Raw genomic sequence first — 144,179 nt, forward strand, 5'->3', positions numbered from 1 at the left:
AACTCGCTCTGATGTTGTGGTCGTGGTAATCAGGGGGAGTTTCTTTGACTCATATCTCGCCTTAGAATCACCAGAAAGGCTTTCGAAATAGTGAAATGCCATGTTGGCCTCAATATTTTCAAAACAAATCGTATGAAAATGTTATGAAATTAACAAGAATGTGATAAAACATGAAATAAAAACGGAGCTCAATGCATGGATTTGATGGTAGAAATCCGTATGGTCCCCCTATACCAAGATGGCGGCGGTCTCGTGACATCAGAGTGTCTTCGAGAATCCCATCTCGAACACGCCTATATAATGTACAAGGCGGAAGAGAGCGTCTACTCTGCCGGAAATTCAAATAAGAAGAAGAAGAAGAAGACCCTTCGGCGCTAAACCAATCAGAGAGGGTCTTCGCAAACAAAGGCTACGGAAAAAAATCGTAGCAAAAAAGCTACGCTAATCATATAACTAGGGTTATAGGATAACCTTCGTTCGTCTCCACTACGTGACGTCAGCGGAAGTGTTTGGAGTCAGTCAGTGTGCTGCTTGGAGAGAGAGGTCACACGGGTCCAACAATGGCTGCTGTACAGGAGGAGGCCGTTATTAAAGCAGGTATTGTATAATATACAACATAACACTTACTGAATGGTCGAGGTGAATATTGTCTGAGCTGTGTAACGTTAACGCGAACAGAAATAAATAACCTCACAGTGTGCTAACTTAGCTAACGTGTGCTAACGTCGCATCATGCAGTTATATTAAACTGTTACTAGCTAAGTTATACATACATGGTATATACATACTGAATTGAGTGAATTCCAAGTTCACACATCCTCAAGTGATTTAACATGTGGCCTGTCTGTTTGGTTTGACTTGTTGTGATGATGTCAAGAAGCTAACCATAGCTTAGTTTATATATAATCCATGATTCTCAGAGAGGGAGACTATTTATTTGTATGGTTGTAACGTTTATGTAGTTTAATAACTTGTACGTGTACTATTATAATGTTCTTGTGGTTATGCAGTTTGTGTACATGTGTAATAATTTGTCTGCTCTGTTAACATCGACATACATTGACATTTTACGTCAAATGTATACTCTTTTCTGGACTCTTTTTGTATCAAACAGTACTGTATTTGCAAATCTGGTATGTCATAAATGTATAGATGTAGCAGTACTGTATATCTGTATGTCATGTATGTCATGTCCTGATGAATTGAAAATGGGGGACCCGATGTAAACAAGACGAAAGTCTTTCTCTGGTCTGCATCCCCTTAACAATTGTATGTATTGAGCTGTACTGTATTGTACCCATTCTGCAATCTGTTAATAAAGTTTTCAATCAATCAATCAAGACCTGTAAAGGGACTACAGATGGAAGTTAGCCTCTGGCTGTAATCTGACATTAATATATATATACTGTCGCTATTTTAAATACAATAAAAAGGTCCTGTTTGTCTGTGTCTTGTTCAGAGGAGCCCCGTCTGAGGCACGTGGAGACTGATGTCCTGATTCCTAAGATCATGAGGGAGAAAGCCAAGGGACTCTGTGTTGAGAAGGTCGAAGGTACTGTCTGTCTGTCTCTTCTCTGTCTGTGACCTGTCTCTTCTCTGTCTGTCTGTCTGTCTGTCTCTTCTCTGTCTGTCTGTCTGTCTCTTCTCTGTCTGTCTGTCTCTTCTCTGTCTCTTCTCTGTCTGTCTGTCTCTTCTCTGTCTGTCTGTCTCTTCTATGTCTGTCTGTCTGTCTCTTCTCTGTCTGTCTGTCTCTTGTCTGTCTGTCTGTCTCTTCTCTGTCTGTCTTTTCTCTGTCTGTATGTATGTCTCTTCTAGGGATGCCCCGATCACGTTTTTTGCCACCGATACCGATCGTCTTGAGCCATATCATCCGATACCGATCGTTTTTGGTTTTATATAAAACATTTAAAAAAATATATATATACTTTAAAAAAAAAGATTTTTAATAAAATATATATATTATATAATTATACTTGTAGTTGTATTATCTGCGAGACATCGCCACCACGCAACAAGTCAAAATGCTTGCTATCTCCACTGTCTGTGTGTATACTCTGCTTTGGTCAAATCACATTCAGCATGCCCTCAGCAGGGTATCTGCGGCTCTGCAGATATACCCTACTCCCTCAGCTAGCCCCGTACGTGACTGCGATGCAAGCCGGGGCTCGAATACGCATCGAATCAATGTTATAAGACATTGATATCAGGAGCTATCTGTAGCTACTGCTAGCCGGCTAGATAACGTTAACACTTTCGCGGCCACTGGGGCCCGTCTAATATAATGGTTGAGGGCCAGCTTTTGTAAACAAACGTGTGGCTTTTTGTACAGCTAAATCTATACTTTATAGTATTGCTATCTGTCCATTCTCATTGTCAATTGAGTGCATAAACCGTCCCTTCAAAATGGTTTAAAGAAAAAAAAATTCATCAATAGGTTCTCATTTTATAGCGAATTTGGGCTAGTATATTTTCTGGAAGGCTAGTTATAGAGCTAATAGCTGCTAACGTTATATCCAATGGCATTTCCGTTTTACAGATGCTACAGAAATAACTCTAACTGCATATGATCCGGACGATCCCAAAGCATGTATGCATGAAAGGGGGGGGGGGGGGCGGGGGACGTTGTTTATTATTATTGATTACCAATAACCGTGTTCGTCTAAGTAGCCACATACGCTGGTCGGCTGGTTGAGTATCATAGCAAGCTCTGATCGGGCTGTAATTTACGTGAAAAAGATCTTACCATGAGCCGGTGGGATCCCCCCGAGCATTTCCCCGTTATCGATCGCCATCTGGTAGATCGATATGTCCATTGGCTGATGATAAATCCCCTTATTGCATGGTGAAATCTGCGATTCGAAACGTAATCCAAGCTGCAGATCCAGAATCGTGCTACTCAAATCTCCGTTAAAAGACAACAAAGAGACTGATCCGTTCGCCCACAGGGCACATTGCAGTAGCGCGATAGCGCCCCTAAGAGGATCTGGCCGGTATTGCACATTGTCAAATTCATAGAGTAGGGAAGATCTGCAGTGCCGCTCGGCGACTTTGAACAGGTTATTAAAATGGAATAAAAGCAATAACAACTTCCCACGGATATCTCTGTGATTCTGTCCACAACGCATGGATTCGAAAGCCGGATATATCCGTGCTTCGTCCCCAATGTGTTAAGACAACGCCTCAGTGAACTATTTAGTTTAATGGGACATTTCGTTTTGAACAGTGAGCTAACGTGAGCTAACGTGAGCTAACGGAGGTATCAACATGCACTACTAGACTATTGCTGGAGCATTTGTTGATATCAGGAGCTATCAGTACCTAGCCGGCTAGATACCGTTAGACAATGCCTCATGTATTAAACTAAAAGTGAATAGTTGACTGGGTAATTTTGTTTAAACAGTAACTTTAGCTAGGTAGCTAACGTTAGCTCACGGTCCCATGCACTAGACTAGAGCAGACTATTGCCCGAGGCAATAGGAGCCTCCTCTGTGTTTACACGGGTAAGGGAGGGGCAGGGGAGGAGGAGGAGGAGCGGCAGTTTGCAGCTCCGTGTGTCTGAGACAAAAGTCAGCGAGTGAGATCTCCGCTAAGAATTGGATCATGTTTTTTGATCGGAATTCACAGATCTCATATTTATACTGAATATCGGCCGATACCGATCGCTGGCCGATCGATCGGGGCATCCCTAGTCTCTTCTCTGTCTGTCTGTCTGTCCGTCCGTCCGTCCCTACTGTGGTTTGAAGATAGTGTGTTTTCTTATTTGGCAACTAGTCGAAAAACCACTGTGTTGCTTTGCCTCAGCGGTGGTCTAGTTGGAGTCATAACATCGATAACTCCTGCTCTGTGGTTGCTGTAACCTGCTGTGAAATCACTACTACTTTGTGTACTGTGTACATACTATCATAGTGTCTTTATACCTGTATCACTGTACATATTAATACTATCATAGTGTCTTTATACCTGTATCACTACATATTAATACTACCAGTATGACTTACTATCATAGTGTCTTTATACCTGTATCACTGTACATATTAATACTACCAGTATGACTTACTACCATAGTGTCTTTATACCTGTATCACTGTACATATTAATACTACCAGTATGACTTACAGTTACTACCATAGCGTCTTTATACCTGTATCAATGTACATATTAATACTACCAGTATGACTTACTATCAGTGTCTTTATACCTGTATCACTGTACATATTAATACTACAAGTATGACTTACTACCATAGTGTCTTTATACCTGTATCACTGTACATAATATTGATACTACAACTCTGCACATACATCTGATTAACACTATTACTCAGTAGTACTAATTTATATATTTTATATCCAGTTTAATCACCTGTACATTGTATATTACTATTGTACTTTACTTTTACGTTTGCACTCTGGTTGGATGCCAAACCTTTTTTCGTTTGTACTGTACTATGATGATGATACATTTGAATCTAATGTAATCTAATCTACTATTGTGGCTGTCGTGTCATGATTAACAACAACTGTGCTACACAAGCTAAATCATGATGATACAACAGTCCCAGCCAGGTCTGGCCAGGTTGTGGAAGGTGTCCGTCTCAGCCGGGGTCCAGCCAGGTCTGGCCAGGTTGTGAAAAGGTGTCTGTCTCAGCCGGGGTCCAGCCAGGTCTGGCCAGGTTGTGAAAAGGTGTCTGTCTCAGCCGGGGTCCAGCCAGGTCTGGCCAGGTTGTGAAAAGGTGTCTGTCTCAGCCGGGGTCCAGCCAGGTCTGGCCAGGTTGTGAAAAGGTGTCTGTCTCAGCCGGGGTCCAGCCAGGGTCCAGCCAGGTTTTACCAAGTTCTAAAGACAATTGAATTAAAAAAAAAAAAAAAAAAAAAAATCTAACCCTAACTAACCGTACTGTCATGCACTTGTCCTAATAAACTAACCTACACTGTAGCACTCAACACTTTGATGAACATTGTTGCTCAGCTGATAGAGTTGTGCCCTTCCTGATGGCTTGTCGTACAGAACTTGTAAGTCGCTTTGGATAAAAGCGTCAGCTAAATGACTAAATGTAAAATGTAAATGTAATGTAAATGGGAGACACTCACTGTGTGCCAGACAGGCCACAGCATGGCTAAACCCTGGCTAGTGGAGACGAGGCCACAGCACGGCTAAACCCTGACTCGTGGAGACGAGGCCACAGCACGGCTAAACCCTGGCTAGTGGAGACGAGGCCACAGCACGGCTAAACCCTGACTCGTGGAGACGAGGCCACAGCACGGCTAAACCCTGGCTAGTGGAGACGAGGCCACATCACGGCTAAACCCTGGCTAGTGGAGACGAGGCCACATCACGGCTAAACTCTGGATGGGTGGGTGGGTTGAGTCACATCGGGTGGTGAGTGGGTGGGTTGGTTAAAGGTCCCCTGTCTTATAAATGGCCTTTTCCAGTGTTTAGCATTGTTTTCTAGCAATGGGGGTTTGTATCAATGGGGTCTGTGTCTCTAATTCTCATTTTGGCGGATTGCTCTAATTCAGTTGAGACAATATCCTCCCCCAGTGAACTAAGCCATTCTGATTTGACTCGCTCCCTGACATCCAGGGTACAAAATAGTCACACGCCCACCGCCACAGGCTTGTAGATATAATGTTTGGCCGTCATAAATTAAGGCCTGGGCGCCATCTGGCGGCCAACTAAATCCACTGCATGAGTCGGCATTAATATGATGCAGGGTGTAGCCTCCAGCTGAGCGAGAGAAATGTCGTGGGAGCGGGTGGAAGTTGCCCAATCTGGAACAATCTCCGGGGCTGCAGCTGGACCCTATTGGATGCGGGCGTGGTGAGTTGAAACGAAAGTGAAACTGTGTGTGTGTGTGAGATGCGCTCTGCTCACGAGATCAAGTTTGTAACATGAGACGCACATGAGATCTGTCTTCATCCGTTCTTTAGCCTACTACAAAAAAACCCTGCAATCGCGTTTTTGATTGTGCTCTGATATTTAATTTTGCATTTGATTTGACCAAATATGTGGAGGCATATTCCCGGAGTAGCTCCCCCGGGTCCCCCCTCAAAATTAAGAAAAACAGGCGACAACATTAACGTTGACGAGTCAGTTGCTACCACCAGCACCACCGATAACACTGCACCTGCTACTAGCGTCGGTGTAGTTAGGACATTTAACCAGAAATGGTACACATCTGATTCCGGGAAACCGCGAGAATGGCTTAAATTTGAGGGGGGGGGGGTAAAGTTTTGTATACCATGTCGTGCCAAAGCAACGGATAAAAGAAAACGAAATTCATTTGTCATCGGGACGTCGGTAATGAAACTGGAAGCCATCAAAAGCCACGAGACGTCACGCTGTCACAGGGACTGCTCTGTTGTATACAAAGCACAGTCTACTCCGCTCCTGGCTGCTCCGACTGTTGACCAAGCTGTCAGAGTCGACTCTGGCTAAAATGCGGATACTATTCCGTAACGCCCACGCTATAGCGAAAAAATCAAGACCATACAGGGACTTGGATGTGCGAGTAAGTTTATTGTGTTTTTTTTATAACGTTAGTCCAGCATGTTCATATAGGTGTGTCGGCTTTCACTTTCAGCTAATTATGGTTGTAAAGCCTACCCAGTGGAATTGTTTACATAACAATGCATGATATTATATATTATTATATTATTATTCCATACAAGGCTGGATGCATTACAGACTCCGCTAACATCCCTTGTTGCCTTGTAGGTGGCAAGTATGGATTTGTTTATCTTGTTTGAAGTTGTTTTAATATGTTCTTTAATTCTTTTGCTTCCATATTGTAAATAAATTCGCAATAAATTATTTGCATTTAAAACTATTAACGCCGACTCATTCCTTCAGTCCACTCAAAATTAGGCTAATATTCCTTATGTTGTTTATGATATTAATTGAAAATAGCATACGAGAGTATTATATAGTAATAATAACACATGGCGATATACTAAAAAGCTATTTATAATTTTTGGCTTGTAAAAGATCTGGATGGCTGGTAGTTTTTAAAATCTACCAGCCAAATGGCTGGTAAGTCAAAAAGTTAAGTTTGTTCCCTGCTGACATCAGTAGGTGCTGCTGATCTGCATAACTAACGACCCCTCTATGGTTGTAGCGCACTCAACAACAGAGCGAGTGGAAATACTGACACTTCCTCAAACGGGTTGACGTGCGCGGGTGCCGACAGAGAGAATCAACAATTCGCTCAACAACGGAGCAGTGGGAATAATGCGGAAGCGGTCTCCCTGTCCCTGACTCTCCCTCTCTCCACGGTCCACCTGCATTTGACACACAATCGCTGGAGCCGCTCACACAGCGCACATGCGCGCATGGAGCGATGTATCCTCCCTCTCTCTCCCTCTCACTCAGTCATTCTCTCTCTCGCTTTCTCTTGTATACATGTATCACGCTGTGTGAGTGACTGTCACTCAAAGCGCTTATGGGCGGAGCCCAGCCCAAAACAGCTTGAAATCTTGAAGTGGAAAAATGCTCCTTTACGGTACTTGATTAGAAATACAAAACAATGAATAAAAAAAAAAAAAAACGTACATGTGTTCCATAGACTCAGGAATTGTGTAACATTGTCCAAATAGTGAAAGGAATAGCAAAACATGGGACCTTTAAGTCACATCGGGTGGTGAGTGGGTGGGTGGGTTAATCACATCGGGTGGTGGGTTGGGTTAATCACATCGGGTGGTGGGTTAAGTCACATCGGGTGGTGGGTGAGTGGGTGGGTTAAGTTTCATTTCATTTAATTTCAAACCTTTATTTTAACTCGAAAGGCAACTGAGGTTTACCTCATTTTACAGTCACGTCGAGTGTATACAGAAATGAGCAACAAAAAAAAGCATATAAAATCACAACAAAGACAACAAGATGAGGCAAAAAGCAAGGATAACAAATCAATTAAAACACGTAGCTTGATTACTTGATTGACAAAGGTTGGAGACGAAGGCTTAACTTAATTGCAACATAGGGGAGAATTCCAAGCTCCAAGGACTTAGTCTTAGTTCATTCCATGAGCTAGAGGGGCATCATAATAACAAAATGCAGATGTACCCTGTTCAGAGCAAACTCGGGGGACCTTTACACTTTGAGTGCCAGCCACGGCATAATTTGTTATTTCATGCCAACCGTTGAGTGCCAGCTGACGAGATATGCCGTTTTTAATCGTTGTTTTTTTTATTAGCGATTTCCATTCATATTTCATCAATCTAGCCTCACGTTACCAGTGGAGATCTGTCTGAACTCGAATAGGGAAAATACCGCCCCCTATCGTCTCCCGGATGGTAATGCACGCATTGGAATGGACTCAATAAAAATGGATTGAGAAAAGAAAAATCCGGAATCCACATTTTACTTCTCGGGCAAGTAACCCAAGCGGAATGATATACAGAGTCCAATTGCTTCAACGTAGATGCAGCTGCATGCCTATAGATAACATCACTATAGTCCAATACTGACAAGAATACTGCATCTACAACTCTCGTCCTACTGAGCAAAGGGAAGCTAAGTCACATCGGGTGGTGGGTGAGTGGGTGGGTTAAGTCACATTGGGTGGTGGGTGAGTGGGTGGGTGGGTTAATCACATCGGGTGGTGACTGGGTGGGTTAATCACATCGGGTGGTGGGTGGGTTAAGTCACATCGGGTGGTGGGTGGGTGGGTTAATCACATCGGGTGGTGGGTGGGTTAAGTCACATTTGGTGGGTGGGTTAATCACATCGGGTGGTGAGTGGGTGGGTGTGTTAAGTCACATCGGGTGGGTTCCGGTTCCGGGTCGGAAGGATGTGAGTGTCTCTGAGCCACGCTGCCGCTCCCAAACTTTTATTTTACTTTAAAAAGCCTTTTTTTTTTTTTTTTAAGGTGATTGAACCACTAATATACAACATCCGTATCTAAGACTGTACTATTCGACCCAAAAAGGAAAAATAATAACGAGCGTGATGACTGCACGAGTCTTGAGAAGCGAGACCGCCCCTGTGGATGGGGCTACCATGGCTAAGCTAATGGATGAGCTCAAACAGGCCTTCACCACGGAGTTCAGAACGTTTGCTGCCTCGCTCGAGACTAGACTCGACGGCTTCCAGCAGGTGGTCGCAGACCATACCCAACACCTGACCTCCGTGGAGGACGGCATGGATAGGTGGTCGGATAGGATGGTGGAGCTAGAAGTCGGATGCACAGCTCAGGATATAGTCATCGACAAGCTAAGAAACAAGCTAATTGATGTTGAATCACGTAGTCGGCGTTCTAACATTCGCATCCTGGGCCTGGACGAATCCCTGCACAGCAACCGTCCCAGTGTCTTTTTCGCGGAGGTCCTGGTGGAAATCATGGGGAAAGATGTCCTCGCTACACCACCGGAGCTTGACCGTTGCCACAGGACGCTAACACCCAGACCAGCACCAGGCTCCAGGCCTAGGGCCGTAATTGCCCGCTTACATCACTACAAGATCAAAGAGACTATTATCCTGGAAGCTCGCAAGAGGAGGGGGAATCTGACATACAGAGGGAAACCAGTCGCTATCTTCGAAGATTATCCCCCCCGAGGTGGTCGAGCAACGTTCACAATACCGTGATGTCATGGGGCCCCTGTACAAGCGCGGATTTAAACCATCGCTCCAGTTCCCTGCGAAGCTAATCATCCGAACCAAGGAGGGCAGGCTGCATCTACCGTCGCCCAAGGACGCCATGGACTTCCTGAGGGCCCGACCCAGAGGGACCTCGACACCGGCTTCGCCAGGGCGAGACGCAGACCCGACACCGGCTTCACCAGGGCGAGACGCGGGCATGACGCTGGCTCCACCAGGGCGAGACGCGGACCCGACACCGGCTTCACCAGGGCGAGACGTGGGCCTGATGCTGGCTCCACCGGGGCGAGACGCGGACCCGACACCAGCTTCACCGGGGCGAGACGCGGACCCGACACCAGCTTCACCGGGGCGAGACGCGGACCCGACGCTGGCTCCACCGGAGCTGAACGCGGACCCGACACCGGCCTCATCAGATCCTGACGGGGTAGTAGCGATGGAGCGTTAGCATACTGCTACGGCTATCGCACAGAAAGGGGTCGCATTTGGTATCTTATTACATATGTGAGTATGGATGAATACTTGACATTAGGCCTCGCCTGGAAAGTTATCTTTTTATTTTTCTCATTTGACATAAGGGGAGGGGGGGGACAAGTATGTTATGACTGTTGTACTGATGCACGACCATAGCCGCGGGCTAGGTTGCTAACTGTTAACGTTTCGGAAGGAGCGGGACCTATTCTATTCCGTTTCGGATATTTCTGCCACGCTTATGACTTTTGCGCGATATACCAGCTCCCGGCCATGTTTTTGATCATGGCCACCGGGATGCATTTACTGTTGATTACACGTCGAGAGAGATGGGGTCTCGTGGCTGCGCCACCTGTTTGACTCTCGACCGGTTCATGCAACCCGCATGGCTCCCATTAATGTTTGCTGCTGACAATGTGCTCGCGGGAGCGGCGGGCGGCCCCCGGCACAGCGCCCTCCTCTGGTGGGGAGGCATAACTGTGTAGGGTCGAGCCAGCGTCAGGGGAGATAACAGTCTCGCGGACAGGGTATCGCCCCCTCCCGGCCTGGTGGAGGTACTGCGCGCCTGTTTTGTCGCAGCATGCCTGGCAGATACACCCCCCCCCCCCCCTTTTTACCGACAGTTCTGGGTTCCAGCCGTTGACCTTACTATTGGCTTATGGTTCAATTTAATTTTTTATTTTTTTTCTTCTTGTTTGCTTTACACTCTGAGGCACTTTTGTATACAGGGAAATGTGGCAGTTGGCCATGGAGATGGTTCTACGAGTGGTAGGTTTGAAGTCTCTGGAAATGTTGGTGAGTCCCTGTGATGTTGGGGAAAGACCCACCGGTCCCACACATTTATATGTTTTTTATGTCATTATTATATGTTTTATGTATGGCTCGAAATACGTGTGCATAGTGTTTAGGTTAAGTGAATTCTACATGCCCACAGGCTTGCCCAGGTCTGCCCCACCTACACGCCCTTCAATGTTCTATGGCTACGGCTAACTCTGAGAGCTTCAATCTCTGCTCCTGGAATGTTCGAGGCCTGCAGAGGTTGGCTAAGAGGAAGGCGATTCTGACCTTTTTAAGGAGGGAGAATGTGTCGATCGCTTTTTTACAAGAAACTCATATGGGGCCCAACGACACTGCTAAACTCCAAAAGAGCTGGGTAGGACAGGTCTTTGCTACAAACTATTCTACGTTTAGTAGGGGCGTGGCCATATTGATCAATACAAATCTCCCCTTTAGACTTATAACTTCCTCTGTGGATAGCCAAGGTCGCTATGTGATTATCAAAGGGGTTCTTAAGGGTAAAGAAATTACATTTATGAATGTATACTGTCCCCCAGGCTATTCCCCTGACTTTCTATCCAAGATATTTGCTGAGTTTAATGGCCTGGCCTCTGAGAACGCCTTTGTGGGCGGAGACTTTAATTGTCACCTCATACCGTCTCTTGACAAACTCCCACCCAGTCTGGCTCCCCCCTCTAGGCAAGCAAAGACGCTCACCTCCCTATGCGAAGACACTGGATACTCGGATGTCTGGAGAACCCTTTGCCCATCAGAACTGAAGTTCACCTTTTTTAGCGGCCCACACAAGAGCAACAGTAGAATAGACTATTTCTTCATCCCTTCCTCTAAGCTCTTTCTAGTATCGTCCTGCACAATCGGAAGCATCGTTCTATCGGATCACGCCCCTATATACCTGGTCTACTCCCTGTCAGAAGAGAGAGCGCTGTCGAGGCGTTGGCGCCTCAACCCATACCTCCTCAAAGATGATATATTTGTCTCCTATTTCGAATCTGAATTTAAAATGTTCTACTCAATTAACTTTCGCTCTACGGATAACCCGTCTCTACTCTGGGAAACATCTAAGGTATTTTCTCGTGGACTGATTATATCTTATGTATCATCCAAGAAGCGCAAGAAAAATGAACAATGTAAACTTCTTGAATCCAAACTAGCCGACCTTGAGAATCAGCATGTTTCAAACCCAGCCCCGGCTGTGCTTATGGAGCTTACGGCCACCAGAGCGGCGCTAAACACTCTTCTGATCCAGGACGCCGAATATTCTCTTAAATTTGCCAAACAGAGAATGTACGAACACGGTGACAAGCCGGGTAGGTTCCTGGCTAACTTGGCAAAAAAAAGGGCTGACACCCAAGTAATAGCCTCAATCTCCGACTCCAACGGGGTCAGGTCCTTTGACACCAAAACTATTAACAAAGAGTTTGCCTCTTTCTATGCCCAACTCTATAGGACCGAGCGACCCGATGGTGCTCTCTCTGACATGCAGGCCTTCTTCGCTGAATTACACCTCCCTAAGGTATCGAAAGATCAGAACTTGCTCCTTAACGCCCCAATTACGAAGGAAGAAGCTCTGGGCGCCCTTAAGGCTATGCCATCTGGTAAGGCTCCGGGCCCGGACGGTTTCGGATGCGAGTTTTATAAAGAGTTCGGTCATATTCTATTAGATCCCCTGCTGGCAATGCTTAATCACTCCGCTGAAGTTGGAATACTGCCCCAGTCTCTACGGGAGGCTAATATCTGCCTTCTCCTTAAGAAGGGTAAATGCCCTGAGGAGTGCGCCTCCTATAGGCCTATAGCCCTACTCAATTCGGACCAAAAGTTGCTTTCCAAGATCCTGTCCATGCGCCTGGAAAAAGTACTCCCTTTTATTATTAATGAAGATCAGACCGGTTTTATTAAGGGTAGGAACTCTACCGACAACATGAGACGGCTCCTCAATGTCATCCAAATGACTCGTCAGACAGACCACCCCGCGGTGGTTCTGTCTCTCGACGCGGAGAAGGCGTTTGACCGTGTAGAATGGCCGTATCTATTTTTAACCCTCGCTGAATTTGGCTTAGGTGACACCTTTATTGACTGGGTCAAGGTTCTTTACAACTCGCGAATGTCGGCGGTCCTGACTAATGGACTTAGGTCTAGCAACTTTCCTCTGCAGCGGGGGAACCCCCAGGGGGATCCTCTTAGCCCTTTACTATTCGACATGGCCATAGAACCACTCGCACAGGCCGTAAGGCAGTCAGCCGAGATCTCAGGTATTAGAGTGGGCGGGAGCAGGGGCGGACCTAGCACATTTGGCGCCCTAGGCGAGATTCACCACTGCACCGCTTTTGCGTTAGTCTTTCTTTCCTCCCATGCTCAATTCTATAAACACTTGACCGATACCCATCAATGCACAGCGCTCTAGCATGTTCTGACTGTGAACACCTAAAGCTGAGGCTCAGACCGACCGACTGTTTTAGATTTTTGGCTCATTTCCCCTTATGTTAGAATTTTTTTTATGTAAAAATAATGGTTGCAGATAGAGGGGGGCGCCAAAACTGCACAGAGAAAAAAAATATTAAATTAAAAAGAAATTAAAAAAAAATTAAAAAAAATATTTTTTTAATATTTTTTTTGGCGCCCCCCTCTGGGTGGCGCTCTAGGCGACCGCCTATATCGCCTGTAGGAAGGTCCGCCCCTGGGCGGGAGGGAGCACAAAATCACTCTTTACGCGGACGACGTGCTGATCTTTGTGTCTAAGCCTGACTCTTCAATTCCATGTCTAACCCGCATGATTTCCACATTTGGAACCTTCTCGGGGTACAAAATAAACTTTTCCAAATCCGAAGCAATGCCACTTGGGACACTCAAATCTATCCCGATACTGCCCGAGCCCTTCCCATTTCGCTGGTCGCCCTCCGGCTTCGTTTACCTAGGAGTATTTGTGACACCCACCTATGATACGTTGGCTAAGGCCAATTTTCCCCCTCTTTTAGACACCATAAGGGCAGACTTAGTTAGATGGGCCCCCTTACCGATCTCCTGGCTGGGTAGGATTGCCCTCGTCAAGATGAACGTACTCCCCAGACTGTTGTACCCTCTTCAAATGATCCCAGTGCTGCTGACAAACAAGGTTATCAAGGTGCTGGAAGGCTGGCTAAGCTCATTCATTTGGAATGGGAAGAAACCGCGTCTGAAAATGGCCAAATTACAGATGGACAGTGAAGATGGGGGTCTAGACCTACCTAATATTAGACACTACCAACTGGCGGCACACCTTAGGGTGATGGTCGGCTGGCTCAGAGCAGACCCACTGTCAATATGGCTGGACGTTGAATCCTCGCAATCTAAGTCCCCCTTGTGGAACCTACTATTTATCAAAGACTTTAGGTCTGTGAGGAAGGTGTGCTCCAACCCCATCACATTATGTTCCGTCAAGGCCTGGAAGACTGTCCGTAAGGTGGAGGGCCGAGCCAAGCTGACCTCTCCTCTTACCCCGATTGTAGACAATCCCGACTTTAAGCCAAACCAAGTCGGCGGCGGCTTCAAGACCTGGTATAGGCAGGGCATAACCGATCTTGGCCACCTGTTTGATGGCCGGACCCTAATGTCCTTTACACAGCTGCAGCAGCGATATGGCCTATTGAAAGCGGAATTTTTTAGGTACCTACAAATTAGGCAGTTTATCACCAAGGACACCTCACTTTTAACTGACATCTCCACCTCGCAGGTAGAGAAAGCCCTCTCCTTACAGATCCCCAAAAAACAAATATCTATCTTCTATAGTACTCTGAACCTTAATTCATCTTTATCTTCCTATGTTACTAAACAGTCCTGGGAAGAGGATTTGGACATAGAAATCACAGATGTAGACTGGCAAGATACGTGGACCTACGCAAAAAAAATCTCTGTTTGTAACCGCACCAAGGCCATCCAAATTAGAATATTGCATCGCATTCATATTACCCCCGCCCGTAAAAGTAAAATGGATCCCAATACGTCCCCACTTTGCTTTAAATGCAAGATAGAGATTGGAAATCACGTCCACTGTTTTTGGACCTGTGTAAAACTACAGAGCTACTGGTACGACGTTGTAGAAGAACTGTCTGACATATTTCACACCCCCATCGAGCTGGATCCCCTCTGCCTTTTGCTGGGCCTCCCAGATATTCATGTTACCAATTCCAAACATAAGAGACTGTTCAATTTGTTGACATTTGCTGCTAGAAAGAACATCCTGTTGTTTTGGATCAAGGACGAGGTCCCGTCAATGAGGTCATGGCACAATATCATAATGGAATGTATCCCCTGTGAGTATATTACGTGTATGCTGCATTCCAAGTTGGACACTTTTTATGAGATCTGGGACCCCTATCTGTCGCATATTGGGCCTGCACTGTCCACCACTGTATTCGCCGGATTTCCCCATTACCAGTAACCTCCCACTGCTGCCTTGTTTTGTCTACGGTACTGGCATTGTAAATACTGTACATGTCCTATTGACTACAGTGGCACTGTACATGTTCTCTTGACTGCGGTAATACTGTACATGTTCTCTTGACATCATACTGGGAGGCACTCAGGTGACCTCCGTGGAGTCATGCCGATTCCTCGGCATGACCATCTCCCGGGATTTGAAGTGGGAGCTCAACATCACGGGCCTGCTCAAGAAGGCCCAGGGGAGGATGTTCTTCCTCCGGCAGTTGAAGAAATATAAACTGCCGAGGACCATGATGGCCCAATTCTACACGGCCATCATTGAGTCCATCCTCACCCACTCCATCATCTCCTGGTTCCCTGCTGCAGCGGCAAAAGATCTTGCCAAGCTGCAGCGGGTGATTCGCTCCGCGGAGAGGGTGATCGGCTGTCCCCTGCCCTCCCTCAGGTCCCTGCACGACTCCAGGGCGCTGAAGAGGGCGAGAAAGATCATGGCCGACCCATCCCACCCCGGTCACAGCCTCTTCACCCTGCTCCCCTCTGGGAGAAGGCTGAGGATCCCAAAGGCTGTGAAAGCTCGACACAGACTGAGCTTCTTCCCCTCAGCCGCCAGGCTGATCAATGCCTCAGGCCCCCCCCCCCCCCCCCCCCCCCCCCCCCCTCTGCCCCCAAGTGACACTGGCTCAATGACTTTGACTGCACTGCACTAGTCCGTACTGGATCTCTGCACACTTCACTTTATATATATATATGTATTTTATTTATTGATTAATCCCCCACTGCACTGTTTTCGTTTCTTGTCTGTGTTGGTGTTTGTTTACTGTGAAAAAAGAAAGAATGCATACACTGTATTGCTGCAACAATTACCAATGTGTTTTACACAAATGGCTCAATAAAGGAATCTGAATCTGAACTACAGTAGTGCTGTACAGGTACCCTTGACTACAGTAACACTGTACATGTCCACTTGACTACAGTAGTACTGTACATGCCCACTTGACCACATTGATACTGTACATGTCCTCTTGGCTACAGTAGTACGGTACATGTTCTCTTGACTACAGTAATGCTGTACATATACCTTTGACTACAGTGACACTGTACATGCCCTCTTGACTATAATAATACTGTACAAACCCACTTGACTGCATTGATACTGTACGTGTCCTCTTGGCTGCAGTAGTACTGTACAGGCACTCTGGGCTACTAGGGAATACACGGTCATATGCACACGTTCACAACACACATATATGCATGTACACATAAAACATATACATAGGTAAAGCACACGCACATATGGGTAGGTAGAACACACGTATATATAGCACACGAGATAAGGCGCACACGTGAAAGCCACACTTATTTTATTTTGTTTTATTTATTTTATTTTCTATTGTCATTTCCTTATTTAATTTGTATTGTCTTTTTTCTTTTCTGTTTGCCTGTCTTGTAATGTTATTACTGTTGTTAGTGTCATTATTTTTATTATTATTGACGGTATTGTATTGTGATGTCTTGTTCTATGTTGAAAATTGAAAATAACAACATTTACAAACAATAAAAAAAATAAAAAAACACCGGGTGGTGGGTGGGTGAGCACATGCCCAGGCGTCACCCGGAGATAAACGCACTAAGCAGCCTGACTGGGCAGATGGACTTCAGTGTGTTTGTGGAAACCTCACAGGCTCCCTACCCACTCTCTTCCCCATCCCCCTCTTATCTCTTCCCTTCCTTTCTGCACCTAGCTGTCCTCTGGTGTGGATGGCGTCTAGAGAGAGGGCAGATAATTTTTTATTCGACTTTCATTTGATTGAGCAGGTCACTTTAGAAGCCTGGCAGAATCTGTGCACATAAAATGGCTTACAATTTACCTCAATCTCAAGCCCTGCCCTCTTTTCTTGATCCACCAATCACAACGGTTGCTTCCCTCGGACAAACAAAGTTTGTAGCCGCTTTTGTTCCATGTGGCCAAAATGATTTGAAATAGCCAAGTTTAGTAAAACCGCAAGCGCTGACCGGCATCTACTCGCTAAGTAGAACCTCCTAGAAGAAGAGGACGATGATGTCATCACATGTTCAAGTTAACTTGGGACCAGCGCAGGACCAGAATAATTTTAGTTTAAAACGTCAAGATAACAAGTCACTTTGAGTAATATGACCATGTCTTCCCCACAACATGTTGGTGGTAATAGTGATTCGATATTCACACACATTCATGCTGAATATACAACAACAGAAGCCCATCAATCTACGTAGCTAGCAACTATTCCACTTACAACTATTCCACTTACAACTATTGCACTTACAACTATTCCACTTACAACTATTCCACTTACAACTGATTCCACTTACAACTATTCCACTTACAACTATTCCACTTACAACTGATTTCACTTAAGTTTCAAGTTGTTTTATTTGTCACGTATAAGGTACATGTACATTACAGTGAAATGCTTGGTTCTGTATGAGCCCCTAAGAATGAGCTTCATACAGTAAAAGAGGAATAACAATATACAATATACTTAAGCAATAATACACAAGAACCAGTGGAATATCAGGAATATTGCCACGGCTGTGATGTGCCCGCAGCCACGAGAGCAAAGCTCGATTGGCGTAGGCATCACAGAGTGGCAATATTCCTGATATTCCACTGGTTCTCGTGTATTATTGCTTTTATACAGCAAGTTGCACCGTCTGTGAAAAATATAGGATGAATACAGACAATTCTATGGTCTTTATATCGATATCAGTGAACTTGGCGTAGAAAGATAGTTCCTAAAGATGTATCATTGCTATGGAATTTCAAATGGAGTAGGCTATCAACCGCTTGGCAACGCAAACAAATTACTAGAATGTATTATTCTAATTGAACGTACCCGTTAACTATAAACGAGTGGCTTCATAGATATAGAGGACAGGTATTCATAAAAACAGCATTATTAAACAATAAGGGAGGGATGGGGGTTGCGTGCAGCATATAGGGGGGTGACAGGGTCTTTCCACCTGCAGAACAGCTGTGCGCTGTCTCTGCCACGTCTCTCCAGCAGTCGGTGATGCTGGCGGAGTGGACGCACTTGTGGACGCACATTACAGCACTCTTCTGCTTAGACTCCTCTATATCTATAGTATCCACTGGTTTATAGTTAACGGGTACTGTAGCGACTATCCTGATGTCCTGGTAGATGCTCGGCTGGGTGCGGGAAATCCACGTCTTTGACGCGCAACTAAAGATAAAAGTAATGTCCAGTCGTTGTCACTTGCCGTTGGGTGAAGTTCCCATTTAATTCAAGTAATTAACATAAATACATGGTTGCTGAGCAAAACAATAGATTACATAAATTGATATTATGATGGTGAAACGAGCGTGGTGCATGCAGTAAAAACCGAGATCTCTCCGTCGCCCATACCTTGATTGCGCAATAGCCAACACCTCTGCCTCTATCCATAAACCCATGCGCTCCGCGCTGCCACCCAGTGATGAACTTAACCAACTACAGACATGACACAAACCAATCAAAATCAAATAGCTCCTACAGGTACGTTAAATCAAATGTAGCGCTGTCCGTGGAGTAGGTCATGTTGACAGTGTCCGTTTGATGAATGGCAGTTGAAACTTTCTACAACATTCAATATTCATGGTGATTTAACCGTGAGTGTATCATGAATATCATGAGACACCATGAGCTGCCAACTAGCAAACTTGTGCTGTGGGAGCCAACACACTGGCATCGGTCACAAGGACATCCCACTCTCACCTACGTGGACGTACTCAGGAGAGATGCGGGAGCAGAAAGCACCGGCGAGCTAGCCAGATGCATGGAGGATCGGGATGACTGGAAGCACCGATGGAGGGCCCGTCTGAGGACGACCTAGATGATGATGATGCTTAGAACGCTCTCGACCAATCACAATGCATGGTCGGACCTACCTGTTGTATAAAATACAATATACAAACTAAAGTACAGCCTGAGTACAATGAAGTAAAAATGCAGACTGATTCCACTTCCACCTGATTCCACTTACAACTGATTCCACTTACAACCCTCAGTGTGGCTGAGAGCGCTGCTCTCTCCTCCTGCTCGTCCTCCTCCTGCTCCTCTTCCTCCTCTCCTCTCTCCTCCTCCTCCTCTCCTGCTCCTCCTCTTCTTCCTCCTACTCCTGCTGCTCCTCCTCCTCTCTCCTCTTCCTCCTGTTCCTCTTCCTCCTCCTCCCTGAGAGAGCTGCTCTGCACTGAGGGACAGAGGTCTCTGTTGATTAGATTAGTCTCGCTGCTCCGCTCCTCACAATTGGTTTTTCTGTCGTCGTCGTCGTCCCCCCCCCGTCTGCATTCTGATGTGTCTGTGATAACCCCCCCGTCTGCATTCTGATGTGTCTGTGATAACCATACTGATGATGAAGGTAATTATGACGGTCGGTCGGGTGTTCAGAGAGGATTCTGAGAGGTGTGAGGGAGGCTGCGTGGAGGGGAGAGATGGAGGGAGAGGGGGAGAGATGGAGGGAGAGATGGAGCCTGACAGTTAATTAAAGTCTTGACAATGAGCTCGCTAACGGGCTGAAGACCCAAATCCTTCAGCACCTCTTTTACACTCAGATTGTCACACCTTCTCATCTCCAGTGCTGCGCCAGCCGAGCCTCCCTAACCCAGCCCCCCTCCCTCCCTAACCCAGCCCCCCGCTGCAGCTTTCTGTTATGATCTCTGCCTGAGAAACGGCTGCTTTTACCCTTACCGTACATGTATTTTATTTCTGTCTGTCTGTCTGTCTCACCTTCTCTGTCTGTCTCACCTTCTCTGTCTGTCTCACCTTCTCTGTCTGTCTGTCTGTCTCTGTTTTAAAAGATAAGTTACAGGTTTCCCAGAACAAACTCATTAGATTAACTCTAGGACTAGCCTCCAGAGCACATGTGGGCAAACACTTCCAGTTGCTGGGCTGGCTCCCTCTGGAAGCCAGGTCCGTTCAACTTCAGCTCAACATAGTTCACAACATTTATAACAATAGGGCCCCCACTTATCTGTATGTTACTTACACCCCACTTACACCATATGTATATTTCTCCCACCCACCCACCCCCTCCTAATGTACAGTCTCCTCCCCATCATATGTATATACTCTGTCAGGATCTATGTGTAACAGTACTGTATATTTGCATATCGTATATGTCACAAATGTAACTACTATATACCTGTATATCATGTATGTCCCTATGCCATAAATGTCATGATGTCATATATGTTGCGTATGTCATAAATGTTACTATGAATTGAAAATGGGGGACCCTGATGTAAACAAGACAAACGTCTTTCTCTGGTCTGCATCCCCTTAACAATTGTGTGTATGCCGTACTGTATTGTACCCATTCTGCAATCTGTTAATTAAAGTATTCATTCATTCATTCATCTTACTAATTATTTTCAGTGGAACAGGGACATGCATACCCATAACACCAGAGCCAGCATTGCCGACATGCGTATTCCAAGGTTCAAAACAAATATGGGCAAATGTTCTTTTAAATTCTGGGGAGCCACAAATTGGAATTAGCTAACTTCACAGCTAAAATGCATCAGTAGCCAACACAATTTTAAGAAAAAAGTCAAATCATGGCTCCTCGACAATGTCAAAAACTAGATTTTAAAATGCATGAAAATGTTGTCTGATACATTGTTGCCTGTGGCTACGTTTGTACTGCAATTTAAATGTTCATGTTTATGCAGTTTGTCAAATTGTTATTTGTGGTCATGTTTTGTATTGCTCGTCTGTCTGAGACCAAGGACCACAATGGAAATAAGTCTGTTTGTGTAGCATCCTTGATGTTTTTCTGGAATCTTGTGTTTTTTTAAATGTCAAATCAAATCAAATCGGTCTCTCCTTCCCTCTCCAGCCTTCAACCACTGCTGTAAAGACAACGGCTTCTCCATGTTGTTCCGCTGTCGGGAGGTGAACTCTGCCCTGAAGGAGTGTCTGACGACATAGTGAGTAACATGTATTTATTAGGGTGAGGAGAACATAGTGACTAACATGTATTTATTAGGGTGAGGATGACATGGTGAGTAACATGTATTTATTAGGGTGAGGATGACATAGTGAGTAACATGTATTTATTAGGGTGAGGACGACATACTGACTAACATGTATTTATTAGGGTGAGGAGAACATAGTGACTAACATGTATTTATTAGGGTGAGGACGACATAGTGACTAACATGTATTTATTAGGGTGAGGACGACATAGTGAGTAACATGTATTTATTAGGGTGAGGACGACATAGTGAGTAACATGTATTTATTAGGGTGAGGACGACATAGTGAGTAACATGTATTTATTAGGGTGAGGACGACATAGTGACTAACATGTATTTATTAGGGTGAGGAGAGACGACATAGTGAGTAACATGTATTTATTAGGGTGAGGACGACATAGTGACTAACATGTATTTATTAGGTTGAGGGTGAGGACGACATAGTGACTAACATGTATTTATTAGGTTGAGGGTGAGGACGACATAGTGAGTAACATGTATTTATTAGGGTGAGGACGACATAGTGAGTAACATGTATTTATTAGGGTGAGGACGACATAGTGAGTAACATGTATTTATTAGGGTGAGGACGACATAGTGAGTAACATGTATTTATTAGGGTGAGGACGACATAGTGAGTAACATGTATTTATTAGGGTGAGGACGACATAGTGAGTAACATGTATTTATTAGGGTGAGGACGACGTAGTGAGTAACATGTATTTATTAGGGTGAGGACGACATAGTGAGTAACATGTATTTATTAGGGTGAGGACGACATAGTGAGTAACATGTATTTATTAGGGTGAGGACGACATAGTGAGTAACATGTATTTATTAGGGTGAGGACGACATAGTGACTAACATGTATTTATTAGGGTGAGGACGACATAGTGAGTAACATGTATTTATTAGGGTGAGGACGACATAGTGAGTAACATGTATTTATTAGGGTGAGGACGACATAGTTAGTAACATGTATTTATTAGGGTGAGGACGACATAGTGACTAACATGTATTTATTAGGGTGAGGACGACATAGTGAGTAACATGTATTTATTAGGGTGAGGACGACATAGTGACTAACATGTATTTATTAGGGTGACGACGAAATAGTGAGTAACATGTATTTATTAGGGTGAGGACGACATAGTGAGTAACATGTATTTATTAGGGTGAGGACAAAATAGTGAGTAACATGTATTTATTAGGGTGAGGGCGACATAGTGAGTAACATGTATTTATTAGGGTGAGGACGACATAGTGAGTAACATGTATTTATTAGGGTGAGGACGACATAGTGACTAACATGTATTTATTAGGGTGAGGACGACATAGTGAGTAACATGTATTTATTAGGGTGAGGACGACATAGTGAGTAACATGTATTTATTAGGGTGAGGACGACATAGTGAGTAACGTAATGTATTTATTCATCAGCACCTTGGAATGCCATGAGTGCAGTAAGGCTGTTTTCCCGAAGCCTGTTTTTGGGCTTCGAATTTCGTCAGGGTTTTTTGAACGGACGTTTGAACCTTTGTTTTTAATAATAATAATAAAAAAAATATATAGTTTATATAATATAAATAGTTTTTAAATATATATATATTTTTTTAAATAAATTAATATCCTCAAACTAAATCCTCAATTTAAATAAAGTGATTCATCTGATTAAATGAGTATTTAAATCAAATTTATTTAATGAATATAACTCATCAGTTTTAATACTATAATATTAGTGTAGCCTAATCTTTATCTGCAACTGTGAAGAAAAACCCCATTGGTTTAAACAGAATGAATAGACACATATGTCACAGGTGTAGATATGTCCATCTACACCTCACGCACAGTCACCCACTCTGGTCAAATAGTCAGCGATCCCTCCCTCCCAGCACACCACTTATTCCAGCGCACGCCCTCAGGTCGCTACAGGTCGATTCTAACCGGACATGCACGCTTCACAAACAGTTTTTCCCCACAGCAGTCCGAACACTAAACACCCTGCCACCCCCCCCCCCCCCCCCTTTGCACAGACGGGCAAGCATCCGAACTGAAATTAACATGAACTGAACTGAATTGACACTAACTGACACTTGTTATATGTGACTGTCCTGTATGTATTTATGTATTTATTGTGGGGATTGGGAGGTGGGAGGGGGGCGTTTGATGCTCCATGTTTATGTCCCAGTGCTTAAATAACATGCTGTACCGCAAACGATTACCACCAACCATAGTTGTGTGGCATTAAAGTATCTTCTATCTTGTATCTTTTAAAATGAATATATTATAGAATTCGAATGTTGATTTTAGAATTCGAATGCCAACGTAACGAACGAAGGTCCGGACGTTGGAACGTTTGGGCTCAGCCCTAGAGTGCAGGTGCTTTCATCATGGCTCCAGTCGGAATGTGTTGGTGTCACGCTGTACCTATTGAAGTGCACAGGACCAGTGTCCACAAAGCATTTAACAACATAGTTTAGCCTGATCGGTATCGTCTATATACCAGTGGTTCTCAAACCTCTCCCCCAGCCGTTCTATGTATTTGTTAAATTCCACCACCAGCACACCTGATTCAACTAATAAATGGCTAGTTAAGTTGAATCAGGTGTGCTGGTGGTGGAATTTAACAAATACATGGAACGGCTGGGGTGCTTCGAGGAGAGGATTGGGAAGCACCGGTCTATACTAAGCCAGATCAAATTCAGATCCTTTTTTTTGTTAAAAGATTAATTAAAACCATTTAAGGGAAAGCTGTGATGTAGGCTATTTTTTTCTTTAAGCAGAACTATTAAATTACCAAGCATTTCTTGCCAACATTGGATTGGATTTGACTAACTTTAATGTAATTGAAGTGTCCACTGTGCTGCTGATTTATCCAGAAAAATACAAATATCGGATCACATCTCGGTATCGGCAGATAATCAATATTAAATTACTTGGATCTGGGGCAGAAAAACATCCCTAGTTTAGGCTTAGGCAAAGACTGTGGCGCCTCGCTCATCTCTGAACATCCTAGCCCCATCCAAACCTGAAACATCCAACCTGATAACAAATCCAAGAGGTTGGCCTAGTATTTGTGGCTCCGGCCTGACTAAATGTAATAATTATTACTACTAATTAGATTATATTAGATTCTAATGTATTGTCATCATTACAGCACAGTAGTAACAAAGTACAGTGCAATGAAAAGAAGTTTGGCATCCAACCCTAACTCATCCAACCAGATCATCCAACCAGAGTGTAACCCTAACCTATCCAACCAGAGTAACCCTAACCCATCCAACCAGAGTGAAACCCTAACCCATCCAACCAGAGTGTAACCCTAACCCATCCAACCAGAGTAACCCTAACCCATCCAACCAGAGTGAAACCCTAACCCATCCAACCAGAGTGAAACCCTAACCCATCCAACCAGAGTGAAACCCTAACCCATCCAACCAGAGTAGGGATGTCCGATATTATCGGCCTACCGATATTATCGGCCGATATCGGCATTAAAATGTGATATCGGAAAATATCGGTATCGGTTTTCAATTTATTTATTTTTTACATTTCTATGGAAATGATGTCCGATATTATCGGCCTACCGATATTATCGGCCGATATCGGCATTAAAATGTGATATCGGAAAATATTGGTATCGGAAATTAAGGGTTGGACAATATCGGTATATCGGTATCGGTAAAAAAGCCAATATCGAGCATCCCTAAACCAGAGTGAAAACCCTAACCCATCCAACCAGAGTGAAACCCTAACCCATCCAACCAAAGTGAAAACCCTAACCCATCCAACCAAAGTGAAAACCCTAACCCATCCAACCAGAGTGAAACCCTAACCCATCCAACCAAAATGAAAACCCTAACCCATCCAACCAAAGTGAAAACCCTAACCCATCCAACCAGAGTGAAACCCTAACCCATCCAACCAGAGTGAAACCCTAACGGTTAACCCATCCAACCAGAGTGAAACCCTAACCCATCCAACCAGAGTGAAACCCTAACCCATCCAACCAGAGTAACCCTAACCCATCCAACCAGAGTGTAACCCTAACCCATCCAACCAGAGTAACCCTAACCATCCAACCAGAGTGTAACCCTAACCCATCCAACCAGAGTAACCCTAACCATCCAACCAGAGTAACCCTAACCATCCAACCAGAGTAACCCTAACCATCCAACCAGAGTGTAACCCTAACCCACCCAACCAGAGTAACCCTAACCATCCAACCAGAGTGTAACCCTAACCCTAACCCATCCAACCAGAGTGAAAACCCTAACCCATCCAACCAGAGTGAAACCCTAACCCATCCAACCAGAGTGAAACCCTAACCCATCCAACCAGAGTAGGGATGTCCGATATTATCGGCCTACCGATATTATCGGCCGATATCTGCCTTAAAATGTGATACTGAATGAACCTGCCTATTTATTCAAATAAAGGTTTGATGATGATGATGATGATGATGAGATATGTAAAAAGGATTATATGCAGGTATGTACAGACATGTGGATATCCGGTAAAGAATACATATATATATATATATATTATATACAATTAAACTACGGATTCTCTTTCTTTTATCAAATATTTTTATTTCTTTTTATACACAAAACAAGACAAACACAATACAGTAACAATAACAAGACCTCACAATAACACATTAATAATAGCAAAAATAATAACCGCATAACATAAGAAATCTACTTATACTATTACAGACACCACAATAGACACCACAAAAGACATTTCCTCCTATCCCCCCACCCCAGGACCCCCCAACACCCCACCCCCGATTATCTTTTTGCTGGTATGAACCAGAAAGCAGCCCAAACCCATCAGATTCCAGATGCCAAGCGCTGGTGGTATATTCATTATGAGTAATTAAATAATGATCTATAACAGTAATTAACTCTTTTCTTCTTCCAGCTATAAAGACCCCGCCTTCTTTGAGGAGTGTAAACAGGAGTACATCCGGGACAAACTGGAGTTTCAGAGGACGGGAATCGCCACCAAGAACAGGTCACAGAGGGTGCCCACCAGCATGTAATCAAACAAACAGAAGCCATCTCTGTTTTTAAAGGAGAGGAGTCTAGAACCAACTCCCCTTTCCCATATGCCCTACACCCCGGTTTCTTAAACTATGGGTCAGGAACCAAAATGGGTCGCAGGCTTTTGTCTGGTGGGCCCCCACATCACAGGGTATTAATGTTTGTGGTATGTTTCAACAGGCCTGAGTCCACATCACAGGGTATTAATGTTTGTGGTATGTTTCAACAGGCCTGGGTGAACCACGACAAAAATAAAAGTCTCATTTGGGTCCCTGACTTGACCTTCCCTAGACACTGATCTGGTTTCGTACATATAGTGGCAACAATGTTGGTTGTTTTAGTTTGACAGTCTAATAAGTAAAATATTTAGGGATGCCTTCACTTAGTCGATTAATTGGTCGGTTTGATGTTAGTCGACTAGTGCTTTTTTATTTAAGAATAAATAAATGTATTGTGTTTTTCCCATGCCGAATAAGTTATTAACTGAAAACGCTAAGTACATGTCTGATGCTAAAGAGGTCCTTTTGCATGATTGCATTTGGAAAACACAATTTGCTGTCAATTACATCAACAAAATGAGTAGACTATTAATTGACTAAGAATTAATTTAGTTGAGGACAGCCCTAGAAATCGTGCCTATTTTATGTGATATGTGAGCAACATATTGTCTTTTGCGTGTGCGTATATGCAAAATATTATACATCAGAAGGCAGTCGAGACATCTTTTGTCAATTGAACCAGTAGTGTACAGTAGACATGGGGAATATAACTCGCCAATCAGCTTAATTCCTATTGTAGAGACATTTTCAGAAGAACTACTTTGCTAGGGAAACCGCTTTTATTTATTTTTTTCTGATTTCATGTCTGATACTGTAACACAGTAGGGAATAAACTAGGATGTTTCTGAAAAGGTCTAAAGTTACAGCAGAGACGGTTTCAATGTGTCGCTAGGGAACAGCTTGGACACACGTTTATTTCCTGTTGCAGTGTTTGAATTCCTGTCCGCTATTGATTTGATCAAACGCATGTTATGTTGTCAAGTTGAAACAGTCTATTCCCTCTTTAGTTACCACTATTCTCCACTTGCACAACGTGAAGTAGGCAGAACCATTTTCAACCCGGAAGTCCTACCGGAAATGCCTACTTCACGTTGTGCAAGTGGAGAATACACTCCATCCTGTACAATCTAGGTCAGAGTTCAGGGTGAAGGAGCTAGGGGTCGTGGTTCGAGGGTCGCAGAGTGAAGCCATTAGCAGAGGATGCTAGCTATCTGCTAAACCTTTGCTTCCCTGTGTTAATATTGTACATAAGCTTTGGTTTGGTTATTTGAGATAAGTGATGAGGCAAGGCTATTGGAATAGGGTAATGATGATTATTCTGCCTTTGCTGAGCTTGATAACTTGAGATCGTCGTGTGTTGAGAACATGTTTTAGTAATGTTCAGTATTGATAGTGAAACAAATGTGTTTCATGCATGTCATGCAGACTCTTACCAACTCCAGAAAATAAACATCCATTCAATTGTAATTACTATATTGAATTCAAGAATTAAATTTACTGATAAGGAAATTGAAAGGTTTAATCATCACTTTTATTGCAAACCCAAGTAACATTCACAAATAAATCTGCCTTAGGCTTGAGAACATTATAGATTGATTGCTGTAAAAACATTCAGACATGTGTTTGATTTAATATCAATAAAGATGGAAATCAATCAATCTTGTCTTGTGTGTGTTGTGTGAGAGGAGGCTCTTTAAAATATATATATACCATACATTTTTTATCATCCATTGTCCTCTATATGCACGCCTGTTTTTTTATGATCACCTCATATTTACATTGATATGACATGTCCTTTGTATTCATTTTATTCATACAAACCAGAGATGGCAAGCTACTAGGACAATTCCAGTATGCTACTGCCACCTCCTGTATTCATGTTTCCATATAGAGGTATACATAAATCAGCGTCAGACATTCATATCAATTCATGTGTCTCATACAAACATTTTAAATTACCTCTAGATTAGGTTTTATACATGTCCTCAATTGGCACATAGCCAGAGGGAGGCTGTACAGTAGCTAGTCTCATCAACAGGATGTACAGTAGGTAGTCTCATCAACAGGATGTACAGTAGCTAGTCTCATCAACAGGATGTACAGTAGCTAGTTTCTTGTCAACATGATGTACAGTAGGTAGTCTCATCAACAGGATGTACAGTAGGTAGTCTCATCAACAGAATGTACAGTAGCTAGTCTCATCAACAGGATGTACAGTAGGTAGTCTCATCAACAGAATGTACAGTAGCTAGTCTCATCAACAGGATGTACAGTAGCTAGTCTCATCAACAGGATGTACAGTAGCTAGTCTCATAAACATGATGTACAGTAGCTAGTCTCATAAACAGGATGTACAGTAGGTAGTCTCATCAACAGGATGTACAGTAGCTAGTCTTGTCAACATGATGTACAGTAGCTAGTCTTGTCAACATGATGTACAGTAGCTAGTTTCTTGTCAACATGATGTACAGTAGCTAGTTTCTTGTCAACATGATGTACAGTAGCTAGTCTCATCAACAGGATGTACAGTAGCTAGTCTCATCAACAGGATGTACAGTAGCTAGTCTCATAAACAGGATGTACAGTAGCTAGTCTCATCAACAGGATGTACAGTAGCTAGTCTCATCAACAGGATGTACAGTAGATAGTCTCATCAACAGGATGTACAGTAGCTCTCATCAACAGGATGTACAGTAGCTAGTCTCATCAACAGGATGTACAGTAGCTAGTCTCATAAACAGGATGTACAGTAGATAGTCTCATCAACAGGATGTACAGTAGGTAGTCTCATCAACATGATGTACAGTAGGTAGTCTCATCAACAGGATGTACAGTAGCTAGTCTTGTCAACATGATGTACAGTAGCTAGTCTTGTCAACATGATGTACAGTAGCTAGTTTCTTGTCAACATGATGTACAGTAGCTAGTCTTGTCAACAGGATGTACAGTAGCTAGTCTTGTCAACAGGATGTACAGTAGCTAGTCTCATCAACAGGATGTACAGTAGGTAGTCTCATCAACATGATGTACAGTAGCTAGTCTCATCAACAGGATGTACAGTAGCTAGTCTCATCAACAGGATGTACAGTAGCTAGTCTTGTCAACAGGATGTACAGTAGCTAGTCTCATCAACAGGATGTACAGTAGGTAGTCTTGTCAACAGGATGTACAGTAGGTAGTCTCTTGTCAACAGGATGTACAGTAGCTAGTCTCATCAGGATGTACAGTAGGTAGTCTTGTCAACAGGATGTACAGTAGGTAGTCTCTTGTCAACAGGATGTACAGTAGCTAGTCTCATCAGGATGTACAGTAGGTAGTCTTGTCAACAGGATGTACAGTAGGTAGTCTCTTGTCAACAGGATGTACAGTAGCTAGTCTCAACAGGATGTACAGTAGGTAGTCTTGTCAACAGGATGTACAGTAGGTAGTCTCTTGTCAACAGGATGTACAGTAGGTCTCATCAACAGGATATACAGTAGCTAGTCTCTCATCAACAGGATGTACAGTAGCTAGTCTCATCAACAGGATGTACAGTAGGTAGTCTCATCAACAGGATGTACAGTAGGTAGTATATTGTCAACAGGATGTACAGTAGCTAGTCTCAACAGGATGTACAGTAGGTAGTCTTGTCAACAGGATGTACAGTAGGTAGTCTCTTGTCAACAGGATGTACAGTAGGTCTCATCAACAGGATGTACAGTAGCTAGTCTCTCATCAACAGGATGTACAGTAGCTAGTCTCATCAACAGGATGTACAGTAGCTAGTCTCATCAACAGGATGTACAGTAGCTAGTCTCATCAACAGGATGTACAGTAGCTAGTCTCATCAACAGGATGTACAGTAGGTAGTCTCATCAACAGGATGTACAGTAGCTAGTCTCATCAACAGGATGTACAGTAGGTAGCCTCATCAACATGATGTACAGTAGGTAGTCTCATCAACAGGATGTACAGTAGCTAGTCTCATCAACAGGATGTACAGTAGCTAGTCTTGTCAACAGGATGTACAGTAGCTAGTCTCATCAACAGGATGTACAGTAGCTAGTCTCATCAACAGGATGTACAGTAGGTAGTCTCATCAACAGGATGTACAGTAGGTAGTCTCATAAACAGGATGTACAGTAGCTAGTCTCATCAACAGGATGTACAGTAGGTAGTCTCATCAACAGGATGTACAGTAGGTAGTCTCATAAACAGGATGTACAGTAGCTAGTCTCATCAACAGGATGTACAGTAGCTAGTCTCATCAACAGGATGTACAGTAGCTAATCTCATCAACAGGATGTACAGTAGCTAGTCTCATCAACAGGATGTACAGTAGCTAGTCTCATCAACAGGATGTACAGTAGCTAATCTCATCAACATGATGTACAGTAGGTAGTCTCATCAACAGGATGTACAGTAGCTAGTCTCATAAACATGATGTACAGTAGCTAGTCTCATCAACAGGATGTACAGTAGGTAGTCTCATCAACAGGATGTACAGTAGGTAGTCTCATCAACAGGATGTACAGTAGGTAGTCTCATCAACAGGATGTACAGTAGGTAGTCTCATCAACAGGATGTACAGTAGGTAGTATCATAAACAGGATGTACAGTAGGTAGTATCATAAACAGGATGTACAGTAGCTAGTCTCATCAACAGGATGTACAGTAGGTAGTATCTTGTCAACAGGATGTACAGTAGCTAGTCTCATCAACATGATGTACAGTAGCTAGTCTTGTCAACAGGATGTACAGTAGCTAGTCTCATCAACATGATGTACAGTAGCTAGTCTCATCAACAGGATGTACAGTAGGTAGTCTCATCAACATGATGTACAGTAGCTAGTCTCATCAACAGGATGTACAGTAGGTAGTCTCATCAACAGGATGTACAATACTAGTCTCATCAACAGGATGTACAGTAGGTAGTCTCATCAACAGGATGTACAGTAGGTAGTCTCATCAACAGGATGTACAGTAGGTAGTATCATAAACAGGATGTACAGTAGCTAGTCTCATCAACATGATGTACAGTAGGTAGTCTCATCAACAGGATGTACAGTAGGTAGTCTCATCAACAGGATGTACAGTAGCTAGTCTCATCAACAGGATGTACAGTAGCTAGTCTCATCAACATGATGTACAGTAGCTAGTCTCATCAACAGGATGTACAGTAGGTAGTATCTTGTCAACCGGATGTACAGTAGCTAGTCTCATCAACATGATGTACAGTAGCTAGTAGCATCAACAGGATGTACAGTAGGTAGTATCTTGTCAACATGATGTACAGTAGCTAGTCTCATCAACATGATGTACAGTAGCTAGTCTCATCAACAGGATGTACAGTAGGTAGTCTCATCAACATGATGTACAGTAGCTAGTCTCATCAACAGGATGTACAGTAGGTAGTCTCATCAACAGGATGTACAATACTAGTCTCATCAACAGGATGTACAGTAGGTAGTCTCATCAACAGGATGTACAGTAGGTAGTATCTCCTCAACAGGATGTACAGTAGCTAGTCTCATCAACATGATGTACAGTAGCTAGTCTCATCAACAGGATGTACAGTAGCTAGTCTCATCAACAGGATGTACAGTAGCTAGTCTCATCAACAGGATGTACAATACTAGTCTCATCAACAGGATGTACAGTAGGTAGTCTCATCAACAGGATGTACAGTAGCTAGTCTCATCAACAGGATGTACAGTAGGTAGTCTCATCAACAGGATGTACAGTAGGTAGTCTCTTGTCAACAGGATGTACAGTAGCTAGTCTCTTGTCAACAGGATGTACAGTAGGTAGTCTCTTGTCAACAGGATGTACAGTAGGTAGTCTCATGTTTCAATATAGAGGTATACATAAATCAGCGTCAGACATTCATATCAATTCATGCGTCTCATACAAACATTTTAAATTACCTCTAGATTAGGTTTTATACATGTCCTCAATTGGCACATAGCCAGAGGGAGGATGTACAGTAGCTAGTCTCATCAACAGGATGTACAGTAGGTAGTCTCATCAACAGGATGTACAGTAGCTAGTCTCATCAACAGGATGTACAGTAGGTAGTCTCATCAACAGGATGTACAGTAGGTAGTCTCATCAACAGGATGTACAGTAGCTAGTCTCATCAACAGGATGTACAGTAGCTAGTCTCATAAACATGATGTACAGTAGCTAGTCTCATCAACAGGATGTACAGTAGCTAGTCTCATAAACAGGATGTACAGTAGCTAGTCTCATAAACAGGATGTACAGTAGCTAGTCTCATAAACAGGATGTACAGTAGCTAGTCTCATAAACAGGATGTACAGTAGCTAGTCTCATAAACAGGATGTACAGTAGCTAGTCTCATAAACATGATGTACAGTAGCTAGTCTCATAAACATGATGTACAGTAGCTAGTCTTGTCAACAGGATGTACAGTAGCTAGTCTCATCAACAGGATGTACAGTAGGTAGTCTCATCAACAGGACGTACAGTAGCTAGTCTCATCAACATGATGTACAGTAGGTAGTCTCATCAACAGGATGTACAGTAGGTAGTCTCATCAACAGGATGTACAGTAGTTAGTCTCTCATCAACCGGATGTACAGTAGGTAGTCTCATCAACAGGATGTACAGTAGATAGTCTCATCAACAGGATGTACAGTAGCTAGTCTCATCGACAGGATGTACAGTAGGTAGTCTCTTCAACAGGATGTACAGTAGCTAGTATCTTGTCAACAGGATGTACAGTAGGTAGTCTCATCAACAGGATGTACAGTAGCTAGTCTCATCAACAGGATGTACAGTAGCTAGTCTCATCAACAGGATGTACAGTAGTTAGTCTCTCATCAACAGGATGTACAGTAGTTAGTCTCTCATCAACAGGATGTACAGTAGCTAGTCTCATCAACAGGATGTACAGTAGGTAGTCTCATCAACAGGACGTACAGTAGCTAGTCTCAAACATGATGTACAGTAGCTAGTCTTGTCAACAGGATGTACAGTAGCTAGTCTCATCAACAGGATGTACAGTATGTAGTCTCATCAACAGGACGTACAGTAGCTAGTCTCATCAACATGATGTACAGTAGCTAGTCTCATCAACAGGATGTACAGTAGGTAGTATCATCAACAGGATTGTTACGACCCCTGTGAGTCTAAGGGTAAAGGGCTGTAACATAACAGTTGGTTGACAGAAAAGATGGACCAGGTTTGTAAACAACAATGATATTTATTGAATAGAGGCAAAGGAAGCACATGTAGCTCAGGGGTGAGCCCAGGCCAAAACAACAAACAAACACCACTATACTCCAAATAAACACAATCTAATCTATGGTAAAAGAGATTACATTACCTAAACTACTCTTACCTAACCAAAACAGGAGAAAACAATGTCCAAAGGAAATGGCAGCTCACCCCATCTGTGCTTCCTGAGAAAGAGAGAAAAACACATTAATTATACAGAAACAAAAGCAGAATATATACAAAAACAAACTATAACTAACAATGCTCTCTCTGTGGCCATACACACACAAGGAAATTACTACTAAGCACCAAAGGCCAATAAACGAAATGCAATACTGTCAAAGTTACAGGTTTACCAAAAACACAACATGCCTAGCCTCATGCCAGAGAGAGAGAGAGACTGAAGTGAGAAGCCATGTTTTAACAGGTGTGGGGTGATCCATGATTGGGTGGTGTGGATTGAGTGTTGGAGTCTGGAAAGCCATCCACCAATCACTGCTGTGTTGCAATAATGGAAGGATTGGCCTGGCAGGGACCAATGGGGAAGGGAACAATGGCTGGAGGGAGGAAACAAAATGGAGAACACACACACACATGGAGACACACACTGGGGAATATATACATTGGGATGTAACACCCCCATACATAAGACAAAAACATGTTTGACACTTAACACCAACTAAACATGTTTTTCAACATCTCCGAGTTAACATGCACTCCAAAACAAAGAGCTATAAAAAAAACTAGCAGTTGGTACAACAACCACACTTGACGGCAAGAGAGACTGAGTCGACAGCAACATAAAACGAGTCCACAGCAACATAGACCGAGTAGACAGCAAAATAGAACAAGTCGACAGCAATATACAGTAGAACGAGTCGACAGCAACAGACAACGAGTCGACAGCAACAGAGATTTCAACTACGAGACAGAGCATCCGCCAACACATTATCAGACCCCTTCTTATGCTTTATGCTGAGGTTATAATTTTGCACTATGAGCGCCCAACGCATGAGGCGCTGATTGTGGTTGTACATCCGCGACAGAAAAACCAATGGGTTGTGGTCGGTGTATACTACCACTGGTAATACGCTCGAACCAACATACACCTCAAAATGTTGCAACGCATACAACATAGCCAAAGTCTCCTTTTCAATAGTGGAATAGTTTAGTTGATTTATGTTAAATTTCCGGGAGAAATAACAAACCAGGTGACTGACACCATCGTGATCTTCCTGTAACAACACCCCTCCAGCTCCCACCCCGCTGGCATCCACCTCCAGCTGGAACGGCAGGGAGAAATCTGGAGCAGAGAGAACAGGGGAACTGCATAAGAGAGCTTTAACACTATCAAATGCATTTTGACAATCAGCTGTCCAAATGAATGGTTTGGACGGGCTACACAGGCTAGTGAGAGAAGTGACGACAGAAGAAAAGTTCCGGCAAAAACCACGGTAATACCCAGCCATCCCAAGGAATCTACGCAATTCCCGCCTAGTAGTAGGCACTGGAAAAGTTGTGATTGCAGATATTTTTGCATCCACCGGACGCACTTGGCCTTGTCCTACCTGCTTACCAAGATAGGTAACCGTAGCCTTGCCGAACTCACACTTGGCAAGGTTAAGGGTCAGGGAGGCTCCAGCTAAGCGGTCAAAGACAGTTTGCAAGGTTGTCATGTGGTCACGCCAGTTGGTCGAATAGACAACCAGGTCATCGAGATAGGCATTACAATTTGGAACACCAGCCAGGACTAGGGTCACCAGTCGCTGGAAAGTGGCCGGGGCATTACGCATTCCAAAAGGCATTACAGTATATTGCAAAAAATTGTCAGGAGTAACAAACGCAGAGATTTCCGAGGCACGGGGGGGTCAAAGGGACCTGTTAGTAACCCTTTAACAAATCTAGTTTGCTAACATAGGTGGCAGATCCAAGGTTGTCAATACAATCTTCCATGCGGGGCAGTGGGAAGGAATCAGGCACGGTGACAGCATTTACCTTTCGGAAATCAGTACAAAATCTAGGAGTTCCATCCGATTTGGGAGCTAACAAGCAAGGTGAACTCCAGGGACTGCAACTTGGCTTGGCTAAACCATGTTTTAACAAATAGTCAACCTCCTGTTGCATCATGGCCCTCTTGGTGATGTTAACACGGTATGCATGTTGCTTGATAGGCACAGCATTGTTAACTTTAATATCATGGGCCAATACAGAAGTACAGGAGGGAACATCACCAAACAGAGCCAGGTAGGCCTGAATCAAATCTGTGATGTCCTCTCGCTGCTCCTCAGGTAAGTGTGCTAAGTGAGTGGGCAGGTTCAATAACATCTCAGTGTTGGACAATCTAGCACCCTGATGGGCTGCATTGCGCAACTCCAAGCCATCTACATCCTCACCACTAACGTCAGGAGAGTCCGGAACTATTGGAGTTGAGGCAACAGCAGAGACGGCCAGTCCGGCTGTCTGGTCTGAGGTCTTCACCTGCACACTATCTCTGGAAAAATATGGTTTAAGCATATTGATGTGGCAAACACGAGAGTGACGTTTACGATCAGGGGTGCGAACCACATAGTCTGTATCACTTATCTTCTTGTCTATTGCATACGGTCCGGAAAAACGAGCGGAAAGAGCAGAACCAAGGATAGGTAACAGGACTAGAACCTTATCACCTGGCTGGAAAGATCGAGAAACAGCTTTCTCGTCATAGTGCCGTTTCATAGTTCTCTGGGAAGAAGAGAGCGCTTCTTTTGCGAGAGAGCACGCCTGATGCAGTCGCTCTCGAAACTGGCTAACAAAATCTAGAACATTAGTGGGTGTGCTGGCACCCTTTGACATGAACCGTTCTTTAAGAACTTTCAGAGGCCCTCTAACAGTGTGCCCAAAAACGAGCTCAGCAGGACTGAAACCAAGAGACTCCTGTATGGTCTCTTGCGCAGCAAATAGAACAAGGGGGACACCCTCATCCCAATCTTTCTGTGTCTAAGCAATATTTACGCAGCATGGACTTTAAGGTCTGATGCCAACGTTCTAGAGCCCCCTGAGTTTCAGGGTGGTAGGCACTGGACACTATATGTCGGATACCCAGGGACTGTAACACTTGCTCAAATAACCTAGACAGGAAGTTGGTGCCTTGGTCCGTTTGTACTACCTTAGGCAGTCCAAACGTGGAGAAGAACTTCGTCAAAGCCTTAATTATTACAGGTGCTGTAATTCTGCGAAGAGGGATAGCCTCAGGGAAACGGGTGGCGGTACACATTATTGTCAACAAAAACTGATTGCCGGCTTTGGTCCTTGGCAACGGACCAACACAGTCAACTATGACATGTTCAAATGGTTCACCGACCGCTGGTATAGGACAGAGGGGAGCAGGTGGAATTACCTGGTTTGGCTTTCCGGTGATCTGACAAGTACTACAGGTACGACAGTACTGTGCTACATCGGACTTCAAACCGGGCCAAAAGAAATGTTGAAGTATTCTGTTGTATGTTTTAGTGACTCCCAAGTGTCCAGACCAAGGGTGGTCATGGGCCAAGAACAGTACATGCTGACAATAAACTGCAGGGACAACAATCTGATAAACAGTGCTCCAGTCGGGTACCTGATCTGGTAGCCCTATCTCCGATTGTGCATGCTCTGCCAGTCTAGTACCATGGGACCTCCATGTACGCATCAAAACTCCTTCATCCACAAAATAAGAATGCAACTCTCTCCTCTGTTCTGTTTCAAGAGAAGAGAAACATTTTGCAAGAGAAGGGTCAGCCTTCTGGGCAGTAATTAGCATTTCACGAGTAACTTCAATGCGTCGGAACTAGTTACAGTTGTCTGTGGGGGTACCTTACTATGAGTCGGTGGTTTGTCAGCGGTATCAGAAGTTGGAGCCAGCAACTCCTCCCTGACAAAGGCTGAAGCAAAAACAGAGTCAGACAAATTAATTTCATCACCTCTTTTTCAATTGAGCACGAGTGACAACACTTGCAGAAAAAACTTCAGGGAAGTTCTGTGACAAGTCATCAGGCAGAGAATCTGTGTCTGGGTGATCCAACACTTCCAGCACAGCGTTCACCTGTCCTCCAGCTAAATCATTTCCCATGATAAAGGAAATGCCTTTAACTGGCAAGGAAGGTCTCACCCCTATTTTAAAGAAACCAGTGACCAAATCAGATTGTACATGAATACAGTGTAACGGGGCTGGCACGAAACCCATCTCAATACCTTGAACTAGGACACTAGAACCACAGGAAGATTTCTCAGACAGAGGTAGTACATCAGAGAGGATAAAGGATTGTGAGGCTCCAGTATCTCGTAAGATCTGAACTGTACACTGATCTTTTGGATCCCCTGTCAAGGAAACTAAACCCTTGGAAGTAAATGGCCTGAAACAAGGATCGAGAACATCCTGATCATTGTGCATCTGTTGATCGGAATCGGGTGCCATTTTAATCAGACCAACCCCTTTGGGTTGTCTAAAGTTCTGAGAGGACGGTTGCTGCTTACGTTTCAATGTTAAACAGTCAGAAATAACATGACCAGATTTATGACAGTAGTAACATGTCCGCTCCTCTTTTGAGCGTGGAGGTGACATTTTTGGTCGGGGGTGTGTGAATTCTGAATGGTTGGGGACAGAATGTTTCGGAGAGAAATCATGGGGGAGAAACGAGTCACGCCTATCTACAAACACAGTTTTATGGGTAAGCGCAAACTCATCAGCTAATACAGCAGCTTGCTGCAGAGTGGACACTTTCTGCTCACTCAGGTAAATTACAATACGCTCTGGCAAACGATTCTTAAACTCTTCTAATAGAATGAGTTCTCTGAGAGAGTTAAGATCTGAGGCCTTGCTTGCTGCACACCATTTATCAAAGAGAGTTCCCTTCTCTCTAGCAAACTCTACAAAGGTCTGGTTGACAGCTCTCTTGTGACTGCGAAACCTCTGCCTATAAGCTTCGGGCACAAGCTCATATGCACGAAGGATGGCAGCCTTCACAGTATCATACAATAGACTATCTTCTAGGGAAAGTGTTGAACAAACCTCTTGGGCTTTACCAGTCAATTTGCCTTGAAGCAACAAAGGCCAGACCTCTCTTGGCCAGCGCAATGAAGCAGCAATACGCTCAAACACATTAAAATAAGTATCAACTTCTGTCTCTCGGAACGGAGGCACCAAAGCAATGTGTTTACTTATATCAAAAGTGTGTGATGAATAAGCTGTGGAGGAGGACATACCCGGGCCTTGTGGAGGAGTAGGTGTAGCAGAGTTGGATTCACTCCTTAGGACTTCCAGCTCCAACCTCCGCAGTCTGAGCTCTTTTTCCACTTCATGCTCAAGCTCCAACCTACGAATGTTAACAGCCCTTTCATTTTCTGCCTCAAGCTCCATTTTACGAAGCCGATACTCCGCCTCACGTGCTTGTGCCTTCTCCTGAGCCTCCATCTGGAGACGTGCTATTCTAACCTTGACCTGGGCCCCTTCTCGAGACCCAGTTGACACAGGAGAGGTCAAGTGAAAATGTGGCAATGTGACGTTCACACCTGCCTTTTCAGCACCATGGGCTTGCTCCTCAGAAGGCTGTGCTTCCGTAGGTTCACCAGGAGGACTTGCATGTTCATCAGAGACCATAGGTAAAACAAGCGTCCCCTGCTCCAACAGCTTATCTACCACAAGACACCTGATATCCTGCTTAAGATGCTTTTGTTGAACCGAGAGTTTAAAATGTGTGGCAATCTCCACTAAGTCTGCCTTGCGGCAGCTATCCAGCGCTTCCCAAGTAGGATTGCTCAAGAATTTCCCCAGATCAAAAGTACTAACTGTCATTATTTTTTTTTTACACAAATGCCATTTTACACACATTAATTAATAACTATACAAGTGTAAACAAACAGTTCACCAAATCCATCAACCAACAATTGAACACGGGTTACAAGATCCCGGATGAGCCCCCATTTATGTTACGACCCCTGTGAGTCTAAGGGTAAAGGGCTGTAACATAACAGTTGGTTGACAGAAAAGATGGACCAGGTTTGTAAACAACAATGATATTTATTGAATAGAGGCAAAGGAAGCACATGTAGCTCAGGGGTGAGCCCAGGCCAAAACAACAAACAAACACCACTATACTCCAAATAAACACAATCTAATCTATGGTAAAAGAGATTACATTACCTAAACTACTCTTACCTAACCAAAACAGGAGAAAACAATGTCCAAAGGAAATGGCAGCTCACCCCATCTGTGCTTCCTGAGAAAGAGAGAAAAACACATTAATTATACAGAAACAAAAGCAGAATATATACAAAAACAAACTATAACTAACAATGCTCTCTCTGTGGCCATACACACACAAGGAAATTACTACTAAGCACCAAAGGCCAATAAACGAAATGCAATACTGTCAAAGTTACAGGTTTACCAAAAACACAACATGCCTAGCCTCATGCCAGAGAGAGAGAGAGACTGAAGTGAGAAGCCATGTTTTAACAGGTGTGGGGTGATCCATGATTGGGTGGTGTGGATTGAGTGTTGGAGTCTGGAAAGCCATCCACCAATCACTGCTGTGTTGCAATAATGGAAGGATTGGCCTGGCAGGGACCAATGGGGAAGGGAACAATGGCTGGAGGGAGGAAACAAAATGGAGAACACACACACACATGGAGACACACACTGGGGAATATATACATTGGGATGTAACAAGGATGTACAGTAGGTAGTCTCATCAACAGGATGTACAGTAGTTAGTCTCTCATCAACCGGATGTACAGTAGGTAGTCTCATCAACAGGATGTACAGTAGATAGTATCATCAACAGGATGTACAGTAGGTAGTCTCATCAACAGGATGTACAGTAGTTAGTCTCTCATCAACCGGATGTACAGTAGGTAGTCTCATCAACAGGATGTACAGTAGATAGTCTCATCAACAGGATGTACAGTAGCTAGTCTCATCGACAGGATGTACAGTAGGTAGTCTCTTCAACAGGATGTACAGTAGCTAGTATCTTGTCAACAGGATGTACAGTAGGTAGTCTCATCAACAGGATGTACAGTAGCTAGTCTCATCAACAGGATGTACAGTAGCTAGTCTCATCAACAGGATGTACAGTAGGTAGTCTCATCAACATGATGTACAGTAGGTAGTCTCTTCAACAGGATGTACAGTAGGTAGTCTCTTCAACAGGATGTACAGTAGGTAGTCTCTCATCAACAGGATGTACAGTAGGTAGTCTCATCAACAGGATGTACAGTAGCTAGTCTCATCAACAGGATGTACAGTAGCTAGTCTCATCGACAGGATGTACAGTAGGTAGTCTCTTCAACAGAATGTACAGTAGGTAGTATCTTGTCAACAGGATGTACAGTAGGTAGTCTCATCAACATGATGTACAGTAGCTAGTCTCATAAACATGATGTACAGTAGCTAGTCTCATCAACAGGATGTACAGTAGCTAGTCTCTCATCAACAGGATGTACAGTAGGTAGTCTCATCAACAGGATGTACAGTAGCTAGTTTCATCAACATGATGTACAGTAGCTAGTCTCATCAACAGGATGTACAGTAGCTAGTCTCATCAACAGGATGTACAGTAGCTAGTCTCATCAACAGGATGTACAGTAGCTAGTCTCATCAACAGGATGTACAGTAGCTAGTCTCATCAACAGGATGTACAGTAGGTAGTCTCATAAACAGGATGTACAGTAGCTAGTCTCTCATCAACAGTATGTACAGTAGGTAGTCTCATCAACAGGATGTACAGTAGGTAGTCTCATCAACAGGATGTACAGTAGCTCTCATCAACAGGATGTACAGTAGGTAGTCTCTTGTCAACAGGATGTACAGTAGGTAGTCTCATCAACAGGATGTACAGTAGCTAGTCTCATCAACAGGATGTACAGTAGGTAGTATCATCAACAGGATGTACAGTAGGTAGTCATCAACAGGACGTACAGTAGGTAGTATCATCAACAGGATGTACAGTAGGTAGTCTCATCAACAGGATGTACAGTAGGTAGTATCATCAACAGGATGTACAGTAGGTAGTCTCATCAACAGGATGTACAGTAGCTAGTCTCATCAACAGGATGTACAGTAGGTAGTCTCATCAACAGGATGTACAGTAGCTAGTCTCATCTACAGGATGTACAGTAGCTAGTCTCTTGTCAACAGGATGTACAGTAGCTAGTCTCATCAACAGGATGTACAGTAGCTAGTCTCATCAACAGGACGTACAGTAGGTAGTATCATCAACAGGATGTGCAGTAGGTAGTCTCATCAACAGGATGTACAGTAGGTAGTCTCATCAACATGATGTACAGTAGGTAGTATCATCAACAGGATGTACAGTAGGTAGTCTCATCAACAGGATGTACAGTAGCTAGTCTCATCAACAGGATGTACAGTAGGTAGTCTCATCAACAGGATGTACAGTAGGTAGTCTCTTGTCAACATGATGTACAGTAGGTCGTCTCATCAACAGGATGTACAGTAGGTAGTCTCATCAACAGGATGTACAGTAGGTAGTCTCTTGTCAACAGGATGTACAATAGATAGTCTCATCAACAGGATGTACAGTAGGTAGTCTCATCAACAGGATGTACAGTAGGTAGTCTCTTGTCAACAGGATGTACAGTAGCTAGTCTCATCAACAGGATGTACAGTAGGTAGTCTCTTGTCAACAGGATGTACAGTAGGTAGTCTCTTGTCAACAGGATGTACAGTAGGTAGTCTCTTGTCAACAGGATGTACAGTAGGTCGTCTTGTCAACAAGATGTACAGTAGCTAGTCTCTCATCAACAGGATGTACAGTAGCTAGTCTCTTGTCAACAGGATATTCTCATCAACAGGATGTACAGTAGCTAGTGTCTTGTCAACAGGATGTACAGTAGCTAGTCTCATCACCAGGATGTACAGTAGCTAGTCTCTCATCACCAGGATGTACAGTAGGTAGTCTCTTGTCAACAGGATGTACAGTAGGTAGTCTCTCATCAACAGGATGTACAGTAGGTAGTCTCTTGTCAACAGGATGTACAGTAGGTAGTCTCTTGTCAACAGGATGTACAGTAGCTAGTCTCATCAACATGATGTACAGTAGCTAGTCTCTTGTCAACATGATGTACAGTAGGTAGTCTCTTGTCAACATGATGTACAGTAGGTAGTCTCATCAACAGGATGTACAGTAGGTAGTCTCTTGTCAACAGGATGTACAGTAGGTAGTCTCATCAACAGGATGTACAGTAGGTAGTCTCATCAACAGGATGTACAGTAGGTAGTCTCTTGTCAACATACATAAGGACACAACATGCTATCCCATTAATTAGCATGAAACAACGTTTTAAAACATAAATTGAGATAGAATTATGTTGTGAATTGAGATACAACTGATAGAATGTTATAAAACATGGGGCATTTCTGCTTTATTAACCTGTTAAGCCTTAAGGTCCCCCTATAGGGGACTTTTTTTCCCTTTATCATAAATCGATCAATAGAGACCGTATTAGATCCCCAATTATCATATCATAGGGTATCATTGGAAAGCCACACTCATTGGCTACAACCCTGTGTAAATATTTTCGAGATCGCCAAATGATTGACGGAGCTAGAGCCCCGGGAGTCGGGGGTGGTAATGTGTACTTTTGCGTACTTTGGGGCATGCCTCACATATCGGCATGTAACTCGAGAACCGCTGAACGGATTTTGTATTAAAATAAATGCACACCCGAGCCACTAGAGGTCGGCAAATAATCGTCCACATGTGGGCCCTTGGATGTTAACACATTAACTGCCACGGAGTTTGATCATCTTATACCATTCTCTGCCAGCACTGTCTGTAAGTCTATGGAGATGTTCACCTTCTTTGCAGGGCTATAACTTTTTAAATTGTATTGCTAAATTGACATTACTATGGCCCATTCAACATCGATTATCTATCGTTCAGGATGTAGAACCCTGCCATTGGAAAGAGGAGCATTTCCCCAATCCATAGATGTATGATTTGGCCATAATAAGGTCAAGTTCAAGGTCAAATATGAATTTATAATTAATGTCGATTATCATTAATTACTGTATCTACAAATCCTTCTGTTTATTCATCTTCCCGCGGTTCATTTGCTTAGATTTTTTGTACACATGATCTCAATAAGGTGGTGAACAGGGGTGCAGTCGTAATATGGGCGGAGGCCAAACGGTATCCTATTATTATGCAAAGTCTAGGCACTTATCACCTAGACTTTGCATAATAATAGGATGCGCGCACTTCGAAGCCCAAACGCCGTTTGACCGCGGTTGCCCAGCACTTCACCACTGGTGGTGAATGAGCTCAGTGAGCATTTTTCTGAAAATGTTTTCAATTTTTGATCATCAAAATCATAATTAATCATAATTAATTTATTCATTACAATTTACTCAGCCTAGTAACAGACACAATATTTCTGACACTGGAAATACATACCCCCAGGTCCCTAGATGTTCCTAGATACCAAGAACATGCAAATTGACCTTGCAGAAGTGGAGCAATCTTCCATTTACTTAGGCATGTACCTTTAGGCGAAAACGGTCTACAGATTAACAGGTTAAATAGGACAGTCCCAAGCTTGACAAATCAAATCTACAAAAAAGTTCCCTTCCTGAAGCACAACTCAAGTAGTTGCCTGGCTATTCTGTATTTATACCTTTCATTATACTACTTATATCCAACTTTTAGTTCATTCATAGTTAGGGTTAGTGTCTAACTGTCTATACTCACTGTTCATACTGTACAGTACTGTTCACGCTGTTTATACTCTATTTTCTATATGTTCATATCAATTGGTTAATTACCCATGGTTTATTTATACTACTGCCTATAGTGCCCATAGCGACAGTTAATACTGTATATACCCTTAGCTTTGCATATATTGTAGCTCTTTCATATATGATCATATATAATCTCGGGGACTAACCCTTAGTTTAATCTGTCTAGTTTACTTAGGATGTCTTATCTGCTCTCATGTCTGCTTTTCTGCGGCACCAGATGTGTTTTTTGTGGAAGAAGCTTAGGTTATCTTTAATATCTCATCATTACTGGGAGGCAGAAATAGCTTCACCAGATGTGAACTGTGCTTATATAAATTCAACACACTTCCTTTCTTTCAAGCACCAGAGGCGTTCAGCTGTTTCCTGGCCTGCTCTGGCAGATCAGTGCATGTGATGTTTTCTGTGTACAGTAGCCTACATAGACCTTTTCTTCAAATGTTACATCTGCTTTAGCGTTAGATTACATTCAAATGTATCGTCAATATACAGCACAACTGCACAAGTACAGTATTTTATTGCACTGCTTTTATTATGTCTATTTTATACTCATTGTATGTCTGCACTTTATGCATTGCTTTTATTTTCTCAATTATCTGCCAATTTTATGCCTGTCTATATTTCAAGTTCAAGTTTGTTTATTAATTAATTAATTGTACATTACTGCTGTGAAGCACTTTGGTCTGCAATTCTTGTATGAAAGGTGCTCTACAAATAAACTGAAACTCACAATGTTAAATCAAGAGTTTCACTTCATTTAATACAATTCAAATAGCAATGAGACAAAACCACAGTCACATTCATTCATTTAATTTAAGTCATATTTACAAACAGTCTGAAGTGCAGTCATTCTAAAATATAATCCATATTGTAGATTGCATTTTGGTTTGCAAATCTTTTACAGAAGTATGAAACTGCTGCTGTAAAATAAAAACATTTTAAAATCAAGAAATAACCAGAGACCACAATTACCATGAAACAGATCGAAGAAAGATGGCAAAACAAATAAACAAAACAAAAAAATGTATGTCTTAAAACAACCATGGCCCTTTGTGCACTTATCTGACAAGTCAAAACTCACGTTTACATTTCAAATAATAATTCATTTATTGTCCATCACTTCCCTGCTGTAGACTTCTTCAAAAGTCACACTGTGCCACTTTGATCTCTTCTCCGCCAGGCAGGCTACTTGTCACACTATGGACCATATTCACATGGTGGCCATTTTGCTCTTATGTCACGCTCAGGTTGGGATTCCTTTCCACCCCAATGGGAGAAAGGTTGCAGTATTTCAGCTGCCCCTATAAACTGCATGTTAACCACCAACTTTGCTATAAACAGAAGTGTTGTTTTTTCACATGCGTTACGCGTTCAGTTACAGAGACCAAACACATCGAGAGCGACGGTCATATTCCTTATTAAAAACCAATGGGTTAGCGACAGCTGCAGGCTCATTACGAGGCTGTGACGAGTGCTTGGTCGAGGCGACACAACAGGAACATCCTAAATGCCACAGTAAAAACCTTCAGGGGAGAAGGAGAAAAGCCCAAACCAAAAGGTTCGGACGGAGTGCAAAACTCAGCTTGGAGGAATACTTAAGTCCGCTGTAGACGTTTAAACAGATATGTACCTTCTCATTACCGCTTCTCTTTCTAATAATGTGTTCAGTATAACCTCTTTTGTGTTCCGAATTCACCGTGACCCCACCCCCTCCCTCCACAAGGTGTCAGCGTGACCCCACCCCCTCCCTCCACAAGGTGTCAGCGTGACCCCAACCCCCTCCCTCCACAAGGTGTCACCGCAGCCCAAAGATGATTCCCACAACATCAAAATGTCCCCCATAAATTTACTTTAAGGAACTTTTAAGAGGGGAAATTAATAATTGGTAAAGGAAAGATTCCATCTCAACAATCAACAGCTGAACTCGTACTGTAAAACTAAAGTATAGTACAGTAGAGATATTCTAAAACCTCCACATAGAGAACCAGGTCTCCAGTACTCCAGGGAGTGAGTGTGGTACCTATTTTTAATATGTGATATTTCCAAGTATTTCTCGATAAATCTGATGAATAGCTAATAATAAAAAATTAAAATTAAAATCTTAAAACACACTACTTTGTATCTGAAAGAGCAAAGGCCCTTTACAATGTTTTATGTTTTTCATAACAAGTGAGAATAAGAACACTAAGTATGTATGATAGTTATCGGTTGACAACGTTGGTGACAGAGTTGAGTGTTGATTTCAGTAGCTGGAGTGTCAGAGTGGTACACTATTCTGTGAGAAATACACTATTCTGTGAGAAATAGCAAACAGTTGAGCCTTTTATTTTTGGTGCTAGTGAGTGGAAGTTCATTCCAAAACGCTTGTATACATCCACTCTGGAATAACCACCCCATAGAAATGACTCACTTGATCCTTCATGAAAATACATTGCGATTGTGATCTTCAATGTTAAGATATTTAATAAGCAAAGGTCTGGAAACAAGCTCATAACTTAGATGATACTCCCATAATTTTTCCCATGAAGTTTCACGCCAGTGACCATTTTGTCAGACATGGTGGCATCATTTATGCCTCGTCTCCGTTAGCTATGTTCAGCCCGGCTGGGGCTAGCCATGGCCCGGTTTGGAATGTTTGGGTTTGTGTCTTTCAAAATTCACATAAGCTGAACCATGATGATACAACAGTCCCAGCCAGGTCTGGCCAGGTTGTGAAAGGTGTCTCTCTCAGCCGGGGTCCAGCCAGGTCTGGCCAGGTTGTCAAAGACAATGGAGACGCTCACTGTGTGCCAGACAGGCCACAGCACGGCTAAACCCTGGCTAGTGATACAAGGCCACAGCACGGCTAAACCCTGGCTAGTGATACAAGGCCACAGCACGGCTAAACCCTGGCTAGTGGATACGAGGCCACAGCACGGCTAAACCCTGGCTAGTGGAGACAAGGCCACAGCACGGCTAAACCCTGGCTAGTGGATACGAGGCCACAGCACGGCTAAACCCTGGCTAGTGGAGACGAGGCTACAGCACGGCTAAACCCTGGCTAGTGGATACGAGGCCACAGCACGGCTAAACCCTGGCTAGTGTAGACGAGGCTACAGCACGGCTAAACCCTGGCTAGTGGAGACAAGGCCACAGCACGGCTAAACCCTGGCTAGTGGAGACAAGGCCACAGCACGGCTAAACCCTGGCTAGTGGAGACGAGGCCACAGCACGGCTAAACCCTGGCTAGTAGAGACGAGGCCACAGCACGGCTAAACCCTGGCTAGTGGAGACAAGGCCACAGCACGGCTAAACCCTGGCTAGTGGATACGAGGCCACAGCACGGCTAAACCCTGGCTAGTGGAGACAAGGCCACAGCACGGCTAAACCCTGGCTAGTGGATACGAGGCCACAGCACGGCTAAACCCTGGCTAGTGGATACGAGGCCACAGCACAGCTAAACCCTGGCTAGTGGAGATGGAAGCATTATTTGTTATAATTCTTTTTCCCCCAAAAAAGGTGGATGATATCTGATTTTGAAATGAAACTCTTCACATTTATCCTATAGTTGGCTGTTAAAACAGCTAAACATTCCTTCACATTATCATGTTACAACCATGGGCCCTAACCTCCGATACTTCACAGCGGTCACGTAAAGACACTTCCATCGGCAGGGTTCCCTCACAGCGGTCACGTAAAGACACTTCCATCGGCAGGGTTCCCTCACAGCGGTCACGTAAAGACACTTCCATCGGCAGGGTTCCCTCACAGCGGTCACGTAAAGACACTTCCATCGGCAGGGTTCCCTCACAGCGGTCACGTAAAGACACTTCCATCGGCAGGGTTCCCTCACAGCGGTCACGTAAAGACACTTCCATCGGCAGGGTTCCCGCAAGCCTTCTGTTAAATCAAGAAAATCCTTTCTTTTTCAAACCTTCAATTTAGAGATATTGCAGATGTATCGCTCATTGTTTTACACGCCTTTGTGTGTGTAGGCCAACAATATCAGGAATAATAAAGCAACGTACTACACGTTCATTCTCAGTGGTGAAGTCAGTGCAGTGTCTACATTCCAGACAGTGTCAAAATGTTCTTCTTGTTATTGTTTTTATTCTCACAAGCCCAGGGCTTGTATTTCACAAAGTAGGATTACACAGTCAGGTGGATAATCCAGTGTTTCCCTTATATGCATTCAGCAGCAGCGCAGCGTAGCATATTTAGGCTTTTAAGAAAATAATATTAACATTTTCTTAAAACAAGATTGATCAAAAGCAGTGGAATAAAATAATTCAAGATAATTCTACTCAATATTGGACTTATTGTACCAAATACAAGATATTTTCACTTGATAAGATAAAAATGTTTGCAGTGTACAAATATGCAGCTACCTGGGCCTCCAGAGCTCTTCTAGTGTCAGCGGACACACCAATAACATCCTAGCAAATCCACACGCACATGACTCCATGAACATGAACAACCTATCGCCAACAATTCTAAGGTAGTTTTAAGTTATTTCTCCGGCAGCGTGCGCTAATATGGATTCCGGCAGCGCTCGCAGCACATCACCGGATTCACCGCCGTTGAAATTTTTTTCAGGGGGAAACACTGTAATCAATATATGACTGAGTCACGTTCCTAAACCTAATGTTCAAATTCTGTTTTACAAATTCAACATCAAGATAACAGTTGGCTAACTTCCTAATCCTGCTTTGTGAAATAGGAATACTGTTCAAAATGTTCCTTGCGCTCAGACTTGTGTAGGAACCCTGCTATAGAAGGTGGGTTGCACCTTTAAAAGCTCTAAGCATTCAGCTGCGGAGCCACAGCCCTCTGATACATCATGAGGAGACCCTGCTGCACACAGATGTGTGCATGGAAACACACACACACACACACACACACACACACACTCATCAGTGCCGTGTGCAGAGAGAGGCCATGTGGATGATGTTGCTCATCAGTGCCGTGTGCAGAGAGAGGCCATGTGGATGATGTTGCTCATCAGTGCCGTGTGCAGAGAGAGGCCATGTGGATGATGTTGCTCATCAGTGCCCTGTGCAGAGAGAGGCCATGTGGATGATGTTGCTCATCAGTGCCGTGTGCAGAGAGAGGCCATGTGGATGATGTTGCTCATCAGTGCCGTGTGCAGAGAGAGGCCATGTGGATGATGTTGCTCATCAGTGCCGTGTGCAGAGAGAGGCCATGTGGATGATGTTGCTCATCAGTGCCGTGTGCAGAGAGAGGCCATGTGGATGATGTCTAGGGGCCCATCCCTAGAAAGGCCCCCAGCCAGCCCCGTGGTTAGTTCCCATGGCCGGTAGGTCCAGTGAAGTCCAGAAGAGTGGTCTTATCAACTTAAGGCAGTTTGGGTGGTAGCTATGTGGCAGGTTTAGTAGGGCTTGGCCCACTCTGCGTTAGCGCAGCTCCCCATGGAGGCGGAGGCGGCAGGAGCAGCGAACGCGGGGGGGCTACTGGGGCGGCCCTCCCAGAACAGGGCGTCGCTCGGCTTGGGGGGGCTGGGGAAGGACCAGGAGCTGTCGTCGAGGGAGGCCTGGTTGAGAGGCGGGGGGGGCAGGAGGGCCGAGCAGGGGTGGTTCCCGCCGAGGGCCCCTCCCGACCCGGAGCCGTGCTGGGCGGACCAGGGGCCGCTGTTCCAGCAGTCGTCCCTCAGACCGTCCAGGAGCGGCGGGCCGGACGGGGGCCCGGCGGGGGGGCAGGGCCGGCCGGCGCTGGAGGGGACCGCGGGGGCACGAGGCCCGGACACCCTCAGGGCCGGCTGCTGCTGGTGGTGGTGGTGGTGGTTCTTCTCCACGTCGTCCAGGCACTGGATGGGTACCGTGGAGGCAGCTGTACAACAGAGGGTTACATTAGATTAGTGGAGGCAGCTATACAACAGAGGGTTACATTAGATTAGTGGATGCAGCTGTACAACAGAGGGTTACATTAGATTAGTGGAGGCAGCTATACAACAGAGGGTTACATTAGATTAGTGGAGGCAGCTATACAACAGAGGGTTACATTAGATTAGTGGAGGCAGCTGTACAACAGAGGGTTACATTAGATTAGTGGAGGCAGCTATACAACAGAGGGTTACATTAGATTAGTGGAGGCAGCTATACAACAGAGGGTTACATTAGATTAGTGGAGGCAGCTGTACAACAGAGGGTTACATTAGATTAGTGGAGGCAGCTATACACCAGAGGGTTACATTAGATTAGTGGAGGCAGCTATACAACAGAGGGTTACATTAGATTAGTGGAGGCAGCTATACAACAGAGGGTTACATTATATTAGTGGAGGCAGCTATACAACAGGTTACATTAGATTAGTGGAGGCAGCTATACAACAGAGGGTTACATTAGATTAGTGGAGGCAGTTATACAACAGAGGGTTACATTAGATTAGTGGAGGCAGCTATACAACAGGTTACATTAGATTAGTGGAGGCAGCTATACAACAGAGGGTTACATTAGATTAGTGGAGGCAGCTATACAACAGGTTACATTAGATTAGTGGAGGCAGCTATACAACAGAGGGTTACATTAGATTAGTGGAGGCAGCTATACAACAGGTTACATTAGATTAGTGGAGGCAGCTATACAACAGAGGGTTACATTAGATTGGTGGAGGCAGCTATACAACAGAGGGTTACATTAGATTAGTGGAGGCAGCTATACAACAGAGGGTTACATTAGATTAGTGGAGGCAGCTATACAATAGAGGGTTACATTAGATTAGTGGAGGCAGCTATACAACAGGTTACATTAGATTAGTGGAGGCAGCTATACAACAGAGGGTTACATTAGATTAGTGGAGGCAGCTATACAACAGGTTACATTAGATTAGTGGAGGCAGCTATACAACAGAGGGTTACATTAGATTAGTGGAGGCAGCTATACAACAGGTTACATTCGATTAGTGGAGGCAGCTATACAACAGGTTACATTAGATTAGTGGAGGCAGCTATACAACAGAGGGTTACATTAGATTAGTGGAGGCAGCTATACAACAGGTTACATTAGATTAGTGGAGGCAGCTATACAACAGAGGGTTACATTAGATTAGTGGAGGCAGCTATACAACAGGTTACATTAGATTAGTGGAGGCAGCTATACAACAGGTTACATTAGATTAGTGGAGGCAGCTATACAACAGAGGGTTACATTATATTAGTGGAGGCAGCTATACAACAGGTTACATTATATTAGTGGAGGCAGCTATACAACAGGTTACATTAGATTAGTGGAGGCAGCTATACAACAGGTTACATTATATTAGTGGAGGCAGCTATACAACAGGTTACATTAGATTAGTGGAGGCAGCTATACAACAGAGGGTTACATTAGATTAGTGGAGGCAGCTATACAACAGAGGGTTACATTAGATTAGTGGAGGCAGCTATACAACAGAGGGTTACATTATATTAGTGGAGGCAGCTATACAACAGAGGGTTACATTAGATTAGTGGAGGCAGCTATACAACAGGTTACATTATATTAGTGGAGGCAGCTATACAACAGGTTACATTAGATTAGTGGAGGCAGCTATACAACAGGTTACATTAGATTAGTGGAGGCAGCTATACAACAGGTTACATTAGATTAGTGGAGGCAGCTATACAACAGAGGGTTACATTAGATTAGTGGAGGCAGCTATACAATAGGTTACATTAGATTAGTGGAGGCAGCTATACAACAGGTTACATTAGATTAGTGGAGGCAGCTATACAACAGGTTACATTAGATTAGTGGAGGCAGCTATACAACAGGTTACATTAGATTAGCACTGTGGAGGCAGCTATACAACAGGTTACATTAGATTAGATTAACATGTATTCAGTCATCATGCAGCACAAGTACAGTACAACAAAGAGAAGTCTGGCATCCAACCAGCGTGCAAATGTAACAGTAAAGTGCGATAGTAATAAACAATGTACAGGTGATTAAACTGGGTATAAAATAAATATATATATTATTATACTGCTGCCCGTATAATAACCAGAACCCCTGTCATCAGTCACTTCACCCCCGTCCTACGCCAACTACACTGGCTTCCCATTAAACACCGCATAGACTACAAGATCCTCCTCCATACATTCCAAGGCCATCCACAACATCGCCCCTCCATACCTGTCCGACCTCCTCCACATCAACATTCCCACCCGGTCCCTCAGGTCTGCCTCCTCCATCAACCTGACCCACCCCCCAGCCCGTCTGTCCACCATGGGGTCCAGAGCCTTCAGCTGCTCTGCCCCCCGCCTCTGGAACTCCCTCCCCCCCCGACATCAGGAACATTGACTCCATCATCCCATTTTAAACCCACCTCAAAACCCACCTGTTTACGCAGGCGTATATTTTAAGCACTCGCAAATCTCCCAGGCGTATATTTTAAGCACTCGCAAATCTCCCAGTTCTCCCATTGATTAAAGCGGTGGCGCTCTAGCGCCCTCTCGCGCACTTAAGAGGTGGCGTCCAATGAGTTAAGAGCTCCATTCCCCAACTGACAAGCTCACGGTTGACAGGAAGGAGGGTAGTGCCAGGAAAGAACAAAAGCTCCAAACCACAGCTTTTTCAACCCTACTGTGATGCTGTACCTTTATGGATATGAGGGTGTGATGCTGTACCTTTATGGATATGAGGGTGTGATGCTGTACCTTTATGGATATGAGGGTGTGATGGTGTACCTTTATGGATATGAGGGTGTGATGGTGTACCTTTATGGATATGAGGGTGCGATGCTGTACTTTTATGGATATGAGGGTGTTATGCTGTACCTTTATGGATATGAGGGTGTGATGGTGTACCTTTATGGATATGAGGGTGTGATGGTGTACCTTTATGGATATGAGGGTGCGATGCTGTACTTTTATGGATATGAGGGTGTTATGCTGTACATTTATGGATATGAGGGTGTGATGGTACCTTTATGGATATGAGGGTGTGATGCTGTACCTTTATGGATATGAGGGTGTGATGGTACCTTTATGGATAGGAGGGTGTGATGGTACCTTTATGGATATGAGGGTGTGATGGTGTACCTTTATGGATATGAGGGTGTGATGCTGTACCTTTATGGATATGAGGGTATGATGCTGTACCTTTATGGATATGAGGGTGTGATGGTACCTTTATGGATATGAGGGTGTGATGGTACCTTTATGGATATGAGGGTGTGATGCTGTACCTTTATGGATATGAGGGTGTGATGCTGTACCTTTATGGATATGAGGGTGTGATGGTGTACCTTTATGGATATGAGGGTGTGATGGTACCTTTATGGATATGAGGGTGTGATGCTGTACCTTTATGGATATGAGGGTGTGATGGTACCTTTATGGATATGAGGGTGTGATGGTACCTTTATGGATATGAGGGTGTAATGGTACTGTCCAATTATCTAGCAGTCACTGTCAATATGTCAACTAGATCTCCCCATTGGAAGGGTGCAGGCGATCAACTGTTTATACCGGACCAAAGGAAACAATTCAGACTCTTGCTTGAATGTTATTTATTTAGGATATCCCATCCAAACGCTCCAATACTCCACTGTCATTGACTAATAGCCACCAGATGGTCAATTTAGACAGCTCGTAGCTGGTAGCATTAGTCCTTAGTTAGCAGCATACAGTCAGTAGCATTTAGCCGCTTGGTAGTAGTAGTGGCATTTAGCCAGTTAGTAGTAGCATTTAGCCAGTAGAGTAGATACAGTCAGTAGCATTTTAGCAGCTGTCAGTAGCAACAGTTAGTAGCTGTCAGCATTTAGCATCGGTCAGTAGATTATTTACCTATACAAAACAGGAAACAAAACGGCATCCATTAGCCACATGCGCTACATACATAAATGATAGTTATGAACAGAGTCAGTGCATACAAGAGATAATACAATGCAACGTACCGTTAGCCAGTTAGATCACCCACGGGGCTTTTCTCATTACAGGCATATGGCTACGTGTGTCTCTTAAATAGTGCGTCACAGAGACGCTGAATCAACCTCACCTGTCCATATCTCAGTCCCCTGGCGTCCTACAGTTGCAGTAAACGCCCACTAGGTGGCACCAGATGATAAATAATACTTGTATAATAAGTGCCCCTATAATAATGATAATAATAATAATATCTCTGTAGGAAAGGCGCTGGATAATTCTCCAGGTACCTTTATGGATATGAGTGTGTGATGGTACCTTTATGGATATGAGGGTGTGATGGTACCTTTATGGATATGAGGGTGTGATGCTGTACCTTTATGGATATGAGGGTGTGATGGTACCTTTATGGATATGAGGGTGTGATGGTACCTTTATGGATATGAGGGTGTGATGCTGTACCTTTATGGATATGAGGGTGTGATGGTACCTTTATGGATATGAGGGTGTGATGGACTCTGAAAAGAGAAGACATGCAGGTTTTGGTGAAAGGACAAAGAGCTGCAGACGAACTAGGGGTGGCCGTGAGTAATCCATTACTCGCCATTTAAACTGAGCTCCAGTAGTTTTTGAGGGTGCTAGATATTATTATAATTTCTTTTATATATCCCCCAAAAGTGCCTGTCTGTACCAAAGAAACAGACAAATTTGTGCGAATTCCTGTGCGGCGTGAGTTGTTGCAGGAAGCTGGAAACTGTGGAGCATGGAGAGTCCACTTTAACGTTACCACAAAAACTTTGTCAGCTTAGCGTTATCTAAAACAGTGTTTCTCAACTGGTGGGTCGTGACCCAAAAGTGGATCGCAGGGCCATTTTGAGTGGGTTGCGGATGTGTGTATAATTTTTTTTATAAATCTTTTTTGCACTTCTCAGCTCTGGTCCAGCTGAAGACAAAGCAGAGGAACAGATTGGACATGGAGCATGACCTCAGAGTTGCTTTGTCTACCATCACCCCAGACTTTGAGACTCTTGTCAGGAGCAAACAACATCCCCAGTTATCCCATTAGTTCCCTGGGATGTTAAGCTAAGAAGTCTGCTAAGAAGGATATATTATTTATTATTATTATTTTATTTCATTGTGTTTTTAGCCCTAGTTGCACTTTTGTTGCAACCCCAGTTATCCCATTAGTTCCCCCAAACTTACTGTAGGTCTGTTATGTTAAGCTAAGAAGTCTGCTAAGATGCATAATTATTTATTATTATTATTTTTTTTCACTGGGTTTTTAGCCCTAGTTGCACTTTTGTTGCAACCCCAGTTATCCCATTAGTTCCCCCAAACTTAGGTCTGTTATGTTAAGCTAAGAAATCTGCTAAGAAGCATATATTATTATTTTATTTCATTAGGTTTTTATCCCTAGGTGCACTTTTGTTGCACCTTTGTGTTTATTTCATGTTTTTAACAGTGCATGAAAGATTGTGTATTACTGCAAAAAAAATAGTTTTTAATAAATCATAGTGGTTAAAAAATTTGGGTCGCGACTTAATGACTAAGGAAAATGTTGGGTCCCGAGGCTAGACCAGTTGAGAACCACTGATCTAAAAGATAAAAACAGCGTTTTTTATGCATTTCCAAATTGTGCCAACAACATGTCGCCCACTTTGCATAGTGTTCATAGACTATTTACATTTACATTTAGTCATTTAGCTGAACGCTTTTATCCAAAGCGACTTACAAGTTCTGTACGACAAGTCATCAGGAAGGGCACAACTCTATCAGCTGAGTAACAATGTTGATAGACATTTGATACGGTTCACTAAGAATTGAAAATGGGGGACCCTGATGTAAACAAGACGAAACCCTTTCTCTGGTCTGCATCCCCTTAACAAATGTGTGTATTGAGCTGTACTGTATTGTACCCATTCTGCAATCTGTTAAATAAAGTTTTCATTCATTCATTAATCATTCATTCATACACTGACATGCCGTTCCATGAGGAGAGACCTGCTGCAAACAGTGGAGACAGGAAATTATTACAAATGGTAACTGATGACTCAAACATGACACCAGTGTTCCTGATCTGATCTCACTGACGACTCAAACATGACACCAGTGTTCCTGATCTGATCTCACTGACGACTCAAACATGACACCAGTGTTCCTGATCTGATCTCACTGACGACTCAAACATGACACCAGTGTTCCTGATCTGATCTCACTGACGACTCAAACATGACACCAGTGTTCCTGATGTGATCTCACTGACGACTCAAACATGACACCAGTGTTCCTGATCTGATCTCACTGACGACTCAAACATGACACCAGTGTTCCTGATCTCACTGACGACTCAAACATGACACCAGTGTTCCTGATCTCACTGACGACTCAAACATGACACCAGTGTTCCTGATCTCACTGACGACTCAAACATGACACCAGTGTTCCTGATCTGATCTCACTGACGACTCAAACATGACACCAGTGTATCTGATCTCACTGACGACTCAAACATGACACCAGTGTTCCTGATCTCACTGATCTCACTGACGACTCAAACATGACACCAGTGTTCCTGATCTCACTGATATCACTGACGACTCAAACATGACACCAGTGTACCTGATCTCACTGATGACTCAAACATGACACCAGTGTTCCTGATCTCAGACGACTCAAACATGACACCAGTGTTCCCTGAACTCACTGACGACTCAAACATGACACCAGTGTTCCCTGATCTCACTGATCTCACAGACGACTCAAACATGACACCAGTGTTCCCTGATCTCACTGATCTCACAGACGACTCAAACATGACACCAGTGTTCCCTGATCTCACTGACGACTCAAACATGACACCAGTGTTCCCTGATCTCACTGACGACTCAAACATGACACCAGTGTTCCCTGATCTCACTGATCTCACAGACGACTCAAACATGACACCAGTGTTCCTGATCTCAGACGACTCAAACATGACACCAGTGTACCTGATCTCCCTGATCTCACTGACGACTCAAACATGACACCAGTGTTCCCTGATCTCACTGACGACTCAAACATGACACCAGTGTTCCCTGATCTCACTGACGACTCAAACATGACACCAGTGTTCCCTGATCTCACTGACGACTCAAACATGACACCAGTGTTCCCTGATCTCACTGACGACTCAAACATGACACCAGTGTTCCCTGATCTCACTGATCTCACTGACGACTCAAACATGACACCAGTGTTCCCTGATCTCACTGACGACTCAAACATGACACCAGTGTACCTGATCTCACTGATCTTACATACGACTCAAACACGATATCCGGATCACACATCATTGCTTTGCTATCTAATCATTATCTTGAGCAGATAATAAAGTTCCTAAATTAGAGTCGCTCCCCCCTCCCTCTTCTCCCCCTTCCCAGAGGGCCTCTCCTGGGGCCTGGATTTGAATAAAAGTGATTTCAAGGGAAGGACCAAAGAAGAATACAGATGCACAATATGTTTGAATAAATACATAGAGACCCCCTCTTTTCCTCCCTCCCTCCCTCTTCATCCCTCTCTTTACCTCTCTCTCTCTCTCCTGCTCCCTCTTTCCTTGTTCCTCTGTGTCAGTCTCATTGGGCCCAGATTTATTTTCTTGCCATATTTCATTCTAATTTGCACCTCACAGTCCCCCCTCCCCAGTTTGTCAGTCAGTCACACAAAGGGAACTGGCAGGAAAGACAATCTCTCCCGGCAGGGTGGATCAGAAGGACGCAGAGCATTTCATAACATCCTCACAGGGTTCTTTAGTGCTGTGGTAATAACATAACATCCTCTCTTTAGTACTGTGGTAATAACATAACATCCTCTCTTTAGTACTGTGGTAATAACATAACATCCTCTCTTTAGTACTGTGGTAATAACATAACATCCTCTCTTACATAACATCCTCTCTTTAGTGCTGTGGTAATAACATAACATCCTCTCATCTTTAGTACTGTGGTAATAACATAACATCCTCTCTTACATAACATCCTCTCTTACATAACATCCTCTCTTTAGTATTGTGGTAATAACATAACATCCTCTCTTTAGTACTGTGGTAATAACATAACATCCTCTCTTTAGTACTGTGGTAATAACATAACATCCTCTCTTTAGTACTGTGGTAATAACATAACATCGTCTTCCGTCCGGTAAATATGCTGATGTTATTGAACATGTAACTATATAACGTTAATGCCACAAAACGAATGCCTTTGTTAATCATAAGTAGTAACTTTGATGCAGTAGCGTGTGTGTGTGGGGGCGGCGTTGTGCAGGTCGCTTGACTGAAACTTTTTTCAAAGTTTGAATGCGTGGACCAGATTGACGCGACACAAATTGATGGATATTTATCGGCTACTGCCATCGGCACATTTGAGCTTATCGGCCGATACCGATACCCGACCGATATATCGGTGCACCCCTACTGACTACCATACACTGGCACCAGACACACATCACACTACACAATGACTACTGTTACAAAGGGTCAGATTAAACCGAATATATATATTTATTGCTTGAGATCCCATGTATACTATTTGTATATCGTTTGATATCCCTTGTATATTCTTTGTACATATACACGGAATATCCCTTTACCTGGTACAGGACAGACCATAATATTCGTTCTCCTAGTGGAAGCGATCCCCTAGGCGCCACGGCCATACCCCCCAATGTCTAGTTCAAAGTCACCGCCAAGACATGCCTGGACATGACCGGCTCTGCGCAAGAATACGAGACAGAAATGAGGCTGGTACTAGATTGTTCACCATACGACGTATAAATACGTTGCAGGTGGATACAGCAGTTAGTTAACCTAGAAACGTGTTACCCTCAAACGTAAAGCCTTCATCACGAGTCAACGACCAAGTGAAGTGAGCAACCGTGCATCTAAATAGAGCACTTATAACTGCGTGCGAATAGGACAGTAAAAGTGTCAGAGCTTAGTGTAATAACATCAAGTTCGACCTAGTTAATGTGAAGTACCGTGCACCGGAGAATCTACACCGGTGAATGCAGAGCCTTTTCCGGCTGGATTATTATATTGCTTTGGTACCGTGGCTGCTGGATTAAGAATAGTCTACACCCACTACTGTGTGGGATTTACCCGTGAGGAGCATCACTCGAGCCCGTCTCTAGGAGAGGCTGGCTGGCTTTCACCTATGCTGCACGCATACTTGGATTATAGCTGCTGCTTTCGTCTGCCGATCAAGGGAGTAATGTACCGCCTCCCGTAGCTGGAGCTTATTGATTCCCCGTTGATCCAGACTTTTGCATTCGAACATTCCTGCCCCCTGCTGGCTTACAACCGGTGGGAACCCCCATGGTGTCTCCAGCTGACCTACTAGTGTACCATATATATAATTCCTATGATACAGGTGGTATTCATTATCTCCTGCGTAATATTCTAATGGACTTACGCTCTTGACCTATTCATGCACATTCTTCGCCTTACAAGTGCGACTCTAATTCTCAAGTAATGTAAGATAATCTACGTGCTGCTAATAAATATTATTCTAACTCATATTTGTTGTGGAACCGTGTCATTGTGGAGGTGTTCATCTCATATACCTGTGTACTGTATGGCCAGTAGTAATGTACATAAGACAGTAGTGGTTTAATGATACCATACTTATTTAATACAGTCAGGGAATTGTACCCCTCAGTTACAACTACCATACACTGGCACCAGGCACACATCACACTACACAATGACTACCATACACTGGCACCACACTACACAATGACTACCATACACTGGCACCAGACACACATCACACTACACACTGACTACCATACACTGGCACCACACACTGACTACCATACACTGGCACCAGGCACACATCACACTACACACTGACTACCATACACTGGCACCACACATCACAATACAGACCCCTCATATGTTTACACTGTTTATTTTTCTAATATATTTATATTCAGAGTTAATTATATTGTTTACACGGTTTCTCTTTTCCCAATATTTGTATTCAGATCTAATTTCATTGTCTATATGTATTGATGACAGTAGCAGGTTAATACCTCACCTGGTCTATATGTATTGATGACAGTAGCAGGTTAAAGGTTAAGGTTAGGGCCTCACCTGGTCTGTTGAGCAGCGGCCTGAGTTTTCTCACCAGGTTGGACTGCAGCTTCAGCTCAGTGTGAAGGCGACTGATCTCACAGCAGAGAGCCTCGTATGACTGCTGCATGCTGCTGTAGAGACACAGAGACACACAGACAGAGACACAGAGAGAGAGAGAGTCAGTGTACAGCATTAGCTGCAAAATATGTAGACGGTTGTCACAAAATACGAGAACAAGCCCTGTAAATGTATCTGAGTGGCCACACTTGAAAAATGACTACCCGATCGAGTGACTATTTTGTAAATTAATATGTTTCTTGTTGATTGTCCTTACTGTTATTACTAATATTATGATATTTTATTGCTTAATATATATGTTATTGTTTGTATGTTGAACTTGCTTTGGCAATAAGTATGTTAATATTTCATGCCAATAAAGCCTATTTGAATTAAATTGAATTGAGAGACAGAGAGAGACACAGAGACACACACAGAGAGACAGAGAGACACAGACACATACAGAGAGACAGAGAGACACAGAGAGAGACACAGAGACACACACACACACAGACACACACACACACAGAGACAGAGAGACACAGAGAGAGACACACACAGACAGAGAGAGAGACACACACAGAGACAGAGATATACAGAGACACAGAGAGACACATAGAGACACACAGAGAGACACACAGAGACACAGAGACAGAGAGACACACAGAGACATAGAGACAGAGGCACAGAGACACACAGACAGAGAGAGACACACACAGAGACAGAGACACACACACAGAGACAGAGACACACAGAGAGACACACACACAGACAGAGACAGACACACACACAGACACACAGAGACACACACACACACAGACAGAGGCATAGAGAGAGACACAGAGACAGAGACACACACACAGACAGAGACACAGAGAAAGACACAGAGACACACACAGATAGAGACACACACAGATACAGAGACACACACAGATACAGAGACACACACAGAGACACACAGAGAGACACACACACACAGATACAGAGACACACACAGAGAGACAGAGACACACACACTGATACAGAAACACACAGACAGAGACACAGAGACACACACACACAGAGACACACACACAGAGAGACAGAGACACACACAGAGAGACAGAGACACACACACACAGAGACAGATAGAGACACACACACACAGATACACACACAGAGACAGAAAGGGATAGAGACAGACACACACACACAGACACAGATACACACACAGACATAGAGGGATAGAGACAGACACACAGAGACAGAAAGGGATAGAGACAGACACACACACAGACACAGATACACACACAGACAGAGGGATAGAGACAGACACAGAAAGGGATAGAGACAGACACACACACACAGACACAGATACACACACAGACATAGAGGGATAGAGACAGACACACAGAGACAGAAAGGGATAGAGACAGACACACACACACAGACACAGATACACACACAGACAGAGGGATAGAGACAGACACAGAAAGGGATAGAGACAGACACACACACAGACACACACACAGACATAGAGGGATAGAGACAGACACACACACAGAGACAGAGAGATAGAGACAGACAGAGACACACACAGAGACAGAGACACACACACACACACAGTTAAACATTACATACCAGAGCCTCATTTACATCAGTGTCATAACAGTGAGTTCACAGTAGGAGAGTCTGACTTCATCTCCCTGACAACACAAAACACGGTTTAGCCTAACCATAACCCAATACAAAATACGGTTTAGTCATTTAAACCAACGCCGGCAACATCACTTGTCACTTGTATTAGCTATATCTTTTTATTTTTATTTTATCCACTTTTTCTCATCTTTTTCCATTTTTCTCCCATCCCAATTCCGTTGTGCCAATTCTCCCCTCCCCTGTCTTGAACGTTGCTCGCATATGCCTCCCACTGGCCGGTTGTAGGGAGGATAGAAGCCTTGCATCACATGTCCCCTCCGATACACGAGGAGGCAGCCAGTCACATCTTTTCAGCTGCCAGCGCGGACTCTCAGTGGCGAGGTGTAACATGTGGGAGGCTCACACTGCCCCCGATACTTCCTGTCTATGCTGTGCAGGCGTCCCCCAACCAACCTGTAGGAGTCGCTGTCCACAACGTCCAGATTACCACCCATCGACTTCCACCCGCTAACTCTGCCAATTGAGTTAGTATGACGGCTGGCCCAAGCCGGAGGCAACGCAGACAGCCGGAGTCGAACCCGGTGTCTCTTGTGTTGGTGACGAGCGCAATGTCCGCTGCGCCACCCAGCCGCTTGTATTAGCTATATCTTCAGTAAGGTATGGTTAGGGTTAAGGCTTATATCTTCAGTAAGGTAAGGTTAGGGTTAAGGCTAATATCTTCAGTAAGGTTAGGGTGAAGGCTATATCTTCAGTAAGGTAAGGTTAGGGTTAAGGCTAATATCTTCAGTAAGGTTAGGGTGAAGGCTATATCTTCAGTAAGGTAAGGTTAGGGTTAAGGCTAATATCTTCAGTAAGGTTAGGGTGAAGGCTATATCTTCAGTAAGGTAAGGTTAGGGTTAAGGCTAATATCTTCAGTAAGGTTAGGGTGAAGGCTATATCTTCAGTAAGGTAAGGTTAGGGTTAAGGCTAATATCTTCAGTAAGGTTAGGGTGAAGGCTATATCTTCAGTAAGGTAAGGTTAAGGGGGCGACAGTGGCTCGGTAGGTAGAGCAGTCGTCTGGTTATCCGGAGGTTCCCGGTTCGATTCCCGCTCCTCCCGGGCAGCGTGTCGAAGTGTCCTTGAGCAAGACACTTAACCTTTAATTGCTGCTGATGAGCAGGTAGGTTGGCACCTTGCATGGTTGCCTCCGCCATCAGTGTGTGAATGTGTGAGTGAATGGGTAAAATGTGAGTAACAAATTGTAAATTGTACCATTTAAGGCTATATCTTCAGTAAGGTTAATGTTAGGTTTAAGGCTTATATCTTCAGTAAGGTAATGTTAGGGTTAAGGCTATATCTTCAGTAAGGTTAGGGTTAAGGCTTATATCTTCAGTAAGGTTAGGGTTAAGGCTAATATCTTCAGTAAGGTAAGGTTAGGGTTAAAGGGGAGATGAAGCATTGAACAATATGAGCCTAGTTTGTTTGTTGTGTACCTTGGGTAAGACATGGTCCTATAATCAAATGTGAAATGCTGCTTATTTGTCTGAAAACTCAAATGTAATTTCCCCGGTTTTGCCATGGGCGCCGCCATTTTAGATTTAGCTGGATGGTGACGTCACGGTGATGGTTTGGGCTGGGTCCCGGTTTACAATGCTGGTTAGATAGCTACGTAAATATGGTGTCGTGAAAGTCAGTCAGTAAATTGTCAACCAAATGTAACGCTACAGAAAATATATATATTATATAATTATACTTGTAGTTGTATTATCTGCGAGACATCGCCACCACGCAACAAGTCAAAATGCTCCGCTGTCTGCAAACAGCTCCACTGTCTGTGTGTATACTGTGCTTTGGTCAAATCACATTCAGCATTGGGTATCAGTTTCCTTTTTTTCCTCCCTCAATAATATTATGTTATTTATGTACGTTATCATTATGTAAACAAATGCACATATGGATTGTTTGCTGCAATGTTTCTGAATGAATTGAAGCATTAATAAATAAGCAGATAATAAAATTAGATGTCCATAACATTTGTGTTTTTAAATTAGCATAGCCTAAATAAATATGAATTCAAGAAGTTAAATACTGAATTAACGACATTTATTAACAGGCTGAATAACAGGCTGAAAAAAACAATTAGCCTATTAAATAGGCTAAACACCGTGCGTAAAAAATATAGGCTAAGCGGTGGTAAAAGGCAACTTTGGCTATAGCCTTCTAAAACAGGCTAAACTTCGTTTTGGCTTCTTGAGTTCACATTTCTTTGGTTTGCAGTGGTGCATCTGCGGGCCAATGTTCCGAGACATATTACATTTTATTTGTTAGGCTATTTGAATACACCAGCCCTAAATGGTGGATTAAAATAGCCTAACAATTATACAAATATATAAATATGTCTCGGAACATTGGCTGTTGCGTTGTTGCAAACTGGGGAGGTTAAAGAAGTTGCGGAGGTTAAAGAAGTTAAAACTAATAACAGGCTGAAAAAACAATTCGCCTATTTAATAGGCTAAACACAGCGCGTAAAATATAGGCTAAACAGTGCGTAAAAGTGTGATGTCTTTTATGCTGCGCTGTGACAGCACTCCCTCGTGACAGCCAGCTGAAGCGCGTGGGCCATACATCCCAAACTTTGTAATCCTGCGACTTTCATGCATTTGACCACGTTTCGGGCATTATCTCGGAGTATGACATGAATATTTTCTTTCGGAATATGCCACGTCTGGAACATATTCTCAAATGCTGTTGCCAGCGCTGCAGCCTGCAGCAGTATGGGAGCCGGAGAACTCTTGGGAATGCAGGACCGCTTTACGGAGTTGGAAGTCTGCGTCAATCCACTGAGCTGTCAAACTCAGCATTGACATGGGGCTGACATCAGAGCTCCAAATATCACTGGTAAAGTTAATTGAAGAAACGTCTTCTTTCAGAAGGCTATAAATGTGCGAATACACTGCCTGGTAGAGCTCGGGTACAGGGCAATGTCTGAAAAATACATGCGACGTGGGAGAGTGTAACGCGGTCGTCGAGCCCTATGAATCCATTACTTTTCATGTGATCACCTTAGCCTTCTGACTACCACCGTTATACGCACATGTGCCCTCTAACGTGGTTTAGTGGCCGCTTTGTTTCCTCTGACTTTTTTTGCGCCAATAATAACGAGTTGAGTTCACCATGTAGGCTGCACTTCATCTAGATATTCAGCGGAACGCATGAATGCTGTGTCTGGCATCAGTTTGCTTACATCAGGGCTGCAACGATTAGTCGACATAATCGACGTTTGAAAAATCGTCGACGAGAAATTGTTGCGTCGATTAGTCATAAAAAAAAATACATATATATTATAATTAAAAAAAAAAAAAAATTGCGCTACCTATCTTTGTGAAAGTGTTCTGGAGGTCCAGATGAATGGTTGGGGTTGGTTCAACGGAGGGGTATGGATTGGGCTATCACCTAAAGTCCACGTTTATTATTTTCTCTATATATATATATATTGTTTTATTTGTAAGATATATATTTACTGTTGACCTGATAGTTTTATTGTTCGCCCGTATATATTGGAATGGAGACAAAGTTATACCGTTAGTTTTGTATACAGCCAAGCCACTCAACACATATTGAACGGAGAAAAAGATAACCGTTAGTTGGAGAATAAAAGTGAGGAGAGAGAGGTGTTTTGCTACAGCGCTGTGGTGGTAACGTTAGTGCCGTTATTAGTTGGAAACGGTGTTGTGGTGTTGCCAAGGGAGAGGAGGAATACCATACTCCCGCATCTATCTGCCGACGGCGACGGGCAGAGGATAACAGAGACAGAATAGACCTTTATAGCCTAGTGACAATGCCCCCAAAATGTTGAGATACCCCTACCGGAGGTAGAACAAAACACAATAATGTTTTTCCTCATCTCTAAGGTCTCCCATATATGAAATGGATTCTTGTATACAAATATTTTACTGCAAAACTTGTTAAATTGATATTGTTATACACCCCCAAAGGAAAAAAATAACCAAAATATAGCCTGGCCGTATGGGAGTTGACATATAAACTCATGTAGATTAATAATACAAGCTCCAAGAGCTTTCAATCTTGACATGCTAACAGTCAGACAGTTGCTTAACATAATAGAAATGGATGTGAATATCTTTATGCATGTAGGAAATATATACCTATGTACACATACTTAAAATAAGCGGAAATGTAAAAAATTAATATCTATGCATAATGTTCTCATTTACTTTGTAGTAGCTCTGCCACGACTTGTCATAGAAACACAGATGAGGGCTTTTTCGGAAAGGTGTGGTTGTGCTGAATCCAGCCATACCACATGTGTAAATATAGCATGCATGGTCAGGGAGTTACATCAGTAAATGTATGAGGTGTCCTAAATGAAAGAAAATTAAACATTGACATAATGAAGTCTTCAGTCCAAAGCCCATTATCAGTGGTGAGAAGCATGTTGACAAATTCAATGTTACTGCAAAGTAAAGTCACTTGAGGTAATGTTCTGGTCTATAATGTTAATATATTTATGATACATTTAATAAATTATACATTTCATATTATACATTTTATGATACTTCATATGGAAACAAAGATCCAATTGAATCAGGTTGAAATAGAAATAGAACACCTTTATTTCAATCTACTGCATTCTGACCCCCCTGCTGTATTCACTGTACACACATGACTGTGTGGCCAGGTTCAGCTCCAACTCCATAGTGAAGTTTGCGGACGACACATGGTGGTGGGGCTGATCTCTAACAATGACGAGAAGGCCTATCGGGAGGAGGTTGATGAACTGGCACGCTGGTGCCGGGATAACAGCCTACTCCTAAACATTGGTAAAACCAAAGAGCTGATCGTGGATTTGAGGAGAATACAGCAGGTGACACACACGCCACATTCTGAGAACATTCTGCATAGATATTCATTTTCTACATTTCCGCGTGTACATAGGTATATATTTCCTACATGCATAAAGATATTCACATCCAGGTTTTTCTATTAGGTTAAGCAACTGTCTGACTGCTAGCATGTCAAATTTGAAAGCTCTTGGAGCTTGTATTATTAATCTACATGAGTTTATATGTCTTAACTCCCATATGGCCAGGCTATATTTTGGTTCTTTTTTCCTTTGGGGGTGTATAACAATATCTATCAATTTAACAAGTTTTGCAGTAAAATATTTTTATACAAGAATCCATTTCATATATGGGAGACCTTAGAGATGAGGAAAAACATGCTTGTGTTTTGTTCTACCTCCGGTAGGGGTATCTCAAAAACGGATTGTGACGCAACGCACACGCGCTCTGGACTGTTCCATCAGAGGGCGGAGCTTCGGTGGCCAGTGTGAGTGGATACAGACCACTGCACTTAAATATAAACATAGTCTACCTGGAGACTCAATGAGGTAATTGTAGATGTCGCCATTAGACGCGTCTGGTCATTTAGTGGGATCATTGTTTCATTATCCTGTTCGGCTGAAAGGACACTGGCCACCGAAGCTCCCCCCTCTGATGGAACAGTCCAGGGCGCGTGTGCGTTGCGTCACAATCCGTGGGCAATCTGCGCATGTGCATGGGGAACAGCTGCTTAAAAACGGGCTTTTTCGCTGCCGATTTAGTTCCAATCGATTAGGAATGGCTCGCGCCGTGTTCAGGAGATTCAGGCGCATACAAGTCTATTCGATCATGTCTCCAGCACCCCCACAGCCGTATCTGCAACCACTTACATCACGGCTCTCATCCACATTCATTCATTTGCTCCCCCCGCTATCTCCTCCCCGATTTCAATGTAACGCGGAGATTCAGGGGTAGGGGGGGGGGGGGGGGGGGGCACACCCCAAAATCTGACCAATGAGTGACAGTTTGCTGGCGCGTGCGTTTGTTTTGGTCCGCTGTTAACACAGCCGTGTGAACACAAACGAACTAAGGGACAAGTGCAACATTGTATCATTATAGTCCCCGTGTCTTCCTGAATCGGAACAAAGCAAACGAACTACAGGTGTGAAAACGCCCTTACATAAATGTGTTTTTATGAATAACGATATTTGAGGAGCCTAATAATATTGCTACAGCGTGCTGCAGGTAGTAGTAGTAGTAGTTAGGTACGTGGGAGGCTGCGGGCGAAACCATCTCCGTGACGTCAGCATTTAGCGTGAACAAAATGTTGATAAATGCTACATAAATGGACATAAATCGTTTTTTCTTAGAAACGACTTATTTTTATAACGTGATTTTTTTCTGTGGTTTATCTAAATAGTAATTTTATGCTATGACTATTTATATCGCTATGCAACATCTCCCCTTTAAGGCTTATATCTTCAGTAAGGTTAGGGTTAAGGCTTATATCTTCAGTAAGGTTAAGGTTAAGGCTAATATCTTCAGTAATGTAAGGTTAGAGTTAAGGCTAATATCTTCAGTAAGGTACCATCACAGTTCTAGATACCTGCCTGAAAAACAAAAAAACTACTATTTTAGTGGCAAGAGAAAATAACTTAACATGAAACTAAGGCTGTCAAAGTTAACGTGTCATTAACACCACTATTTTTTTAACGCACGATTAATGTACAAAATAAATAGCATCCGCGGAGCTAATGATGGAGCATCGCCGTCGGTTGTGTGATAGTAAAGGGCTAACCTTCTGTATTGTCACAGTGAAAGGGTTAACCGGCTGTCGTGTGGCAGTGAAAGGGTTAAGACATGTTCTTCATTCATTGTGGGGTAATGCTGCATTTGTGCTCAGATTCATCACAAGTATAAGTATATAATGAAGTGAAAATGGTTACTAGATTGGCATATAGGGATATGTTCTACCATAATGTTTTACCTAAAATATATAAAAACCACAAGCTTACATGATCAGGCCGCTTTCACACGTATTTATCAGTTTGGTTTTAATTAGGGCTGTCAAAATTAATGCTTTAACTTGAGATTAATTAAAATGATTTAAAGCATTAAAATAAATTAATCTAGATTAATCTATGGAGTGAAAAATCTTCAATCTTAGCGCTGCGGATATAAGAAAGAGGTCTAGCTGAGTCAATGTTGATGGTTTTGTTGAACATTTGTATTTCACAGGAGAGAAACTGTATTCAAAGAAAGCTATTAAAATAGTCTTTGAATCTAAATATTCTTTCTTTGGGTTGATTTTACATTAATTCCATGATTTTCCTCAAGTAAATATCTGTTACAAGCTTCGGTCTTAAGTAGAAAAATGTCATTTTTAATCTAGATTAATTACAGAAAATTGTGAGATTAATTAGTTTTTTAATCTATTGACAGCACTATACAACTCTGGTTGCACACAGCCTACAATGAAGCACATTATGCTGAGGTAACCTGAAAACACACCTCCCTCTAGTGTCTGAAGATGGCAACTACACCTTGACACATGTGTGGGGCACTTGCAAAGAGCATAGTGATGTATGTGTTAATGTCCCAAGTGTGCAGTTGATATACAGCAGATATCCCCCCGAAAAACACCTTACGGTACACTGTGTAACCTGCACGGACTACAACGTATGATGTGTATCGTGCCAGTTAGGGTACCTTGTGTATACTGCACCTAGTGTATACTGCACCTAGTGTATACTGCACCTTGTGTATACTGCACCTAGTGTATACTGCACCTAGTGTATACTGCACCTAGTGTATACTGCACCTTGTGTATATGTGTATACTGCACCTTGTGTATACTGCACCTTGTGTATACTGCACCTAGTGTATACTGCACCTAGTGTATACTGCACCTAGTGTATACTGCACCTTGTGTATATGTGTATACTGCACCTTGTGTATACTGCACCTTGTGTAGACTGTTATACTGCACCTTGTGTATACTGCACCTTGTGTATACTGCACCTTGTGTATACTGCACCTTGTGTATACTGCACCTTGTTTATACTGCACCTTGTGTATACTGCACCTTGTGTATACTGCACCTTGTGTTTACTGCACCTTGTGTATACTGCACCTTGTGTATACCGTTTACTTTTACTCATAGTATACATTCAGAATCAAATTCTTTATTACCTATAATTATTGTAACGTATAATATACCGATAGGGCATACAGACCCTCATCTACACCTTTGTTTACACTGTTTATGTTCCTCATATTTTTATATTCAGATAAAATTGTATTGCCTATATTTATGTCTTTCTACTATTACATTTACATTTAGTCATTTAGCTCAAACGCTTTTATCCAAAGCGACTTACAAGTTTTGTACGACAAGTCATCAGGAAGGTACAACTCTATCAGCTGAGTAACAATGTTCGTGTCGAGTGCTACAGTGTAGGTTAGTATATTAGGACCCTGGCAATACCTGTACCTCCCCTCCCCCAAGGGGATCAATAAAAGATATATGATATCTTATCTGTGTACTGTACCTGGAGTCGTTTTCACCCTCATGGTTCAGCTCAGACTGTGGTCCATGGTGGTCCTGCCAAAAATCAGTCAAATAAATCATGTATTATATTATAGGCCAACATCAATTCATGTCTCAATGGGCTTCACAAACAACCCCGACCTTAACCCTTTCACTGCCACACGACAGCCGGTTAACCCTTTCACTGTGACAATACAGAAGGTTAGCCCTTTACCAGGGGAGGAAATTAGGCCACTTTACTGGCCAAATGCTGGTATTTTTTACGTTTGGCTGGTAAAAAAAATCAGATACCCGCCAGTTGGCTGGTAAGCCAAAAAGTTAGTTTCCTCCCCTGCCCTTTACTATCACACAACCGACGGCGATGCTCCATCATTAGCATCATTAGCTCCGCGGATGCTAATGATGGAGCATCGCCGTCGGTTGTGTGATAGTAAAGGGCTAACCTTCTGTCGTGTGGCAGTGAAAGGGTTAACGGGGCATTTCACATAAACAATGAATACTGAAAAACGCAAGATTTATTTAGCACATAATTTCACACATATCCCAAGGCTCTAAGCTGTTTTACACACATTCATTCAGTTTGACAGTTATTGAGAGCTTGAATATCTCCTTTATGTCTAATATATATGTATATATAATTTCCCCAAGGGATCAATAAAGGAAAATCTTATCTTCTGAAGCAGGGACAAGTGTCACTCCTCTGGTCTATAACTCTCCTCATCCTACACTATCCTTTGCCATTCCAATGTTTGCTGATGACTGTGTCTTACATTTACATTTAGTCATTTAGCTGAACGTTTTTATCCAAAGCGACTTACAAGTTCTGTACGACAAGTCATCAGGAAGGGCACAACTCTATCAGCTGAGTAACAATGTTCATCAAAGTGTTGAGTGCTACAGTGTAGGTTAGTTTATTAGGACAAGTGCATGACAGTAAGGTTAGTTATTAAAAAAAAATTATAATAATTTAATTTCAGATATTGATTGAAGAAGTGTGTCTTTAGTCGACGGCGAAAGATTGGACGTGATTCGGCTGTCCTAACTGTGGTGGGAAGTTCGTTCTACCATTGTGGGGCAAGGACTGAGAATAGGCGACTTCTCTTTGATGACCCTCCCGGAGCTCGGATAAGAGTAGGTCTGAGGCGACCAGAAGATGCAGAGTGTAGGGGTCTTGAGGGTGTGTAGTTGGAAGATGCAGAGTGTAGGGGTCTTGGGGGGCGTGTAGTTAGAAGATGCAGAGTGTAGGGCTCTTGAGGGTGTGTAGTTAGAAGATGCAGAGTGTAGGGGTCTTGGGGGTGTGTAGTTAGAAGATGCAGAGCATAGGGGTCTTGAGGGTGTGTAGTTAGAAGATGTACAGCGTAGGGGTCTTGGGGGTGTGTAGTTAGAAGATGTAGAGTGTAGGGGTCTTGAGGGTGTGGAGTTAGACGATGTACAGGGTAGGGGTCTTGGGGGTGTGTAGTTAGGAGATGCAGAGCATAGGGGTCTTGAGGGTGTGTAGTTAGAAGATGCAGAGCGTAGGGGTCTTGAGGGTGTGTAGTTAGAAGATGCAGAGCGTAGGGGTCTTGAGGGGGTGTAGTTAGAAGATGCAGAGCGTAGGGGTCTTGAGGGTGTGTAGTTAGAAGATGCAGAGCGTAGGGGTCTCGAGGGTGTGTAGTTAGAAGATGCAGAGCGTAGGGGTCTTGAGGGTGTGTAGTTAGAAGATGCAGAGCGTAGGGGTCTTGAGGGTGTGTAGTTAGAAGATGCAGAGCGTAGGGGTCTTGAGGGTGTGTAGTTAGAAGATGCAGAGCGTAGGGGTCTTGAGGGTGTGTAGTTAGAAGATGCAGAGTGTAGGGGTCTTGGGGGTGTGTAGTTAGAAGATGCAGAGCGTAGGGGTCTTGAGGGTGTGTAGTTAGAGACCATTGACCGGCGGTAGGCGGGAGCCGTTCCCTTTGTCTGTGGGGAGCCAGTCCAAGTCCCTGAGAAGTTGGGTGACATGGGCCGACTTCGGTAGGTTTGAGATCAGGCGGGCCGCTGCGTTCTGGATGAGTTGAAGAGGCTTGGTGGCCGTGGCCGAGAGGCCAGCAAGCAGTGCGTTGCAGTAGTCGAGGCGGGAGATGACTGTTGATTGGACGAGGAGTTGGGTGGCTTCTTTTGTCAGGAAGGGGTGGATCCTTCTGATGTTGCTCAGGAGGAATCTGCAGGTTCTGGTTGTCGCTGCGATATGAGCGGAGAAGTTCAACTGGTCATCGAGGACAACACCAAGGTTCTTGGCGGTCGGAGATGCGGCCACAGCTACATTCTCCACTGTGATGGAAAGGGCGGTCGGTCAGGGGGGAGGATTTGGCCGGCAGGTGAAGCAATTCTGTGTCTTGTTTTGTTATAATATTTTATTTTCAGCTTTTATAGTTTCACAAACACACATCAAGACAAATCACAAAGACAAAGAAAATAAAAAATAAATAAAAAGAACACAAACAGTATGTTGCCAGACACTGTCACATCAATGAACAAACATACACCATGTCATATGCTATACACTAAGGACGCAAGGGGCTAATTCTGACATATATACACACATTACATATATACACATACACACATATATACATATATACAAATATACATACATACATAGTACGGAAAATACACAGGAGGACATTGAGAAGCACTTATGTTCTAGCTAAGCATTCCAAAAAGGGACCCCATATCATATCGAATTTGTTCAAGGTCTCAGACCTACTGTGACGGATGCTTTCCAGCTGCAAGAGAGGAGACCATCTCAGTGAGCCATCTTTTAAAACTTGGAGACGACGTCTTTCCATTCCTTAAGGATAATTATTTTGGCCACAGCCATACCAAACATCAGGGCCTCCTGCTCATTGTAAGGTAATTCCGCAGTGTTAGCTGAACAGCCGAGTAGAGCTAGAAGGCAGTCTGGGGCAATCTCTCTTTTATACGCCTTGGTGTACTAGTCAAAAATGTCTACCCAGTACTTAAATAGCTTGGGACAAAACCAAAACATATGTGAAAGATTACCCTCTGCGGACATGCAACGATCACAGAGAGGCGCTACAGAGGGATAGATTATATGCAGTTTGGTTTTAGAGTAATGTAGTAATGTGAATGACCTTAAACTGTATAAGTTGGACTCTGGCATTAATAGAACATTTATGTATCCTGCTAAGTCCCTCCTCCCACATCTCATCAGAGATTTCCATACTAAGCTCTGTGGACCATACATCTTTAATGTGGTCGGAGGAAGCCATAGATTGGACCGAGAAATATGAAACAAAATCAGAGATCAGGTGTTTTGAAACTGGTGATCGGCTCATGAGATTATAAAACTGGTAATCAGCAGGACATGTCTCAAAGTCTGGAATATTACAGCGGACATCATTTCTAACCTGCAGGTAACGAAATAAATATATGGAAATATATGTTCAGTGTCCTCCAGCGCTTTGGTTTCGGTGACAGGTTTCGTTCTCTTATTGGAATGTTGTATGCTCATCTGAGAGCTTCCATTCTTACCAATTCTGATAGGTCTGACTCCTTCCCACTCCATCGCGGCACCCGACAAGGATGTTGTATTAGTCCCTTACTGTTCAATTTAGTCCTCGAACCCCTGGCTATCAATATCAGGAGTTATCCCAACATCACGGGAATAAAGTTGGGAAAGTATGAGAGCCGTATTTCACTATATGCGGATGATGTGGTCCTGTATCTTGCTGATCCTGCCTCCTCCGTCCCATGCCTCCTAGATTTAATCAGGCAGTTTGGTACTTTCTCTGGTTACTCCATTAACTGGGAGAAAAGTGTGTTCATGCCCATCTCAGGGAGTCTAGACTCTTCCTTTACTGACAGCTTACCCTTTAAAATAGAACATGACCACTTCACCTATCTGGGAGTAGTTATACCAAAGGATCCCAAACTCCTATTTAAACTGAACTTTGGTGAAATGGTCTCAAAATTGAAGAAAAATATGGAGAGTTGGAGAATTTTGCCAGTGTCTTTGGTGGGGCGCGTGAATGTCATAAAAATGGTGGTTCTCCCCAGGTTCCTTTACCTTTTTCAGAGCGTGCCTATTTTTTTGACTGCCTCTTTCTTTAAACAGATAGACACTATACTTCTGCCATTTGTCTGGGGCTATAAAGCACACCGTATTTCAAAAGCACACTTGCAGAAGCCAAAGCATATGGGGGGGGGCTGGCCCTGCCGGTATTCCAGCACTACTACTGGGCTGCTAATGCAAGGGCCATGACCTTCTGGCAAGATTACTTTATAGGTGATGCTACAGTAGCCATGGACGCCCCCAGGTGGCTAGACATTGAGGCGCATGTGAACTTAAAAAGCTCTCTTCCTGCAATGTTATTTTCTAAGTGTGATACGATTAATAAGATGGCTCTCAACAATTTTATCCTTCGGAACTCACTGAGAATACTGAGTCAAATCAAAAGGGTTTTCAAAGTACCTTCAACCTCGGCATATACTCCAATATGTGATAATCATAATTTTCCCCCTGGTCACTGGGGGAAAGGGACAGGGACTGGCCACTATCAAAGATCTATATGTTGATCGTCACTTTGCCTCCTTTAACGAACTTAAGTCTAAGTTTAATCTTACAAGCTCACACTTCTTTCGTTACCTGTGTCTTGTTTTGTAAGCGTGTTGTCGCTGTAAATTAGGGTAACCTCAGTGTCTCACGAGTTGAGCTAAAGGTTAGGAATGAAACCTTACCCCACGTTCCTCCAGCAGTCTGCTGTTCTCCAGAGTCATCCTCTCCAGCTCCTCCTGCAGCGTGTGGATCTTCAGCTCTGTGTTGACGCGGTCCACCTGCCAGTAGTCTGGGCTGTTCAGGCTCTTCATGACTGGAGACGCACAGAGACATGTAGAAAACAGAGACAGAGACAGGTCAGAGACAGGATAGAGGACAGGACAGAGGACAGGACAGGACAGAGGACAGGACAGAGACAGGACAGAGACAGGTCCACCTGCCAGTAGTCTGGGCTGTTCAGGCTCTTCATGACTGGAAACACACAGAGACATGTAGAAAACAGAGACAGACAAAGGCAGTAGATAGTAGGGATGGGCATTTTACAAAACAGATAGATTGATCGCATGATGTACTCGAGTAGTGATTGATTACTCGTGGAGGAAAACGCTGTACAAAACTTTGCTCTTTTATTTTGAAACCCCGACCGGAAGTATTATTGTTATCGCTAGCGGAACCTATCTATGAGCGGACAACTTGTGTCGTCCGGTTCTGTGTTTTTGAGCTAACGCTAAAACAAATGTTGAGATTGTTGGTGAACAACTAACTTTAGGTTAGTTTTAACGTTAGCTAACGTTAGATGCAGCTACAGGCAATCGATGAGGAGGAGGAAGAGCTGCTGATTTTAAATCGGCAACAGGTATGGTAACAGTTATGGTAACAGTTAGTGTAACTGAGGGGTACAATTCCCTGACTGTATTGATAAGTATGGTATCATTAAACCACTACCGATTATGTACTTTAACTACTGGCCACACAGTACATGATATAGATATGATGAACACTTTCCCACCATGAAACGAAGTCCACACAAATGTATAAATCGAATATTTTATATAGCAAAGGGTATATACAACGTTCACTTAATGACATTTATGATTTGAATGCACTTGTAAGGCAAATGAGTATTCGTAGGCAAATCAACATTGAATGTCCAATCTCTGGTTACGCAGGGAGCAAGTATACAACCTGGTTCTTTAGGGAACTATAGCGATGGTACTTAAATGATTATAGCTGGATACACTAAAGGGGGGTCCCGCTGGTTGTAAGTCAGTAGGGGGGGGGGGTTAGGAGAGCCGCCGGCGATATCCCATCTGGCCAACGATTTCTTGGGAGAATTCAGAGTGCTGAACACGGTGCCCACAGAACCTCGGTCCACAGATGAATACAGCTGGGCCCTCTTGTAGACGGTAGCTGCCGGTCCACAACGAAGAGACGTGAGGCGACCTCACTCGGGGTAGAGCGCCGTCTCACCTGGACTCCTCTCGGGGGGTAGTTCCAACACTCAGCAGTGTTGGCTGTCATCCATGGCATAATCAAAGCACCCAAAGCAAGTAGATAATCCAAGCCGTGTAGGGCTCGCCGTCGTCCGGGTAAAGTAATCCAATGTGCAGGTCCACTCGTCCTGGCCCAGAACTCCTCGGATGAAAGCACCACACGTGGTCTGCCCAGCCTGGTTAAGACTCTAGATAACGCCAGGAACGATGGGGGTACTGCTCACTTTATAACTCTAACCGAACGATGCACCATACATAATAGACTATTATTAACTTAATAGAAATACGTCCCACTCGACGGTATAGTGCCAAACTATGACAATTCAACTATTAATCCACACGATGTCTCAATGCCTATTCTGAGGCCAAGTAGGCCATACTGCACCACACGTGGGTCGTGGGTGAGGCTTCACGTCTGTTACTAGGTAGGAGGGTAAAGGACTAATGGACTAAAAGAAAGTTCTACTTTACTTGCGCCATATATATATGCGCTGTGAACAAATAGTACCATTCGTATTTCGCCAGACGTATTCCTACGCGGAACCGGGCTTGTAACGACATGTTCGTCGGCACGATTGAACTTGAACCAAGGGGCTTGGCTGCTGGCGCCAGGTTCTTGTCCAATGAGAGAATGAAACTATTATGGGCTGTTAGTAGACTAAAGGGATATTCAGTGTATATGTACAAGGAATATACAAGGGATATCAAACGATATACAAATACTATTAAATATATATCCATAAATAAATATATATATTCGGTTTAATCTGATCCTTCACAACAGTTAGGGTAAAAGTTATGGTACAGTTAGGGTAACAGTTATGGTACAGTTAGGGTACAGTTAGGGTACCAGTTATGGTACAGTTAGGGTAACAGTTATGGTACAGTTAGGGTAACAGTTATGGTAACAGTTAGGGTACAGTTATGGTTTTAATACCTTGACTCGTCTCCATCTCTGACCTCATCTGGAGGATCTCCAGCTCTTTGGCCTGAAGCTGCTCCGTTAACATCCTCTCAAAGTCACTCTTCTGCTGTTTCTGTGAGAGAGTGAGAGTGAGAGTGAGAGAGAGTGAGAGAGAGAGAGAGGCTGAAACTTACCCGTGGGTATTTGTCATAACTGTAACTGAGGGGTACAATTCCCTGACTGTATTGATAAGTATGGTATCATTAAACCACTACCGCTTTATGTACTTTAACTACTGGCCACACAGTACATGATATAGATATGATGAACACTTTCCCACCTGATGAAACCAAGTCCACACAAATGTATCTGTCGAATCTTTAATATATAGCAAAGGGTATATACAACGTTCACGTAATGACATTTATGATTTGAATGCACTTGTAAGGCAAATGAGTATTCGTAGGCAAATCAACATTGAATGTCCAATCTCTGGTTACGCAGGAAGCAAGTATACAACCTGGTTCTTTAGGGAACTATAGCGATGGTACTTAATGATTATAGCTGGATATACTAAAGGGGGTCCCGCTGGTTGTAAGTCAGTAGGGGGGGGGGGGTTAGGAGAGCCGCTGGCGATATCCCATCTGGCCAACGATTTCTTGGGAGAATTCAGAGTGCTGAACACGGTGCCCACAGAACCTTGGTCCACAGATGAATACAGTTGGGCCCTCTTGTAGACGGTAGCTGCCGGTCCACAACGAAGAGACGTGAGGCGACCTCACTCGGGTTAGAGCGCCGTCTCACCTGGACTCCTCTCGGGGGTAGTTCCAACACTTACCAGTGTTGGCTGTTATCCATGGCATAATCAAAGCACCCAAAGCAAGTAGATAATCCAAGCCGTGTAGGGCTCGCCGTCGTCCGGGTAAGGTAATCCAATGTGCAGGTCCACTCGTCCTTGCCCAGAACTCCTCGGATGGAAGCACCACACGTGGTCTGCCCAGCCTGGTTAAGACTCTAGATAACGCGAGGAAAACGATGGGGGTACTGCTCACTTTATAACTCTAACCGAACGATGCACCATACATAATAGACTATTATTAACTTAATAGAAATACGTCCCACTCGACGGTATAGTGCCAAACTATGACAATTCAACTATTAATCCACACGATGTCTCAATGCCATTCTGAGGCCAAGTTGACCATACTGCACCACACGTGTATCGTGGGTGAGGCTTAACGTCTTGCCACTAGGTTGGAGGGTAAAGAACTAAGGGCTAAGGGAAGTTCTACTTTACTTGCGCCATATATATATGCGCTGTGAACAAATAGTACCATTCGTATTTCGGCAGACGTATTCCTACGCGGAACCGGGGCTAGTAACGACATGTTCGTCGGCACGATTGAACTTGAACCAAGGGGCTTGGCTGCTGGCGCCAAGTTCTTGTCCAATGAGAGAATGAAACTATTATGGGCTGTTAGTAGACCAAAGGGATATTCAGTGTATATGTACAAGGAATATACAAGGGATATCAAACGATATACAAATACTATTAAATATATATCCATAAATAAATATATATATTCGGTTTAATCTGATCCTTCACAACAATAACCCTACGCTCTTGGTCCCAGGACCCGCCCACAACCGCATTACTATCACTCCGCCATGCGAGTTTTAAAGAAGTGAAAGCAAGATGGCGGACAAGCCGGACAGTAACATTACGAAAGGATATGGTGATTGGGTCATAAAGACTAAATGAAAAACGATTCTGTCACGGCGAATGTCTTAGTTTCTTAAACAATGTTGGATGATGTACTTGATGGGTCATGAGTCATTGTGGAACAAAATAAAAATCGCGCAAATTGATTGATTGATTAATTGATTGATTGATTGCTAATTTTATTACTGTCCGCCTTGTTTCCAACTGGTTAAGTTTAGGCACTCTTTCGAAGTTGGTTAAGGTTAGAGTTTGTCTTTAGACCACCAGCCCTGATTCCAAACTCTAACCTTAACCAACTTCGAAAGAGAGCGACTTCGAAAGAGTGCCTAAACTTAACCAGTTGGAAACAGCTAATTTTATTACTGTCCACCTTGTTTCCAACTGGTTAAGTTTAGGCACTCTTTCGAAGTCGCTCTCTTTCGAAGTTGGTTAAGGTTAGAGTTTGTCTTTAGAGCAGGGCGATAGACCACCAGCCCTGATTCCAAACTCTAACCTTAACCAACTTCGAAAGAGAGCAACTTTGAAAGAGTGCCTAAACAGGGGAGATGAAGCATTGAACAATGTGATCCTAGTTTGTTTGTTGTGTACCTTGTGTAAGACAGGGTCCTATAATCAAATGTGAAATCCTGCTTATTTGTCTGAAAAATCAAATATAATTTCCCTGTTTTCGTCATGGGCGGCGCCATTTTAGATGGTGACGTCACGTGTTGGTTTGGTCTGGCTCCTGGTTTACACTGCTGGTTAGCTGCCTAGTAAACATGGAGTGTCTTGAAGGTCAGTCAGTAAATGCAACGTTGCCTACCAAACAACGGGACCGCGTGGTTCTTTTTGTATTGCTCCCGGCTGTTCAAACTATTTTTACCGCGTGAAAGAGAGGAAAGTTGGTTCATTTCCACAAACTACCAGTGAAAAAAACAGTGTTGTTGGCACGTTGGCTTGCTGCACTCAGGCGGCGTGATCAGCCTGTTGGACAGGGAATGAAGATCTGCAGCGAACACTTCATTGCCTCGGATTATGTTGTTGGGGGTGGGAGGTTTGTCCAGAAGAACACTAATCAGCTGAAGCCCGATGCGGTTCCCTCTGTCTTCGAAGACAGACCGGCGCAGGCAGTTCAACCAGCGTCGCGGAGCATTTAGCCTGCTGGCTACCTAGCCGGGATTCAAAGCCAACTAGCCGGCTAACCCAGCTCGCTAAATGCTGCATGTAGCTAGTTAGCTGAACCGTAGCTAGGTAGCCAGCAGGCTAAATGCTCCGCGACGCTGGTTGAACCTTCTATAGAAAGTAGGTTTAAAAAAATAAAAATAAAACTCTTATAGGGAAAAGAACCCCCCCCCCCTATATAGGGAAAAGAAAACTTTTTTCCCCCCTATAGGGCAAATAAAACTTTTTTTTGTTGTTTTACCTACTTTCTATAGAAGCATCTAAGAATGAAGTTCAATAGAAAGTAGGTTAAAAAAGAAAAGAAAAGTTGGATGTGTTAGTTTGTTGGATGTCTAGTTGAAAGACAGTTGGATGTCTTAGTTTGTTGGATGTCTAGTTGAAAGACAGTTGGATGTCTTAGTTTGTTGGATGCCTAGTTGAAAGACAGTTGGATGTCTTAGTTTGTTGGATGTCTTAGTTGAGAGACAGTTGGATGTCTTAGTTTGTTGGATGTCTTACTGAGAACAGTTGGATGTCTTAGTTTGTTGGATGTCTTAGTTGAAAGACAGTTGGATGTGTTAGTTTGTTGGATGTCTTAGTTGAGAGACAGTGAGAACAGTTGGATGCACTTCCGAGCTGCTTCCACATGGAGGCAACTTCGTTTTTTTTTTTTTGGAAACTACTTTTTCTGGCGGAAGGTTTGTTCAATAAATCTTCAATTAATGTGTGTTTATTGTATAGCAATAATTGGATGAATGCGCCAGTTGTATAAAAGCCATTAAACCACGTGCAGTCATGGGTTGTGAGAATTAGACCATGCCTAGGGGTGGTCTAATTCTCACAACCCACTCCTGCGCGTGATGTAATGCTTTATTCACCACTGTGTCCTTTATGACAGATATGATACCCACCACTGTGTCCTTTATGAAAAGGTTGGATGGCCTTCTCTGGTTGAAAGGCGTAACTATCATTGGTATTTGTTTATTTCTAAAGCCCTTATTAGTAAACCTCCCTCTTACATCACAACATTGTTAGAATGGAATCTTGGAACCTATTCTTCCACGTTCTATAGAATGCGGTATAGAGAACTGGTTGGTTCTTAGGGTTCCTCCAGTTTGCTCTGAACAATAATGCTGTGTATATGATGATTACACTCCACTCCTCTCCTCTCCTCTCCACTCCTCTCCACTCCACTCCTCTCCTCTCCCCACTCCACTCCTCTCCTCCCCACTCCTCTCCTCCCCTCTCCTCCCCTCTCCTCTCATCTCCTCTCCTCTCCTCACTCTTTCATGACATACCACGGCTTCTTGTGTATTATTGCTTAATTATTCTTAGCGTGTATATATCTATCCACATCTGTCTGTACATACCTGCACATAATCCTTTTACATATCTGTAGATACTATATCTGTAAATATCCCTTACCTACTCTTACTAGTACAGTGTATAATGACAATCGTTTGCATTAAACAAATGGATTGCACCAGATTTAGCAAGAAGCTATCATTTCCATCTATAGTCCTATGTACTGTAAAACGTTTCATAGCTATTTAAGTTTATTTCGATTATAAAGGGCAGTGTATAATGACTCGTTTGCATTAAACAAATGGATGGGTGCACTAGATTTAGCAAGAAGCGATCATGTCCTAACGTTATAGCTATTTAATCACAATGAATGAATGAATGAATGAAAACTTTATTTAACAGATTGCAGAATGGTACAATACAGTACGGCTCAATACATACAATTGTTAAGGGGATGCAGACCTGAGAAAGACGTTTGTCTTGTTTCCATCAGGGTCCCCCATTTTAGTGTCGCAAGTGTTTTTGTGGCTCCAGTCCACGGAACGTTGACAGCATTAGCAAAACACCTTATCGCCGGAGGCATAAAAGTCATTAGGATACTGCTCTGCTCTGAATTGAGGGCTTATTGGGGAATTTATTAGCTTCTTGACGATGTAAACACCGAAGCAGCGAGACGCTTGGGAGACTGCCTGTGTTGTGTGTAACCCGCTCTAGCGTCCGCCTCCCCGGTCGCGTGTGCACCAAGCGTTCCACCCAAAAACGGAATTTCAGTCCAGATTAGGCCAAATTCTGCAATATTCCACGTTTTGCAGTCGATTCCATTTTTATTGGTCAATTCCGCGATTCCGTGAACGCGGATTTCATATGGCTCTACACTGCGCCTCCATCAGCAGCCGACCCCCCCCCCCCCCCCATTGCCGAGGCTTGTGAGCTGGTGTTGTTATTACCAGCATCAAACCTCGCATAGAAGGTATTGAGGTCATTTGCTAAGGAGATGTCACTGTTCAGTTTGAGGGAGGCGCCTTTGTAGTCTGTCATCGTTTTGAGCCCCTGCCACATAGCTCTAGAGTCAGCTTGTTCAAACTGGAGTTCAATTTTATCCCTGTAGCGCCGTTTGGCCTCTGACACTGTCCTCCTTACGTTGTATCGCGCCACCTTGTGGTCATTCATGTTGCCTGCCACTAGGCCGTCGTTGTATGCTTTGGTGCGCTCTCTCAGAGCTTCACGGACGGATTTGTCTACCCAGGGTTTTTGATTTGGGTAAACTTTCATTTTGGTAGTGGGACATTCACAGCAGAAAAACAAGTCTATTAATAGCCCGTCCATCGGCGCTGGGCATAAAAAGTTAATTAAACTTGACAGACATTATATCGACGATAATTATCGATATCGAGTTATATGAAAATAATTTTATAATTTTATCGCGATAACGTTTTTGGCCATATCGCCCAGCCCTAGTAAGGGATATGTACAGATATAGATATAGTAACTAGTAAGAGTAGGTAAGGGATATGTATAGATATAGTAACTAGTAAGAGTAGGTAAGGGATATGTATAGATATAGTAACTAGTAAGAGATATGTACAGATATAGATATAGTAATTAGTAAGAGTAGGTAAGGGATATGTACAGATATAGATATAGTAACTAGTAAGAGTAGGTAAGGGATATGTACAGATATAGATATAGTAACTAGTAAGAGTAGTTAAGAGATATGTATAGATATAGTAACTAGTAAGAGTAGGCATGGGATATGTACAGATATAGATATAGTAACTAGTAAGGGTAGGTAAGGGATATGTACTAGGGATGTCCGATATTATCGGCCGATATCGGCAGTAAAATGTGATATCGGAAAATATCGGTATCGGTAAAAAAACAATAACCATTTTTTTTTTTTTTTATATAAACATTTATTTAACCTTTATTTACCCAGGCAAGCAAGTAAGAACCAATTCTTATTTTATTTTATTGTCAAAAGTATGCATGTTGGTTTAATTCAACAACAAGAGATCATTTTTACTTTTTTAATGATCATATTTTGCACAGATAATGCTTACATTTAGAAAGCCTTTTGAATGCATCCAGTGAAATTATTAGTTACCTGAAATTATTCTGTTTTTTTGGGGGGAAACCCTGCATGTATCGGTATCGGTTGATATCGGTATCGGTATCGGAAATTAAGAGTTGGACAATATCGGAATATCGGTATCGGTAAAAAAGCCAATATCGAGCATCCCTAATATGTACAGATATAGATATAGTAACTAGTAAGAGTAGGTAATGGATATGTATAGATATAGTAACTAGTAAGAGATATGTACAGATATAGATATAGTAACTAGTAAGAGTAGGTAAGGGATATGTACAGATATAGATATAGTAACTAGTAAGAGTAGGTAAGGGATATGTACACGTATAGATATAGTAACTAGTAAGAGATATATATATAGATATAGTAACTAGTAAGAGTAGGTAAGGGATATGTACAGATATAGATATAGTAACTAGTAAGAGTAGGTAAGAGATATGTACAGATATAGATATAGTAACTAGTAAGAGTAGGTAAGGGATATGTACAGATATAGATATAGTAACTAGTAAGAGTAGGTAAGGGATATGTACAGATATAGATATAGTAAGGCACACACTACTATAACCGTGGCATCAGAATTCACGCCACATACATACTCGGCACGTAAATATATAAAATAGCGCCGTGCAAGCTAAGTATCGTTTCCAAGCGATGTATTCCATGACAATGTACTAAATAAATATCCCTAAAATACTCTGTTCCGCCACAATACATTGCAACGACGTCCACCGTATACCACACTACTATAACCGTGGCATCAGAATTCACGCCACACACATACTCGGCACATAAATATATAAAATATCGCCGTGCAAGCTAAGTATCCTAGCAGCCTTGAGTCCTGAGCTGTGGTGCGTAAGCACGTCATCACGTAACGTTGGTTGTTGTTAGTGAGTGTGCTGAGCCGAGGCTGAACGGAGCCAAACTTGGAAAATCGATATATCGAAACTTTGCGACCACGTTTCATGTTTATTTCGAGGAAATAATTTATCGGGATATTTATCGTTATCGTTTTATCGCCCAGCCCTATCCCTTACCTACTCTTACTAGTTACTATATCTATATCTGTACATATCCCATACCTACTCTTACTAGTTACTATATCTATATCTGTACATATCTCTTACCTACTCTTACTAGTTACTATATCTGTACATATCCCTTACCTACTCTTACTAGTTACTATATCTATATCTGTACATATCCCTTACCTACTCTTACTAGTTACTATATCTATATCTGTACATATCCCTTACCTACTCTTACTAGTTACTATATCTATACATATCTCTTACCTACTCTTACTAGTTACTATATCTATATCTGTACATATCCCTTACCTACTCTTACTAGTTACTATATCTGTACATATCACTTACCTACTCTTAATAGTTACTATATCTATATCTATATATATATATCTGTACATATCTCTTACTAGTTACTATATCTATATATATATATATCTGTACATATCCCTTACCTACTCTTACTAGTTACTATATCTATATATATATCTGTACATATCCCTTACCTACTCTTACTAGTTACTATATATATATCTGTACATATCTCTTACCTACTCTTACTAGTTACTATATCTATATGTGAACGTATCCCTTACCTACTCTTACTAGTTACTATATCTATATCTGTACATATCCCTTACCCACTCTTACTAGTTACTATATCTGTACATATTAGGGATGCTCGATATTGGCTTTTTTACCGATACCGATATTCCGATATTGTCCAACTCTTAATTTCCGATACCGATATCAACCGATACCGATACATGCAGGGTTTCCCCCCAAAAAAACGGAATAATTTCAGGTAACTAATAATTTCACTGGATGCATTCAAAAGGCTTTCTAAATGTAAGCATTATCTGTGCAAAATATGATAATTAAAAAAGTAAAAATGATCTCTTGTTGTTGAATTAAACCAACATGCATACTTTTGACAATAAAATAAAATAAGAATTGGTTCTTACTTGCTTGCCTGGGTAAATAAAGGTTAAATAAATGTTTATAAAAAAAAAAAAAAAAAAAAAAAATTGTTATTGTTTTTTTACCGATACCGATATTTTCCGATATCACATTTTACTGCAGATATCGGCCGATAATATCGGACATCCCTAGTACATATCCCTTACCTACCATTACTAGTTACTATATCTATATCTGTACATATCCCATGCCTACTCTTACTAGTTACTATATCTATACATATCTCTTAACTACTCTTACTAGTTACTATATCTATATCTGTACATATCCCTTACCTACTCTTACTAGTTACTATATCTATATCTGTACATATCCCTTACCTACTCTTACTAGTTACTATATCTATATATGTACATATCTCTTACTAGTTACTATATCTATACATATCCCTTACCTACTCTTACTAGTTACTATATCTATACATATCCCTTACCTACTCTTACTAGTTACTATATATATATCTGTACATATCCCTTACCTACTCTTACTAGTTACTATATCTATATCTGTACATATCTCTTACTAGTTACTATATCTATACATATCCCTTACCTACTCTTACTAGTTACTATATCTATACATATCCCTTACCTACTCTTACTAGTTACTATATCTATATCTGTACATATCCCTTACATACTCTTACTAGTTACTATATCTATATATATATCTCTTACTAGTTACTATATCTATACGTGTACATATCCCTTACCTACTCTTACTAGTTACTATATCTATATCTGTACATATCCCTTACCTACTCTTACTAGTTACTATATCTATATCTGTACATATCTCTTACTAGTTACTATATCTATACATATCCATTACCTACTCTTACTAGTTACTATATCTATATCTGTACATATTAGGGATGCTCGATATTGGCTTTTTTACCGATACCGATATTCCGATATTGTCCAACTCTTAATTTCCGATACCGATACCGATATCAACCGATACCGATACATGCAGGGTTTCCCCCCAAAAAAACGGAATAATTTCAGGTAACTAATAATTTCACTGGATGCATTCAAAAGGCTTTCTAAATGTAAGCATTATCTGTGCAAAATATGATCATTAAAAAAGTAAAAATGATCTCTTGTTGTTGAATTAAACCAACATGCATACTTTTGACAATAAAATAAAATAAGAATTGGTTCTTACTTGCTTGCCTGGGTAAATAAAGGTTAAATAAATGTTTATATAAAAAAAAAAAAAAATGGTTATTGTTTTTTTACCGATACCGATATTTTCCGATATCACATTTTACTGCCGATATCGGCCGATAATATCGGACATCCCTAGTACATATCCCTTACCTACCCTTACTAGTTACTATATCTATATCTGTACATATCCCATGCCTACTCTTACTAGTTACTATATCTATACATATCTCTTAACTACTCTTACTAGTTACTATATCTATATCTGTACATATCCCTTACCTACTCTTACTAGTTACTATATCTATATCTGTACATATCCCTTACCTACTCTTACTAATTACTATATCTATATCTGTACATATCTCTTACTAGTTACTATATCTATACATATCCCTTACCTACTCTTACTAGTTACTATATCTATACATATCCCTTACCTACTCTTACTAGTTACTATATCTATATCTGTACATATCCCTTACTAGGGCTGGGCGATATGGCCAAAAACGTTATCGCGATAAAATTATAAAATTATTTTCATATAACTCGATATCGATAATTATCGTCGATATAATGTCTGTCAAGTTTAATTAACTTTTTATGCCCAGCGCCGATGGACGGGCTATTAATAGACTTGTTTTTCTGCTGTGAATGTCCCACTACCAAAATGAAAGTTTACCCAAATCAAAAACCCTGGGTAGACAAATCCGTCCGTGAAGCTCTGAGAGAGCGCACCAAAGCATACAACGACGGCCTAGTGGCAGGCAACATGAATGACCACAAGGTGGCGCGATACAACGTAAGGAGGACAGTGTCAGAGGCCAAACGGCGCTACAGGGATAAAATTGAACTCCAGTTTGAACAAGCTGACTCTAGAGCTATGTGGCAGGGGCTCAAAACGATGACAGACTACAAAGGCGCCTCCCTCAAACTGAACAGTGACATCTCCTTAGCAAATGACCTCAATACCTTCTATGCGAGGTTTGATGCTGGTAATAACAACACCAGCTCACAAGCCTCGGCAATGGGGGGGGGGGGGGGGTCGGCTGCTGATGGAGGCGCAGTGTAGAGCCATATGAAATCCGCGTTCACGGAATCGCGGAATTGACCAATAAAAATGGAATCGACTGCAAAACGTGGAATATTGCAGAATTTGGCCTAATCTGGACTGAAATTCCGTTTTTGGGTGGAACGCTTGGTGCACACGCGACCGGGGAGGCGGACGCTAGAGCGGGTTACACACAACACAGGCAGTCTCCCAAGCGTCTCGCTGCTTCGGTGTTTACATCGTCAAGAAGCTAATAAATTCCCCAATAAGCCCTCAATTCAGAGCAGAGCAGTATCCTAATGACTTTTATGCCTCCGGCGATAAGGTGTTTTGCTAATGCTGTCAACGTTCCGTGGACTGGAGCCACAAAAACACTTGCGACACTAAAATGGGGGACCCTGATGGAAACAAGACAAACGTCTTTCTCAGGTCTGCATCCCCTTAACAATTGTATGTATTGAGCCGTACTGTATTGTACCATTCTGCAATCTGTTAAATAAAGTTTTCATTCATTCATTCATTCATTGTGATTAAATAGCTATAACGTTAGGACATGATCGCTTCTTGCTAAATCTAGTGCACCCATCCATTTGTTTAATGCAAACGAGTCATTATACACTGCCCTTTATAATCGAAATAAACTTAAATAGCTATGAAACGTTTTACAGTACATAGGACTATAGATGGAAATGATAGCTTCTTGCTAAATCTGGTGCAATCCATTTGTTTAATGCAAACGATTGTCATTATACACTGTCCTAGGGGTGGACGGTATAAACGGTATACGGTATAAACGGTATGAATTTGCTCTACGGTATGGATTTTGCCTATACCGTGTAACCGGTAGTGCAGCTCTAAAATAGCAATGACGTCATGTAACCACAGCGCGACTATTTCACTCGCATTTGCCCCTAAAAATAGATAGAATTAGTCATAGATAATAGATATGTGCGAACTGGAAAAAGTTATTTAGGAGGCTTCGCGCAGTGGGCGTGCCAGCCCCTCCCGCACGCATGTAAACACGGGTCTACTAGTAGTAGTGGGACGGGACGTCTCCCTGAGCTAACGTTAGCTTAGCTACCGTTACAAAATGACCCAGTCAACTATTCACTTTTAGTTTAATACATGATGAGGCATTGTCTAACCGAACGGTATCTAGTCGGCCAGCTACCGATAGCTCCTGACATCAACAAACGCTCCATCAAGTCTAGTAGAGAGTAGACGTGTATGATAGCTCCGTTAGCCGTTAGCTCACGTTAACGCAACTTAGTTCACCGTTCAAAACGAAATGTCCCATTGAACTAAATAATTCACTGAGGCGTTGTATTAACGTTATATATCCGGCTAGCAGTAGCTACAGATAGCTCCTGATATCAATGTCTTATAACACTGATTCGATGCGTATTCGAGCTGAGGGCTTGTGAATGTGATTTAACGTTATACCAATACTAGGGCCCAGCTGCAGCGCCGGTGAATCCTGGCCGTAGCTCGAGGCTACTCGAGTATAGGTCCAGCTGCAGCTCCGGAGAATCCTGGCCGTAGCTAGAGGCTACTAATGTACACACAGACAGTAGAGCTTGTTGCGTGGTGGCGATGTCTCGCAGATAATACAAGTACAAGTCTAATTATATAATATATATATTTTATATAAAAAAAAAAAAAAAATTATATAAAAAAAAAAAAAAAAATTATCAAAAACGATGATACCGTGATATATACCGTTACCGTCTATGCTTCAAATTATACCGTGATATAAATTTTAGACCATACCGTCCACCCCTAGTATTGTGTATTGTATATTATTTGGTAACTCAGAACATTGTACATATGTCTATACCGAACACTGTGACCTCATTTTCTTCTTCTAAATTCATGCTATATTATGTTATTATGTTATTTGATACTATCTTGTCTAGCACAGTCTCTGGAGCGTAACAGTAAGAAGCATTTTGTATGAAAGTATTCTGTACTTCTGTATGACAACTATTAAAGAACTTGAACTTGAACTTGAGTTGATGTCGTCATCAGTCCGCGCACGTTAGCAGTTAGCCAGAGCGAGCAGTACTGTGTATCCCATGACAATGTACTAAATAAATATCCCTAAAATACTCTGTTCCGCCACAATACATTGCAACGACGTCCACCGTATACCACACACTACTATAACCGTGGCATCAGAATTCACGCCACATACATACTCGGCACGTAAATATATAAAATAGCGCCGTGCAAGCTAAGTATCGTTTCCAAGCGATGTATTCCATGACAATGTACTAAATAAATATCCCTAAAATACTCTGTTCCGCCACAATACATTGCAACGACGTCCACCGTATACCACACTACTATAACCGTGGCATCAGAATTCACGCCACACACATACTCGGCACATAAATATATAAAATATCGCCGTGCAAGCTAAGTATCCTAGCAGCCTTGAGTCCTGAGCTGTGGTGCGTAAGCACGTCATCACGTAACGTTGGTTGTTGTTAGTGAGTGTGCTGAGCCGAGGCTGAACGGAGCCAAACTTGGAAAATCGATATATCGAAACTTTGCGACCACGTTTCATGTTTATTTCGAGGAAATAATTTATCGGGATATTTATCGTTATCGTTTTATCGCCCAGCCCTATCCCTTACCTACTCTTACTAGTTACTATATCTATATCTGTACATATCCCATACCTACTCTTACTAGTTACTATATCTATATCTGTACATATCTCTTACCTACTCTTACTAGTTACTATATCTGTACATATCCCTTACCTACTCTTACTAGTTACTATATCTATATCTGTACATATCCCTTACCTACTCTTACTAGTTACTATATCTATATCTGTACATATCCCTTACCTACTCTTACTAGTTACTATATCTATACATATCTCTTACCTACTCTTACTAGTTACTATATCTATATCTGTACATATCCCTTACCTACTCTTACTAGTTACTATATCTGTACATATCACTTACCTACTCTTAATAGTTACTATATCTATATCTATATATATATATATATATCTGTACATATCTCTTACTAGTTACTATATCTATATATATATATATCTGTACATATCCCTTACCTACTCTTACTAGTTACTATATCTATATATATATCTGTACATATCCCTTACCTACTCTTACTAGTTACTATATATATATCTGTACATATCTCTTACCTACTCTTACTAGTTACTATATCTATATGTGAACGTATCCCTTACCTACTCTTACTAGTTACTATATCTATATCTGTACATATCCCTTACCCACTCTTACTAGTTACTATATCTGTACATATTAGGGATGCTCGATATTGGCTTTTTTACCGATACCGATATTCCGATATTGTCCAACTCTTAATTTCCGATACCGATATCAACCGATACCGATACATGCAGGGTTTCCCCCCAAAAAAACGGAATAATTTCAGGTAACTAATAATTTCACTGGATGCATTCAAAAGGCTTTCTAAATGTAAGCATTATCTGTGCAAAATATGATAATTAAAAAAGTAAAAATGATCTCTTGTTGTTGAATTAAACCAACATGCATACTTTTGACAATAAAATAAAATAAGAATTGGTTCTTACTTGCTTGCCTGGGTAAATAAAGGTTAAATAAATGTTTATAAAAAAAAAAAAAAAAAAAAAATTGTTATTGTTTTTTTACCGATACCGATATTTTCCGATATCACATTTTACTGCAGATATCGGCCGATAATATCGGACATCCCTAGTACATATCCCTTACCTACCATTACTAGTTACTATATCTATATCTGTACATATCCCATGCCTACTCTTACTAGTTACTATATCTATACATATCTCTTAACTACTCTTACTAGTTACTATATCTATATCTGTACATATCCCTTACCTACTCTTACTAGTTACTATATCTATATCTGTACATATCCCTTACCTACTCTTACTAGTTACTATATCTATATATGTACATATCTCTTACTAGTTACTATATCTATACATATCCCTTACCTACTCTTACTAGTTACTATATCTATACATATCCCTTACCTACTCTTACTAGTTACTATATATATATCTGTACATATCCCTTACCTACTCTTACTAGTTACTATATCTATATCTGTACATATCTCTTACTAGTTACTATATCTATACATATCCCTTACCTACTCTTACTAGTTACTATATCTATACATATCCCTTACCTACTCTTACTAGTTACTATATCTATATCTGTACATATCCCTTACATACTCTTACTAGTTACTATATCTGTACATATCCCTTACATACTCTTACTAGTTACTATATCTGTACATATCCCTTACCTACTCTTACTAGTTACTATATCTATATCTGTACATATCCCTTACCTACTCTTACTAGTTACTATATCTATATCTGTACATATCCCTTACCTACTCTTACTAGTTACTATATCTATATCTGTACATATCCCTTACCTACTCTTACTAGTTACTATATCTATATCTGTACATATCCCTTACCTACTCTTACTAGTTACTATATCTATATCTGTACATATCCCTTACCTACTCTAACTAGTTACACTGCTGGCCAGTATGACTTACTACCATAGCGTCTTTATACCTGTATCACTGTACATATTAATACTACAACTCTGTACATAGATCTGATTAGCACTATTACTCAGTAGTACTAATTTATATAGTTTATACCCAGTTTGTACCTTTTCATCTCCTGTACATTGTATACTATTGTACTTTACGGTTACATTTTCACTCTGGTTTGATGCCAAACTCTTTAGTTGTTGTACTGTATTTGTGCTAATGTAATCTAAAACAGACACAACTAAATACCAGCTTGTTGAGCTCCAGCTGAAGGTCTTCCTTCTCCATGTAGATTCCCCGGTAGGCACTGAAGGCCTTGTTCACATACTGGGGCCCCTCTGACGGCGGGGCCTCTGGTCTGAAGAGCTACCAGAGATAGAATGAAAGAGAAGAGGAGACAGAAAGAAAAAGATGATAAAGAAGACAGGCAACAGAAAATGACAGGAGGGGCGAAGAGAGGAGAGAAGGGTGGAGAGGAGAGGAGGTGAGGAGAGGAGCAGAGAAGGGTGGAGAGGAGAGGATAGGTGAGGAGAGGAGAAGGGTGGAGGAGAGGTGAGGAAAGGAGGAGCAGAGAAGGGTGGAGAGGAGAGGAGCAGAGAAGGGTGTAGAGGAGCAACAAAGGATGGAGAGGAGTGGAGGAGAGTAGAGGAGCAGAGAAGGGTGGAGAGGAGAGGTGAGGAGAGAAAGGTGGAGGAGAGGTGAGGAGAGGAGCAGAGAAGGGTGGAGAGGAGAGGAGCAGAGAAGGGTGGAGAGGAGCAACAAAGGATGGAGAGGAGTGGAGTAGAGGAGAGTAGAAGAGAGTAGAAGAGAGGAGATGAGAGGAGAGGAGAGGAGAGGAGAGGAGAGGAGAGGAGAGGAGAGGAGAGGAGAGGAGGATAGCGGGGATAAGGCAAAACACAGAAGGGAATAGTGATGTGGAGAGAAAAGGGGAAGAGATTAGTCTCTTTATACTTTGCCTGTTTAGGTTTATTTTAGGCAGGAAGTGGGGTTGCCGCGGTGATGTGAAATGGTCCGTGAATAATAATAAAGAACACCGTTATTACCGGTGACCCCGGACCTTCTACATAATGTTAAAGGAGGCTAGATCACTAAATATCTTCAAATGTAAGCTAAAAACGTACCTCTTCACCATAGCCTTTTAATACACTCTGAGAAAGAACACTGACGGCTAGATCCACAAAGAATGGATTGCACGGAGCAAGTTGCACCCTTACTTACAATTCATTATGAATTGAAAATGGGGGACCCTAATGTAAACAAGACGAAAGTCTTTCTCTGGTCTGCATCCCCTTAACAATTGTGTGTATTGAGCCATACTGTATTGTACCCATTCTGCAATCTGTTAATAAAATGTTCATTCAATCAATCAATCTGCATGGTGAAAGACTTTCGTCTTGTTTACATCAGGGTCCCCCATTTTCAATTCATAATGAATTGTAAGTAAGGGTGCAACTTGCTCCGTGCAATCCATTCTTTGTGGATCTGGCCAAATGAGAACTATTTTATTATAAATGAGCTATTTTATTGTAAATGAGAGCTATTTGATTGTAAATGAGAGCCCTTTTATTGCACTGCCATTATTCTGTTTGCACTTTATGCATTGCTTTTATTCTGTCTATTTTATACTCATTTTATGTCTGTCCTTTATGCATTGCTTTTATTCTGTCTATGTCTGTTTTATGTCCATTTTGACTCATCAGGGTCATCACATCACACCAGATTTCTATGCTCTGCTTGGTGCCAGACTTTGGTGGCAGTTCTATTGAAGCCTACATTAAAATGAATAATATACAAGCTATCTGAGGAAATATATCAAACGTTAACAATGTAGCCAATTGCTGATGATTCTGACACCTGAGGTAATAACCTGTTTAAATGATAAACCAAGGGATTTTTTTTTATCCACTTTTTCTCCTTATTTTCTATTTTTCTCCCATCCCAATTTCGCATTGCCAATTCTCCCCTCCCCTGTCTTGAACGTTGCTAGACTATGCCTCCCACTGGTCGGCTGTAGTGAGGATAGAAGCCTTGCATCACGTGTCCCCTCCGGTACACGAGGAGGCAGCCTGTCGCATCTTTTCACCAGACAGCGCGGACTCTCAGTGGCGAGGAGTAACGCGTGGGAGGCTCACACTGCACCCGATACTTCCTGTCTCTGCTGTACAGGCGTCACCCAACCGACCTGTAGGAGTCGCTGTCCACAATGTCCAATCCCCACCCATCGACTTTCCACCCGCTACCTCTGCCAATTGAGATAGTATGACGACTGGCCCAAGCCGGAGGCAATGCTGACTCGGGGAGTCGAGACCGGAGTCTCTTGCACTGGTGACGAGCGCAATCTCCGCTACGCCACCCAGCCGCCCTAAACCAAGGGAATTATTAAACTCAATGACGACCGAACTGAAAGTTTCCACACTTGTGTAACGCAGGGGTTCCCAAAGTGGGGGTCGCGACCCGCCGCCGGGGGGTCGCCAGATGATTAAAAAATATATATATATATTATTTTTTATGCAGTCAGGCCACTGAACTTAGAAGCAGGCCAGGCCAGTGTTTCTAGTTGCAGCAGCGCAATAGTTAGATAACCTAGATGGGTAACAACCAGGAGATCACTGCAACTCACACAAGTTGGAGAACTATCTCCCTCTCTCTCTTGCTCTCACACACACACACAAAGGGAGCCGCATGTGATTGGTGGAGGCAGGACCCTTACAAAAAACAAAAAATCCTTCAAAATCAGTGTTGTTGCTAATCATTGACACATGCTAGCCTGTAATAATCCCCCCCAGAAAAATCTACTTTGCATTTGATACATTGCAAATATATGCCATGATCACACACACTGGCATTTAAAGGGTTAGAATTATAAAATGAATATGTGGTGTTATGATCAGGGCTGAAGTTGAATAAAAGATTGTATTTTTTTCAATCTGACATTACAAAAAAACTAGCCTGTTTTTTAACACTTTGATTACCAGCCATGCGGTGCGCCTTAAATGCCACCACCTTCAATGATAGCGTTGTGAACGCATAATCTCTGTCTTAAATTATGGCTATGTGTCTAATCTGCCCGTCGTTTATCAATGACTTGTTTGCAGTCAACATTGTCTAAACGGATTTTTTATTTTATTTTTTTATAATCACTTCATTTCAGTTTTATAGCATTTTGAAAAGCCCTAGTTTTCAAGGAAAACAAAGATTCCATGATAAACGGCATTTACTGGAATATTCTGGCACACACAAAAACGTTGTAATTTTTCGGCCTATTTATTAATCATTTTCAAATAAACGCTAGATTATCGATAGTATATGTGTACTTATGCACGCTATAGAAGCGGGCTGAAATATCGATTCTCTCATTTCCTGATCGCGCACACACAGACACACACACACACGCATAGGGCAAACGCTGATATATAGGTGAAAATAGCTCTGATTATCCTAAGATTGGTAAAATAAATTCCTTACCTCAGATCAGATGTTATCCAAAAAGATTATTCCAATTCCTGATCGCCATTCCAAATATCGATTGCGTTTATTGATTCAGCATTGGGTACTGTAAATACATAATCCACGCGTTTTCCGGGCCGGCGATCACAATGGATTCTTCAGTTGGCTTGACGGAAAAGTAAAATGAGGAAACTCTAAAGTAATGAGGTGCAGTTACACAGGGAGAGACGATAGGGGGCGGTATCTTCCCAATTGAGCTCAGAGAGAGTCTGCAACACTAACCTGAGGCTCGATTGATGAAATATGAATTCAAATCGCCAATAAAAAAAAAAACGACAAACAAACGCTATATAGCGTTGGCGGCACTCAACGGTCGGCATGAACTAACGACAAAACGCATGGCTGGCATTCAAAGTGTTAACAATAATTTGTGATGCCATCACAAACACTGGCATTTAAAGGGTACAAATTTAAAAAATCCTGCACCAGAATGCAGGAAATGAAGTATTTGTAACAAAATGACCCCCTGCTTAAAAAGTGGCCTGACTGGGGCTATATTTTGCACTAATTTCTATAAGCCACTCTGTCAACCTTATTGCTATACAATAAACACACATTAATTGAAGATTTATTGACAAAACCATCCGCAGAAAAAGTAGTTCCCAAAAGAAAAAGAGAGAAGTTGCCTCCATGTGGAAGCAGCTCGGAAGTGCATCCAACTGTTCTCAGTAAGACATCCAACAAACTAACACATCCAACTGTCTCTCAACTAAGACATCCAACAAACTAACACATCCAACTGTCTTTCAACTAAGACATCCAACAAACTAACACATCCAACTGTCTTTCAAATAAGACATCCAACAAACTAACACATCCAACTTTTTTTTCACCTACTTTCTATAGAACTTCATTCTTAGATGCTTCTATAGAAAGTAGGTAAAACAAAACAAAACGTTTTCTTTGCCCTATAGGGTAAAATGAAGTTTTCTTTGCCCTATAGGAGGGAATATTTTTTTTATTAATTTTTTTTAAACCTACTTTCTATAGAAGCAGCTGGGAGGTGCGCTGTTTTAAGTGAGCGTGGATTATTGAATTGATTGATTGCTAATTTTATTACTGTCCGCCTTGTTTCCAACTGGTTAAGCTTGGCAACTCTTTCGAAGTCGCTCTCTTCCGAAGTTGGTTAAGCTTAGAGTTTGGAATCAGGGCTGGTGGTCTATCGCCCTGCTCAAAAGACAAACTCTAAGCTCAACCAACTTCGAAAGAGAGCGACTTCGAAAGAGTCGCCAAGCTTAACCAGTTGGAAACAAGGCGGAAGTGTGTCTTTTGTGTTGGTTATAGTGTTTTTATTTTTTACTCTATATTCTATATTTTGTATTTGGTTCTTTGTATTTTGTACTCAAGTTTTAAGGCTGTATTTATTGTTTTTATTGTCTTGTCATTATTATTATTGTTGTTGATGTCAATGTTGGGTTTGTTGTTGTATAAAAAATTCTTATTTAAAATAATTTTAAAAAGATTAAGTGGCCATAGTTACTAGCGTGTTCGGAATGTCCTTCCTTTCATTTCGTAGCAGCCAGAAATGTATTGTACTATTTTACTGTGTATTCTATTTTACTCTTTTATTACCGTCTATTTTAAAATGGCCATAGAATCAAACCGTAAACAAAGAGGCCTAAGATGTTAGATCATAATGTGAAAAACGTGATTTATTGCTCTACGCCTTACCTTGACTTTGTACATTTGGCTATCTATTTTATGCTCGTTTTATACTTATTTTATGTCTGTTCTTTATGTATTGTTCTTGATCTGCCAATGTTGTGCTCATTCTATGCCTGTCTTTTTTTTTTTTTTTTTTTAACTGCTGTGAAGCACTTTGAGCTACAATTCTTGTATGAAAGGTGCTATACAAATAAAGTTTATTATGATTATGTTTCTCCCTCGCTCTCTTCCTGTACCTTATCCTCCAGCTGTTTAACTCTCTTCCTGAGCAGCGTGTTCTCCCTCTCCGTGTCGCGCAGCCTCTTCTTGATGTCCTCGTAGGCCGTCACGAGGGCAAAGTGCGACGCCACCGACTCGTCCCCGGCGCACACCGACACAGGGCTCTCGCCGCTGGCGCCGTAGGCCGTCTCGTGTTTGAGAATGCAGATGTCATCGTCCACCGCCAGGGCCTCCATGCCTGCACAGGCCTACGCAGCAGCGGATAGCAGACCTGGGGCACACAAGGAGAGACATTACCCATCATTTGAAAGGGTACTACTTTGATAAAACATACACCGTCTGAATATACCCGTTTTTTCCCCAGAGCCATCACCACCTTGAACTCTGATATGCACCAACAATACCACCCCTCTCCCACACTGTGCACTATATAACCATTCAATGCTATTTCCTCCCAACTTCAAGGGCAATAGTCTACCCTTCAAGTGCAATATTCATAAGTGTAATTATCTACCCACTACTGTCCGACAGTGATTTTTGTATATTCTTATTGTATAGTATTGTGGCATTGTTTCTTTTGTATTACTTGTGTATAGTATCATATTATTGTATAGTATTGTGATGTTTCTTTTTTACTACTTGTGTGATTTTATGCTTATTTTCTTTTACCAGCTCCTTAAATTAGAGTTTTATTTATTTATTTAACCTTTATTTAGCTAGATAAAACATTAAGTCCCTAATCTCGTTGTACGCAAATATGACAATAAAGTCTATTCTATCTGCATAATCCTTCTATATACCTATTCTACACCTGCATATAACCCATACAACTATGTATGATAGCATGTACAATAATGCTGTATATACTGTACTATATATATATATATATATATATATATATATATATATATATATATATATATATATATATATATATATATTTATATTAGGGCTGTGCCCAACTAAGGATTTGGATGGTCGACTATGATTGGACGAAATTTGCCGTTAGTCAACTATTAGTCGACCATTAAATTTTTTTTTTTTTAAATATATAGTATAATATTTTTTTTTTTTTATCATTCCATTTGGGCTGTGGGGGGTGCTTAATGTCTGAAGGAGTCGACTGAAGGCTTCTTGTCCTCTGCAAAAGCATGCAATTGGTCCACTGATGGATACATCTGGCCTAACAAAATTAATAGTTGGTTTCAGGTTGGTTGTCAGTTTGGCCATGGGTAGGTAGGGAATTTATTTTATTTTATTTTTTTATTTTATTCTTTCCCACGGCGACTATGGATAGGGAATTTCTTTATTTAATTAAAATGTTCACAACAACATGGATGCATGTACGCTGCCACTGCCAGCATGTTTAATATCCATAATACTAAATGTTTGACTAAGATTTCTATGAAACTTTATTCTAAAAAAAAAAAAAAAACATTTTTTAAAAACTCATAAAATATATTGGGTCGCACCTAAATCGGCAGGGTCGGTCGGCAACCTGAAACCAACTATTAATTTTGTTAGGCCTTTAGATGGGTGAAATCCTCTTTCAGTGCCTCTGTGCCTGTTTTCTTAGGCAGTTAGCCTCTGGTATGCGTGCCATTAGCATTAGCCACGCTTTCTAGGCCTCTTTTCTTTTTGGAAAGAATGATTTAAAAAAAAATATATATATATATATATATATATTTTTTTATAAAAATCTTTTTCTTTTCTTTTTTGTATTCGACTTGGCAGTCGACTACGGCTCCTTTCGACCGATTAGTCGACTAATAGGGGTCAGCCCTAATATATATATATTTATTTATTCTTACCTGTCTGTACACTGTTAGTCTGCTGGCCAGTATGACTTACCACCAGTGTCTTTATACCTGATCACTGACTGTACACATTAATACTACAACTCTGTACATACATCTGATTAGCACCATTACTCAGTGGTACTAATTTATATATTTGTTGTACTGTACTTGTGTCTTGGGAGCTACAATTACAGAAATCCTAATTTAATTTCAAACATTTATTTAAACTCAAAAGGCAACTGAGGTTTCCCTCATTTACAGTCACGTTGAGTGTACAGAGTTAAGCAAAAAGGCATATCAAATCACACAGCATATCAAATCATAACAATAAGACAAGTAAGGATTGTTTAGTGAGGAACAATCAATTAAAACATGTATAACTTGATTGACAAGTTGGAGATCAAGGTTTTAAACTATGCAACAGGGGGGAGAATCTCAAGCTTTAAGGACTGTTGGATTTCATTCCAAATAATTTAGTCTAAATCTAAAATAACAAGAATAATGCTGCCAACAAATACAGCAATAAACCAATTGTTTAGGCTGCTGTGTTAGAGGAACGGTGCCAAACAATACATAAACATCCATAGAACACACTGTAATTAGTTGGGCGGATTATAATTTGTCGCGCTCTGTGAACTCACCCAATACTTAAAATCATATATTTAGTAAAAAAAAATTATATAAATCAATCCAGAAAACCCGACATATATTACAATTTAGCAGAGAAGAGGTTTAAACGCGAGGTAACGTTGCTGTCGCTAAATCGAAAGTGCCCGGTAACGGCTGCATGACCAGCGTCAAAACAAAACCTAACAGCACATCTGGAACAAGCAGCTGATTTCAGCCAAGTAACTAAATACTGGCTGATGTCACAAGATCCACAGAGAACGAGGTCAGCTTTTATGTTGTGTTAACGCTCCAAAACAAAGACATGATTAATATCACATTAGATTCAAGTGTAGGCCTATATTTACAGTAGGCCTACGAAAAGATGTTTGGCATCCAACCAGAGTGCAAATGTAACAGTAAAGTGCAATAGTAATATACAATGTACAGTACAACAGGTGATTAAACTGGGTATAAAATATATAAATGAGTAATAATAGTGCTAATCAGATGTATGTACACAGAGTTAGTAAGTCATACTGGTAGTATTAATATGTACAGTGATACAATACAGGTATAAAGACACTATTGCAGTAAGCAGAGGTGGGACCAAGTCATTGTTTTGCAAGTCTCAAGTCAGTCGCAAGTCTTGGTACTCAAGTCCCGAGTCAAGTCCCAAGTCAAGACAGGCAAGTCCCAAGTCGAGTCCCAAGTCAAGACTGACAAGTCCCAAGTCGAGTCCCAAGTCCTAAACTTTAAGTTTCGAGTCCTAAACAAGTCATAATACGCGTTTCACCAAAAGGTTTCATTATCAACTTGTTGGCAAAACATAATCTAATTTAGTAATTTCTATAAATGTAATAATATTCAGAATCAGTCTTACAACTAGATACAATTGGGCAAGAGCTGCTTGAAAACCAGTTCATGAGTATATTGAGAAAAAAAATAATAAGGATCACCATATCCATTTTAAAGGTATAGGATAACAATAACCAACATATTGTCTTCCCACTTGGACCAATCATTTATTTAACGTCTGCCTGCCCTGTATATACAGTCTAGGCACATGATCCATAATAGCAGACCTCGGTTCAATTAACCTTAACCCTTTATCAATTTTGGGGTATAAAAAATCTGTACTGAAATGACAAGGCATCTCTGCATTTCATATATTAGGTAGTTTATTAGGTATTAGAATTAGGTAGGGCCTAATTCGTGTGCGAGTTCCCTCTCTCTCTCTTGGATAAAATAACAAACTCAGCAAGGCCAACGGCTTCTCTGTTAAAGTGGGTGACAATATTGTCACAAGGAAAGATGAAATTACCTACCTGGGTTCCATCCTGTGACAAAATGGCAACCAATGTAATAAAAAAAAGTCAACCAACAAACTCGATTCTTGTACCAGATATCCTCACTGGTAAACAAGAATACCTTGAAGACTAACAGGAGCACTCATTCAAGGGTACTACGACTATGCTGATTTAGGTGCGACGCAATATATTTTATGAGTTAAAAATTTTTTAATTAATTTAAAAAATCCTTATATTTTTTTAATAAAGTTTCATAGAAATCTTAGTCAAACCTTTAGTATTATGGATATTAAACATGCTGGCAGAGTACATAAATCCATGTTGTTGTGAACATTTTAATTAAATAAAGAAATTCCCTATCCATAGTCGCCGTGGGAAAGAATAAAATAAAAATTTTAATTAAATAAATTCCCTACCTACCCATGGCCTTAACTGACAACCAACAGGAAACAAACAATATTTTTTGTTATGCCCTGTGGTAGTAAGTTTGATTGATTGATTGAAAAGTTTATTAACAGATTGCAGAATGGGTACAGTACAGTACAGCTCAATACATACAATTGTTAAGGGGATGCAGACCAGAGAAAGACTTTCGTCTTGTTTACACCAGGGTCCCCCATTTTCAATTCATCATAACATATATGACATACATGACATACAGATAGACAGTACTGCTACATCTATACATTTATGACATATCAGATTTGCAAATACAGTACTGTTTGTGATACAAAAGTGTCCAGAAAAGGAGTGTATATACATTTGGCATAGAAACTGTACATTGGAGGAGGTTGGTTGGGTGGGGTGGGGTTGGGTGGGTTGGGTGAGGGCTGTACATTGGAGGTGGGGGGGGGGGGGGGGGTTGGGAAGGGGACACACACACATTTTACACTGTACATTGGAATATTGACAAAGCCTTACTTGGTCATTTACTGTACAACTAGGTTAGGACATTTGTAGGGGCCAGTTTCGAATTGCAGTCTCACGTAGGTGTTTTTTGAGAGTGTTTTTGAAGGTGGGTAGTGATTCACATTCCTTTACAGCTTTAGGTAGGGCGTTCCACATTGATGTGGCATAATTGCGAAACGTGTTTAGTCCCTTGTTTGAGCCGAATCTGGGTTTTACATGATTTGTGGAGCTCCCTCTGGTGTTGTGATCGTGGTATTCACTGACCTTTGGGAAGTATTTTGACATGTACATGGGTACCTTGGTCGCATAGTGTATCTTGTAGACCAGGCCCATTGCAAGTTGCTGTACTCTGTCGTCTACTCTAAGCCATCCTAGGTTGTCAAAGTGGGCAGGGGTGAGGTGGGTTCTAGGAGTCAGGTCAAGTAGTAGTCTGACTAGCTTGTTTTGAGATGTTTGTAATTTGTTTTTTAGTGCCTTTGAGGTGCTTTGGTACCATGAGGTGCAAGCATAGTCGTAGTACCCTTGAATGAGTGCTCCTGCTAGAGTCTTCAGGGTATTCTTGTTTACCAGAGAGGAGATCCGGTACAAGAATCGCGTTCGTTGGTTGACTTTTTTTATTACATTGGATGCCATTTTGTCACAGGAAAGATTAGCCTCTAGGATGGAACCCAGGTAGGTAATTTCATCTTTCCTTGTGATAATATTGTCACCCACTGTAACCGAGAAGCCGTCGGTCTTGCTGAGTTTGTTATTTGAACCGAAGAGAATGGACTCTGTTTTGCCCATGTGTAATGATAGTTTGTTGTCGGCGAGCCATATGCAGATTTTGCCTAGTTCCGAGCTGAGGGCTTTTTCAACCTGTAACTTGTTCTTGTCAGAGACCAGCAGGGCTGAGTCGTCCGCAAACAGGAACAAGTTGCAGTCACAAGCTGACGACATGTCATTTGCATAAATTAGGAATAGTAGCGGTCCTAGTATGCTTCCTTGTGGAACACCACAGCTCACTGTGAGGGGGGGGGATAGGGTACCGTTTACTTCCACCATCTGTTCCCTCCCCTCCAGGTAGGATTGTATCCAGCTCACTGATAAACTATCAAAACCAATTGCTTTTAGCTTGTCAATCAGAATGGTGTGATTGACAGTGTCGAAGGCCTTTTGTAGGTCCAGCATGACCATGCCGCAGTATTTGCCCGCGTCCACCTCTTGTTTGATGTGGTCGTTCAAGTAGAGAAGGCATGTGTCAGTGGAGTGGGATGTTCTGAAGCCAGATTGGAATTCGTAGATTAGATTTTTTTCCGCGAGGTACTTTTCGATCTGTTCGTATACTATTTTTTCCATGACTTTCGAGATGGATGTAAGGATAGAAACAGGGCGGTAGTTACCCGGGTCTAATTTGCTGCCCTTTTTGTGCAGGGGTGTTACTCTCGCAATTTTGAAGTCCTTGGGGACGTGTCCCTGTTTTATGGAGAGGTTTATTATGTGTGTGATGACTGGGGTGATGGCTGCTGCTGAGTCTCTGAGGAATTTGGAGGGGATGTTGTCATGGCCAGTGGCCTTGTTTGGTTGGAGGGCGCTCAGTTTTTTGAGTACCTCATCTGTAGTTACTATTTCCAGTTTGAAGTCGTCTTTGTGGACGCCTAGGTTCATGTAGTATGCTACTATGTGTTCTACCCCATACTGCCCTGAGTGGGAGGGTAGTTTGTTTACCAGTGTTGTGGCTATGTTTGTGAAGAAAGTGTTTAAGTAATTGGCTACATCCAGCTTGTCTGTGATGAGCGTGTTGTCCGTCTTTATGTTTATGTTTGAGAACCTGGTTTTGAGTTTTTTACTGCAGCCTAGTTGATTGTTGAGTAATTTCCAAAGTTCACGTGGTTTATTTTTGTTTTCCTCGGTTTTGTCATTGATGAAATTTTTTTTAGCAGTTTTGATCATGGAGTTTACGTCATTTCTTAGTCTGTTTCTTTCTAGTTTGAGTTCAGTCACGTGGTCTTGGAGTTCACTGCTCGTGCTTTTGGTAAGCTTTGACTGACTTTTACGAAACTCAGAGCATTTTTTGTCTCTGGCTTTCATAGCGGTCAGTATTTCAGTGTGCATCCATGGCTCAGCGCGATTTTTTACCCTGGTGGTTCTTAGGGGGGCCATTTTGTTTAGTATTGATGAAAATTTGGTTTTGAAGCCAAGCCAAGTTTCTTCAACCAGTGTACCATTGAGTTCATCTGACCAGTCCAGACTCTCCAGTTCAAGGTTAAAGGCCTCGCTAGAGTAGGTTTTGAGGTCTCTAGATGTGACTGTTTTGTGACAGCCAGCCTTTAGTTTTAGCTTTTTGCGGGTACAGAATATCATGTAATGATCACTTAACCCGCATGCTATAACCCCTTTACTGGAGATCTTGGACTTGTCAGAGGTCAGTATGAGGTCAATGGTAGTCTGAGTTGATTCACATATCCTTGTGGGTTGGGTGATTAGTTGGCTGAGGCCGTGCAGATCACAAAACCTATTGAAGGATTTGAAGACGGGTGCATTTTTTTGTTGCATATCCGTGTTCCAATCCCCAATAAGAATTTTTTCCGCATCCTCAGCTCCAGCTAAGCACACATCCAGAGTATCATAAAACCCAGTTTGATCTGGCGGTCTGTATATTGTGCCGACTAGAACAGATTTTGCCCTTTCAAATAAAATTTCCACCCATACGGTTTCAATTGTCTCATGATGAAGGTCAGTACGGGTAATGAATTTGGTGTCCTTATGTATGTACATACAAACACCACCTCCATACTGGTTTCTGTCATTACGGACTATAGTATAGTTCTCTATTTCTATTTCAGGGTCTGTTACAGATGGATCAAGTTTAGTTTCAGTAAAGCATATTATGTCTACCTTACCGCTCATAAACAGGTTTCTTAATTCGTCCAGCTTATGCTTAATGCTGTTTACATTAAGGTGAAAGATGTGTAGTCCGTTTTTATTAGTCATACTAGTAGTATTAATATGTAGTGATACAGGTATAAAGACACTATGGTAGTAAGTTATACTGGTAGTATTAATATGTACAGTGATACAGGTATAAACTATAAAGACACTATGGTAGTAAGTCATACTGGTAGTATTAATATGTACAGTGATACAGGTATAAAGACACTATGGTAGTAAGTCATACTGGTAGTATTAATAGTATAAAAAAAAGAAAGAAAAAATATTTTGCCTCCAAGATCTTGCGCCTCCATTCCAATTAAACGAAAGTAAGCAGCGCCTTCCCGCCTCCATTCCAATGAAACGAAAGTAAGCGGCGCCTCGACTCCACCTCTCTACAACAAGCATGTGGAGATTATCTGTGTTGAAAACAACAAGGACATGTGCAGCAGACATGTCGATGAAGAAGTCATCAGACGTGTGGTTACACTTTAAAATATGCAAAGACAATGCCCAAAAAGCCGAGTGCCAGATATGCCAGAAGAAAATGGCATATCACAACAACTTTGTCAAATCACGTAAAAAACTTAAGTATCGTTGTACACGACGGCGACGCCACATAAAAAAACATTATATGCCTATGCTGCTATGACTAATGTGTTACCAAGTTGGCTAATTTAATTGTAATCATCTGCTTTTGTAGGTGCATTGTCTGATATAATTATAAATTAAATATAATATAATTGTTTGCTTGATAGACGAAGGTTGCAACATAATTATGTAATGTCATGTCGTTGGCTGTGAGAGCAGCCCCACTGCACCCAGGCAGCGCAGCCGAGTGAAACCTTGTTGCGTCACAGTCACGAAAGGGGCTACTTAATTAATTAATCCAATCCACTTTATTTATAGAGCACATTTAAAAACAAAAAAGTTTACCAAAGTGCTGTACAAGTCCCACAACATAAAGATACAAATAAAAAAATATATACATTATAATAAAAAAATAAAATCTTGAAGCTTTGAATTAAAATCGAAGCTCGGCCCCGAAGCTTCGATTGCCAAAAAAAGCTTCCAAGGTCAGCCCTAGTATGTACAGACAGATGTGGATATCACTGTACAACTGTAAAAGCAAAACTGTACATTGGAATATTGACAAAACCATACTTGGTCATTTACTGTACATTGGAGGGGGTTGGGTTAGGACATTTACAGGGGCCAGTTTCGAATTGCAGTCTCCCGTAGGGGTTCTTTTGAGAGTGGTTTTGAAAGTGGGTAGTGATTCACATTCCTTTACAGCTGTGGGTAGGGCGTTCCACATTGATGTGGCATAATTGCTAAACGTGTTTAGTCCCTTGTTTGAGCCGAATCTGGGTTTAACATGATTTGTGGAGCTCCCTCTGGTGTTGTGATCGTGGTATTCACTGACCTTTGGGAAGTATTTTGACATGTACATGGGTACCTTAGTGGTGTACTGTATCTTGTAGACCAGGCCCATTGCAAGTTGCTGTACTCTGTAGTCTACTCTAAGCCATCCTAGGTTGTCAAAGTGGGCAGGGGTGAGGTGGGTTCTAGGAGTCAGGTCAAGCAGTAGTCTGACCAGTTTGTTTTGAGATGTAATGTTAGCCAGCCTTGTAGCTAGCAGAGCCAGGTAAACAATGTAACAGGGACACGTCCCCAAGGACTTCAAAATTGCGAGGGTGACCCCTCTGCACAAAAAGGGCAGCAAATTAGACCCAGGCAACTACCGCCCTGTTTCTATTCTCACCTCCATCTCGAAAGTCATGGAAAAAATAGTCTACGAACAGGTCGAAAAGTACCTAGCGGAAAAAAATCTAATCTACGAATTCCAATCTGGCTTCAGAACATCCCACTCCACTGACACATGCCTTCTCTATTTGAATGACCACATCAAACAAGAGGTGGACTCAGGCAAATACTGCGGCATGGTCATGCTGGACCTACAATAGGCCTTTGACACGGTCAATCACTCCATTCTGATTGACAAGCTAAAAGCAATTGGTTTTGATAGTCTATCAGTGAGCTGGATGCAATCCTACCTTGAGGGGAGGGAACAGATGGTGGAGGTAAACGGTACCCTATCCCCCCCCCTCACAGTGAGCTGTGGTGTTCCACAAGGAAGCATACTAGGACCGCTACTGTTCCTAATTTATGCAAATGACATGTCGTCAGCTTGTGACTGCAACTTGTTCCTGTTTGCGGACGACTCAGCCCTGCTGGTCTCTGACAAGAACAAGTTACAGGTTGAAAAAACCCTCAGCTCGGAACTAGGCAGAATCTGCATATGGCTCGCTGATAACAAACTATCATTACACATGGGCAAAACAGAGTCCATTCTCTTCGGTTCAAATAACAAACTCAGCAAGACCGACGGCTTCTCAGTTACAGTGGGTGACAATATTGTCACAAGGAAAGATGAAATTACCTACCTGGGTTCCATCCTAGAGGCTAATCTCTCCTGTGACAAAATGGCATCCAATGTAATAAAAAAAGTCAACCAACGAACTCGATTCTTGTACCGGATCTCCTCTCTGGTAAACAAGAACACCCTGAAGACTCTGGCAGGAGCACTCATTCAGGGGTACTACGACTATGCTTGCACCTCATGGTACCAAAGCACCTCAAAGGCGCTAAAAACAAAATTACAAACATCTCAAAACAAACTGGTCAGACTACTGCTTGACCTTACTCCTAGAACCCACCTCACCCCTGCCCACTTTGACAACCTAGGATGGCTTAGAGTAGACGACAGAGTACAACAACTTGCAATGGGCCTGGTCTACAAGATACACTACACGACCAAGGTACCCATGTACATGTCAAAATACTTCCCAAAGGTCAGTGAATACCACGATCACAACACCAGAGGGAGCTCCACAAATCATGTTAAATCCAGATTCGGCTCAAATAAGGGACTAAACACGTTTCGCAATTATGCCACATCAATGTGGAACGCCCTACCCAAAGCTGTAAAGGAATGTGGATCACTACCCACTTTCAAAACCTCTCTCAAGGGACACCTACGGGAGACTGCAATTCAACACTGGCCCCTGTAAATATCCTAACCCAACCCCCTCCAATGTACAGTCATTTACCTAGTATGGTTGTCAATAGTTCAATGTACAATTGTGTTTGTTTGTACAGTGTCTCCTCCCCCCCCCCCCCCCTCAATGTACAGTGTTACTTGTTTATACAGTGTGCCCCCGGCCCCCCCCCCAACCACCTCCAATGTAAATTACCCAGTATGGTTGTCAATATCCCAATGTACCCAACCCCCCCCACCCAACCTCCTCCAATGTACAGTTTCTACGTCAAATGTATATACTCCCTTTTCTTGACTCCTTCTGTATCACAAACAGTACTGTATTTGCAAATCTGGTATGTCATAAATGTATAGATGTAGCAGTACTGACTATCTGTATGTCATGTATGTCATATATGTCTATATGAATTGAAAATGGGGGACCCTGATGGAAACAAGACAAACGTCTTTCTCAGGTCTGCATCCCCTTAACAATTGTATGTATTGAGCCGTACTGTATTGTACCCATTCTGCAATCTGTTAAATAAAGTTTTCATTCATTCATTCATTCATGTAACGTGAGCTAGCCTTGTAGCTAGCAGAGCCAGGTAAACAATGTAACGTGAGCTAGCCTTGTAGCTAGCAGAGCCAGGTAAACAATGTAACGTGAGCTAGCCTTGTAGCTAGCAGAGCCAGGTAAACAATGTAACGTTAGCCAGCCTTGTAGCTAGCTAGCTCAGTCAGTAACGTTAGAGCATAATAATTACCCAGCAGCACAACACGCAGCTAGCCGACGTTAAGCAAGTGAGTGATGAACACGAAGATGCTAAATAACATCGATCTGGTTGATTGATCACAAAGATCGATCTGTTGTGATGACAACAACATTTAACGTTAAGCTAGTCAACACATTAGCTATTGTCTGATTATTAGCCTAAATCTACCGACATCTTCCACCTACCTTATTCGATATGTTCCTACCTTATTAGATATTTATTCACAGTTGTATCACGTCCTCTGTGTGTTGTTGACCACAGGGGTTGTAGTCGAGATAGCTGGAGAAAACAGACGCTGGGAGTCTCCACCGTGTCAGAGCTAACAGGTTAGGAAACAAGCTAACCCTAACCCGGGAGTCACGTGACTTCTTCTTCTTCTTGTAAATTTCCGGCAGACTACGCGTCTAGGCGTATTGCCGCCCTCCACAGGACAGAGGGAGCACTATAGATTTCCGCCCTCCCTATATTATGTTTGTCGTGGAAATATATTATCATGTCATTAGACAGCTTGACTGGTACACTTTGACCTGGTACACTTTGACCAGTTATATAATGTGCTCAGATGTGGCACACATACTGTCCCTTTAAGTCTTTTTTCCTCTCAGCAAGGATTGTGTTTCTTCAGGGCCATAACCCAAGGTTATGGGAACAGTTAGACAAAGCTGTTTTGCTTTCAGAGACGAGTCATAGCCATAATACAGTCGTATTATTAATGTCTCTAACCAGCCATTTTGTTTCTTCTACGTCATTTTCATGTATTTAATTGTATTTAAAAGTACCTCGCGGAAAAAAATCTAATCTACGAATTCCAATCTGGCTTCAGAACATCCCACTCGACTGACACATGCCTTCTCTATTTGAACGACCACATCAAACAAGAGGTGGACGCGGGCAAATACTGCGGCATGGTCATGCTGGACCTACAAAAGGCCTTCGACACTGTCAATCACACCATTCTGATTGACAAGCTAAAAGCAATTGGTTTTGATATTCTATCAGTGAGCTGGATACAATCCTACCTGGAGGGGAGAGAACAGATGGTGGAGGTAAACGGTACCCTATCCCCCCCCCCCCCTCACAGTGAGCTGTGGTGTTCCACAAGGAAGCATACTAGGACCGCTACTATTCCTAATTTATGCAAATGACATGTCGTCAGCTTGTGACTGCAACTTGTTCCTGTTTGCGGATGACTCAGCCCTGCTGGTCTCTGACAAGAACAAGTTACAGGTTGAAAAAACCCTCAGCTCGGAACTAGGCAAAATCTGCATATGGCTCGCCGACAACAAACTATCATTACACATGGGCAAAACAGAGTCCATTCTCTTCGGTTCAAATAACAAACTCAGCAAGACCGACGGCTTCTCGGTTACAGTGGGTGACAATATTGTCACAAGGAAAGATGAAATTACCTACCTGGGTTCCATCCTAGAGGCTAATCTTTCCTGTGACAAAATGGCATCCAATGTAATAAAAAAAGTCAACCAACGAACTTGATTCTTGTACCGGATCTCCTCTCTGGTAAACAAGAATACCCTGAAGACTCTGGCAGGAGCACTCATTCAAGGATACTACGACTATGCTTGCACCTCATGGTACCAAAGCACCTCAAAGGCACTAAAAAACTAATTACAAACATCTCAAAACAAGCTAGTCAGACTACTGCTTGACCTGACTTCTAGAACCCACCTCACCCCTGCCCACTTTGACAACCTAGGATGGCTTAGAGTAGACGACAGAGTACAGCAACTTGCAATGGGCCTGGTCTACAAGATACACTACGCGACCAAGGTACCCATGTACATGTCAAAATACTTCCCAAAGGTCAGTGAATACCACGATCACAACACCAGAGGGAGATCCACAAATCATGTTAAACCCAGATTCGGCTCAAACAAGGGACTAAACACGTTTCGCAATTATGCCACATCAATGTGGAACGCCCTACCCAAAGCTGTAAAGGAATGTGAATCACTACCCACTTTCAAAAACACTCTCAAAGAACACCTACGGGAGACTGCAATTCGAAACTGGCCCCTACAAATGTCCTAACCCAGTTGTACAGTAAATTACCAAGTATGGCTTTGTCAGTATTCCAATGTACAGTGTACAGTGTCGTCGTCCCCCCCCCCCTACCCAACCCCCCCCCCCCCCCCCCCACCTCCAATGTACAGCCCCCACCCAGCCCCAACCCCACCCACCCAACCTCCTCCAATGTACAGTTACTACGTCAAATGTATATACACTCTTTTTCTGGACACTTTTTGTATCACAAACAGTACTGTACTTGCAAATCTGATATGTCATAAATGTATAGATGTAGCAGTACTGTCTATATTGAAGATATAATGCTTGTTTGCAAAGTTTGCTGGAGCCACTTCATCCAGAAGGGCACACCCCGGTCAGAGAGCGGACGCAGACACAGAGAACAGTCCTTTCGTATTTATTAAGGATTCTGTTGTTGAGCGATATGCTTCCATCCAGGTCGTAGGGCTGGATGGAGCAATCAAAGATTGAGTGAGTGGTGTTCTGCAACAGATAAGCAGAACACACAATAATTAACAGAGGTACATGCTTATTAATCATAACCTGAACACACAGCAAAATATGCTATCTAGCATATTAGCATTGGCTGCATGGACCAAACATAATGCGCACAACTGAAAGGATGCTATCTAGCATGTTAGCATCGGCCGCATGGACCAAACATAATGCACACAACTGAAAAGATGCTATCTAGCATAATAGCATCGGCCGCATGGACCAACATAACAAGTAAATGGCAGAATGCAATGGCATCCAGAACACACAACTGAAGAGATGCTATAGCATTATTGGCATTAGCATAGCTCAATTAGCAGCATGAATTAACACAACGTAGCAAACCAAATCATAGTCACACATGCATGTCACAGCATCTCAACACATAAGGCAGGCTACATATGACATGTATCTATCATTACCATAGGCACTATATTTGTAGGCTATTGGTGACTTACTTAGTTCATGAACGCACTCTTACTGGGAAAGCAGACAGCAATGGAACACATGGGGGCAAGATGGCCGCTGTATTTAAACCCATTAGGACCCCTGGGCTGTCCAGAGAGATGCCAGACTATAAATAATAGGACCCCTGGGCCATCAAAGAAGTGCCTGACTGGAAATGACAATACACAGCATAACAAATCATGGGGAATTTACAACAGCCGCCCCAAGAATAGCATAGCTATTATGTAAACAGTCAAATTCCCTAAGTGGCTACCGAGGTCTCTGATTGTCGCCATCATTTGCCACAGTCGGGTCGGGAGCGTAGGACACTTGTGGCAGGGAGGCATCCCGCCGCCCCATCAGCAACCTGTTTGGTGTCACATAATGGTGGCTTAAGGGGCCGCAACCGGGCAGGAGGTAAGTCTGCCACCATTGGAGCCACCGGCTCCCACCTCCACTTCCTACATCCTGTGCAGGTCCTCTGATGATGCTTGATGGCCCGTCTTCCCCACAGGACCCAGTACTGGTGCCTGATCTCTGCGAAGACCCTATCGGGCCCTGGGTGGAGTAGGCGGGCATCTACATCCTTGATGAGTTTCGTCACTGCATGGCCAGGATCGAGAACTATGGGGTGGATGTCAGTAGAACAGGAGGTGTCCAGGTGACAAGAGCGTCCACCAATTTGGAGAAGACCCATTGTATGATCCATCTCTGGTGAGAGCGTACTGAGCTTACTACTGGGCAGTACTGGGTTTCCAGCTCTGAGACACTTAAATCCCTCTGGGAAGCAGTCCGCCTGGCTGGTCTTCAGCAGGAAGACTTCGGTGTCATGCAGGTTAGGTTGAGGTAAGGAGGAGTCGGCCGCCGCCCCGTGATGGGTGAACCATGACTCGTCAGACTCATTTACCGCTTCTTCACCCAGCTTGGCAACACATCCTCCATCGAGCTTTTTGATCTCTGCTCCAGTGATTTGAGCCTTAGCTGAATCTCCTACCAGTCTTTGCTCTGTGTTACGGGGCATTGGCATGACTGCTTTGGCAGTGGCTTTCAGTGGTGGCGCGTCCTTTGCGCGGAGCAGAGGCGTGGCGTATCGGAGTGTGTCACCAACCTTCACCCTCTCAGTGCGTGCTTCCAGGATGCCCACAGTCTTGTGGTCCAGACGGGCCCTTACTGCTAGCTTTCCACTTCTAAATGGAAGCACATCAAGCTGCCAGAGACGTTCAACGTGTTGATAGAGGTCGTCCGGTGCAGACTTGAGAGAGGTAAAGTAGCATGAAGTAGCCTGTGACGCAAGACCATCTGGGCCTTGGAGTGCCCAGCCGAGCGCTGTGTGGACTGCTGCGGGTCCACCTTTGGGGCCGAATCTGATGGGTTCTTGGGATGTGATCAGATGGGTGCAGTCTGCACCAATTAGCAGTAGTGGATGCACTTGACTGAAGTCCTGCAATGGGAGCCCCCTCAGGTGGCGATAGCGTTCCTGAAGCGCAGTCACAGGGTAAGACTGCTCGGACAGGGCTAATCGACCTGCTGTGAAGGCGCCCTTCACCAGGTGCTGTTCAGAAGGATGGGTCAGGGAGGCCACATGGAAATCTACAGACTTGCCAGTGAGGCGAGCCACGTCCTGGTGAATCGTCCGCAGTGCGAGGGACTCCACTTCGCCTTTAAGGTCCAGGTGTCGAGCTGCAGCAGGCAGTATTATCGTGCGTTCAGCTCCATCGTCTAGGATCGCATAAGTGTGCAGTGACTTGCTCCCGTTAGTAATGACGATTGGTACCACCTTAAGGTACACCTTCCCTCCTTGTTTGGAGTTGGAGAGCGAGGCACCATCCTTTGGTGTGATGAGGTAGGCACGGGGACCCGGCTTGGCGATGGCGTGGAGAACTCTGAGGTGGACCTCCTGGCACTCACTGCATGGTTTCCTCAAGGTGCAGGCATCTTGCTCATGGCTGGTACGACCGCAATTACGACAACGTTTGCCATTTGCTATCCACTTCTCAACCTTTCCCGGCGAGCATTGGACAATGTCTGGACACTGCGATAGGTAGTGCTCGGCACTCCTACAGAAGAGACACATCCTCTTGAACTTCTGCTTCTTGGCTTCTGATTGAGATGTCTCAGCAGGCTGGTGGCTGTCTTGTTTAGGCTTGGCGGAGCCATAATAAACAGAGAAAGGCTGGTTGCAAGGTCTGGGTGGGGGAACTTGCTTGTCTCTGTTAGAGAACTGTGTCCCTTCCATCCGATGGCGCTGTGCCATTCTCTCTGACAGTCTTTGAGCTTCAGCCTTTACCCTGAGCCAGTCGGCGAGGTCTCGAAGGTCGTACGGGTTTAGGCTGGTCGTGTCGAGGCGACCTCGAGCCTGTAGGTGCTCCACAAAGCCATCTCTCACTTGCGTAGGGAGTTTACACAGGAGCCGGTCCACATGGCCGGTCGACCTGACTTCCATCCCGTTAGGTCCTTCCAGTGATGTGAGCATTCCCACTAGCAAGTCGACGCTAAGGGCGAAGCTCTGGAAGGCTTTGGTATCTCCTGCTTTGAGATCAGGAGCGTTCAGTAGTGCGGCAATCTCGCTTTGTGCAAGCTGATATGGCTGTCCGTATTGCCGCTGCAAGGCCTGCATGGCGGCGGTGTAGGGTTGCGCATAATGCCTGCAGGACTGGGCTATCAGCTTAGCCTCATCTAGAACCAGCTGCTCCAGAACCAGCTGCTCCATAAGTACACGGTACTTGTAGTGCTCAGAAAGTTCAGTGTGGGCATCGAGTAGGTGGTCCAGCGCCATCTTAAGGTCCGTGAACTCTCTCTCGCTGTCATGGACCAGGTTAGGCAGTTTAGGTACAGGGACTGGCTGCCTGGGAGGCTGGAGAGCGTATGGATCCTGTAGTGCTGTGTACTGGGCCTGACGGACATACTGGACCGGTGGAACTGCTACATGATAGGGTGCTGGACCGGGTGTTGGATGCACAAGCTGATAGGCTGGCTGAGTCGATGCAGCAGGCTGAGGCTGATACACTGGTTGTGGATGGTGGCTCAGTTGGTGCAGCAATGGTTGATACATATGCTGAGCAGGGATGGCTTGTGGAGGCTGACATGCTGGTTGTTGATGGCTCTGCTGGTACGGCAGTGCTTGATGCAATTGCTGAGCAGTGTTGATTGGTGGAGGCAGATATGATGATCGTTGATGGTGGCTCAGCTGGTGCGGCAGCGCTTGATACGCTTGCTGAGCAGGGAATACTGGTGGAGGCTGATATGCCCTCGCTGCTGCGACAGCGGTTGTGAATGGTGAAGGCGGCGCTGTCCAGGAGGGTAGTTGATAGGTAGACTGCTGAGGTGCACCTGCTGTATGTTGGCCCACTGGCTGGAGAGCAGCTGCAGTGGGTAACCATCGTGCAGGGTAGAGTGCTGTTGCAGTCTGAGGTTGATAATTAGGCTGTGCAGGCGTAGCTGTAGTATATTGATGCACTTGATATGCAGATCTCATTGGCGTAAGCTCATACCGGGTCTGTGCGGCCGCTGGTGTGCTGCCATGCCTGCTCCTCACCATTGATGACACAGGCTGGTTTGACCGGTAGGTAGGCTGGTAACTCGGTACCGTTGGCATTTGCTGGCCCACGTGACCCACTGCTTGCATCACCTGGGAGTCAGACTGTGGCATGACCAGACTCATCGCGGTGGGGGCTGGGGGCCTCGGAGCAGCCCCGAACAGCGGTGCAGAGGTTACTGTCGGCGGTAGAGACTGAGTCGACATGTAGGCTTGCTGCCTTTGGCCCGGTGTACAGGTTGTGGCTTGAGACTGTAACGTTGCAGTTGTTGGGCACAGCAGCGGTATTAGTGGCAGCGAGCTCGACCATGGTGAGCGGTTGGGTGGGACGCTCAGACTATGATGTGACAATGGTGGTGGAAGGCGTAGGGGCACGGTAGAGCAAGGTCCTCTTGCGTCAGAGGTGCCACCTGTTAGGCTCCGACTGTGGTGGCTCTGCTCTGATGGGGATGGCGATGTGAGCCCCACACACACTTCCCGCTGGTCAGGCCGGGTGTTAGCATACGGTGATAGGTCCCAGTGTCGCGTCTGATCGACTGCTCCCGGCAATGAGAGGCAGGGAGGGGGCCCGAGCGCAGTGTGGAGCTGGTCACCTGTAGCTGCAAACTCGGTCTGCAGGCTGAGTGACCGCAGCTGCTCACTGACCTTTGGGAAGTATTTTGACATGTACATGGGTACCTTGGTCGCATAGTGTATCTTGTAGACCAGGCCCATTGCAAGTTGCTGTACTCTGTCGTCTACTCTAAGCCATCCTAGGTTGTCAAAGTGGGCAGGGGTGAGGTGGGTTCTAGGAGTCAGGTCAAGTAGTAGTCTGACTAGCTTGTTTTGAGATGTTTGTAATTTGTTTTTTAGTGCCTTTGAGGTGCTTTGGTACCATGAGGTGCAAGCATAGTCGTAGTACCCTTGAATGAGTGCTCCTGCTAGAGTCTTCAGGGTATTCTTGTTTACCAGAGAGGAGATCCGGTACAAGAATCGCGTTCGTTGGTTGACTTTTTTTATTACATTGGATGCCATTTTGTCACAGGAAAGATTAGCCTCTAGGATGGAACCCAGGTAGGTAATTTCATCTTTCCTTGTGATAATATTGTCACCCACTGTAACCGAGAAGCCGTCGGTCTTGCTGAGTTTGTTATTTGAACCGAAGAGAATGGACTCTGTTTTGCCCATGTGTAATGATAGTTTGTTGTCGGCGAGCCATATGCAGATTTTGCCTAGTTCCGAGCTGAGGGCTTTTTCAACCTGTAACTTGTTCTTGTCAGAGACCAGCAGGGCTGAGTCGTCCGCAAACAGGAACAAGTTGCAGTCACAAGCTGACGACATGTCATTTGCATAAATTAGGAATAGTAGCGGTCCTAGTATGCTTCCTTGTGGAACACCACAGCTCACTGTGAGGGGGGGGGATAGGGTACCGTTTACTTCCACCATCTGTTCCCTCCCCTCCAGGTAGGATTGTATCCAGCTCACTGATAAACTATCAAAACCAATTGCTTTTAGCTTGTCAATCAGAATGGTGTGATTGACAGTGTCGAAGGCCTTTTGTAGGTCCAGCATGACCATGCCGCAGTATTTGCCCGCGTCCACCTCTTGTTTGATGTGGTCGTTCAAGTAGAGAAGGCATGTGTCAGTGGAGTGGGATGTTCTGAAGCCAGATTGGAATTCGTAGATTAGATTTTTTTCCGCGAGGTACTTTTCGATCTGTTCGTATACTATTTTTTCCATGACTTTCGAGATGGATGTAAGGATAGAAACAGGGCGGTAGTTACCCGGGTCTAATTTGCTGCCCTTTTTGTGCAGGGGTGTTACTCTCGCAATTTTGAAGTCCTTGGGGACGTGTCCCTGTTTTATGGAGAGGTTTATTATGTGTGTGATGACTGGGGTGATGGCTGCTGCTGAGTCTCTGAGGAATTTGGAGGGGATGTTGTCATGGCCAGTGGCCTTGTTTGGTTGGAGGGCGCTCAGTTTTTTGAGTACCTCATCTGTAGTTACTATTTCCAGTTTGAAGTCGTCTTTGTGGACGCCTAGGTTCATGTAGTATGCTACTATGTGTTCTACCCCATACTGCCCTGAGTGGGAGGGTAGTTTGTTTACCAGTGTTGTGGCTATGTTTGTGAAGAAAGTGTTTAAGTAATTGGCTACATCCAGCTTGTCTGTGATGAGCGTGTTGTCCGTCTTTATGTTTATGTTTGAGAACCTGGTTTTGAGTTTTTTACTGCAGCCTAGTTGATTGTTGAGTAATTTCCAAAGTTCACGTGGTTTATTTTTGTTTTCCTCGGTTTTGTCATTGATGAAATTTTTTTTAGCAGTTTTGATCATGGAGTTTACGTCATTTCTTAGTCTGTTTCTTTCTAGTTTGAGTTCAGTCACGTGGTCTTGGAGTTCACTGCTCGTGCTTTTGGTAAGCTTTGACTGACTTTTACGAAACTCAGAGCATTTTTTGTCTCTGGCTTTCATAGCGGTCAGTATTTCAGTGTGCATCCATGGCTCAGCGCGATTTTTTACCCTGGTGGTTCTTAGGGGGGCCATTTTGTTTAGTATTGATGAAAATTTGGTTTTGAAGCCAAGCCAAGTTTCTTCAACCAGTGTACCATTGAGTTCATCTGACCAGTCCAGACTCTCCAGTTCAAGGTTAAAGGCCTCGCTAGAGTAGGTTTTGAGGTCTCTAGATGTGACTGTTTTGTGACAGCCAGCCTTTAGTTTTAGCTTTTTGCGGGTACAGAATATCATGTAATGATCACTTAACCCGCATGCTATAACCCCTTTACTGGAGATCTTGGACTTGTCAGAGGTCAGTATGAGGTCAATGGTAGTCTGAGTTGATTCACATATCCTTGTGGGTTGGGTGATTAGTTGGCTGAGGCCGTGCAGATCACAAAACCTATTGAAGGATTTGAAGACGGGTGCATTTTTTTGTTGCATATCCGTGTTCCAATCCCCAATAAGAATTTTTTCCGCATCCTCAGCTCCAGCTAAGCACACATCCAGAGTATCATAAAACCCAGTTTGATCTGGCGGTCTGTATATTGTGCCGACTAGAACAGATTTTGCCCTTTCAAATAAAATTTCCACCCATACGGTTTCAATTGTCTCATGATGAAGGTCAGTACGGGTAATGAATTTGGTGTCCTTATGTATGTACATACAAACACCACCTCCATACTGGTTTCTGTCATTACGGACTATAGTATAGTTCTCTATTTCTATTTCAGGGTCTGTTACAGATGGATCAAGTTTAGTTTCAGTAAAGCATATTATGTCTACCTTACCGCTCATAAACAGGTTTCTTAATTCGTCCAGCTTATGCTTAATGCTGTTTACATTAAGGTGAAAGATGTGTAGTCCGTTTTTATTAGTCATACTAGTAGTATTAATATGTAGTGATACAGGTATAAAGACACTATGGTAGTAAGTTATACTGGTAGTATTAATATGTACAGTGATACAGGTATAAACTATAAAGACACTATGGTAGTAAGTCATACTGGTAGTATTAATATGTACAGTGATACAGGTATAAAGACACTATGGTAGTAAGTCATACTGGTAGTATTAATAGTATAAAAAAAAGAAAGAAAAAATATTTTGCCTCCAAGATCTTGCGCCTCCATTCCAATTAAACGAAAGTAAGCAGCGCCTTCCCGCCTCCATTCCAATGAAACGAAAGTAAGCGGCGCCTCGACTCCACCTCTCTACAACAAGCATGTGGAGATTATCTGTGTTGAAAACAACAAGGACATGTGCAGCAGACATGTCGATGAAGAAGTCATCAGACGTGTGGTTACACTTTAAAATATGCAAAGACAATGCCCAAAAAGCCGAGTGCCAGATATGCCAGAAGAAAATGGCATATCACAACAACTTTGTCAAATCACGTAAAAAACTTAAGTATCGTTGTACACGACGGCGACGCCACATAAAAAAACATTATATGCCTATGCTGCTATGACTAATGTGTTACCAAGTTGGCTAATTTAATTGTAATCATCTGCTTTTGTAGGTGCATTGTCTGATATAATTATAAATTAAATATAATATAATTGTTTGCTTGATAGACGAAGGTTGCAACATAATTATGTAATGTCATGTCGTTGGCTGTGAGAGCAGCCCCACTGCACCCAGGCAGCGCAGCCGAGTGAAACCTTGTTGCGTCACAGTCACGAAAGGGGCTACTTAATTAATTAATCCAATCCACTTTATTTATAGAGCACATTTAAAAACAAAAAAGTTTACCAAAGTGCTGTACAAGTCCCACAACATAAAGATACAAATAAAAAAATATATACATTATAATAAAAAAATAAAATCTTGAAGCTTTGAATTAAAATCGAAGCTCGGCCCCGAAGCTTCGATTGCCAAAAAAAGCTTCCAAGGTCAGCCCTAGTATGTACAGACAGATGTGGATATCACTGTACAACTGTAAAAGCAAAACTGTACATTGGAATATTGACAAAACCATACTTGGTCATTTACTGTACATTGGAGGGGGTTGGGTTAGGACATTTACAGGGGCCAGTTTCGAATTGCAGTCTCCCGTAGGGGTTCTTTTGAGAGTGGTTTTGAAAGTGGGTAGTGATTCACATTCCTTTACAGCTGTGGGTAGGGCGTTCCACATTGATGTGGCATAATTGCTAAACGTGTTTAGTCCCTTGTTTGAGCCGAATCTGGGTTTAACATGATTTGTGGAGCTCCCTCTGGTGTTGTGATCGTGGTATTCACTGACCTTTGGGAAGTATTTTGACATGTACATGGGTACCTTAGTGGTGTACTGTATCTTGTAGACCAGGCCCATTGCAAGTTGCTGTACTCTGTAGTCTACTCTAAGCCATCCTAGGTTGTCAAAGTGGGCAGGGGTGAGGTGGGTTCTAGGAGTCAGGTCAAGCAGTAGTCTGACCAGTTTGTTTTGAGATGTAATGTTAGCCAGCCTTGTAGCTAGCAGAGCCAGGTAAACAATGTAACAGGGACACGTCCCCAAGGACTTCAAAATTGCGAGGGTGACCCCTCTGCACAAAAAGGGCAGCAAATTAGACCCAGGCAACTACCGCCCTGTTTCTATTCTCACCTCCATCTCGAAAGTCATGGAAAAAATAGTCTACGAACAGGTCGAAAAGTACCTAGCGGAAAAAAATCTAATCTACGAATTCCAATCTGGCTTCAGAACATCCCACTCCACTGACACATGCCTTCTCTATTTGAATGACCACATCAAACAAGAGGTGGACTCAGGCAAATACTGCGGCATGGTCATGCTGGACCTACAATAGGCCTTTGACACGGTCAATCACTCCATTCTGATTGACAAGCTAAAAGCAATTGGTTTTGATAGTCTATCAGTGAGCTGGATGCAATCCTACCTTGAGGGGAGGGAACAGATGGTGGAGGTAAACGGTACCCTATCCCCCCCCCTCACAGTGAGCTGTGGTGTTCCACAAGGAAGCATACTAGGACCGCTACTGTTCCTAATTTATGCAAATGACATGTCGTCAGCTTGTGACTGCAACTTGTTCCTGTTTGCGGACGACTCAGCCCTGCTGGTCTCTGACAAGAACAAGTTACAGGTTGAAAAAACCCTCAGCTCGGAACTAGGCAGAATCTGCATATGGCTCGCTGATAACAAACTATCATTACACATGGGCAAAACAGAGTCCATTCTCTTCGGTTCAAATAACAAACTCAGCAAGACCGACGGCTTCTCAGTTACAGTGGGTGACAATATTGTCACAAGGAAAGATGAAATTACCTACCTGGGTTCCATCCTAGAGGCTAATCTCTCCTGTGACAAAATGGCATCCAATGTAATAAAAAAAGTCAACCAACGAACTCGATTCTTGTACCGGATCTCCTCTCTGGTAAACAAGAACACCCTGAAGACTCTGGCAGGAGCACTCATTCAGGGGTACTACGACTATGCTTGCACCTCATGGTACCAAAGCACCTCAAAGGCGCTAAAAACAAAATTACAAACATCTCAAAACAAACTGGTCAGACTACTGCTTGACCTTACTCCTAGAACCCACCTCACCCCTGCCCACTTTGACAACCTAGGATGGCTTAGAGTAGACGACAGAGTACAACAACTTGCAATGGGCCTGGTCTACAAGATACACTACACGACCAAGGTACCCATGTACATGTCAAAATACTTCCCAAAGGTCAGTGAATACCACGATCACAACACCAGAGGGAGCTCCACAAATCATGTTAAATCCAGATTCGGCTCAAATAAGGGACTAAACACGTTTCGCAATTATGCCACATCAATGTGGAACGCCCTACCCAAAGCTGTAAAGGAATGTGGATCACTACCCACTTTCAAAACCTCTCTCAAGGGACACCTACGGGAGACTGCAATTCAACACTGGCCCCTGTAAATATCCTAACCCAACCCCCTCCAATGTACAGTCATTTACCTAGTATGGTTGTCAATAGTTCAATGTACAATTGTGTTTGTTTGTACAGTGTCTCCTCCCCCCCCCCCCCCCTCAATGTACAGTGTTACTTGTTTATACAGTGTGCCCCCCGGCCCCCCCCCCAACCACCTCCAATGTAAATTACCCAGTATGGTTGTCAATATCCCAATGTACCCAACCCCCCCCACCCAACCTCCTCCAATGTACAGTTTCTACGTCAAATGTATATACTCCCTTTTCTTGACTCCTTCTGTATCACAAACAGTACTGTATTTGCAAATCTGGTATGTCATAAATGTATAGATGTAGCAGTACTGACTATCTGTATGTCATGTATGTCATATATGTCTATATGAATTGAAAATGGGGGACCCTGATGGAAACAAGACAAACGTCTTTCTCAGGTCTGCATCCCCTTAACAATTGTATGTATTGAGCCGTACTGTATTGTACCCATTCTGCAATCTGTTAAATAAAGTTTTCATTCATTCATTCATTCATGTAACGTGAGCTAGCCTTGTAGCTAGCAGAGCCAGGTAAACAATGTAACGTGAGCTAGCCTTGTAGCTAGCAGAGCCAGGTAAACAATGTAACGTGAGCTAGCCTTGTAGCTAGCAGAGCCATGTAAACAATGTAACGTTAGCCAGCCTTGTAGCTAGCTAGCTCAGTCAGTAACGTTAGAGCATAATAATTACCCAGCAGCACAACACGCAGCTAGCCGACGTTAAGCAAGTGAGTGATGAACACGAAGATGCTAAATAACATCGATCTGGTTGATTGATCACAAAGATCGATCTGTTGTGATGACAACAACATTTAACGTTAAGCTAGTCAACACATTAGCTATTGTCTGATTATTAGCCTAAATCTACCGACATCTTCCACCTACCTTATTCGATATGTTCCTACCTTATTAGATATTTATTCACAGTTGTATCACGTCCTCTGTGTGTTGTTGACCACAGGGGTTGTAGTCGAGATAGCTGGAGAAAACAGACGCTGGGAGTCTCCACCGTGTCAGAGCTAACAGGTTAGGAAACAAGCTAACCCTAACCCGGGAGTCACGTGACTTCTTCTTCTTCTTGTAAATTTCCGGCAGACTACGCGTCTAGGCGTATTGCCGCCCTCCACAGGACAGAGGGAGCACTATAGATTTCCGCCCTCCCTATATTATGTTTGTCGTGGAAATATATTATCATGTCATTAGACAGCTTGACTGGTACACTTTGACCTGGTACACTTTGACCAGTTATATAATGTGCTCAGATGTGGCACACATACTGTCCCTTTAAGTCTTTTTTCCTCTCAGCAAGGATTGTGTTTCTTCAGGGCCATAACCCAAGGTTATGGGAACAGTTAGACAAAGCTGTTTTGCTTTCAGAGACGAGTCATAGCCATAATACAGTCGTATTATTAATGTCTCTAACCAGCCATTTTGTTTCTTCTACGTCATTTTCATGTATTTAATTGTATTTAAAAGTACCTCGCGGAAAAAAATCTAATCTACGAATTCCAATCTGGCTTCAGAACATCCCACTCGACTGACACATGCCTTCTCTATTTGAACGACCACATCAAACAAGAGGTGGACGCGGGCAAATACTGCGGCATGGTCATGCTGGACCTACAAAAGGCCTTCGACACTGTCAATCACACCATTCTGATTGACAAGCTAAAAGCAATTGGTTTTGATATTCTATCAGTGAGCTGGATACAATCCTACCTGGAGGGGAGAGAACAGATGGTGGAGGTAAACGGTACCCTATCCCCCCCCCCCCCTCACAGTGAGCTGTGGTGTTCCACAAGGAAGCATACTAGGACCGCTACTATTCCTAATTTATGCAAATGACATGTCGTCAGCTTGTGACTGCAACTTGTTCCTGTTTGCGGATGACTCAGCCCTGCTGGTCTCTGACAAGAACAAGTTACAGGTTGAAAAAACCCTCAGCTCGGAACTAGGCAAAATCTGCATATGGCTCGCCGACAACAAACTATCATTACACATGGGCAAAACAGAGTCCATTCTCTTCGGTTCAAATAACAAACTCAGCAAGACCGACGGCTTCTCGGTTACAGTGGGTGACAATATTGTCACAAGGAAAGATGAAATTACCTACCTGGGTTCCATCCTAGAGGCTAATCTTTCCTGTGACAAAATGGCATCCAATGTAATAAAAAAAGTCAACCAACGAACTTGATTCTTGTACCGGATCTCCTCTCTGGTAAACAAGAATACCCTGAAGACTCTGGCAGGAGCACTCATTCAAGGATACTACGACTATGCTTGCACCTCATGGTACCAAAGCACCTCAAAGGCACTAAAAAACTAATTACAAACATCTCAAAACAAGCTAGTCAGACTACTGCTTGACCTGACTTCTAGAACCCACCTCACCCCTGCCCACTTTGACAACCTAGGATGGCTTAGAGTAGACGACAGAGTACAGCAACTTGCAATGGGCCTGGTCTACAAGATACACTACGCGACCAAGGTACCCATGTACATGTCAAAATACTTCCCAAAGGTCAGTGAATACCACGATCACAACACCAGAGGGAGATCCACAAATCATGTTAAACCCAGATTCGGCTCAAACAAGGGACTAAACACGTTTCGCAATTATGCCACATCAATGTGGAACGCCCTACCCAAAGCTGTAAAGGAATGTGAATCACTACCCACTTTCAAAAACACTCTCAAAGAACACCTACGGGAGACTGCAATTCGAAACTGGCCCCTACAAATGTCCTAACCCAGTTGTACAGTAAATTACCAAGTATGGCTTTGTCAGTATTCCAATGTACAGTGTACAGTGTCGTCGTCCCCCCCCCCTACCCAACCCCCCCCCCCCCCCACCTCCAATGTACAGCCCCCACCCAGCCCCAACCCCACCCACCCAACCTCCTCCAATGTACAGTTACTACGTCAAATGTATATACACTCTTTTTCTGGACACTTTTTGTATCACAAACAGTACTGTACTTGCAAATCTGATATGTCATAAATGTATAGATGTAGCAGTACTGTCTATATTGAAGATATAATGCTTGTTTGCAAAGTTTGCTGGAGCCACTTCATCCAGAAGGGCACACCCCGGTCAGAGAGCGGACGCAGACACAGAGAACAGTCCTTTCGTATTTATTAAGGATTCTGTTGTTGAGCGATATGCTTCCATCCAGGTCGTAGGGCTGGATGGAGCAATCAAAGATTGAGTGAGTGGTGTTCTGCAACAGATAAGCAGAACACACAATAATTAACAGAGGTACATGCTTATTAATCATAACCTGAACACACAGCAAAATATGCTATCTAGCATATTAGCATTGGCTGCATGGACCAAACATAATGCGCACAACTGAAAGGATGCTATCTAGCATGTTAGCATCGGCCGCATGGACCAAACATAATGCACACAACTGAAAAGATGCTATCTAGCATAATAGCATCGGCCGCATGGACCAACATAACAAGTAAATGGCAGAATGCAATGGCATCCAGAACACACAACTGAAGAGATGCTATAGCATTATTGGCATTAGCATAGCTCAATTAGCAGCATGAATTAACACAACGTAGCAAACCAAATCATAGTCACACATGCATGTCACAGCATCTCAACACATAAGGCAGGCTACATATGACATGTATCTATCATTACCATAGGCACTATATTTGTAGGCTATTGGTGACTTACTTAGTTCATGAACGCACTCTTACTGGGAAAGCAGACAGCAATGGAACACATGGGGGCAAGATGGCCGCTGTATTTAAACCCATTAGGACCCCTGGGCTGTCCAGAGAGATGCCAGACTATAAATAATAGGACCCCTGGGCCATCAAAGAAGTGCCTGACTGGAAATGACAATACACAGCATAACAAATCATGGGGAATTTACAACAGCCGCCCCAAGAATAGCATAGCTATTATGTAAACAGTCAAATTCCCTAAGTGGCTACCGAGGTCTCTGATTGTCGCCATCATTTGCCACAGTCGGGTCGGGAGCGTAGGACACTTGTGGCAGGGAGGCATCCCGCCGCCCCATCAGCAACCTGTTTGGTGTCACATAATGGTGGCTTAAGGGGCCGCAACCGGGCAGGAGGTAAGTCTGCCACCATTGGAGCCACCGGCTCCCACCTCCACTTCCTACATCCTGTGCAGGTCCTCTGATGATGCTTGATGGCCCGTCTTCCCCACAGGACCCAGTACTGGTGCCTGATCTCTGCGAAGACCCTATCGGGCCCTGGGTGGAGTAGGCGGGCATCTACATCCTTGATGAGTTTCGTCACTGCATGGCCAGGATCGAGAACTATGGGGTGGATGTCAGTAGAACAGGAGGTGTCCAGGTGACAAGAGCGTCCACCAATTTGGAGAAGACCCATTGTATGATCCATCTCTGGTGAGAGCGTACTGAGCTTACTACTGGGCAGTACTGGGTTTCCAGCTCTGAGACACTTAAATCCCTCTGGGAAGCAGTCCGCCTGGTTGGTCTTCAGCAGGAAGACTTCGGTGTCATGCAGGTTAGGTTGAGGTAAGGAGGAGTCGGCCGCCGCCCCGTGATGGGTGAACCATGACTCGTCAGACTCATTTACCGCTTCTTCACCCAGCTTGGCAACACATCCTCCATCGAGCTTTTTGATCTCTGCTCCAGTGATTTGAGCCTTAGCTGAATCTCCTACCAGTCTTTGCTCTGTGTTACGGGGCATTGGCATGACTGCTTTGGCAGTGGCTTTCAGTGGTGGCGCGTCCTTTGCGCGGAGCAGAGGCGTGGCGTATCGGAGTGTGTCACCAACCTTCACCCTCTCAGTGCGTGCTTCCAGGATGCCCACAGTCTTGTGGTCCAGACGGGCCCTTACTGCTAGCTTTCCACTTCTAAATGGAAGCACATCAAGCTGCCAGAGACGTTCAACGTGTTGATAGAGGTCGTCCGGTGCAGACTTGAGAGAGGTAAAGTAGCATGAAGTAGCCTGTGACGCAAGACCATCTGGGCCTTGGAGTGCCCAGCCGAGCGCTGTGTGGACTGCTGCGGGTCCACCTTTGGGGCCGAATCTGATGGGTTCTTGGGATGTGATCAGATGGGTGCAGTCTGCACCAATTAGCAGTAGTGGATGCACTTGACTGAAGTCCTGCAATGGGAGCCCCCTCAGGTGGCGATAGCGTTCCTGAAGCGCAGTCACAGGGTAAGACTGCTCGGACAGGGCTAATCGACCTGCTGTGAAGGCGCCCTTCACCAGGTGCTGTTCAGAAGGATGGGTCAGGGAGGCCACATGGAAATCTACAGACTTGCCAGTGAGGCGAGCCACGTCCTGGTGAATCGTCCGCAGTGCGAGGGACTCCACTTCGCCTTTAAGGTCCAGGTGTCGAGCTGCAGCAGGCAGTATTATCGTGCGTTCAGCTCCATCGTCTAGGATCGCATAAGTGTGCAGTGACTTGCTCCCGTTAGTAATGACGATTGGTACCACCTTAAGGTACACCTTCCCTCCTTGTTTGGAGTTGGAGAGCGAGGCACCATCCTTTGGTGTGATGAGGTAGGCACGGGGACCCGGCTTGGCGATGGCGTGGAGAACTCTGAGGTGGACCTCCTGGCACTCACTGCATGGTTTCCTCAAGGTGCAGGCATCTTGCTCATGGCTGGTACGACCGCAATTACGACAACGTTTGCCATTTGCTATCCACTTCTCAACCTTTCCCGGCGAGCATTGGACAATGTCTGGACACTGCGATAGGTAGTGCTCGGCACTCCTACAGAAGAGACACATCCTCTTGAACTTCTGCTTCTTGGCTTCTGATTGAGATGTCTCAGCAGGCTGGTGGCTGTCTTGTTTAGGCTTGGCGGAGCCATAATAAACAGAGAAAGGCTGGTTGCAAGGTCTGGGTGGGGGAACTTGCTTGTCTCTGTTAGAGAACTGTGTCCCTTCCATCCGATGGCGCTGTGCCATTCTCTCTGACAGTCTTTGAGCTTCAGCCTTTACCCTGAGCCAGTCGGCGAGGTCTCGAAGGTCGTACGGGTTTAGGCTGGTCGTGTCGAGGCGACCTCGAGCCTGTAGGTGCTCCACAAAGCCATCTCTCACTTGCGTAGGGAGTTTACACAGGAGCCGGTCCACATGGCCGGTCGACCTGACTTCCATCCCGTTAGGTCCTTCCAGTGATGTGAGCATTCCCACTAGCAAGTCGACGCTAAGGGCGAAGCTCTGGAAGGCTTTGGTATCTCCTGCTTTGAGATCAGGAGCGTTCAGTAGTGCGGCAATCTCGCTTTGTGCAAGCTGATATGGCTGTCCGTATTGCCGCTGCAAGGCCTGCATGGCGGCGGTGTAGGGTTGCGCATAATGCCTGCAGGACTGGGCTATCAGCTTAGCCTCATCTAGAACCAGCTGCTCCAGAACCAGCTGCTCCATAAGTACACGGTACTTGTAGTGCTCAGAAAGTTCAGTGTGGGCATCGAGTAGGTGGTCCAGCGCCATCTTAAGGTCCGTGAACTCTCTCTCGCTGTCATGGACCAGGTTAGGCAGTTTAGGTACAGGGACTGGCTGCCTGGGAGGCTGGAGAGCGTATGGATCCTGTAGTGCTGTGTACTGGGCCTGACGGACATACTGGACCGGTGGAACTGCTACATGATAGGGTGCTGGACCGGGTGTTGGATGCACAAGCTGATAGGCTGGCTGAGTCGATGCAGCAGGCTGAGGCTGATACACTGGTTGTGGATGGTGGCTCAGTTGGTGCAGCAATGGTTGATACATATGCTGAGCAGGGATGGCTTGTGGAGGCTGACATGCTGGTTGTTGATGGCTCTGCTGGTACGGCAGTGCTTGATGCAATTGCTGAGCAGTGTTGATTGGTGGAGGCAGATATGATGATCGTTGATGGTGGCTCAGCTGGTGCGGCAGCGCTTGATACGCTTGCTGAGCAGGGAATACTGGTGGAGGCTGATATGCCCTCGCTGCTGCGACAGCGGTTGTGAATGGTGAAGGCGGCGCTGTCCAGGAGGGTAGTTGATAGGTAGACTGCTGAGGTGCACCTGCTGTATGTTGGCCCACTGGCTGGAGAGCAGCTGCAGTGGGTAACCATCGTGCAGGGTAGAGTGCTGTTGCAGTCTGAGGTTGATAATTAGGCTGTGCAGGCGTAGCTGTAGTATATTGATGCACTTGATATGCAGATCTCATTGGCGTAAGCTCATACCGGGTCTGTGCGGCCGCTGGTGTGCTGCCATGCCTGCTCCTCACCATTGATGACACAGGCTGGTTTGACCGGTAGGTAGGCTGGTAACTCGGTACCGTTGGCATTTGCTGGCCCACGTGACCCACTGCTTGCATCACCTGGGAGTCAGACTGTGGCATGACCAGACTCATCGCGGTGGGGGCTGGGGGCCTCGGAGCAGCCCCGAACAGCGGTGCAGAGGTTACTGTCGGCGGTAGAGACTGAGTCGACATGTAGGCTTGCTGCCTTTGGCCCGGTGTACAGGTTGTGGCTTGAGACTGTAACGTTGCAGTTGTTGGGCACAGCAGCGGTATTAGTGGCAGCGAGCTCGACCATGGTGAGCGGTTGGGTGGGACGCTCAGACTATGATGTGACAATGGTGGTGGAAGGCGTAGGGGCACGGTAGAGCAAGGTCCTCTTGCGTCAGAGGTGCCACCTGTTAGGCTCCGACTGTGGTGGCTCTGCTCTGATGGGGATGGCGATGTGAGCCCCACACACACTTCCCGCTGGTCAGGCCGGGTGTTAGCATACGGTGATAGGTCCCAGTGTCGCGTCTGATCGACTGCTCCCGGCAATGAGAGGCAGGGAGGGGGCCCGAGCGCAGTGTGGAGCTGGTCACCTGTAGCTGCAAACTCGGTCTGCAGGCTGAGTGACCGCAGCTGCTGTGCGGTGGCACCTTCGCTGTCATCTGGTAGAGACGGTGCAGTATTAGGCATGAGGGACTGTGGTAAGCCAACCAGATAGCCTTGCCGGTGTGCTGGAAGCTGTCGCAGCCTTTCTCCTCGTCTTCCATTTCCGTCTGCTGCTGTTCTCTGTGTGTCCATGGCGCCGTCGTGGGTGAAGTTCTCCGGCTCGAAGGACCAATATTGAAGATATAATGCTTGTTTGCAAAGTTTGCTGGAGCCACTTCATCCAGAAGGGCACACCCCGGTCAGAGAGCGGACGCAGACACAGAGAACAGTCCTTTCGTATTTATTAAGGATTCTGTTGTTGAGCGATATGCTTCCATCCAGGTCGTAGGGCTGGATGGAGCAATCAAAGATTGAGTGAGTGGTGTTCTGCAACAGATAAGCAGAACACACAATAATTAACAGAGGTACATGCTTATTAATCATAACCTGAACACACAGCAAAATATGCTATCTAGCATATTAGCATTGGCTGCATGGACCAAACATAATGCGCACAACTGAAAGGATGCTATCTAGCATGTTAGCATCGGCCGCATGGACCAAACATAATGCACACAACTGAAAAGATGCTATCTAGCATATTAGCATCGGCCGCATGGACCAACATAACAAGTAAATGGCAGAATGCAATGGCATCCAGAACACACAACTGAAGAGATGCTATAGCATTATTGGCATTAGCATAGCTCAATTAGCAGCATGAATTAACACAACGTAGCAAACCAAATCATAGTCACACATGCATGTCACAGCATCTCAACACATAAGGCAGGCTACATATGACATGTATCTATCATTACCATAGGCACTATATTTGTAGGCTATTGGTGACTTACTTAGTTCATGAACGCACTCTTACTGGGAAAGCAGACAGCAATGGAACACATGGGGGCAAGATGGCCGCTGTATTTAAACCCATTAGGACCCCTGGGCTGTCCAGAGAGATGCCAGACTATAAATAATAGGACCCCTGGGCCATCAAAGAAGTGCCTGACTGGAAATGACAATACACAGCATAACAAATCATGGGGAATTTACAACAGTCTATCTGTATGTCATGTATGTCATATATGTTATGATGAATTGAAAATGGGGGACCCTGATGTAAACAAGACGAAAGTCTTTCTCTGGTCTGCATCCCCTTAACAATTGTATGTATTGAGCTGTACTGTACTGTACCCATTCTGCAATCTGTTAATAAACTTTTCAATCAATCAATCAATCAATGTCTGACCAGAGCTCTGGATCATTCTATGGTCAGACACTACTGTATTAACATGTTGTCTCTGATTGTAGACTGATCTTTCATTTGTGGCCACGGATGAAATAAACGTTCTTATTTACTATTAATAATGACTCAGAATCATTAATGTAAACGGCTCATCGTTTGTCTCTTTAACACTTTCCGTGCCACACACGAGAATACTCAGGTTTATTAATAGGTGGTTGAAAGCCACTCACGAGATTTCTCAAATATATATATATATATTTTTTTTTAGCGATCTGAAATCATATTGCATCACCCGAGCCTACCAGAGTATAGCCGAGCGGCGCCGGCGATCATTGTGGAAAAAAGCGCCCCCTGTCGTCTCCCAGATGACATAAGGGATTTTGGAATGGACTCAATGAAAATGAATGGGGAAAAAAATCCGGTACTCCACATTTTCCAGTCCACTGATGCAGCCGGGGTTATCAGAGTTCATTCTGGATCCTCTGAGCCCCGCGGATCATGGAGTTCTACTGTATCGCGTTGGATCTATACACTTATCGATTTTTTCAAATGGTGATCAGGAATTGGAATATACCAGTTGGATACCATCTGATGTCAGGTAAGGAATCTATGTTATCAGTGTTAGGATAATCAGAGTAAGTTTGATGAAGTTATAAGCTGTTTTGTGAAATGTCCTCTTTCGGTTTCACTGTAAAAGTCCAAGAGGAAATCAACGCGGCGATTATCCGTGCGCGGCCCGAATGTGCTTGCGTGCACGTATAATATTGATCATCTAGCGTTTATTTGAAAACGATTCATAAAAAGGCAGACGAATATCAACGTTGTGGAATATTCCAGTAAAAGACGATTTTCATAGAATGCCCCAGAATGGGCTGTTTTTTATTTCAAAACGGGGGCTTTTCTAAATGCTCTGAAACGGAAATGACGCGATAAAAAACCAATCTGCCTTGACAGCACTGACTGGAAAATAGTCTTTGATAATGCGATGGGCAGATTAGACACATAGCCATAATTTAAAACATAGATTAGGCGATATTAACGTTAACATTGGCGCCGATGGTGGCATTCAGCGGGTAAAAAGGAAAACCCGGCGTGGTGCTCAAAGTGTTAATATTTCCCATTACAGATGGCGACGAGTGATGATTATGGGATATTTTTTAAACTAGTTTTATGATATTTTAAACCAATGGGTGTCGAGGTGGCCGCGGGACGGACTCTGCAGACAGGGTGAATCTTGGGATTCCAGGGAAGCGCTGCCCTGTCTCGACCTCCTCCGCGCACTGGGGGGGGGAGAGGACCGTCTGCGCCGTCCGTTTGGCTGTCACCTCCGGCTTGAACCTTGTGAACGCGTGGGGAACATTCGGTGAGCTGTTGACATTTTGTTTAAAGCGTTTTTGTTTTTGAATCTATAAGTAGTTATGTTACAATTAGATTAGGGTGTCTAGATTGACCAGACAGCGGATGACACAGAGTGGTGCATTGTCGACGAGCAATCAGGGGGAGTACTATTTTCCCTTGCCTCAATCCTCCGTGAAAAGTACAGGAGAGAGAGGACGCCTGTCTACCGACTGTCTTGTCAGCTCTGGCAGATTTTCCCGTGTGGATGCGTGCAGGAGTTTGATTTGGGCAAAGAGTTGTTGAGTTTCTGGGTCCAGATGGTGTCTAACACTAGAACATAGTATTGTTAGAGTTGTTGAGTTTCTGGGTCCAGATGGTGTCTAACACTAAAACATAGTATTGTTTTTTTGTGCGTTTCCCTCTTGTTTTTCCTCTGAACACTTGTATTAAAGGTAGGTTCCGATATTAGGCGGGAATTACATTTGTATCCGGAATGGAGGGGTGCAGAGTGTACTATAGGTATGTTGGAAATTAAAAGTCATACAACAGTCCCGGTGAGGGCTGGGGTTTTATATCTTTTTAGCACTGATCTGTGTTTATTTTTATTTTCTCACAAGGAGGCGGGAAGATGACCGTGCGTGAGACATTTTAAATTACTTAGGTCGGTCCCAAAATAAACGTGTGGGCTAGGGTTTAATATCTTTAAATGCACTTTTTTATTGATTTTTTCCCCCCACAAAGAGGCGGGAAGATGACCGTGCGTGAGGAATACCATAGAGAAAAGATAGTTGTTTTTCTTGTGTGACTTAGTTTCTAAACACCTTATCTGGTCAAACTGCAGTTGTTTCTAGATGAAACTAGGATAAGGGCGTCTGTGCGTGTACGTTGCTATAGAGCTTTTTTTCTCAAGTGTTTAGAGGAAACTATTTTTTGTTTACCGCGTATTATATTTTATTTTGTTTTGTTTTTGTCTGTTAAGAGGAAAGAAGCGTGTTAAAATGGAAGTTGTGGGCAACCTGACACTTTGTTTTATTTCTCTTCCCCCACGGCGGTGTTTATTGGGGCTTGCAGTGGACTCTGGCCTCGGTGCTTTCCCGTCTGCAGGTTCCCGGGTGCGTTTTCCGGCCCTCCCGCCACGTCAACTGCCTCGAGGAGATTGGACGGTCGGGCAGTCACAGTTAGCCCTGGTGAGGACTTTTCTCACAGCATCCCGAGACGGAAGAAAGCAGAGTTGCGAGGCGGGACGGAGCCGGCAGCGCATTGGCTGGGCGGCACGGCTGGAAGGTATCGACTTGAGGACATGATGTGCTGTAGCAGGCAGAGTATATGACAAACACATGTTTACATGCAGGCAAGTTATGACAAGGGATAAACAATTCTGGTTGAAATGCAATTTTTTTTCATTCGATATTTCCATTGAAAAACCCTATCAGATTTATTTAGAACAGGCTTGATCCATGCATGTTGCGAGTCGAGACCGGCTAAGTGGCATTATTTTTATAGCACAGGGTTTGCTATCACCCTCTCCCCAATACAGAAGAGGGGGAGGGTTGCCGCTATTTTATCTGCATCGTTTGTATGTGTTGACATTGGCATGGGTGAATTTACATCATTTTAGTATCTTGTTATTGAACTAAAAAGCTGGACTGTCTTTGCTCATCATCACATTGTACCAGCCACCAAAGTACTCATCAATATTTGGGTGCAGACCGAAGAGACGAGATTTAGTCAACAAAGAAATTTAAAGAAATCATTACAGAGAGCAAGTGATGGTTCTGAAGGAGCCCTAGGGTGTTTGCTCCTCAATGGGGCGATAGAGTCTAGGATGCTGGTGCAAGTGGAGTTAAAAAGTGCAACAAGCTCCTCTACATTTAGGGCATTATACCTGTAACTGAGGGGTACAATTCCCTGACTGTATTGATAAGTATGGTATCATTAAACCACTACCGCTTTATGTACTTTAACTACTGGCCATACAGTACACGATATCTAAATATGATGAACACTTTCCACAATGAAATCAGTTCCAGTCAAAGGTAATAATCAAATATTTAATGGAGCAAAAGGTACATAGAATATTTATCTTACATTTATCATTTGAATGCACTTGTAAGGCAAATGAGTACTCGTAGGCAAATCAACACTGAATGTCCAATCTCTGGTTACGCAGGAAGCAAGTATACAACCTGGCTCTTAGGGAATTACATCTATGGTACACTTAATGATATAGCGGGATATTCTGGAGGGGGTCCTCCCGGTTGTAAGCCGGTAAGGGGGGTAGGAGAGCCGTCGGTAGTAGACCGTCTGGTCAACGATATCTATGGAGACTTCAAGTACAGAAGACAGTGCAATAGACTCTTGATCCGCAGATGAATACACCTTGGTTCTCTTGTAGGCTGTAGCTCCACAATGAAGAAGAAGCTAGGCGACCTCAGTCTCTCTGAGCGCCGACTCAACTTGACTCCTCTCGGGGGTAAATCCACACTTTGTGGAGCGATTATCCGCTCCACAAATCACAGTACCAAAGCAAATATATATTCCAGCCGCATAGGGCTCAGCAGTCGTCGGGTAGGTAATCCAGTGTACATGTCCCTCGGTCCTCGCCTAGATCTCCTCGGATGAAAGCGCCATGTGGTCGGCCCAACCTGGATAAGACTCTAGATAACACGAGGAAGCGTTGGAGATGCTGGTCACTTTAGAACTCTAACCGCACGATGCACCATACACGATAGACTATTATTACTCGATAGAAATACGTCGCACTCGACGGTACAGTGCCAAACTCTGACAATTCAGTTATTAATTCGCACGAGGTCTCAATGCTATTCTAAGGCCAAACAGGCCATACTTCACCGCACGTCGTATCGTGGGTGAGGCTTCACGTTCTGTTACTAAGTTGGGAAGAAGGGTAAGGGACTTCTACATTTACTTGCGCCATATTTATATGCACGGTGAACAAATAGTGCCACTCTCATTTCGGTAGCCGTATCCCTGAGCGGAGCCGGGGCTAGTACGGACATGTCTCGTCGGTACCTTTGAACTTGACGCCAGGGGCTGGTCCCCTGGCGCCTGGTCCTTTGTCCAATAAGAGAATGAACTATTATGGGCTATAGTAGGCTAAAGGGATATTCCGTGTATATGTACAAGGAATATACAAGGGATATCAAACGATATACAAATACTATTCAATATATATCCATAAATAAATATATATATTCGGTTTAATCTGATCCTTCGTAACAGCCGCCCCCTAATTAGTCCCACCTAATTAGCTAAGCAGAGACAGATTAACCGCACTGTCCACTACTCAATGTCCGCTGTGAGGGTCAGTCAGTTCACAAAGTCATGGGGTCATGGTCGTCATCGATAGTATCGGGGAGCCTTGGCAGTTCTATTAGCCTCGCCACGGGTCGGGTGTAGGTCCGCCCTTGGACGAGCACTTCAGCTGCTCGGACCTTTCCGTCGGCACCGGTGATCACTTTGCTTACGCGGCCAGCCGGCCACATAGCTCGGGGTAGTGACTGGTCGATAATCATGACGACTGTTCCTTCTGTCAAATTGTCTCACACTTTCACCCATTTCTGGCGGGTCTGTAGAGACGGTAGGTAGTGGAGTAGGAAGCTGTTCCAAAACTTGTCAGCCAATACTTGACTGTACCTCCACATTCTTCGGCCGTTCGCTTCTTCAGGCCTGTACATTGTCTGGGGTAGCGCGGGGTCCAGCCGCCCCATCAAGAGTGTGTTGGGGGTGACTGGGTCGACATCTGCTACATCACTTGAGACGTAACCGAGGGGCTTTGAGTTCAATACTCCCTCGATCTCCGTGAGGACTGTCATTAAGACTTCTTCCGCCACGGTCTGGGCCCCAAGCACGGCGTACAGGGCTGTCTTTATAGAACGTACTTCTCGTTCCCAAGTTCCACCGAAGTGAGGTGCGTTCGGGGGATTAAACTGGAAGTCAATCTGGGATGGAGCGAGGTGGGTCTTAAGTTCTGGGCCCATAGCTTGGAAGCTCTCTCTCAGCTCTCTTTCTCCGCCTTTGAAGTTTGTCCCGTGATCAGACAATAATGTAGACGGTTTTCCTTTCCGTGATGTGAATCTTCGGAAGGCCATAAGGAATGAGTCTGTGCTCATGGTTGGAAGGAGTTCGATATGTATCGCTCTGGTGGTCATGCATTTGAATACAATACCCCACCGCTTCTCGGTTCCTCTTCCTTTCTTTATATACAGCGGGCCGAAACAGTCCATACCGGTGGAGTGAAAAGGCTTGTCGCCAAGTCGGAGGCGACAGGGAGGTAGGTCAGCCATCCGGGGTATACTGGGTTGGGCTGGCCACTTACGACAGTCTAGACAGGTTCGCTGGAAGCGCCGCACTGCTTCTCTCCCTTGCAGTATCCAATAACGACGTCTGATCTCCGCGAAGACTCTCTCTGCCCCTGCGTGGTGCACATCCTCGTCGTATTTCTTTATGATCAGCTCTGTGACCTTGTGTCGGCTGTTCAAGACTATCGGGTACTTGACGTCATCCGGTAAGTCTGGAGCTCTCCGCAGATGACCACCCACTCTGATGAGACTATGGGCGTCGCTCTCGGGGGCTAGGTGGAGCAGTCTGCTGTCTGATGGGACGGGCTTTGCTCCCTGTAGACAGTCTAGCTCATCGGGGAACGAGTCTCTCTGGGCTCGTTGTAGTAGAAGAAGTTCTGCTTCTTTGTAGTCAGCTGCTGAAATGTCAGTAGTGGGCTGAACCTCTGGGTGGTGCCACAGAAATGTCTTTAGCTGCGCACTCTGTAGGGTGAGGCAATCGTCTATGTCGGGGTCTGTGGAGACGAGTGTGTTCAATCCACAGAACATAGGTTTCTTGTTTTCGGCCTCCTCTTTACTCGCCTCCCGTGGGGTGGGTGTAGGCCACTCTTCTTCGGGGAGCTTGAGAAACTCTGGTCCGTCACTGTAGAGGTTGTGACGGGTGAGGTCATCCAGGGACATTCCCCGGGTGATGACGTCAGCTGGGTTGTGTTTGGTGTCCACATACCTCCAGCTCGCTACTTCTGTTAACTCTTGAATCTCGGTGACTCTGACTCCCACGAAGACCTTGTATCTGCACGAATCAGACCGGATCCATGTGAGTACTGTCGTGGAGTCTGACCACAAGATTGTTCTTTGCACCGGGATGGTGAGTTCACGTTGGATTAACGTGGCGAGCTGCGCTCCTGCTAGGGCTGCGCAGAGCTCTAGACGCGGGATAGATTGTTGCTTTCGTGGGGCTATTCTTGAGCGAGCCAGGATGAAAGCAGTATGTATTTCTCCTCCCTCCTCTCGGGCACGCAAGTAGGCCACCGAACCGTAGGCTACTTCGGAGGCGTCGCTGAATACGTGCAGGTCCATCTTGCATGTCTCTGGCCTCACTGTGGGTGGGAAGTAGCTGCGGCGTATGTTAACACCTGGGAGTGAGCGGAGTTCCGTCTCCCACTCTCTCCATGTGGATGCAAGGTGTTCGGGTATGGGATCGTCCCAGCCCTGGTCCTTGTCCCATAGCGCTCTTACAATCATCTTTGCCCTGGTGGTGTAAGGTAGAATACATCCCAACGGGTCATATTGTCTGGCGAGTGTTCTGTATACACTCCGTCTGGTGGTCGGTATTGCCGTCGACCTTCCCTGCTCCTTGGTCAGGGGTTTGTGTCTATAATGGAGCGAGTCTGTTTTGAAGCGCCAGACTAGTCCTAGTGTCATTTATTGGGCTTCTCCTGGGATGGTCGCCATCCAGGTGTCGCTGCTCGCTGCCTTGTCCTCGGGGGAGAGGCTGCGCAATACTTGCGGGTCGCTGCTGGCCCACTGCCTGAGATCAAAGCCGCCTTTGATCAGGGAGGCGCGGAGCTTGAGTAGAAGAGCCTCGGCTTCTTCTGGCGTCGAGACGCTTTGTAAACAGTTGTCCACGTAGAAACTATTTGTCACACTTTGTCGGACCTCTTCATCTGCTGCTGGGTCCTCTGCGACGTGTTTTTGTAGTGCAAACGTAGCACAGCATGGGCTGCATGTGGTTCCGAAAGGGAGGACTTCCCATTGATAGATGGCTGGGTGCTCATTTCCGATCCTCTCTCTCCATAGGAACCGCAGCAGGGGCTTGTCCTCCTCCACTAGTCTCACCTGCAGGAACATCCCTTTGATGTCGCCGCTGATAGCCACCTTGTCCTGGCGGAAGCGTAGTAGCACGCCTAGTAGAGAGGGGCCGAGTGTTGGGCCGGGCAAGAGCTCTTTATTCAGATTTTGTGATCCGATCTGGTAGCTGCAGTTAAACACAATACGATCCTTGCCGTTGTGGTGGACCTTGTGGTGCGGCACGTACCATGATTCTGTCGTCTGATCGGCCTCTTTAATGTCAATTTTCTTTATGTGTCCCGCTGTGATTAGCTTGTTAATCTCAGCGCGGTACACAGTCTCTTGAGCGGGGTCTTTGGCTAGGCGCCGCTCTGTGTTCAATAGATACCGCTCCGTCGCTTCCTTTGTGGCGTGAAAGGTGGGCATTCCCTCTCGCCTCAGGAGTGGAGTTGCGTATCTCATCACTCCGTTGACTGTGACTCTCTTTGTCCCTTGCTCGAGGAGGGCTATAGCGTAAATATCTTCCTTAGAACGAATGTCTTTCTTTTCGTTCTTAAAGGGCATTGTCTCTAGTGTCCATAGCCTCTCGACATGCTGCAGGAGAGTGGTGTCTTCTTCTGTCACTCTGGAGTGGAGGCAGCTAGTGGCTGCTGTTCGGTTAAGAGACTTGGCGAGGGGGCCTTGTAATGTCCATCCTAGGCGGGTCTCGACTGCTGCAGGACAACCTCTGGGTCCTGTATGGACCCGGTCTATCGGGACTATGAGGTCTGCATGGTCGGAGCCTATCAGCAGGGTCGGGGTGGCACCGTCTATGAGCGGGATAGGTAGTTGACGCAGGTGCACATATTTATCCATCAGCTTGGCGATGGGGTAGGTGTACTGCGATAGTCCTATTTCTTGGCTGGTGAAAGCATTAGTAATCCTATACCGTCTCTCTGGCTGCCCGCTTGCTGCGATAGTGAAGGAGACATTCTCGCCCTTTATCGTCTTTAGATCTCTTCTTATTGTCCGAATCGTCATCTGGTTTTCGCTCCCCCGCAGCCCCAGCTGGGCCGCAGCGGACGCGAGGAGAAGGGTCTTCTCTGACCCGTCATCAAGGACGGCGTAAGTGTCCATGACCTTATCTTGGTAACTCAGTGTTACGCGGACCACCTTTAAGAGCACCTGGGCACCCCCGCTGCTGGCGGGGTCAATGTACATAACACTTGCCTTTGTGCTGCTGGATGGTGCAGGCTTTCTTCTGTTACTGTCGTGTAGGACATCTAGGTGGTCTCCGTCACACCGACTACACCTCTTCTTTAGGCGGCACTCGGCTGCCATGTGACTGCGCGCACATCGGTAACAGCGCCTGTTGGACTTTATCCAGTGACTCACTTCTTCAGCGGTCATCTTCTTGAACAGGTCACATTGTGACAACCAGTGTTCCTTTTCGCAGTACGGGCGGGATGGGATGGCTCGGGACCGTTAGGATCACGGTGGTCTCTTTGCCGCCTGAGGCGCTCCTGTCGGGCGGGCGGCAGCTTCTCTAAAATCCTCTCGACATTCGAGTTTGCGTATAGTTCGTGCATACCCTTTTCTCGTTGCGCCCCCAGCATCCCTACCAGGGATTGTACTTTGATAGACAGGTCGTCTAGTGAGCGATTGTCTGTTGCTGGGGGTAGGCGGTCAATATGCCTTATCTCTTGTATTACGTAATCCCATATACGTCCATATCTTTGGTCTAGTGCTGCTAGAGCCGCGGTGTATGGGGTCGTAGAGGTGGCATAAGCTAGCGCTATGTTGTGCGCTCTGGGCACTTTCAGGTGCTTCAATAGGATAGCATACTTGTGGCGTTCATCAGCTACATCCACCATCATTGTCTCTAAGCACATCCGTAGCTCCGTGTACTGTGCTCGGTTCTCATGGGTGAAGTCTGGAAACGTCGGTGTGCCAATGTAGGACGCCGTGGATGGCTGGCACATCGGTGAGCGTTGGAAGAGAGGCCTCCTAGGCGAGTCTCCTCTTACGCCTCTCGGTGGGCTGGTACCGGCAGGGTACCATGGCCCGCTGGTCCAGGTGCTATTCCTCGGGACTGGTCGTGCGTCATGCTCACCCGTGAATAGAGTCGGGGGTCTGTAGCGCAGAGCCGCGGGGGTATAGCCTGGGCTGTACTGGACCTCCTGGTCCTGTGGAGTACTGTGCTGCTGTCGGGCTTGACTCTCCTCCTCTCCCTCTTCTTCCTCTGTCAGGTCATCTAGATCCTGTAGTCGTCTATTTAGCCTCTCCGCGGTGTACGCCGTTCCTTCCTTGTAGCTGGGTCTCACTGGGACCAGTCGGGGAAGGAGTTCGGAGGGGGGTATAGGCTCTCTCTGGTGGTCGGGCTCAGGGTCGCGTAATCGGTTAGGGGAGGGTGCCCTTGACCCGTGTCTTGACGAGGCCCTGGAACCCCTTGTGGAGGGAGGGGGTGTTGCCCTGGCGATCAGCTGCTCCATTAGCTGCGCTTGTAATCGGTCGTGCTCGGCTTCGCGCTTGGTGAGAGCGATGTCGCGCTCTGCTTCTCTTTGGGCACCGGCAGCGGCACGCTGGGTGTCGGCCCGGTCTCTTGCTATATTCTCTTCCGTCTGAAGGCGTCTCATCTCCAGACGTATACGCTCTTCGTCGCTCCGTTGCTGCGCTTGAATGCGTTCTCTTTCCATGGTAGAATGTTCGCGCTCACTAAGCGTCTGTGCTTGGAGCCGATCGCGCTCTGTGGAGGCTGCTAGGCTGGCGAGGAACGCCTGTGCCAGCATCTTGTCCGCCTCGCTGGGGGAAGACGCTGGTTGAGGTGATCCGCTCCTGGCAGTACTCGTTGGGGATGCGTTCTCCTGCGGGGAGTCCTGGAGCTCTATCTCCTCGGCGCTCTCCTCATCTTGTTCCGTGCAGAGTTCCATCTCTGGAGGGTTGTCTTCCTCCCGGAGCTCTCCGGAGACTACTTCTTCGGTCTTGGCGGGGGGTAAAGTCGTGTCAGTTCCCTCCTGGTCCCCACCGTGAGCTTGGTCAGTTACATTAGAACCCACTAGGGCCTCTGTGGTCGGGGTGTCCTGGTTGATAGGGTCGGACATAATTTTACTTTCTACTTTTACCGCGTTTACCGTTTGTAGAAGGCTAGGTAGTATACTGGCAGCGTAATCCTCTAAGTACTGAGGTGGCTGCCGTCTACGCTGCGGGCGTTCTACTTTAGGAGGACCGTTTCGTGGAGTGTTCATCATAGGCCATTTCAATATTAATACCACTATATTAATATTACACTAATTACCCTCCGGCTCGAAGGACCAATTGTAACTGAGGGGTACAATTCCCTGACTGTATTGATAAGTATGGTATCATTAAACCACTACCGCTTTATGTACTTTAACTACTGGCCATACAGTACACGATATCTAAATATGATGAACACTTTCCACAATGAAATCGGTTCCAGTCAAAGGTAATAATCAAATATTTAATGGAGCAAAAGGTACATAGAATATTTATCTTACATTTATCATTTGAATGCACTTGTAAGGCAAATGAGTACTCGTAGGCAAATCAACACTGAATGTCCAATCTCTGGTTACGCAGGAAGCAAGTATACAACCTGGCTCTTAGGGAATTACATCTATGGTACACTTAATGATATAGCGGGATATTCTGGAGGGGGTCCTCCCGGTTGTAAGCCGGTAAGGGGGGTAGGAGAGCCGTCGGTAGTAGACCGTCTGGTCAACGATATCTATGGAGACTTCAAGTACAGAAGACAGTGCAATAGACTCTTGATCCGCAGATGAATACACCTTGGTTCTCTTGTAGGCTGTAGCTCCACAATGAAGAAGAAGCTAGGTGACCTCAGTCTCTCTGAGCGCCGACTCAACTTGACTCCTCTCGGGGGTAAATCCAACACTCACAGGCGTCGGCGATTATCCGCTCCACAAATCACAGTACCAAAGCAAATATATATTCCAGCCGCATAGGGCTCAGCAGTCGTCGGGTAGGTAATCCAGTGTACATGTCCCTCGGTCCTCGCCTAGATCTCCTCGGATGAAAGCGCCATGTGGTCGGCCCAACCTGGATAAGACTCTAGATAACACGAGGAAGCGTTGGAGATGCTGGTCACTTTAGAACTCTAACCGCACGATGCACCATACACGATAGACTATTATTACTCGATAGAAATACGTCGCACTCGACGGTACAGTGCCAAACTCTGACAATTCAGTTATTAATTCGCATGAGGTCTCAATGCTATTCTAAGGCCAAACAGGCCATACTTCACCGCACGTCGTATCGTGGGTGAGGCTTCACGTTCTGTTACTAAGTTGGGAAGAAGGGTAAGGGACTTCTACATTTACTTGCGCCATATTTATATGCACGGTGAACAAATAGTGCCACTCTCATTTCGGTAGCCGTATCCCTGAGCGGAGCCGGGGCTAGTACGGACATGTCTCGTCGGTACCTTTGAACTTGACGCCAGGGGCTGGTCCCCTGGCGCCTGGTCCTTTGTCCAATAAGAGAATGAACTATTATGGGCTATAGTAGGCTAAAGGGATATTCCGTGTATATGTACAAGGAATATACAAGGGATATCAAACGATATACAAATACTATTCAATATATATCCATAAATAAATATATATATTCGGTTTAATCTGATCCTTCGTAACAATACCCATTCACACTAGATAGCACAAAGTCATTAAAAGCTGTGTGGAAATTCAGCGCAGTGTCTGTATTTATAGCACGAAAACAGTGTGCAGGAGGATGAATAGCAGCTACAGAGCATGGGACAACAGTAGAAAATAAAACAGGCATATGATCAGAGATACAAGCACTATCACATATTTCTTTTATACAGACACTCAAACCATGAGACAACGCTAGGTCTAAAGTATGTCCTTTTTCGTGGGTTGGACCAGAGACCCACTGAGTGTGGTTAAAAGACTCAATTAGAGATAAGAAGCTTTGGGATAGGGGTAGTGACGGACAGCAGACATGAACATTAAAATCACCGCAGATTGGGGCGCCCCAGTGGCGAGCCCCAGTGGCGAACCACATAGCGCGCTCAGCCGCGACACGGCCGACCCGGGTTCGATTCCCGAACCCGTCGTTATTTGCCGAATGTCTTCCCCCCACTCTGTCTCCAATTCCTCCTCTGTCTCTCTCTACTGGACTGCCCAGTAGAAATAAAGCGATAAAACGCCAAAAAAAATAAAATCACAGCAGATTAAAATGTGGTCATATTTTACCATGATCCCAGCGAGAAAGTCAGCAAAGTCAGTGATAAACTCCTTATTAAATTTAGGTGGACGATATATAACGGCACAGAACACGGGAGATGACAGGTGCAGTTCAAATGTTTGCAGCTCAAAGCTAGAGTAGCTTGCTACAGGCTGGGACAGGCGGCACTGGAAACAGGATTTGAACACAGAGGCACTCTGTATCAGCAAGTACTCAAGATATTAGTAATGCACCCTCTAATATCTAGAGACAGACAGGCAGACAGGCAGACAGGCAAACAGGAGGGAGCACTGTGTGTAGGTTGGTGGTA

The 144,179-nt window shown here is 43.8% G+C and overlaps 2 protein-coding genes across 3 annotated transcripts; one reads left to right on the plus strand and one right to left on the minus strand.

Annotated features, from left to right (window-relative positions):
- Positions 1-464: 464 nt before the first annotated feature.
- cmc1 (C-x(9)-C motif containing 1) lies at positions 465-28,054 on the plus strand. The gene is made up of 4 exons (XM_084338203.1): positions 465-597; positions 1,460-1,552; positions 21,151-21,241; positions 26,216-28,054. The coding sequence occupies exons 1-4, from the start codon at positions 561-563 to the stop codon at positions 26,334-26,336; spliced, it is 342 nt and encodes a 113-aa protein (XP_084194329.1). The 5' UTR covers positions 465-560; the 3' UTR covers positions 26,337-28,054.
- An 18,140-nt stretch (positions 28,055-46,194) lies between these two features.
- azi2 (5-azacytidine induced 2) lies at positions 46,195-109,510 on the minus strand. Of its 2 annotated transcripts, none has more exons than XM_084307453.1 (8): positions 109,376-109,510; positions 97,838-98,091; positions 92,679-92,795; positions 77,378-77,477; positions 75,130-75,260; positions 70,418-70,470; positions 60,369-60,478; positions 46,195-50,220 (listed from the first exon to the last, which is right to left on the minus strand). In XM_084307453.1, exons 2-8 carry the CDS (start codon positions 98,054-98,056, stop codon positions 49,763-49,765), a joined length of 1,188 nt encoding a protein of 395 aa, XP_084163579.1. In that variant the 5' UTR covers positions 98,057-98,091; positions 109,376-109,510; the 3' UTR covers positions 46,195-49,762. The 2 variants fall into 2 exon arrangements, with proteins under 2 accessions (XP_084163579.1, XP_084163578.1); XM_084307452.1 differs by having other exon boundaries at positions 60,369-60,481.
- Positions 109,511-144,179: the final 34,669 nt, after the last annotated feature.

Source organism: Notolepis coatsorum (assembly GCF_963971535.1).
Source record: "Notolepis coatsorum genome assembly, chromosome: 2".
NCBI lineage: Eukaryota > Metazoa > Chordata > Actinopteri > Aulopiformes > Paralepididae > Notolepis > Notolepis coatsorum.

Excerpts from the sequence above, each read along its gene's own strand:
- cmc1 (XM_084338203.1), top strand. The coding sequence starts at position 561 with ATGGCTGCTGTACAGGAGGAGGCCGTTATTAAAGCAG. Across the intron at positions 1,553-21,150 it reads CTGTGTTGAGAAGGTCGAAG|CCTTCAACCACTGCTGTAAA; the intron begins GTACTGTCTGTC and ends TTCCCTCTCCAG. Across the intron at positions 21,242-26,215 it reads AAGGAGTGTCTGACGACATA|CTATAAAGACCCCGCCTTCT; the intron begins GTGAGTAACATG and ends TTCTTCTTCCAG.
- azi2 (XM_084307452.1), bottom strand. The coding sequence starts at position 98,056 with ATGGAGGCCCTGGCGGTGGACGATGACATCTGCATTCTCAAACACGAG. Across the intron at positions 75,261-77,377 it reads AGAGATGGAGACGAGTCAAG|TCATGAAGAGCCTGAACAGC; the intron begins GTATTAAAACCA and ends GTGCGTCTCCAG. Across the intron at positions 70,471-75,129 it reads GACTGCTGGAGGAACGTGGG|GACCACCATGGACCACAGTC; the intron begins GTAAGGTTTCAT and ends GATTTTTGGCAG.